The 117,186-nt window shown below is 51.1% G+C and overlaps 4 protein-coding genes and 1 long non-coding RNA gene across 7 annotated transcripts; 1 reads left to right on the plus strand and 4 right to left on the minus strand.

Annotated features, from left to right (window-relative positions):
• Positions 1 to 24,379: 24,379 nt before the first annotated feature.
• LOC137304915 (zinc-binding protein A33-like) lies at positions 24,380 to 30,737 on the minus strand. Its single transcript, XM_067973703.1, has 6 exons — positions 30,327 to 30,737; positions 29,374 to 29,469; positions 29,049 to 29,282; positions 27,785 to 27,807; positions 27,572 to 27,687; positions 24,380 to 25,712 (listed from the first exon to the last, which is right to left on the minus strand). Exons 1-6 carry the CDS (start codon positions 30,735 to 30,737, stop codon positions 25,162 to 25,164), a joined length of 1,431 nt encoding a protein of 476 aa, XP_067829804.1. The 3' UTR covers positions 24,380 to 25,161.
• Positions 30,738 to 37,532: 6,795 nt separating this feature from the next.
• LOC137305169 (E3 ubiquitin-protein ligase TRIM69-like) lies at positions 37,533 to 44,200 on the minus strand. Its single transcript, XM_067973982.1, has 6 exons — positions 43,442 to 44,200; positions 43,255 to 43,350; positions 42,930 to 43,163; positions 41,869 to 41,891; positions 41,656 to 41,771; positions 37,533 to 39,779 (listed from the first exon to the last, which is right to left on the minus strand). Exons 1-6 carry the CDS (start codon positions 44,099 to 44,101, stop codon positions 39,178 to 39,180), a joined length of 1,731 nt encoding a protein of 576 aa, XP_067830083.1. The 5' UTR covers positions 44,102 to 44,200; the 3' UTR covers positions 37,533 to 39,177.
• A 144-nt stretch (positions 44,201 to 44,344) lies between these two features.
• LOC137305172 (uncharacterized) lies at positions 44,345 to 49,908 on the plus strand. The gene is made up of 2 exons (XR_010958670.1): positions 44,345 to 44,730; positions 49,514 to 49,908. It is a non-coding gene; the product is annotated as an uncharacterized lncRNA (long non-coding RNA).
• On the minus strand, positions 49,813 to 93,282 carry LOC137305171 (flotillin-1-like). Of its 3 annotated transcripts, XM_067973984.1 has the most exons (15): positions 93,143 to 93,282; positions 91,154 to 91,192; positions 77,826 to 77,940; positions 74,973 to 75,043; positions 69,489 to 69,564; positions 67,824 to 67,914; positions 65,620 to 65,763; positions 64,035 to 64,154; positions 59,838 to 59,933; positions 58,704 to 58,856; positions 57,232 to 57,413; positions 56,751 to 56,796; positions 54,882 to 55,019; positions 53,873 to 54,037; positions 49,813 to 51,941 (listed from the first exon to the last, which is right to left on the minus strand). In XM_067973984.1, the coding sequence occupies exons 4-15, from the start codon at positions 75,016 to 75,018 to the stop codon at positions 51,912 to 51,914; spliced, it is 1,287 nt and encodes a 428-aa protein (XP_067830085.1). In that variant the 5' UTR covers positions 75,019 to 75,043; positions 77,826 to 77,940; positions 91,154 to 91,192; positions 93,143 to 93,282; the 3' UTR covers positions 49,813 to 51,911. The 3 variants fall into 3 exon arrangements, with proteins under 3 accessions (XP_067830085.1, XP_067830084.1, XP_067830086.1); XM_067973983.1 differs by lacking the exon at positions 91,154 to 91,192; XM_067973985.1 differs by lacking the exons at positions 77,826 to 77,940; positions 91,154 to 91,192.
• A 17,248-nt stretch (positions 93,283 to 110,530) lies between these two features.
• Positions 110,531 to 113,408, minus strand: LOC137304916 (radiation-inducible immediate-early gene IEX-1-like). Its single transcript, XM_067973704.1, has 2 exons — positions 113,177 to 113,408; positions 110,531 to 112,253 (listed from the first exon to the last, which is right to left on the minus strand). The coding sequence occupies exons 1-2, from the start codon at positions 113,363 to 113,365 to the stop codon at positions 111,900 to 111,902; spliced, it is 543 nt and encodes a 180-aa protein (XP_067829805.1). The 5' UTR covers positions 113,366 to 113,408; the 3' UTR covers positions 110,531 to 111,899.
• Between the last annotated feature and the right edge of the window lie 3,778 nt (positions 113,409 to 117,186).

The following is a 117,186-nucleotide window of genomic DNA, read 5'->3' on the forward strand; positions in this document are numbered from 1 at the left end:
CCAAAACTAGGGGAATGCCATTTAGAACCGAGATGAGGAGAAATTTCTTCACTCAGAGGGTGGTGAACCTGTGGAATTCTCTACCACAGAAGGCAGTGGAGGCCAAGTCATTAGATGTATTCAAGAAGGAGATAGATATATTTCTTAATGCTAAAGGGATATGGGGAAAAAGCGGGAACAGGGTACTGAGTTAGATGATCAGCCATGATCATTTTGAATGGGAGAGTAGGCCCGAAGGGCCAAATGGCCTACTCTTGCTCCTATTTTCTATGTTTCTATGTTAAAACCGTATCCTATGGCGCACTGATAATGATGCATAAATTCGTGGTGGTTCATATATGGAGATATATTTTCATCCATTGCTGCGGAATATTGTAGCAGATATCGAGTTAACTGTAGCATCCACACAAGAAACAATTAATTACAGTCTAATGTCATCCACACATCAATCGTCTTATATTTTTAAAATAGCAACAGACCATGTGACTTAACTTTTGTTCATTGCTTCTTTTATTTTTGTCAGTCAGTCTTTACTGCTGTGGGAGATCAGTGCTGATTCTGGCCTAACAGTGTTACAACCTCATGTTTTAATCAACACCGTCGATTTCTTTGCAATCTTCAAAAGATAAAATACGGCCAGAAGGCAATAATATCTTACACTTGGCAGGATGCAACCTGTGATAGTGAGACTCGGTGACATTATTTTCTAGCAAGAAGGTAGAAAGTAAGCATGTTGTGTTTTATCAATTTCTTTACTGAATCATCATTGAAATTTTTAACAAAGTGTACATGCTTGAATGCCACAATCCGCTTTGACAGTGACATCTTTACAATCATCCCGCAACGCACTTGGAGCATTAAGTAGTTTGCAGGCGTCTTGCGAAATTGCAGGATTTTATACTGTACTCTTCTGGCGCTATTCACACTGGACTCCTAATTGCAATCCCTTCCGAGTGCAGGTCCCATATTTTACGCGGTTCCCTTCTTCACTACTGCATATGTTTCACTTTTATTTTCTTTCTGTTTATTTTAAAATAATAAAACGTATTATAAACTACACCATAGAAAGAAATGAAGAAAAATGTGTTAAAAATGAGACCATCAACGAATCTAACAAAACCGAATAAAACAGTACAGCTGGCAAAATTCTTACCAAACATTTGATATGAATACGCAGGAGCTTGGCAGTTAGTATAAATGATGGTTTCGCCTGTGTGCTGTGCTTAACGAAGTTGGTAACCTATTTATAATTAATCGGTTCATGATTTCGTTACACATAACGCCCCATTCAAATCCTTAAAATGTTTGTATCTAATGTCTCTACCTGCTGCTGCAGGAAGGCAGCAGCCCTTGGCCTCCAATGGGTTAAAATCCCTGTTAAAGGAATTCCATACCAATGCTTTTAAGTGTTGGTATTAATAACAATGTGTAATTTCTGGACTTATAACTAGAAATATGGGCACGGTTTACAAATCTTTATTAAATGAAAGGAAAACAAACAGCCAACTATTAATGCACACATCAGAATCCATCCAGAGTAGCATGTGACCTATTCCGGTCACCCAATCTCAGGAAAAAATACGATTGCCTTCATTGAATATTTTTAAGGCTGAGTTAGATAGATTCCTGATTAACAGGGGAGTCAAAGATTATAGTAGGTGGAGAGGAAAGTTGAGGTCACAATCAGATCGGCCATGATCTTATCAACTGGCAGAGCAGGCTCGAGGGGCCGAATGGCCTACTCTTGATTCACATGTTCGTATGAGAAAGATACAGAGGCAAACAAGAATAGTGGGGGGTGAAAATGGACGTGAACGGGGACGCAAACCAGGCAGTTTAGCATCGGTCCCCTGTTACACGCTCGCCCGGATATTCAGTTCCATTTGCTTCAATGGGTTGGGACATCAGGCCTGTCATATAACAGTTGGCAAATGTAATTCCGCCTGTTTTGCACCCCCACCCGTGTCCAATTTCACCCCTAAGATTCCTGAGATCACAAATTTCGTTTTTTAAAGGATAAAAGCTCCCCCATGCCTCAAGAAAGTTTGCCCATTGAGTGGACGAGTAACACAGAACAGGAAAGTCACACTTTGGTAGAGTTCAGCTCGGGTTGGGTGGAGATGGTTCAATGACACTGATTTAGGGAGGGAACATTTGCTCAGTTTCCCATTCCCATTGGCTCTCCAGTGACCATGTAATAGAAATGTGCGTGGGATTCTGCTGAACACAGGGTCTGCTTGCATAGGCTTCCTTCAGTGGCTAAATTGTTAAATTCACGGTAGCTGTTTACATGCACACAATGGCGACTTGGGTGAGTTACTGGAGGAGGGCCGTCACTCCTGGAGCTATACCCCAGTAAGAAGCGTCTTCAGGAAAAGGGAAGTAATTGAGGAACAAATTGAATAATAGGTTATCAGGGAACGTTATAGAATTTGGTCATGTTTATCTTAGGAGAGGTGGAAACTTCAAGAGAATCCAGACCAAATTTGCAAGATTACGAAGGGGATTGGTCATGTTATCCCTTTATGAGAGGTGGTCTCACACCTGATTGCCCCACTCCACTTGTAATCTGATAGACACCTTGGTCCCCACGATCCACTGCTGTTATATCCACGGGTACCTCAAATCGTCTCCCATAGGTGAGACAGCAGTACTGTAAAGACACTGTTCAGTACGCTCCCAGAGAGAAAGTGGATTAAGGTATTCCATGTGAAGACGATTAGGTAGGATTTATCTCCCAAAAGGTGACAGAAACTTGCTGAGCCTAATGGACTTTCCTTTTTCCAAAAATATTTATACTTCTATGATTTTAAAAGTGGCGTTTTTCACTTTGAAGCACATTTCGATTTTACCTGATGTGGGTTTGTGTCTAAATAATGAACCAGTGACAGAAAATGCATTCTATGTCTGAATGTGAGTTTACATACCACAACATTGAAATCAGACCCATCTACCGAGCCAACCATATCTATAATATCTGAAAACAAAGAGAACATCATGATATGAACAATAGGGATTTGGCTGTGGGGATTTGTTACAAATTTAAAGACTGCTCTAGAAACAATACTTGAAGAAATCAAAATTATGGCACGGGATAAAGACCAAAATTCTTTTGTTGAAACATAAACATTTAAATGTCTTTACTGTGTATAATGTTTATAGTCACAGCATTACAGTCTGATTACACAGCGTATTCGGTCGTTAAGTGTAACGAAAATTAGAAGTATCTTATTTTTTTCAAACCAAAGGAGAGGATACAATAATAGAAATACATTCTAATCGTCTACGAGTTTTTTTTCCACATTAACTATCGCCGTAGAGTTTATGTTACTTATATTAGCAGAGTGGCCTTTATCGCCGTTTAATGCCAGGCTGACTAATGCATGTCGCGCAAATGAGTTATACATTGAATGGCGAATATAGACAACAGTAACTTGTATGCTAGAAACTGCAGCAATTCTTACCGTCTGGGGAAATTTCGGCATAGCTTTCGTCATAACTGAACCACAAAAGAAGCAAGAAGCAAAATGGTACATGGTTAAAACAAGTGATACACGTCAGATAAAGTAAAGGAACGAAGAGGAATGTCACAGAGATGGCTACCTACCATTGCAACGGTTGACGGAAGTCTGTGGAAACACAATCAAAAAAACAAAAAAAAAATCATAGCTTTGTTGTATCTGAACACACATTTAGCAAAAACTGCATTTTAGCCATGTCTCAGTCAAAGATGGAGGTGAGGGTGTGATTGAGCAGGTCAGCAGCTGCAGAAATGTCCTGGTGAATGGAGGGCCAGAGGGTGGACAGTTGGGAATTTGAACGTGGTGTTGTAAGTGATTAGGGGGGGAGAGTTTTTTTTTCCAGGGGCGAACACAGAGAATTCTAACAGTGCTTGTTGCTGATACTGTGGGCAATTTTAACCTAACTGGCCAGGTGGGAACCCCATGGGGTTGGGTGGAATGCTGGTTTTACACTCCGCCCGATATTACCCCCCATTGACTTCAAAAGCAGCATTGCCGTCCTCGACAGTCCCCCGACGGGCGGGTTAAGTTAAAATCGCCCCCGCTGACAAGAACACAATATCACATTAGCAATCAGCAAACTACTGAGGTTGTTCTCCAGTAATTCACACATGTACAACACTGAAGCCTGGCTGAGCCTTGTTAACTGGCAAAATTAAATGGTTCTTAAATAGGGGAGCTCACCGTCCTCATTAGGTTCATGATAGAGTTGCTCATTCCTTTGGGACAGAAGATAAAACCGAGGTCAATGCGTAGTTAGAGAACAAACTATAGAGCAATTAGAATAAAAGAGGTGAAAATAAACTTTCATTCGATGATTAACCGACCTTTTTAATGTCGAAGTAACATCTGCAAAAGTAAAAGTTAACCATGAAATATTTTTAACATTAACGCAATCTGCCTAAAGACACTTTGACTTAAAGGAACTATTTTCACTGGCGGATAGATCGGCAACTGGAGGACACAGATTTAAAATAATTTGAAAAAATACCTGAGGGGGAGATTTTTTTTAAAGCAGCGCACTGCCTGAAAGGGTGGTGGAAGCAGATTCCCGCCAGTTAGGATAAAATTAGCCCGAAGTTCTACACACCCGCATTTTCCGGCAATGGGGGCTGGAATCTAGGCAGAATTTTGCCCTATTCTTAGCCCAGAGACTGTAACACCTAAGCTAATGATATCACATTATCGCCAGTCCGAGTATATTTTTTTTATTCGTTCATGGGATGTGAGCATCGCTGGCGAGGCCGGCATTTATTGCCCATCCCTAATTGCCCTTGAGAAGATGGTGGTGAGCCGCCTTCTTGAACCGCTGCAGTCCGTGTGGTGACGGTTCTCCCACAGTGCTGTTAGGAAGGGAGTTCCAGGATTTTGACCCAGCGACGATGAAGGAACGGCGATATATTTCCAAGTTGGGATGCAACCATGTGATCTTTCTGGTACGGATGACTCAGTAGAACACCGTGTACTCTCTAAACGAACTGATCTACAGAGGAGCAAGCTAAATGCTACCAATGTGCGTTACTCACTGGCTGCATTAATTTCATCATAGCCGGAAGCACCGCAACCCAACCAGGAGCTGGGAAAGAAAATAAACAATCATATAGTTCTGAAACAAAACCAGGTAATTTTTGAAAATAAATTGTTTCACTGTCATAACCACCAACCAACCTTTGCACTTGTGGGGCTACTTCTGTGGAGATAAAAGTCGAAAACAAAGGTTTATCCCATTAATGCAAACAGAATCAGCACATTTGATACCGTGAAAATGTCATTTAAATTAGAAGTACATCTTATGCCCTTCCAGCAAAAATAATCAACAAAACTCCTGATGTCCTTAAAAGAATGCTTAAAGGCCTATTTTAAAAATCGACCAGTTTAATAACGTGTAATACTCACCATTAAGATGAATGTTACTGCAAGGCGCAACACTACTTTGGAGTCAAGACGGAAATGCTGTCACTGGTTTGATTATCAAAATACACATCAATCAATTAAAAAATAAAGAAATGAGTAGGTCCCACTTCAATGTTCGCTTACCTTTGTGATTGTGCAGGCACGGGGGCTGCTGAAAGACAAAAACGATGCAGAAAATGTTACAACTTTACCAGGTAGGTCAGAAAGCTTTCTGATTTGGAGTTACAGCATCCCAAGTACAACTAGAGTGTTACCAGTATCGTTTAGATATAAAACGGATTCGATCCCTATATATATATATATCTGCAAATGCCTAGTGTTAAATTATTTAATATAATTGCATGTACATAAACAATAAGCAACTCACTGTATAGAAGGCAAACATGTCCTGTTAATGATGTTTACGGAGGGATTGTTCCTGATTCTGCTTTAACAGCGTGTATCAAACAAGTTCATTCAGCCATTGATAATGCGGAAAGGTAAATATCACACAAACCCGTTAAAGGTTCGTTTGCTAACGTCACCTGCACTCTTTCACAGCCTATCATTCAAACGTATTTATGGTGGTAAACCAATACATTTTGAACAAGTTACTCACCCGCTAAAGGGACAGCATCATAAATTCGATCGTTCCTTCTAATTCACAAACAGAAAAAGCGCATTATCGAACAGTATAAATAGATAATATACATCAATTTATTTATTTATTTTAGTTTCACCAACCTCGGAAATTGTCGATCGCCAACTGTAGAAATAAAAATTAACAGTGAAAAATAAAATTTCAATAAAAACTAATCAAGTGTCACTGGCATTAGTTTGCATTTTTTAATGAATATATTTACTTTATGTATATATCCGGAAGGTGCACACAAGTGTTAAATATTGTGCTTTATAATCCTTACCTTGTTTCAGACTGTACCATGCAGAGAGAAGGATGAAAACGCCGAAAGCTCCAGCACTGATGTACGTTATGTAGTATGGGGGTGATTCTCTAGGTTTCTCTGGGAGTCGGCCTAGATAGAAGAAAACAAGCGATTAGTTACCCCAGAAGTTCTCTGTCCCTCGCCCCATTGATGAGGAATATACACCGTGCCCTCTAATCAATATTTTCATTTTATAGATTGCTATTCCGTTTCAATGGGCGATGAGAACTACAGATACACAAGTTGTTCACCTGTTGATCTCGTCCCATCTCCTCTACGTTTGCTGATTGGATTTATGACATTAGTTATTTAAATTTTTAACCGATTAGGAGCGGCCAATAGTTGTTCAAATTCATACAAATATATCGTGACAAAACACTTAACGATTATAATCTCGTAATGGAATTATCTGATCTCGGTAACGTACGGGAGAGGGGTTGGTTTTGTAGGTGTCAGAGTGCATGCATATGTGTTAATGTAGGTGTGTTAGAGAGAGGGGGGTGATGAGTGAGGCAGACAGAGCGAGAGAACATGGTAAAAGATATGATGACGCGGTAGAGAGATCAGAATTGCTTGTTCTTTTGTTCTCTGGGAAATATATTCAATTTAAAAGGTCTATTCTATCTTTTCAAGCACTTGGTCCATTATGTGTGTCTGTATGTGTGTGTGTATGTGTGTCTGTATGTGTGTGTGTATGTGTGTGTGTGTCTGTGTCTGCGCACACACAAAATATCATAACAGCTTAATAAAAGTTTTGGGGATATAATGGGAATAATTATTAAACACAAAGGGGCAGATGCTTATAACAGCCTGATTAATGTACATATGCATAGAAATAGAATAATGTTATCCTAATTTTCGCTGTGTTAAAATCTCTTTACATGAGGCCCTCCGTGTTTAGTCTGCCGTTATATTCTAATGGACCGACCGACCAGGGATCATCTTGTGGGAGAACCATCACCACACGGACTGCAGCGGTTCAAGAAGGCGGCTCACCACCACCTTCTCAAGGGCAATTAGGAATGGGCAATAAATGCCGGCCTCGCCAGCGACGCCCACATCCCATGAACGAATTTTTTAAAAGTCAACTCACGCACTACGTTAAGAGTTGTTCCTTGTCCATATTTTTCCTGAAATCCCATTAGTTCCACTTTGCAGTAGTAGATCCCTGAATCGTACTGTCTCAAGTCTGTTATAACAATGGAAGCGTCCTTTTTTTTAAAATCCTCTACACTTGACCGAGATACCCGCCCGCTGTATGCCGCTGATCCGTCGGTGACTTCCGTTCCGTCTTCAGAGTTTTTAAGCCATTTGAATTCACCGATCCCTGAAGGCCCTTCAAACGTGCAGTTCAGGAGAACCGACTGTCCCTCGGTGGTATTAATGACGGATGGGGTTTGAATTACTCTGATACCCTCTGCAGTGATTCCTGTCAATACATGAAATGGATGATTTCTGATACTCCAGTTCTTATTTCATCTTATCAAGGTACACGGTTGAAAAAAAATAACCCAACGCTGAAGATGTTGGTTTTTAATGAAGAGACCACAGAGACTATGGTTATCTGGAAAGTGAAGGGACATTCCAAATGTAGTAAAGTTCACCCTGTTGGGTGGAATTTGCTGAGACCCCGTGCCACGGTTACATAAGACCATGAGAAATAGGAGCAGGAGGAGGCCTACGGCCCCTCGATTCTGCTCCGCCATTCAATAAGATCATGGCTGATCTTCGACCTCAACTCCACTTTCCCGCCCGATCCCCATATCCCTTGATTCCCCTAGAGTCCAAAAATCTATCGATCTCAGCCTTGAATATACTCAACGACTGAGCATCCACAGCCCTCTGGGGTAGAGAATTCCAAAGATTCACAATCATCTGAGTGAAGAAATTCCTCCTCATCTCAGTCTTAAATGTCCGACCCCTTTTCCTGAGACTACGCCCCCAGTTCTAGACTCTCTAGCCAGAGGAAACAGCCTCTCAGCATCTACACTGTCAAGCCCTCTAAGAATATTATATGTTTCAATGAGATCGCCTCTCATTCTTCTAAATTCCAGAGAATATAGGCCCATTCTACTCAATCCCTCCTCAAAGGACAACCCTCTCATCCCAGGAATTAATCTAGTGAACCTTCGTTGCACCGCCTCTAAGGCAAGTATATCCTTCCTTAGACAGGGAGACCAAAACTGTACACAGTACTCCAGGTGTGGTCTCACTAAGGCCCTATATAATTGTAGCAAGACTTCCTTACTCTTTTACTCCAAACCCCTTGCAATAAAGGCCAACATACCATTTGCCTTTCTAATTGCTTATTGTACCTGCATGCTAACTTCTTCTGTTTCATGTATGAGGACACCCAAATCTCTCTGAACACCAACATTTAATAGTTTCTCACCATTTTAAAAATATGTATTTTTCTATTCTTCCTACCAAAGGGAATAACCTCACATTTCCCCACATTACACTCCATTTGCCCACTCACTTAACCTGTCTGTATCCCTTTGCAAACTTTTTGTGTCCTCCTCACAGCTTACTTTCCCGCCTAGTTTTGTATCATCAACAAACTTGGATACATTACACTGGGTCCCTTCATCTAATTCATTAATATAGATTGTAAATAGCTGAGGTGCAAGCACTGATCCTAGTGGTACCCCACTAGTTACAGCCTGCCAACCTGAAAATGACCCGTTCATTCCTACTCTCTGTTTTGTGTCCGTTAACCAATCCCCAATCCATGCTAATATATTTCCCCCAAACCCATGAGCCCTTATCTTGTGGCACCTTATAGAACGCCTTTTGAAAATCCAAATATACATCCACTGGTTCTCTTTTATCTACCCTGCTAGTTACATCCTCTAAAAAAACTCTAAATCAAACGTGATTTCCCTTTCATAAAACCATGCCTAATCATATTATGATTTTCTAAGTGCCCTGTTACCACTTCCTTAATAATGGATTCCAGGATTTTCCGTAGGATCAATGTTTTTTTTATTCGTTCACGGGATGTGGGCGTCGCTGGCGAGGCCGGCATTTATTGCCCATCCCTAATTGCCCTCGAGAAGGTGGTGGTGAGCCGCCTTCTTGAACCGCTGCAGTCCGTGTGGTGAAGGTTCTCCCACAGTGCTGTTAGGAAGGGAGTTCCAGGATTTTGACCCAGCGACAATGAAGGAACGGCGATATATTTCCAAGTCGGGATGGTGTGTGACTTGGAGGGGAACGTGCAGGTGGTGGTGTTCCCATGCGCCTGCTGCTCTTGTCCTTCTAGGTGGTAGAGGTCGCGGGTTTGGGAGGTGCTGTCGAAGAAGCCTTGGCGAGTTGCTGCAGTGCATCTGGCCTGTAGTTCCCGGTTTTCTCTCCCCCTCCTTTCTTGAACAGCGGGGTTACATTTGCTACCTTCCAATCCACTGGGACCGTTCTAGAATCTGGGGAATTTCGGAAAGTTGGGGAGGAGGGTGGTTACGGGAATATCACGGGTGCACGGACAGCTATTTCCCATCAATTCACTTTAGCCAACAGAAAATTGCAGTTTATGAACCCAAGATTTTCCCATTAACCCTCTGCTACATGGGAAGTCCGGGGCCTCGGAAAATTCCACCCATTGGGCGAGATTTCCGTCTTTACCGCCTGGGCGTTGCACCTCCTGTGGAAGGAAGGAAAATCTGGCGGGGCGATTCCCTTATAGAACCCACCGGATTTCCTTGCATTTGTTTGAGTGGGAAGAAAATCTGTCACCGCCTGGGATCATCCACGCCCGATTTTGCTTAAAATCCCAGCGGTAAAGGCGACAATCCACCCCACCATGGTCTAGATACAACACTTCTCAGTATCTCAATTAGACACCAAATCAAAGTCATTCCTTTTATTAAATCTATCACGCATTTATGGCCCATCCTCGCCTCTCTCCAGCAACCCATCACATAATGTAGGCACATCCCACAGCGCAGAGAAATTTAGTTTAGGTTCCCTCTGTATCTTCAAGTGAATGTTAAAAATTCCATGTCACTATTCTAAGAAGACACCGGGGACACCTCCAGTGCCCTGGCCAACTTTCCCCCCTCAATTAACACTAGCAAAAGTAAGCCATATCCCCTCGTGCCTTTGCGATCTTATCGATTTGGTTTCCTATATATTAACTAAGCGCCGCCACTGTTGTCTTTGTATGTGAGGCGCTATCATATCGTTTTTAAGGGACTTTATAAGACGTTACGACTTAACTCGTGGGACTGAAGTATTGTAGAATTGCTACTTACCAGAGGCGAGAGTCAGTACCCACATTATGCACCTGGAATCCATCGCGTCATTTAGGGCAATGAAATCAAAATGAATAAAGAAAATCAGAAGATTGAAGACTGTCAGCTGGAAAATGTAACTTTTTTCCATCAGCGTGAATATGACGCAGAGGAAAAGGCAAGTGTGACTAGGATTGCGTGTCCGCTCTTTCTCCCTCCCTCATGCACATATACATGTGCGCATTTTCAAGTCAATGCATTGTTTGCAGGCAAACTGAACCTCCTTGGTCGTGGCGCTAGACCAGAGTGAAGTGAAGGCCAATAATGCATAAACTCCGCTATGTATACAGATAGAAAGCCCCTTGCATTATACAGCACACATGGTTTATGTTTATATATATATATAGATATGAACAGGTGTATTTCATTACAGGGGGTGAATGTTGGTCTTTTACAGCCTGAATGTTAGGTATCGCCTGGGAGCAGTGCAGAGAGGAAAGCTGGACTCTTGATAAGGGAGCCTGTCTGGTTTTCTTTCCATTTAAACGAATGGAGCGAATGGGATACTGGAATGCACCCCCTCTCTCCACACCCCCTCCCCAGTTTATCCATTACATTTCTGTCCAGACATCACTTAACACCCAGGCAGTAAAGAGCAGAATGTACCTCCCCAGATGATACACCACAGTCATGGCAATTCAAAGCAATTGTTTAGAAAACATAGAAAATAGGAGCAAGAGTAGGCCATTCGGCCCTTCGAGCCTGCTCCGCCATTCAAAATGATCATGGCCGATCGTCTAACTCAGTACCCTGTTCCCACTTTCTCCCCATATCCCTTGATCCCTTTAGCATTAAGAAATATATCTATCTCCTTCTTGAATACATCTAATGACTTGGCCTCCACTGCCTCCTGTGGTAGAGAATTCCACAGGTTCACCACCCTCTGAGTGAAGAAATTTCTCCTCATCTCGGTTCTAAATGGCATACCCCGTATCCTGAGACTGTGACCCCTGGTTCTGGACTCCCCAGCCATCGGGAACATCCTCCCTGCATCTAGTCTGTCTAGTCCTGTTAGAATTTTATATGTTTCGATGAGATCACCTCTCATTCTTCTAAACTCGAGTGTATATAGGCCTGGTGGACCCAATCTCTCCTCATAGGTCAGTCCTGCTATCCCAGGAATCAGTCTGGTAAACCTTCTTTGCACTCCCTCCATGGCAAGGACATCCTCTCTCAGATAAGGAGACACTGTTTCCTGTCTGTTTGTAAAGCCCTTCCAACTTGTTCCCCAAAGCCTGATAGGGCGCTACATAAATTCAAGTGTTTCTTTTTTTTATTATACAAGAGATATTGCATTGTGGATGCTACATAAATAAGATGGTTCATAAATTACCTGATTGGTATCTGAATCCAATCCCAACCCACTTTCAATGCATTTTTGGAATTGTTGAAAAGCGGGAACAGGGTACTGAGTTAGACGATCGGCCATGATCATTTTGAATGGCGGAGCAGGCTCGAAGGGCCGAATGGCCTACTCTAGCTTCTATTTTCTATGTTTTCTAAACAATTATTTTGAATTGCCATGACTGTGGTGTAGCATCTGGGGAGGTAGAGTCTGCTCTTTACCGCCTGGGTGTTAAGTGATGTCTTGACAGAATGTAATGGATAAACTGGGGAGGGGGTGTGGAGAGAGGGGGTGCACTCCAGTATCCCATTCGCTCCATTCATTTAAATGGAAAGAAAACCAGACAGGCTCCCTTACCAAGGCGATCTTATTGAAACATATAAGATTGTGAAGGGGCTTGATCGGGTGGATGCGGTAAGGATGTTCCCAAGGATGGGTGAAACTGGAACGAGGGGGCATAATCTTAGACTAAGGGGCTGCTCTTTCAAAACTGAGATGAGGAGAAACTTCTTCACTCAGAGGGTGGTAGGTCTGTGGAATTTGATGCCCCAGGAAGCTGTGGAAGCTACATCATTAAATAAATTTAAAACAGAAATAGACAGTTTCCTAGAAGTAAAGGGAATTAGGGGTTACGGGGAGCGGGCAGGAAATTGGACATGAATTTAGATTTGAGGTTAGGATCAGATCAGCCATGATCTTATTGAATGGCGGAGCAGGCTCGAGGGGCCGATTGGCCTACTCCTGCTCCTATTTCTTATGTTCTTATGTAACTGTGCTGAAACCCAGAGGCAGAAATGCTGCTGTGTCGTGCCTCACGCCACCAACACTGGTGACAAAGTTACACTCCCCATCATTTCTCCGGGGGGCCGGAGTTAAGGCCCGAGGAACTTTTGTTCTTTGCACTCTGTGCTGTTAACTGCAAACTTAAGCTGAGGTATGTGTGTTTTTTTTTGTCTGCTGGCTACAATTAAGCGATTGCAACGAACCAGCGACAAGTTTCAACGGTAAATTTAGCTTTACCATTTGGCAGCCTCATTTCTCAGCAGGGTATTTAAAGAACGCCGGATTTAGGCTTTAATACTCAGTGATGGTCATACGCTCGGTCCTTCTGCGAAATTCGAAGCGCTTGCATAGCTGTAGTGTCAGTGCGAATCCAGCTGAACGAAGCCACAGAAATACGTGCAAAATAATACACCATGGTATTTTGTACAGGAAATACAACGAAAGAAAGTGTAATGAGGAAACTTTCTAATACAAATTAGGTAACAGTGTGTAGCCTAACCTGAACGGAATGAATATTATAGCAAGTCCAAAGAAAAAATCTTGGGTGTCTTTAAATTTACATGGGACTGTTAAATTAAGGAAAATAGCCCGAAAAGACCAAGAGGTGTGTCAGTCCCACGGATTCTATCCCATATCTTTAATCCCCTGAGAGAGAGAGAGTTCGATATAAATCATCTTTATTCCCCATAAAATTGAAGAACATTTAACCATCTTCGTACCCTCATTCTGACCTGGTGAACTCACCAGCAACTCCCACTAGCACATGAACTAAAGTGTCCACTTCCAGCTTCCAAACAGCTGGCAGTCTTTACATTAGTCTGAACGTTAGAGTCGTCAAGAATAACTGGAGATAAATGCAATTTGCTCTCATGTTTTGCCATTTGGATTTTATTTTTTACAGCAAGGATTTTAGGTCTGAATTGTGTTTAAGTGTTATGTTTTGAAATAAACGGGGCTTGCCCCGAACTTGTGCCAAAGTTATGACTAAATTCTCCAAGTGGGAGAACACCCGCGGGGGTCTCCCAGTCTCCCGCCGTAACTTCGGCGGAAAATCGGCTTAAGCTCTGGAGAAATGGCGCGTTCTGTTTATAGCCTTTTTCGCTATTTGTGAGGTTGTGGGAGGAAGAAGAGATTTTACAAGTTCACCATGATATTATGGTTTGAATAGAGATGAAAAGGTAGTAAGGGATAGGTTGGAGAATAAAATGAGGAATCAGGTGTAGGATAATGTATAATATAACAGGAAAAATATCTTAACAATAAGTCAGTATTAATAGCTTTGTATTATGAGAAGGCATTCTGTGTGATAGAGGCTAAAGCCTGGTTTAGATCAGGTCGTTAGGATTCCACAGGAGAGTGCTAAGTAAGCAGGAGGTGTCAGGTTAGTGCAATTTAAGAAGCATTAAAGTGTTTGCAGAAGAATTATAGCTAGTTTCGAGTCAACTTGTCCAGAATCCAACTGTTAAGGTGTGATGGAAATATAAGCAGGAAAAATTTCCTTATCATCTACAAAAACTTGGAAGGGTAGTGAACAGTGAGGAGGATAGTGATATGTTTCAAGAGGATACAGACACTCTGGTGGCATGGGCAAACTCATGGCAGATGAAGTTTAACGCAGAAAAATGCGAGGTGATGCATTTCGGTAGGAAAAATGAGGAGAGGTAATGTAAACTAGAGGGCACAATTCTAAAAAGGGTACAGGAACAGAGAGATCTCGGGGTATATGTGCACAAATCGTTGAAGGTGGCAGGGCAGGTTGAGAAAGTGGTTAAAAAAGCATACGGGATCCTGGGCTTTATAAATAGAGGCATAGAGTACAAAAGCAAGGAAGTCATGATGAACCTTTATAAAACACTGGTTTGGCCACAACTGGAGTATTGTGTCCAGTTTTGGGCACTGCACTTTAGGAAAGATGTGAAGGCCTTAGAGAGGGTGCAGAGGAGATTTACTAGAACGATTCCAGGGATGAGGGACTTAAATTACGTGGATAGACTGGAGAAGCTGGGATTGTTCTCCTTGGAACAGAGAAGGTTGCGAGGAGATTTGATAGAGGTGTTCAAAATCATGAAGGGTCTAGACAGAGTAGATAGAGAGAAACTGTTCCCATTGGTGGAAAGGTCAAGAACCAGAGGGCATAGATTTAAGGTGATTGGCAAAAGAACCAAAGGTGACATGAGGAAAAACTTTTTTAAGCAGCGAGTGGTTAGGATCTGGAATGCACTGCCCGAGGGGGTGGTGGAGGCAGATTCAATCATGGCCTTCAAAAGGGAACTGGACAAGTACTTGAAAGGATAAACATGTGCTGGGCTACGGGGATAGGACAGGGCAGTGAGACTAGCTGGATTGCTCATGCATAGAGCCGGAGTGGACTCGATGGGCCGAATGGCCTGTTTCTGTGCTGTAACCTTCTATGATTCTACGATTCTGTAAACAAATCCTAGATTCCAGTGAGAATGAAGTGTATGTGATGCAACATTTCCATCTAGTGGTGTAGTAGCATATGACACATAAGTGCAGTACCGAGGAAGTGCTTTACTGTCAGAGGTAGTGTCTTTCTGATGAGATATTAAACCAAGGTCACTTGTCTGCCCTCTCAGGTGAACATAAAACATTCCATGGCACAATTTTGAAGAAGTGCAGGGGAGTTCTGCCTGGTGGCCAATATTTATCCCTCAATCAACATCACTAAAAAACAGATTAACTGGTCATTATCACATTACTGTCTGTGGGAGCTTGCTGTGCGAAAATTGGCCGCAGCGTTTTATTAAAACGGTGACTACACGGAGGTTGTGAAAGGCGCTATATCAATGCAAGTATTCCTTTCACTCTGGATATATCAGGGTAATTTTGTGAGTTCATGCTGCTGGCTGAGAGCCTCAAACTTCAGCAGCACATATGAGGAAATAGTAGGTGCACTGCCCACATTTTACAATCCATTATTTGGAATGGTTGGCAAATCGAGGGCAGCGTGCATGCAGTTTTCCAATGTGCATCGCTGCTGGGTGACCGTCCCAGTCAGTAGCTCTTAAATGTGCAGAATTCATGGGTTTCTTTGGGTAAAAATCAGCTTCTGCCACTTCCGCCCTCTCCATTCCCCTGACTCCTGTCCTGTTCCTGATTCAGTTCCCATCCACACTGCATTCTGCAATTTCTCCCCATCTCCCACCCAAACCTCATTACACACAATTCATCCATCAGCTCCCTCAATCCCCTTATGTCCTCCTTGAACCAGTGCAGCCCTTGTGCTGATGGTGCCCCCACTACGGTGTATGATAAGGAATTCCAGGATATTGAACCTGCTAAAATGAAGGAATGTTGGTACATATCCAAGTCAAGATGGTGTGTGAGTTGATGGCGTTTTTGAGTTAATTGGTGTTTTCTTGAAGTTGTTGCCCTGTATTTCTTGGTGGTAGAGGTCATCGGGCAGGGAGGTGCTGCCAAAGTAAGCTTGGCACACTGCTACAGCGCATCCTGTAGATGGTAATTATTGCAATCACATGAACGATGATGGAGAAGGCGGATACTGAGTCCAGTGAATTGGGTGCCGATCAAGTGGACTGTTTTGGATGGTGTCGAGCTTCTGGAGAATTGCTGCAGCTGAACCCATCCAGGTGAGTGGTGAATATTTCATGGCACTCCTACCTTGAGCTTGGAGATGGTAGAAAGATAATTGAGAGGTCAGGAATTGCCTAGTAGATGCCAGTGTCATACTACAAAATAGCTTGGCTGGGAGGGGTGACTAGTTCTGGTGCACAAGTCTTCAGCACTACAGCTGGGATGTTGGCAGGGCCTACAAACTTTTGCTGTGTGCAGTGCACGCAAACATCTCTTAACGTCACCTGGAGTGAGCTAGTTTGGCTGGATGTTGGCATTTATGATAGTGGGGACCTTGGAAGAAGTTAGAGTGAGATCGTCCACTCTGCACTATTGGCTGAAGATGCTTTCAAATACTTCAGCCTTGTCTCTTGCACTCACCTGCAGGGCTCCACCACAGTTGAGGATGCTCATGGAGGGTCCATCACTTGATTGACAACCACCATTATTAATGGGATATGGTTGAACTACAGAGCTTTCTCCTGATCTGTTGGTTATGGGACTTCTTAACTCTATCTACAGCCTGCTGTTTCTGGTGTTTAGTATGCAGGTAACCCTTTTTAGTTTTAGCTTGACAAGGATGGTGTCTCATTCTAAGATATGCTGGTGCCGTTCTTGGCACGCCCGTCTACACTTTCTATTGAATCAGGGGTGGTCTTCCCGCTCGATGGTGGAATGAGGGATATGTTGGGCCGTGAGGTCACAGAGTGTGATGATATGCAATTCTACTGCTGGTGGACCATAGTGCTTCATAGATGTTTGGTTTTGGATTGCTAGATCAATATTTCTTTTTCCCAATAAATAAAAACATAAAATGCTGAAAATACTCAGCAGGTCAGGATGCACCTGTGGAGAGAGGAATGTAGACTCAACGTTCCAGGTCCGTGACTTTTCATCAGAATCTTTTTGTTTTCTATTTTTACCGTCTCTGTTGCATTCACCACCTGTACTCCGACATCACCTCCACCTCCTGAAACCCTAATTTGAATTTTTATCAACTTGAGTCTTCACAATTAAAACGCAGTGGCAGCTCTTTCATTCGCCACACCCCTTCCCTTTGGAACTCTCTCCCCAAATCGGTGGGGATCTGACACTTTCTTCCCTACTTTTAAAAACCCTCCTAAAAGTCTTCCAGTTGAAACCCTGCTACTCCCTATTTGCTGCCTCCCTGTAAAGTGCTTTCAGGCATCTTCGTGTCAGTCAGGAGTGCTATAGAGATGTAAGTAATTCTTGCTACAATCCCTATGCTTTCATTTGGTCTTTCAGCATTACTGTCGATTGGCTTAATCTTGCCTCGGAGCCTGTACTTGCTATTGTAACATTGCTCTGCTGTGATATATTATGTGATCTTGACCTCCTTCTTTTTAAAAAATGTTCTCTTTATTTGCATTTATGGTTGGGATTTTGCCCCCTCATGTTTTGAAGTTTTGTAATTCAAAAATGGCCTAGCCCCAAAAAATTGGTCACAACCAACAGATCTCTTGCCCCGCTGAAGATATGCCAGGATTCCACAAAAGCGGAAAATCCCATCCCCAGTCATGTACAAAATGAAGCTCCAAGTAAGGTAATGATCAGGAATAGACCCTTCAGTTAGATTGGTACAGATTGCTTCTAGAGTGAGCGCTGTTTTTTTTTAATGCTCCTGTCCAGGAAACTCAAAGCTAAAACCAATTGTAGAAAAACTCATTTGCAATAGCACGCATATATATAAAAAAAACAACTGGTCTAGTGTTTCGTGGGCTGGATCCGGCCAGTGGGCTGTGTACTGGACACCTGAGCTAGGCCTCGAGCCCTTTTCATTAATATTGTTTAATATCCCAATCTCTCAGTCATTTTTGTTTCTCTTAAAAATTGGGACAGAACTAAAAGAATTCCTCAAAGTTGTGACGTTTCCTGTTTCCCATTAGACTGATTTTATCTTGTGATCAATTAGAAAACATGGTCAGTCCAGTAAAACACCAAGGGCCCGATTTTAGCACCCGCTATCGGGTGCGTTCTCGGCGGGGTGGGGCCTCGAAAATCGTGAAATGCAGGAGCCCGAGCGGATCCCGCCTCGATCCCGCCCACTTCCGGGTTCCCCGCTGACGCGCCGGCGTGCGCGCGCAGCCCCCGCTGGTGGGAATCCCGCAGGCAATTAAAGCCAGCGGGGTTCCACTTGACAATATTTAGTTACCTATTTCAGGTCATTAACTGACCTGATTAAGGGACTGTGTGCGATTTTTGAACAACATGGGACTGTTTCCCACACTGGGGGAAACACTCCCAGCTCGAATGGACGTGTTGCAGCTGTCAGCCTGTGGCAGCTGCAAAGGTCCATTCGACAGGTGGTGGGGGAGACCCTCACCCATTGCAGGAGGCCACTCCGTCACTTGGGACAAAGTTTGGCCTCCACCACCCTCCTCCTGACGGTCAAAGTCACCAACCTGCACACTTACCCCGGGGTCCGGAGACATGTACCTACCTTGCAGACCCCCTCAGATGTACATCTTGCGGATGGGGGCCGCCGTAGCTGCAGTCATGACTTCCTCGGAGGGCGAACAGCATCACCAGCCTCGCCATCCACGCCGTCCACCTCTGACACGTGGAGCTCCACAACAGAGTGCTGTGACACATCCACCTGCACAGCAGGAGGGAGGGCTACCGCAGAGAGAGATGCGTCGCAGAGGGCACTACCCTCGCCACAGGGTCCACAGACCGAGGCTCAGCTTCCTGGACCTCTCTGAGCAGCAGTGCACACGGAGGCTCAGAGTCACTCGACATGTAGTCGTGGACATCTGCAGCCTCTTTCATGCCGGGCTGCTCCTGGCTGGCCCGAGCACCATCTTCTTACCTGTTGCTGTCAAAGTCACCACTGCCCTCCCGAACTTCTCCTCCGCAGCCTTCCAGGGTGCAACCGGGGACATTGCCGATGTCTCTCAGTCGTCTGCGCAGAAGAGCCCTGCAAATACACCCACACCCACTCTGCAGTGACACAATGGGTGGCATCAGTGGTGGGTCCTCATAGTGATACCCAGGAGCGGGCATTATTGCACAAACCGGACAGGATTCGCGAAGACATGGCAGTAGTGGTGGCAATATAATGTGTGATGTGAGTTGTTCTGAAATTCAATATAAGTAACATCCATGCCAAACCCTCAAACACCCTTGTGCATCCCCTTCATGCTCACGACACGTTTGCCTTACGCTGCCTACTGCACATATGTGATGCATGCCCTGTGGCTGCAGCACAGGTAGTGGCAGGTTGAGTAAGGCTGGCCGTGAGAGAGATGCACGAGAGGGTGAGTATGGGATAGAGCCATGAGATTGTATGAGGATTGGGCTGCGTGGTAGTGGCGGGGTGAGTACTGGCGAGGTGAGTAAGTGCAGGTAAGATGAGGATGAGCTTTGAGTGGGTGTGAGGGGTGATGTGACAGAGTAGTGTTGGTGGTGCCGAAGGAGATGTGGGGTGGGGGCAGTGACGTGGCAGACGGAGTGTAGGGGAATGAGTAAGTATACTCACTTTGGCTGACCTACTGAGGTCATTGGACTGCCTCCTGCACTGTGTGCAGGTGGGCGATATGTTGGTGGCGCAGGTGACCCCCCCTCTGCCACCTCGAGCCAGGCCTTCCTGGTGGCGGAGGCGGGCCGCTTCCTCCCGCCCGCCGGGAGGAAGATCTCTGTCCTCTCCCTCCTCCTCACCCCATGTATTGATACCTGGAGTGAGGCATCATTAAACTGGGAGCAGCCTTCCCCCTGGGTTGCTCCATGCAGTCATCTTTGCTATTGGTTGCAGCATCTGTCATTGGAGGACTGCCCCTTTAAATAGAGCGCCTCCGGCTGACAGATCTTACTGCGCATGCGCAGCCCGCCCGACGCGCAGATCAGCAGCGGGGAACCCGGAGGAGCAGGTAAGTGGCTCCAATTAGTGGTTTGCCTGCTACGATCGCGCGGGAAACCCACTAATTTCACCGGGCGCGTTACCCACGCGCCCGCTGGCCCACCCGCCGAGAACCCGCAGCCCTGCTAAAATCGGGCCCTAAGACTTTCTCTTCGGTGACTGAGATAAACTAATGGGATTAAATGGTGCCAATTTAACAGCTCTGGTTTTATGTTTTGTTTCTTCATCTGGAAATCAGGCGCAATCCGTCAGTCACGGAAAATACCGACTGCCAGTTTCAAGAACCTGGGCAAGCAAATATCAAAGACAACAAATAATCAATCAATCAATGAATAACAATCAATCATAATAATATTAGGTGTTCAATCTCATCCTGACAGGTGTTAAAAATGTTGCGTTTCTTCCAGTTTGGAGATTTTCAGAACAAAATTAGGAAAAAATAATCTCAGAAAGCAGAAATCCCGGGTCTAGGAACATGGGAATATAGGAACAGGAGTAGGCCATTCAGCCCCTCGTGCCTGCTCCGCCATTTGATAAGATCATGGCTGATCTGTGATCTAACTCCATATGCCTGCCTTTGGCCCATATCCCTTAATACCTTTGGTTGCCAAAAAGCTATCTATCTCAGATTTAAATTTAGCAATTGAGCTAGTATCAATTGCCGTTTGCGGAAGAGAGTTCCAAACTTCGACCACCCTTTGTGTGTAGAAATGTTTTCTAATCTCGCTCCTGAAAGGTGTGGCTCTAATTTTTAGACTGTGCCCCCTACTCCTAGAATCCCCAACCAGCAGAAATAGTTTCTCTCTATCCACCCTATCTGTTCCCCTTAATATCTTATAAACTTCGATCAGATCACCCCTTAACCTTCGAAACTCCAGAGAATACAACCCCAATTTGTGTGATCTCTCCTTGTAACTTAACCCTTGAAGTCCGGGTATCATTCTAGTAAACCTACGCTGCACTCCCTCCAAGGCCATTATGTCCTTCCGAAGGTGCAGTGCCCAGAACTGCTCACAGTACTCCAGGTGTGGTCTAACCAGGGTTTTGTATAGCTGCAGCATAACTTCTGGTCTCTCACTGTGTTTAATGGTTTTATCTAATGTATAAATCCCAAGTGAATGTCTCACTAATTCTGCCCCTTTTCTTCCCAGTCTCTGTAACCCTGGATATGGAAACAGGAAATCCATGGCTTGAGGTATCTAAGGATCTGAAGAACGTGAGATTGACCCGGACAGCGAGGAGTCTCCCTGGCAACTGCTCACAGTACTCCAGGTGCGGTCTAACCACCTTGGGGTGTGGGCAATACGAGCAAGGCAATGTTTATTGACCATCCCAGTCCCCCTAAGGCAGAGGTGTCAATCAAATTTCCTATGGTGGGCCTGATCCAATATCCTGGCACTTGGCCTGGGCCACGTTCAACAAAGGCTATTACAAAAGAAAAAGATGTAGATAAACCATATTGGTACTTGCATACGTTTAGATTTCATTTACTGCTCCTGCTGCTCCCTGATACCTGGCACCTCTTAGCTTGAACCACTGCATCAACATTTGGAGCAAATGACTGGGCTGAGGCCTGTCTTGGATAAAAACATTAGGATCACTTGTCACTACAGAACTTTGTGCACAAACACTAAACCTGGAAGTGAATTCCACAGCTTCACAACTCTCTGTGTAAAGGAGTTTCTCTAGATCACAGTTCTAAATATATATATTTAATCTTCTATCTATGGCTCCTCGTCTTCACCCCTCAATCGCTGGAAACAGTCAGCTTGTATCTATCCCATCCCATCTTTCATCATTTCAAACATTTCTATCATATCGCCCTGGAGTATGTGTTGAATATGAGAAGGATGAGTCCTAACAGAAAGGGCACAAAGTCAGAATGGGCCTGAGACTGAGCCACCTACCTTTCTGATCAGGAATACACCTTTCTTGTTTGACTTCCTGTACTCCTAATCTGTTATACAACCACAGCTGGCTGCCTTCGTGATTATTAGCTATAAACCACAAGCACAGAACACTCTCTGTTGCACATACCTTGTAAGCACTATCTCTGAGTCCTCCACAGTGAGGTGGAAAACTGCAATAAGAGGGGAAATGTGGTGCCCTTCCCGTGGCAATCTGTGAGCTTTACTCTGTAACCTTTACTGTTCAAATAAGGTATCTCCCTTTGGGCTTTTTTCAAGGTTTCTTTGGATGACCCTTTTCCGGCTAGGAGTGACTTTTGAAAACCTGAATCATAGGTGACATTGCAATGACTATCGACACCACAACGCGCCCCTGCATCTCGCTATTGACACTGCACAGTTTAGGGTTAGTGGTTATTGGTTAGGGTGTTAGGCTTAGGAGTTAGGATTAGGGTTAGAATCCACTATTGACAATGCCATTGTCACTAGACACGTCCTTTCTCATTTCATGTTTTTACCTGACGCAGAAAAGCCACAGAACATACTCATGAATTGTTCATTTAAGGAGCCTTCTTCTGGTCCAACACTGATCTTATTCCACATTTCTACATTTCTTACAGAAAAAGACATCAGGCACGTTAGACTTTGGGATTTTGGCGGCAGAACAGGTGGGTCCAGGCGTTGCGCTGGTTACATCCAATCATCAGGCTGCTTGCAAAGGGTTTCTGACAATAACCTGTCACCGGGTCCCACCAGTCACCATCTGATTCCACCGTCATATCTTCACCCATTACCTGCCTTTCAGCTTCACTCGAGCTGGTTTCTCCACCATGTCCATTCCCCACATTGAGGCACTCTGATTTCCATTTTATAGACTCAGTGCAAGTGGTCCCTGGATTTGGTCTCATAATGTAAGTGGTCCCTGGATTTGGTCTCAAAGTCCAAGTCATCCATGGATTTTGTCCCTTGACATAAGTGGTGGGGGGGGGGGTGGTGGGGAGGGGAGAGTCGGGGGGTTGGGGGAGAGGAGTGGTGCCGAGAAACACCAGGAAAGATCGGCTTTAGGAAGTAGCACAGATCCAAATTCTTCAGCGGTCGAGGTTTCGGGGGAGCACTCGGGGAAATTTCCCAATAGCCAGTCCGTGGGCCGCATTAATCTGTCCCAGGGGCCGGATGGAGCCTGCGGATTGTATGCTGGACACCCCCTGAGCTAAGAGTGATTGAAACCCATGACCTCTACCACCTAGAAGGACAAGAGCAGCAGGCACATGGGAACAACACCACCTGCACGCTCCCCCCTGAGTCACACACCATCCCGACTTGGAAATATATCGCCGTTCCTTCTTCGTCGCTGGGTCAAAATCCTGGAACTCCCTTCCTAACAGCACTGTGGGAGAACCTTCACCACATGGACTGCGAGCTCAAAACAGGCGATCGTGAATCAGCAGTCCATTTTACACCCGTCCGATCTTCTTTTCCAATGCAGTAAATTTTTCCACTACTGCGAACGACCAATTTCACCTCTGGAATTTCTTCATTGTTTTTTTTGTTGTTCTTATTGAATTTGCCTCCAACCAGGATCCAAGAGGTTTCAAAACCCAACTAATGGGTCTCCCTTGGTCGCATTGCAGAACTGACTAGCACTGGATGCTTATATCTGTGTTCTATCACCTCCAACAAGAAGTGGGAGGAGCTCATGGACTTCCTTGTCACTAAGATGGAAACCATCTGTTCAGCTGCATCTACCGCTTTCCTCCCTTGCCCCAGCCCACCAAGCCAAACTTCCCCTGCCCTAGCCCTGAACTCGGACCTTTCTCTACTTTCTTGTCTAATTCCCCTCATGCCCTCTCCGAGCTCATCTTGACCATGAGACCCAGCTCCTGCTCCCTCGACCCCATTCCCACCAAACTGCTGACCACGGGTCTTCTGCGCCCTCTCTAGTGCAATCACATCTTTCCTGTAATGTGGTGACCAGAACTGTACGCTGTACTCAAGCTGTGGCCTAACCAATGTTTTATACAGTTCCAGCATAACCTCCTTGCTCTTATATTCTATGCCTTGGCTAATAAAGGAAAGATTCCCGTATGCCTTTTTAACCACCTTATGTACCTGTCCTGCTACCTTCAGGAATCTGTAGACATGCACCCTAAGGTCGCTCTGTTCCTCTACACCTCTCAGTATCCTCCCATTTATTGCATACTCCCTTGCCTTGTTTGCCCTCCCCAAATGCATTACCTCACACTTCTCCGGACTGAATTCCATTTGCCACTTTTCTGCCCACCTGACCAATCCATTGATATCTTCCTGCAGTCTACAGCTTTCCTCCTCACTATTAACCACACGGCCAATTTTTGTATCATCTGCAAACTTCTTGATCAAGCTCCCCACATTCAAGTCCAAATCATTAATATATACCACAAAAAACAAGGGACCTAGTACTGAGCCTTGCGGGACCTCACTGGAAACAGACTTTCAGTCAGAAAAACACCCTTCAACCATTACCCTTTGCTTCCTGCCACTGAGCCAATTTTGGATCCAACTTGCCACATTCCCTTGGATCCCATGGGCTGGTACTTTTTTGACCAGTCTGTCATGTGGGACCTTGTCAAAAGCCTTGCTAAAATCGATGTACACTACATTGAACGCGATACCCTCCTTGTTACCTGCTCAAAAAATTCAATCAAGTTAGTCAGACACTACCTTCCCTTAACAAATCCATGCTGACTGTCCTTGGTTAACCCGTGCCTTTTTAAATGACGATTTATGCTGTCCCTCAGAATCGATTCCAATAATTTGCCCACCACCGAGATTAGACTGACTGGCCTAGAATTACTCGGTCTATCCCTTTCTCCTTTTTAAACAACGGTACAATGTTAGCAGTCCTCGGTTGTCCCCGCCCTAACCTCAGGTGACATTTGGACCATTCGCACCACCTGTGACTGAGACCGACGCCCAGCAGTTTGCAGCTGGCAGGGGGCAGGGAGGATGTGTGGAATTATGGGATGGACCAGTTAGTGACCTTTAACCCGGCAGATTGTCAGCGGTGCTGAGTTTTTCCCATCGTCATTCACTCCCGGATTGAAGAAGGGAAAGATTCTCTCGGTGAAAGTGTGGGTGAAAGTGTGGAGATGGGACATGTTGCCCGCATTGTAAAATGACACCTGTCCGCCCTCATAGTCCAGGTACACCCCGATCTTCCGGGGCTTCACGCTCGGGGTGAAGGTGGTCCGTGAGGGGGAGGTGACGGCAACATAGACACTTATGGGATCCAGCCGCACGGTCCAGTATCCGGTCTCAGGTTTCCGTTTGATGCTCCCTTTCCTCCCGGCAGACTCTCGGGCCACTCCCACACGCCACCGAGTCTTGTCCCCCACCTCCACCTCCCAGTAGTGTCTCCCTGATGTGAATCCCTCCGATCCCAGGATACAGGGACATTGATCAAACCTCTCCGGGGTGTTAGGGAGCGGCTGCCGTTTGTCTCCGAGTCTCACACTGGTTCGGTCCTCAGACACGATGAGCCAGGGATGGGCTGTGTTCGGGTCCAGAGTCAGAGAGGCTGGAGCTGGGGGAAAGTGAAAATAACACAGTCAGTGAATTAGTTTCTTGCTGTGATTTTTAAAAAATTCGTTCATGGGATGTGGGCGTCGCTGGCGAGGCCGGCATTTATTGCCCATCTCTAATTGCCCTTGAGAAGGTGGTGGTGAGCCGCCTTCTTGAACCGCTGCAGTCCGTGTGGTGAAGGTTCTCCCACAGTGCTGTTAGGAAGGGAGTTCCAGGATTTTGACCCAGCGACGATGAAGGAACGGCGATATATTTCCAAGTCGGGATGGTGTGTGACTTGGAGGGGAACGTGCAGGTGGTGTTGTTCCCATGTACCTGCTGCTCTTGTCCTTCTAGGTGGTAGAGGTCGCGGGTTTGGGAGGTGCTGTTGAAGAAGCCTTGGCGAGCTGCTGCAGTGCATCCTGTGGATGGCACACACTGCAGCCACGGTGCGCCGGTGGTGAAGGGAGTGAATGTTTAGGGTGGTGGATGGGGTGCCAATCAAGCCGGCTGCTTCGTGACGAGCACCAGGGATTGAGTCCTTCCTCTTTCCGTGATGCGCATCGCAGAACAACTGCACTCGCTGCCGTTCACTAAAGGCACGGACTGGAGGCCAAGCACCAAAAATGGAGCCAATGGAGGCAGTCATAATGGGGGAGAAGAATGGAGCAGGGAAGTGGGGAAGCTGGAGGGGGAAGGAGGAAACAGATCGATGAGGGGAGAGGGGGGAAGATACAGACACCAGGGGGACAAGAAAGAAGGGAGGAAAAAGAGTAAAAGAAGAAAAAAAGTAAGGAGTTGAACTGCTGCAGAAGGGAAGAGAGAACGAGGGGGCATAGATTTAAGGTGAGAGGGAAGAGATACAAAAGGGTCCAGAGGGGCAATTTTTTCACTCAAAGGGTGGTGAGTGTCTGGAACGAGCTGCCAGAGGCAGTAGTAGAGGCGGGTACAATTTTGTCTTTTAAAAAGCATTTGGACACTTACATGGGTAAGATGGGTATAGAGGGATATGGGCCAAGTGCAGGCAACTGGGACTAGCTTAGTGGTATAAACTGGGTGACATGGACATGTTGGGCCGAAGGGCCTGTTTCCATGTTGTAAACTTCTATGATTCTATGATTCTAACCAAGAGGGAGTGGAGGGAAACTAAATTGAAAAAAATCTTAGGAGCAGGATTGGGAACAAGAACAGGTCCCTCAGAGGCTTAACACCAGAGGCGATTCACGATGATGCACCACTCTCATATCCCCACCCTGATACTCCCTCTGGATGCATAAAAGACATTCGTCTCGGACGAGTGGAATATTTCCTCAAAATGACTGACAGAATAAGCCTTGGTGACACTTTCAGGAACTCGATTGCAATCCAGTGCTTGCTCCCCACGTCCGCGGCGAACACCAGCCGACTCCATGCCCCTCGCCACTCCTCCTCCCTCAACGGGCAGACAAAGCCTCGTTCCCAGGCTCCCTCAGGCTTCCTGTCCCGACCCCGGTCACAGACCTGAGCCTGGCACACAAGGTGGAGATACATCAGGAGGATGCCGTATTGTAGAGGAGGAAAGTTCCGCTGGGAGGGCGGTTGGGAGTTGCCTCTTGCTGAAGTTTGCCAGGTATCGCAGGTTTCTGGAGGCAGTGATTCATCTTAAGGTCTCTGTGTTGGTCTTATTGGGAGAGCTGAAATTTTCAGCTGACTAGCTGAAGGTGATGCTTTTTAGAAGGTGGATTTGATGCATGAAAAACACTTTAATTGCATTCAGGGCCATTTTAATCGCGATCCTTTGCAACTAATTCATGCTTAAAGATACTCTTTTTGAGATCATTTAATTCGTTATACAAAAAAATGAGTTATAAACCAAGACAAAGAATTCGAATTGAGTTTTACCGGGGTTAATGGCACCAATCATTTCTCTCCACGCTGTGTACTGTAAAGGGCCATTGAATTTTTCGATAGAAAGGGCGGCATCTGCTATTGACAGCATGCGATAGGCCTCACTATCCCTGCAAATATCAAACATCTGGTTATGAATTCACCATGAACACGTCTCTGAGTTATTTTCCCAAACTGTGCAGAGTTTCAGTAAAGAACATTTCCTACCTCCTCTTCTGACAAGTTTCCTCCTGAAATAAATAAAACGCAAATCTGAGTCGACAGAGACTATACTCGGACAGCAGAAATCACCCCCGAATTGTCACAAGCTGCAATCATTCTGAATTCTCACTGCCGCCGACACACAGATAGAAAGATGATATTACAAAATTACGATACAGAAGCACTGGAGAAAGTGGAAAAAGTTACAAGAATGATACCAGAACTGACAGGATGCAACTATCAGGAAAAATTGAATAGGCCGGGGCGCTTTTCTTCAGAAACGAGAAGACTGAGGGGTGACCTGATCGAGGTCTTTAAAATTATGAAAGGGTTTGATAGGGTAGATGTAGAGAAGATGTTTCCACTTGTGGGGGAGACCAGAACTAGGGGCCATAAATATAAAATAGTCAATAATAAATCCAAAAAGGAATTCAGGAGAAACTTTTTTACCCAGGGAGAGGTCAGAATGTGGAATTCACTACCACATGGATAGTTGAGGCGAATGGTAGAGGTGCATTTTTAAAAATTCATTCATGCGATGTGGGCATCGCTGGCGAGGCCGGCATTTATTGCCCATCCCTAATTACCCTTGAGAAGGTGGTGGTGAGCCGCCTTCTTGAACCGCTGCAGTCCGTGTGGTGAAGGTTCTCCCACAGTGCTGTTAGGAAGGGAGTTCCAGGATTTTGACCCAGCGACGATGAAGGAACGGCGATATATTTCCAAGTCGGGATGGTGTGTGACTTGGAGGGGAACGTGCAGGTGGTGTTGTTCCCATGTGCCTGCTGCCCTTGTCCTTCTAGGTGGTAGAGGTCGCGGATTTGGGAGGTGCTGTCGAAGAAGCCTTGGCGAGTTGCTGCAGTGCATCCTGTGGACGGTACACACTGCAGCCAAAGTGCGCCGGTGGTGAAGGGAGCAACGCCCACATCCCATGAACGAATGAAAAAAAATGCTGCCTTGATGTCAAGGGCAGTCACTCTCACCTCACCTCTGGAATTCAGCTCTCAACATGGCTTGCAATGTGATTACCGGAAGAATATTAACTTCTTGTGGAAGACGGAAATAATTGCAAGCTAAGTATCAAGATCAGGGCAACTCATTCCCGGGAATCTGCAGACAGTGTGGAGCCGGTTAGTTTGGTCACAATAACAGATCCGCCCCGGAATAGGCAAACCAATCGGTTTAAATTAGTTTCAAATTATTCAGGAATTGCTTCATTTATCTCAACATTGTCATCGGTTATTTTGTGACTAACCTGCAATATAATCCTCACCTTTAGAAATATCAGTCCGTCTTTTTGCTCCATCTGTCTCTGCAACTTTAAAAGCTTCTCCTGAATAGAATTTAAATTCTCTCGAATTTCTCGAAGATTTTCCTCCATTATTTCCAGAATCTTCCCCTCTTGTTCCCTGAGATCTCTGATCAAACGCTGCTCTTTCTCAGTGAGAATCTGGTGCATTTTAGCGAACTCGGAGGTGATGTGGGTCTGCAGACAGTTCGACTGTTCCTACAAAATGAAAGGTGAAACATAATAATGTACCGCGATAAAGGAAAACAAAACTAACCAAGATCAGAAAATCAACACAGGGAGACCTTACCCTAACTTTGGTAATCTGCCATTTCTGTTTCAGTTCAGTTTCCAGAACCGCCAATTTCTTCTCTGTGAGAGATTCTAAACAAGATTTCAGCTGATCCTGGGATTGGGATAGAAAAATCACAGAATGAAAAGGTCTAGACTATGAAAATGTGATAAAATAATCAGGCAATGACCATCTCCAACAAGAGAGAGTCTAACCACCTCCCCTTGACATTCAACGACATTACCATTGCCGAATCCCCCACCATCAATATCCTGGGGGTCACCATTGACCAGAAACTTAACTGGACCAGCCATATAAATACTGTGGCTACAAGAGCAGGTCAGAGGCTGGGTATTCTGCGGCGAGGGACTCACCTCCTGACTTCCCAAAGCCTTTCCACCATCTACAGGGCACAAGTCAGGAGTGTGATGGAATACTCTCCACTTGCCTGGATGAGTGCAGCTCCAACAACACTCAAGAAGCTCGACACCATCCAGGACAAAGCAGCCCGCTTGATTGGCACCCCATCCACCACCCTAAACATTCACTCCCTTCACCACCGGCGCACCGTGGCTGCAGTGTGTACCATCCACAGGATGCACTGCAGCAACTCGCCAAGGCTTCTTCCACAGCACCTCCCAAACCCGCGACCTCTACCACCTAGAAGGACAAGGGCAGCAGGTACATGGGAACAACACCACCTGCACGTTCCCCTCCAAGTCACACACCATCCCGACTTGGAAATATATCGGCCGTTCCTTCATCGTCGCTGGATCAAAATCCTGGAACTCCCTTCCTAACAGCACTGTGGGAGAACCTTCACCACACGGACTGCAGCGATTCAAGAAGGCGGCTCACCACCACCTTCTCGAGGGCAATTAGGGATGGGCAATAAATGCCGGCCTCGCCAGCGACGCCCACATCCCATGAATGAATAAAATAATCAGGTGATAAAATCTGTTCCCTTTTACCTTGTAGATTTCTACAGCTTCTTTAATCGGCATGAAACGGTGTCCCCTGTGTTCCTGAGCATCGATACACGTGTAACACATCAGTTTCTTGTCAGTTTCACAAAACAGCTTGAGTTCCCCCTGATGCTCCTCACAGTGAAGTTTACTCTCCTTATCTTTCAGATTCAGTTTCAATTTTCGAGCTTTATCGGCCAGTCTCGCTAAGGCCCAATTAACCTTAAGATTTCTGTCTGGAAACTCCCCCCTACATTCTGGGCAGAAGTTTATCCTCCTCTTTGCCCAACACCGTGTAATGCAGGAGCGGCAGAAGTTGTGCCCACATTCCAGTGAGACGGGATCGGTGAAGAAATCATGACAGATGGGGCAATTTACATCCTCGGTCCAACTCTCTGCCTGCTGCCTGGAAGCCATGTTCGCACTCAGCATTTCCTGATTCAAATTGGTTTCAGTTTCCTGTACTTGTACAGCACCCAGGTAGAGTGAGACAGAAATAATGAGACAGAGAGAGACCTTCAGAGAAAGAGAATGAGCTGAAGAGAGAAAGGGACAGAGAGAGAGAATGAGACAGAAAAAGAAAGAGTGAAAGAGACAGAGAAACAGAGTATGGGAGAGAGAGAGAGAGACAGAGGGAAAGAGAGAGAGAGAGAGAGGGAAAGAGAGACAGTGAAAGAAAGAGACAATGAGACATAGGGCTCGATTTTAAAAGGGTAATGGGATGGCAGCGGGGGTCGGGGCCAATGGACGCGCAATGAATCGTGGCAATCTTTTGCGGTGGTCACAAACGAGCTGTGCTTTGATGGAGTGATTCCCCTTTCTGCTGATGAACAGTCCTGGCTCGTGTGGAGGTGCTCAGATTGCTATATGCATGCACTCGATTGCACCCTGTGCACGTGGGAAGCCAGCGACAAAGTGGGATCCCATTGCCCTCTCCGTCTGGCTGAGGTCGTCCGTGGGGAAGTTGATGTATTGTGAGGCCCTGTGAAACAAGCCGTCGGTGACCTGCCTCATGCACTCGTGTGCAGGCGACTGAGAGACGCCAGCGATGTCCCCGGTGGCACCCTGGAATGATCCGGAGGTGAAGAAGTTGAGGGCAGTGGTGACTTTAACAGCGACGGGTAATGAGATGATGCCAGGTCCAGCCGGGAGCAGCTCGGCACGAACGAGGCTACAGATGTCTGCGACCACCTGGCGACTCACTCTGAGCCTCCGTATTCACTGCTCCTCAGAGAGGTCCAGGAAGCTGAGCCTTGGTCTGTAGACCCTCTGACCAGGGCGGTGCCTCCTGCGATGGCGCTCTCTCTGTTGTTGCCCTCTGTGCTCTTGTGTGGGTGCTGGTGGCGCAGCACTGTTTTGTGGCGCTCCAAGTGGCAGAAGTGTATGCCGTGCCTGGCGAGGCTGGTGATGTTGCTCGTCCTCGGATGTGGTGGTGAATGCAGCCATGGCGTCCCCCATCCCAATGGTGACAGTTTGAGGGGGTTCGAAAAGTTGGTAAATATGTGTCAATAGAACAAAACAAGCATTTCAATGTCCAACCGGCTGCTGGCTGAAACACGTCTCCTAAAACATGGGGCTCGATGTTGGCAGGGCTGCGGGTTCGCGGCAGGGGGGCACGCGCCCGGTGAAATTAGCCTGCCCCCCGCGCGATCGCAACCTAATTGGATCCACTTACCTGGTCTTCCGGGTTCCCCACTGCTGATCTGCGCGTCGGGCGGGCTGCGCATGCGGAGTAAGCTCTGTCAGCTGGAGGAGCTCTATTTAAAGAGGCAGTTCTCCACTGACAGACGCTGCAACAAATCGAAAAAATTATAGCATGGAGCAGCCCAGGGGGAAGGCTGCTCTCAGTTTAATGATGCCTCATTCCAGGTATCATTAGATGGGGTGAGGAGGAGGGGGAGGACTGAGATCTTTCTCCCGGCGGGCGGGAGGAAGCGGCCTGCCTCTGCCACCAGGAAGGCCTGGCTCGAGGTGGCAGAGGAGGTCACCTGCACCACCAACATATCGCCCACCTGCATACAGTGCAGGAGGCGCTCCAATGACCTCAGTAGGTCAGCCAAAGTGAGTACACTTGCTCATTCCCCCACACTCCGTCTGCCACATCACCGCCCCCAGCCCACATCTCCTTCTGCACTGCCAACACTACTCTATCACATCACCCCTCACACCCACTCAAACCTCATCCTCATCTTACCTGCACTTACTCACCTCGCCAGTACTCATCCCGCCACTACCACTCAACCCAATCCTCATACAATCTCATGGCTCCGTCTCATACTCACCCTCTCATGCATCTCTTTCACGGTCAGCCTCACTCAACCTGCCACTACCTGTGCTGCAGCCACAGGGCATGCATCACATATGTGCAGTAGGCAGCGTAAGGCAAACGTGTCGTGAACATGAAGGGGATGCACAAGGGTGTTTGAGGGTTTGTCATGGTTTTTAATTATATTGAATTTTTGACCAACTCACATCACATATTATATTGGCACCACTACTGCCACGTCTTTGCGAATCTTGTCTGGTTTGTGCAATAATGCCCGCTCCTGAGGATCACAATGAAGACCCACAACTGATGACACCCATTGTGTCACTGCAGAGTGGGTGTAGGTGTATTTGCCGGGCTCTTTTGTGCAGACGACTGAGAGACATCGGCGATGTCCCCGGTGGCACCCTGGAAGGATGCGGAGGAGAAGTTGTTGAGGGCAGTGGTGACTTTGACAGCGACAGGTAAGAAGATGGTGCTCGGGCCAACCGGGAGCAGCTCGGCATGAAGGAGGCTGCAGATGGCCACGACTACATGTCGAGTGACTCTGAGCCTCCGTGTCCACTGCTGCTCAGAGAGGTCCAGGAAGCTGAGCCTCGGTCTGTGGACCCTGTGGCGAGGGTAGTGCCCCCTGCGATGCATCTCTCTCTGCAGCAGCCCTCCCTCCTGCTGTGCAGGTGGATGTGTCACAGCACTGTGTTGTGGAGCTCCACGTGTCAGAGGTGGACGGCGTGGCCGGCGAGGCTGGTGATGCTGTTCGCCCTCCGAGGAGGTCATGACTGCAGCTACGGCGGCCCCCATCCGAAAGATGTACATCTGAGGGGGTCCGCAAGGTAGGTACATGTGTCTGGACCCTGGGGTAAGTGTGCAAGTTGGTGAATTTTCTTGTCAGGAGGAGGGTGGTGGAGGCCAAACTTTGTCCCAAGTGACAGAGTGGCCTCCTGCAATGGGTGAGGGTCTCCCCCCACACCTGTCAAATGGACCTTTGCAGCTGCCACAGGCTGACAGCTGCAACACGTCCATTTCAACTGGGAGTGTTTCCCCCAGTATGGGAAACAGTCCCAGTTGTCAATAAAATCCCACCCCTCCTGACATAATCCCTTAATCAGTTCAGTTAATGACCTGAAATAGCTAGATAAATATTGTTAAGTGGCTTCCCGCTGGCTTCAATTGCCTGCGGGATCCCCACCAGCGGGGGCTGCGCGCGCACGCCGGCGCGTCTGTGGGGAACCCGGAAGTGGGCGGGCTGGAGCCGGGCTCCCGACCCGCTCCGGGATTCCCCGATTTTCGGAGCCCCCCCAGCCAGGAACGCACCCGATAGCGGGTGCTAAAATGAAGCCCAAGGAATATTTCCCACAACACGGGAAACACGGTGAGGCTGAATGAAAATCGGTCCCCTGCCTCAATCGCCATGAAATTAACTACTTCAAATACTTAAACTATCGAAATAACTGCGTTAACTATCATCCCGACGGCTTTAATTGCCGGTGGGACTTGCGCATTCGTGAGGTGCGTGCGCACACAGACGCGTCTGCGGAGAACCCGGAAGTCGACGGGTTGGTGGCGGCTTCCTCACCCGCTCGGGATTTCCCCGATTTTCGGAGCCCCCAACGCACCCGCACTTCAGCTTGAAAATCGAGCCCCTTGTATCCAGGAATATTTAGTCCCCAATCCTGCCCTTTCTTGAGCCAGGTCTCTGTTATCGCCACAACATCATATTCCCATGTGGCTATTTGCACCTGCAGCTCACCGACCTTGTTTACTATGCCGAGTACATTTACACACATGCACTGTAAACCTATCATAGACCGTCTTGTATTCTCTCTTAGTCTGAAAATGTTAATGTGCGGAGAGAACCAATTGCTAATACCGTGTGGGTCTTAAGAACTATGGAGAGATTATTTGAACCCCTCGCATAACATCCAGCTGTGGGGGGTTGGGGTGGGATTGGGACACGGGTGTGGATTCAAAACAGGCAACATTGCATTGGCCATCCATTATATGCCCGGCTGAATATTCAGTCCCGTATTCATCAATAGGACTGATTGAGCACAGAATCTGGGCTGACACTCCCACTGCAGTACTGAGGGAGCGCTGCACTGTCGAAGGGTCCATACTGAGAGAGTGCTGCACTGACGGAGGGTCCGTACTGAGGGAGCACTGCACTGACGGATGGTCAGTACTGAGGGAGCACTGCACTGTCGGAGGGTCAGTACTGAGGGAGCGCTGCACTGTCGGAGGGTCCGTACTGAGGGAGCACTGCACTGTCGGAGGGTCAGTACTGAGGGAGTGCTGCACTGTCGGAGGGCCAGTACTGAGGGAGTGCTGCACTGTCGGAGGGTCAGTACTGAGGGAGTGCTGCACTGTCGGAGGGGCAGTACTGAGGGAGTGCTGCACTGTCGGAGGGTCAGTACTGAGGGAGTGCTGCACTGTCGGAGGGTCAGTACTGAGGGAGTGCTGCACTGTCGGAGGGCCAGTACTGAGGGAGTGCTGCACTGTTGGTGGGGCAGTACTGAGGGAGTGCTGCACTGTCGGAGGGCCAGTACTGAGGGAGTGCTGCACTGTCGGAGGGGCAGTACTGAGGGAGTGCTGCACTGTCGGAGGGGCAGTACTGAGGGAGTGCTGCACTGTCGGAGGGGCAGTACTGAGGGAGTGCTGCACTGTCGGAGGTGCCCCACCATAATGAGCGGTGGGGGCGTCAAAGATCTGTTAACCTTAATCAGACACTCCACAGCAGGGTACAGGAGTCTTACTCAGGCGAGGAACCACATCCCAAGCCGGAATGCCCTCAAAGTCCGGAGTAAACATTCATGATCCACCCTGTCGAACGCCTTCTCCTGATCCAGGGAGAGGAAGGCGACCGACAGACCAGTCCTCTGGGAATGGTGGATCAGGTCCCCCACCAGGGGGATGTTATTGTAGATTCTCCGGCCCTGAACCATGGTCAGGGCGGATCATGTGGGCCAGCACGGTACCAAGGCAAGCAGACGTGGCCCTGGCAAAAACCTTGCAATCCGTGCTGAGGAGGGAGACCGGGCGCCAGTTTTTAAGGTGTGGGAGATTCCCCCTTCTTCGGCAGCAGAGCGACGACTACCCTGCGCCAAGAAAGGGGCATCTCCCCGGTCTCCAGCCTTTCCCCTAGGACTTGCGTGTAGTCGCCCAGAACGCCCTGTGGAACTCCACAGTCAGCTTATCCAGTCTCGAGTCTTTGCCCCTCGAGGTGGAGGGCACCGGTCAGCTGCACCTCATGGTCGACCCCTTCACGTACTCTTGACAGAAGAGACAGCCATGATATGTTCCACCATAGCGCCGCAAGGAGAAGTCTCCCTGCTACCGTCTTCTGTGAACCCAGAAGTGACGGAATGACTCCCGGAACTGCTCGCCCACCAGCAGCAGATTTATGAAGTGCCAGAAGGTGGAGTAGAGCGAGCTCAATCCTCACCAGGCGATGGTCCGAGCTCAATCCTCACCAGGTGATGGTCCGAGCTCAATCCTCACCAGGTGATGGTCCGAGCTCAATCCTCACCAGGTGATGGTCCGAGCTCAATCCTCACCAGGTGATGGTCCGAGCTCAATCCTCACCAGGTGATGGTCCGAGCTCAATCCTCACCAGGTGATGGTCCGAGCTCAATCCTCACCAGGTGATGGTCCGAGCTCAATCCTCACCAGGTGATGGTCCGAGCTCAATCCTCACCTGGTGATGGTCCGAGCTCAATCCTCACCTGGTGATGGTCCGAGCTCAATCCTCACCTGGTGATGGTCCGAGCTCAATCCTCACCTGGTGATGGTCCGAGCTCAATCCTCACCTGGTGATGGTCCGAGCTCAATCCTCACCGGGTGATGGTCCGAGCTCAATCCACACCGGGCGATGGTCCGAGCTCAATCCTCACCTGGTGATGGTCCGAGCTCAATCCTCACCAGGTGATGGTCCGAGCTCAATCCGCACCGGGCGATGGTCCGAGCTCAATCCACACCGGGCGATGGTCCGAGCTCAATCCACACCGGGCGATGGTCCGAGCTCAATCCTCACCTGGTGATGGTCCGAGCTCAATCCTCACCGGGTGATGGTCCGAGCTCAATCCTCACCAGGTGATGGTCCGAGCTCAATCCTCACCTGGTGATGGTCCGAGCTCAATCCTCACCGGGTGATGGTCCGAGCTCAATCCTCACCTGGTGATGGTCCGAGCTCAATCCTCACCGGGTGATGGTCCGAGCTCAATCCTCACCTGGTGATGGTCCGAGCTCAATCCTCACCAGGTGATGGTCCGAGCTCAATCCACACCAGGTGATGGTCCGAGCTCAATCCTCACCAGGTGATGGTCCGAGCTCAATCCACACCGGGCGATGGTCCGAGCTCAATCCTCACCTGGTGATGGTCCGAGCTCAATCCTCACCAGGTGATGGTCCGAGCTCCGTCCGCACCGGGCGATGGTCCGAGCTCAATCCACACCGGGCGATGGTCCGAGTTCAGCACCGGCAGCGTGGAAGATGACGGAACGCAGGAGACGGACGCCTGGGAAATGTAAAGACGGTCAATTCTGGTCCTCCCTCCTCCAGTGCCCACGAAAGTTCAAGGCGATGGAGTCAGGATAGAGATTCCACCAGACATCCACCAAGTCGAGGGACCCGACCAGGTCCCTGAACCTCTCCCCCGACGACAGACACCGCGGGAGACCGGAGCGGTCCCTCGCCTCGAGGATACAGTTGAAATCCCCCCTGAGGATAATGCACTTGCAGCATCGATGGAGTCGAGGTAAGTGGACACGTCTTCAAAGGAGCCCACTTGCTGAGCACCAGCCTGAGGGGGTGAACACATTCAACAAGTGGAGTGATTCAGGAGCAGTCCGGGGGGGGGGAGTTTGCAATGCACCAGACGTTACTCCACTGGTGGTGTTCAGGCAGCTTCAATGTGGAGAAATGTAGACATATTTTTGAATATTTGGGATGTAAAGTTTTATTTTCCAAGCTCTTACAAAGGGCAGACTAATGACAACATATAGCCCTGGTCACTAACTTTATTAATATGACATAATTGGCATAATAAAATGGGAAAATAAACATTCCGGTAAATTATTGAGTTACATAAAACTTATATAAAGAGCATGCATTACTTCCTGTTCTGATAAGCTGCCTTCTAATCTAATAAACGCAGACTTTCGCTCACACTGAGAGTGTTCTCTGCTTAATAGATTGCCAGGCTAGTCGTAGCAAGATCAGTCGTATCGAAGTGATCGCAGAAGTATCAACTCCTCGATATTCTCGCTGGGAAAAAGACAGAAACTAAATCCATCTGGAAAGTTACATTTCTGTGTAGTTATGGACGTCGACATGAAATTAGTCCCACTGACACTTGGAAACACACACGGGAACCAAAACAAGGTTCCAGGATAATTACGGACGGGGAAGGCCATTCTGCCCATCTTGATCCATCCATCCAGAGAGATCTCAACATCCTCCCATCGTAGCATCAAATCGTTTCTTAAATGATTCCAGGGTTTTTGTCTGGTATTACTATATCTGGAATGTTACAACACACGTTGATGTCTTTTTGGGGTGAATTTCCAGGCCTCCCTCTGGCGGAAACAAGTTGGTAGAGCCCCCAAAAATGGTGGGCAGTGACCCTTCTCCTCTTTGCTGTGGCCACGGCAATATTTCCCCGGACCGACTACTGGTCGGGCGGTGCAGTCCCGAGTCGGGTGGTTGGCCCATTTAAAATACAAATCAGGGTCATACAGAATAGTAGGATCATACAGCATAGGAGGCCATTCGGCCCATCATGCCTGTGCTGGCTCTTTGAAAGAGCTATCCAATTAGTCCCACTCCCCTGCTCTTTCCCCATAGTCCTGCAAATTTCTCCTTATTTGCTCTATCTAAACGCTTCATGATTTTGAACCCCTCTATTAAATCTCCCCTTAACCTTCTCTGCTCTAAGGAGAACAATGCCAGCTTCTCCAGATGTGCACACGAGCCTGATGAACATTTTTTGCCTGAACTGGGCAGAGCGTGCACTGTGTACACTCCAAGCACTATCAGCTGGCAGACCGGCCAAAGGGGATCCCAAAGGAAAGTTACCCTTCATTATTGTGGGACCAGGAGGAGCAGGAGGGCTCCTCCAGACTTCCCAAAACCAGCCTTTGCTGCAGCCGCTCTGGTTGCCCCCTCTAGGCATCGGATAGTTCAACCTCCTATTAGCTTGTTGACTGATGCTCTGCATCGTTTGGCCATAATTAGCATTGCGTTTACTCTCCTAGGTCTCTTCCAGCTTTCTCCTCAGCTATTTCAGCACCATTCACAGAGTGTGCCTTGACTCACTGACAGGTTTCACTCAGTGGGAACTCTTGCCTCTCTTCCACTCCACAGACTTGAGCACATCATCCAGGCTGACACTTCAGTGCAGGACTGAGAGAGCACTGCCCATGTTTTAATTCCCCTCCCTCTCTGCACCCTGATAATTCTTGATTTTCTTGAGAGTTTTTAATTTAATTTTAGAGGAGTTTCTGGACCAGTTGCCATGAGTTTGTCCCACTGCACCGATCAAACAAACAAATATCACCAACAAGACAATGTCACTCGGTTGTACCCGCCCTGACCTCAGGTGGCGTTTGGAGTATTGCACCTCCTGTGACTGAGACTGACGCCCAGCGGTTTGCAGCTGGCCCGGCGGATTGTCAGCGGTGCTGAGTTTTCCCCGCCATCGTTCACTCCCGGATTGAAGAAGGGAAAGATTCTCTCGGTGAAAGTGTGGGTGAAAGTGTGGAGATGGGACATGTTGCCCGCATTGTAAAATGACACCTGTCCGCCCTCATAGTCCAGGTACACCCCGATCTTCCGGGGCTTCACGCTCGTGGTGAGGGGGGTCTCAGTGGGGGAGGTGACGGCAACATAGACACTTATGGGATCCAGCCGCACGGTCCAGTATCCGGTCTCAGGTTTGCGTTCGATGCTCCCTTTCCTCCCGGCAGACTCTCGGGCCACTCCCACGACCCACCGAGTCTTGTCGCCCACCTCCACCTCCCAATAGCGCCTCCCTGATGTGAATCCCTCCGATCCCAGGACGCTGAACCAGGAATAAAACCTCTCCGGGGTGTCAGCGAGCGGCTGCCGTTTGTCTCCGAGTCTCACACTGGTTCGGTCCTCAGACACGATGAGCCAGGGATGGGCTGTGTTCGGATCCAGAGTCAGAGAGGCTGGAGCTGGGGGAAAGTGAAAATAACACAGTCAGTGAATTAGTTTCTTGCAGGCAGTCATAATGGGGGAGGAGAGCGGAGCAGGGAAGTGGGGAAGCTGGAGGGGGAAGGAGGAAACAGATCGATCAGGGGAGAGGAGGGGGGAAGATACAGACACCAGGGGGGCAAGAAAGAAGGGAGGAAAAAGAGTAAAAGAAGAAAAAAAGTAAGGAGTTGAACTGCTGCAGAAGGGAAGAGAGAACCAAGAGGGAGTGGAGGGAAACTAAATTTTTAAAAACTCAGGGAACAAGAACAGGTCCCTCAGAGGCTTAACACCAGAGGCGATTCACTATGATGCACCACTCTCATATCCCCACCCTGATACTCCCTCTGGATGCATAAAAGACATTCGTCTGGGACGAGTGGAATATTTCCTCAAAATGACTGACAGAATAAGCCTTGGTGACACTTTCAGGAGCTCGACTGCAATCCAGTGCTTGCTCCCCACGTCCGCGGCGAACACCAGCCGACTCCATGCCCCTCGCCACTCCTCCTCCCTCAACGGGCAGACAAAGCCTCGTTCCCAGGCTTCCTGTCCCGCCCTTGGTCAAGGACATGAGTTTTGCATCAAGAGGATGCCGTATTGTAGAGGAGGAAAGGTTCCGCTGGGAGGGGTGGGGAGTGGGGGTTGTTACCTCTTGCTGAAGTTTGCCAAGCATTGCAGGTTTCTGGAGGCAGTGGTGCATAGAAATATAGAAACATAGAAAATAGGAGCAGGAGTAGGCCATTCGGCCCTTCGAGCCTGCTCTGCCATTCAATATGATCATGGCTGATCCTCTATCTCAATACCATATTCCCGCGCTCTCCCCATACCCTCTGATGCCTTCTGTGTCTAGAAATCTATCTAGCTCCTTCTTAAATATATTCAGTGACTTGGCCTCCACAGCCTTCTGTGGTAGAGAATTCCACAGGTTCACCACCCTCTGAGTGAAGAAATTTCACCTCATCTCACTCCTAAATGTCCTACCCCACATCCTGAGACTGTGACCCCTCGTTCTGGACACACAGCCAGGGGAAACATCCTCTCTGTATCCAGTCTGTCTCGCCCTGTCAGAATTTTATATGTTTCAATAAGATCCCCTCTCATTCTTCTAAACTCGAGAGAATACAGGCCGAGTCGACCCAATCTCTCCTCATATGACAGTCCTGCCATCCAAGGAATCAGTCTGGTGAACCTTCGCTGCACTCCCTCTATGGCAAGTATATCCTTTCTTAGGTAAGAAGACCAAAAGTGCACACAATATTCCAGGTGTGGTCTCACCAAGGCCCTGTATAACTGCAGTAAGACATCCTTGCTCCTGTACTCAAATCCTCTTGCAATGAAGGCCAACATACCATTTGCCTTCCTAACTGCTTGCTGCACCTGCATGTTAGCTTTCACTGACTGGTGTACAAGGACACCCAGGTCCCTTTGTACATCAACATTTCCCAATCTATCACCATTTAAATAATACTCTGCCTTTCTGATTTTCCTTCCGAAGTGGATAACTTCACATTTATCCACGTTATACTGCATCTGCCATGTATTTGCCCACTCACTCAACTTGTCTAAATCGCCTTGAAGCCTCTTTGCATCCTCCTCACAACTCACTCCTCATACCTGAGGTTATCTGAGCATCCCTGTATTGGTGATGTGGGGAGAGCTGAAATTTTCAGCTGACCAGTCGAAGGCGATCCTTTTTAGAAGGTGGAATTTGTGTCATGAACTTTGATTCCAATCAGGGCCATTTTTAACTGTGATCCTTTGCGACTACTTAGTGCTTAAAAATACCCTCTCTCATATAACTTGATTCATTTTATAAAGAAATGAATTGTAAACCAAGACCAAAGATTTGAGTTTTACCAGGGTTAATGGCACCAATCATTTCTCTCCATGCTGTGTACTGTAAAGGGCCTTTGAATTTTCCGATGGACTGGGTGACATCTGCTAATGACAGCACACGATATGCCTTGCTAATCCTGCAAAAAATAATCAGTTGGTTATGAATTCACCAGAAATACTTTTCTGAGTTATTTTCCCAAACTGTGCAGAGTTTCAGTAAAGAGCATATCCTACCTCGTCTTCTGACGAGTTTCCTCCTGAAATAAATAAAAACACAAATCTGAATTGACAGACACTGGCCGTCTGTATCCGGACAGCGGAAATTACACCCAATTTATTACAAGCTGCTGATAATTCTGAATTCTCATTGCTGCCAACACACAGATAAAAAGATGATATTATAAAAAGGATATAGACTGGAGAAAGTGGAAAAAGTTACAAGAATTATACCAGAACTATCTGGAAAGACTGAATAAACTGCGGCTCTTTTCTCTACAAATGAGTGTCCTGATAGGGGCCTTTAAAATTATGAAAGGGTTTGATAGGGTAGATGTAGAGAAGATGTTTCCACTTGTGGGGGAGTCCAAAGCTAGGTACCAAAAATATGAAATAGTCACTAATAAATCCAATAACGAATTCAGGAGAAACTTCTTCACCCAGAGAGTGGTGAGAATGTGGAACTCGCTCCCACATGGAGTACTGGAGGCAAATGGTAGAGATGCCTTTAAGGGGAAGCTGGATAAACACATGAGGGAGAAAGGAATAGAAGGATAGGCTGATAGGGTGAGATGAAGTAGGGAGGGAGGAGGCTCGAGTGGAGCATAAACACCGGCATCGACGAGTTGGGCCGAATGGCCTGTTTTGTGCAGCGTAAAATTCTATGTAATTCCATGTGGGATACATTTGAAAACCAGACAGCAGAAATTACACCAAAATTATTAAATGAATCTGATAGAGACAGCATATAGTTGAAAAATCTGATTTGTGTCTCAACATCAGTCCCACTCCCAGACTGTGACTCTCACACCAAGCCTACCAGACACCCACACACTGTAACTGGATTGTAACGTGAGTTCCAGGAGAATATTAAACTCTTGTGGAAGACAGAAATAATTACAAGCTAAGCGTCGAGATCACAGCAACCCATTCCCGGGATTCTGCAGACAGTGTGGAGCTGGTTAGTTCGGTCGCAATAACAGATCTGCCCCGGATTAGGCAAACCAATCGGTTTAAATTAGTTTCGAATTATTTAGCTCAACATTGTCATCGGTTATTTTGCGCAATGTAACGCTCACCTTCAGAAATATCAGCCCGTCTTTTTGCTCCATCTGTCTCTGCAACTTTAAAAGCTGCTCCTGAATAGAATTTAAATTCTCTCGAATTTTTCGAAGGTTTATCTTCATCGTTTCCAGAATCCTCCCCTCTTGTTCCCTGAGATCTCTGATCAAACGCTGCTCTTTCTCAATGAGAATCTGGTGCATTTTAGCGAACTCGGATGTGATGTGGGTCTGCAGACTGTTGGACTGTTCCTACAAAATGAAAGGTGAAACATAATAACGTACCGCGATAAAGGGAAACAAAACTAACCAAGATCAGGAAATCAGCACAGGGAGACCTTACCCTAACTTTGGTAATCTGCCGTTTCTGTTTCAGTTCCGTTTCTAGGACGGCCGATTTCTTCTCTGTGAGAGATTCTAAACAAGATTTCAGCTGAGCCTGGGATTGGGATAGAAAAATCACAGAATGAAAAGGCTACAATACTGAAATGTGACAAAATAACCGAGTGATAAAACCTGTTCAATTTTACCTTGTACGTTTCTACAGCTTCTTTAATCGGCATGAAACGGTGTCCCCTGTGTTCCTGAGCATCGATACACGTGTAACACATCAGTTTCTTGTCAGTTTCACAAAACAGCTTCAGTTCCCCCTGATGCTCCTCACAGTGAAGTTTACTCTCCTTATCTTTCAGATTCAGTTTCAATTTTCGAGCTTTCTCGGCCAGTCTCGCTAAAGCCCAATTAACCTTAAGATTTCTGTCTGGAAACTCCCCCCTACATTCTGGGCAGAAGTTTATCCTCCTCTTTGCCCAACACCGTGTAATGCAGGAGCGGCAGAAGTTGTGCCCACATTCCAGTGAGACGGGATCGGTGAAGAAATCGAGACAGATGGGGCAATTTACATCCTCGGTCCAACTCTCTGCCTGCTGCCTGGAAGCCATGTTCGCACTCAGCATTTCCTGATTCAAATTGCTTTCAGCTTCCTGTACTTGTACAGCACCCACGTAGAGTGAGACAGAAATAATGAGACAGAGAGAGACCTTCAGAGAAAGAGAATGAGCTGAAGAGAGAAAGGGACAGAGAGAGAGAGAGAGAATGAGACAGAAAAAGACAGAGTGGATGAGACAGAGAAACAGACAGAGTATGGCAGAGAGAGGGAAAGAGAGTGAAAGAAAGAGACAGTGAGACATAGGGCTCGATTTTAAAAGGGTAATGGGATGGCAGCGGGGGGTAGGGTCAATGGGCGCGCTATGATTGGCTGTCAGCTGGATTTAAAGGGCCATTGCGCCAATGGATTTTGCTGGGGTCAAGAGCGAGAAGACCCAATGGAGCAGCTGAGGGGTAAGGCTGCTCCGAGATTCAGCGATGCCTCACTTCAGCTGCTACTGGCCGGGGTGAGGAGGAGGAGGAGGAGGAGGAGGGGACTATTTTACTCGGACGACAGGAGGAGGCGCCCTGCCTCTGCCACCAAGAAGGCCTGGCTGGAGGTGGCAGAGGAGGTTTTTTGTTTATATTCGTTCACGGGATGTGGGCGTCGCTGGCGAGGCCGGCATTTATTGCCCATCCCTAATTGCCCTCGAGAAGGTGGTCGTGAGCCGCCTTCTTGAACCGCTGCAGTCCGTGTGGTGAAGGTTCTCCCACAGTGCTGTTAGGGAGGGAGTTTCAGGATTTTGACCCAGCGACGATGAAGGAACGGCCGATATATTTCCAAGTCGGGATGGTGGGTGACTTGGAGGGGAACGTGATGAGCAAGAGCAGCATCTCCCACACCTGCGTCCAGTGCAGGAAGCGTTTCGATGACCTAACTAGGTCAGCCAATGTGAGTACACTTTCTGATTCTCCTGCATCCCATTGGGGGACTCATTCTGCACTGCCAAGACTACTCCATCACATCACTCCTCACACCCACTTAAGGCTCATCCTCAACTTACCTGCACTTCATGAGCACTCCCTCACCTCCCCATTTGTGACCCCACCCCAATCCTGATCCAATCTGATGTCTCCGTCATTTTTTTCATTTATATTTGGTTTCTGTTAAAGTTACTAAATGTTATCATTCTCACCACTACTGCCACATCTTGCCCATTCTTGATTGTTTTTTTGTGATAGTGCCCTTTCGTGTGTTTCACCATCAATGGCGACACTTGATGCCACCCAGTGGGTCACTTTGCAGTGGGTGTATGTATAGTTGCATGACTGTTTTGTACAGGGAGGGGGGAACGGGCTTTTGTTGGCACTAGTCTTTCCAGGTGATGTGAGGACTGGACTCTTCTCACTTTCTGGTCTTATGAGAACCATTCACATATGAGTGACTCCCTGGCCTCACGAGCAGCCAGGTGAGCTGTTGCTGTGCCCATGGGTTCCTCCTCCTCCTCCTCCTCCTCCTGCTCAATGTGGATGGCAGATGTGGATGGTGGTACCCGTCTCTGTTGCGCCATGTTGTGCAGGACACAACAAACTACTATAATGCGACCCACTCTCACTGGTGCGTATTGAAGCGCTCCCCCAGAACGATCGAGGCACCGAAATCGCATCTTCAGCAGCCCTATCGCGTGTTCAATTATAGACCTGGTGGCGATGTGGCTGTCGTTGTATCGGCGCTGTTGCTCGCTGATGGGATTCCTCAGAGGTGTCATGAGCCACGTGTGCAGGGGGTATCCCTTGTCCCCGAGGAGCTGGTCCTTACGGTGTTCGGTGCGTCAAAGAGGCCCTCAGAATGAAAGAATCGCGGCAGCTGCCAGGGAATCTGGCGCACCCATGAAGAAATCTTTTGCGGTGGTCACAAACGAGCTGAGCGTTGATGGAGTGATCCCCCTTTCTGCTGATGAACAGTCCTGGCTCGTGTGGAGGTGCTCAGATTGCTATATGCATCCAATCGATTGCACCCTGTGCACGTGGGAAGCCAGCGACAAAGTGGGATCCCATTGCCCTCTCCGTCTGGCTGAGGTCATCCATGGGGCAGTTGATGTATTGTGAGGCCCTGTGAAACAAGCCGTCGGTGACCTGCCTCATGCACTCGTGTGCAGGCGACTGAGAGACGCCAGCGATGTCCCCGGTGGCACTCTGGAATGATCCGGAGGCGAAGAAGTTGAGGGCAGTGGTGACTTTAACAGCGACGGGTAATGAGATGATGCCAGGTCCAGCCGGGAGCAGCTCGGCACGAAAGAGGCTACAGATGTCTGCGACCACCTGGCGACTCACTCTGAGCCTCCGTATTCACTGCTCCTCAGAGAGGTCCAGGAAGCTGAGCCTTGGTCTGTAGACCCTCTGACCAGGGCGGTGCCTCCCGCAATGGCGCTCTCTCTGTTGTTGCCCTCTGTGCTCTTGTGTGGGTGCTGATGGCGCAGCACTGTTTTGTGGCGCTCCAAGTGGCAGAAGTGTATGCCGTGCCTGGCGAGGCTGGTGATGTTGCTCGTCCTCGGATGTAGTGGTGAATGCAGCCATGGCGTCCCCCATCCCAATGGTGACAGTTTGAGGGGGTTCGAAAAGTTGCTAAATATGTGTCAAAAGAACAAAACAAGCATTTCAATGTCCAACCGGCTGCTGGCTGAAACACGTCTCCTAAAACAAGGAATGTTTCCCACAACACGGGAAACACGCTGAGGATGAATGAAAATCGATCCCCTGCCTCAATCACCAGAAATTAACTACTTCAAATACTTAAACTATCGAAATAACTGTGTTAACTATCATCCCGACGGCTTTAATTGCCAGTGGGACTTGTGCATTCGTGAGGTGTGCGCGCACACAGACACGTCTGCGGAGAACCCGGAAGTCGGCGGCTTCCTCACCCGCTCGGGATTTCCCCGATTTTTGGAGCCCCCAACGCACCCGCACTTCAGCTTGAAAATCGAGTCCCTTGTATCCAGGAATATTTAGTCCCCAATCCTGCCCTTTCTTGAGCCAGGTCTCTGTTATCGCCACAACATCATATTCCCATGTGGCTATTTGCGCCTGCAGCTCACCGACCTTGTTTACTATGCCTAGTACATTTACACACATGCACTGTAAACCTATCTTAGACCGTCTTGTATTCTCTCTTAGTCTGAAAATGTTAATGTGCAGAGAGAACCAATTGCTAATGCCGCGTGGGTCTTAAGAACTGTGGAGAGGTTATTTGAACCCCTCGCATAATATCCAGTTGTGGGGGGGAAGGGGGGGAGGGGGGCGGGATTGGGACACGGGGGTGTCCCCCGCCCAGACCCAATTTCACCCCCCCATGGTCTTTTGAACAAAGGGTCAGAGGTGCAGCCATCACAGTTCCGTTGCTCCTCTCTGCTATTCCTGATCTGCACAGACCCGTTGTCCTATCACGTGGGGCAACTCAATCCATTATCACCGATTCATTTTGATTTTAGATTATTATGACCGTCTTATCTGTGAGGTTATGCAAGAGATTTATTAGCTTCTTGACTCATGTCGTGTCAGATTGTACCAACCGTTACTATAGAGCGTTGTAGTGGATTGAACAAACCCATATTGTTCTGTTATATTGGAAAGTGAATGGTGATCATTACACGTTGTAGATTGCACAAACCGATTAGGATTTGATAACTCCAGATGCATGGATGGCTTTAACACCCCGCTCAATGTAATTGGTAAGGATAATAATAAAATGTTTCTGTATATTCTATTACAGTAGCTTGTAGTTTCTGCTGTAGTGATATACTGATTAATAAACACACTGTTATGGGCTCAGTAATACGGGACATGATTTTCTCTGGCCGCAGCAGGTTAGCGACATTATAAACATAAGTGGAAAGATTTTCTAGCGAAGTTGCAAAACCAGCGGGTAGCACTCTCGCCTCCGAGTCAGAAGGTCGTGGGTTCAAGTCCCACTCCGCGGACTTGTGCACAGAATCTAGGCTGGCACTCCCAGTGCAGTACTGAGGGAGTGCTGCACTGTCGGAGGTGCGGTCTTTCCGAACGAGGCATTAAACTGGGGCCCTGACTGCCCTCTGAGGTGGACGTAAAAGATGGCACCAGGGATGCGGGACTTGAGTTACGCCGAGAGACTAGAGAAGTTGCTCTCCTTAGAGCAACTTAGGAGATCTTGAAACATTTGCCTGAGGAAGGAGAAAATCTCCGAAAGCTTGTGAATTTAAAATAAAATTGCTGGACTATAACTTGGTGTTGTAAAATTGTTTACAATAGAGCAGGGAAGGTTAAGGGGAGATTTTATAGACGTGTGCAAAATCATGAAGGCTTTTGATAGAGTAAATAAGGAGAAACCGTTTCAAGTGGCAGAATGGTCGGTAACCAGAGGACACAGATTTAAGTTAATTGGTAATTGGCAACATGAGGAGAATTTTTTTTATGCAGTGAGTTGTTATGATCTGGAATGCGCTGCCTGAAAGGGCGGTGGAAGCAGATTCAATAATAACTTTCAAAAGGGAATTGGATAAATACTTGAAGGGGAAAAATTTGCAGGGCTATGGGGAAAGGGCAGGGGAGTGGGACTAATTGGATTGCTCTTGCAGAGAGCTGGTACAGGCTCGGTGGGCCGAATGGCCTCCTCGTGTGCTGTAACCATTTTATGATTCTACTCTCCAGCCGGGGGGAACAGCCTCTCAGCATCGACCCCTGTCAAGCCCTCTAAGAATTTTATATGTTTCAATGAGATCGCCTCTCATTGTTCTAAACTCCAGAGAACGTAGGCCCATTCTACTCAATCTCCTGGGATTGGGATAATTTTCATACGGGAGGCGGGCGATCATGCTGTTCCCGGTGCTCCCTGGCTGCCCACTTTGTATCCTTTCTCGTGCCACATTCATTTCTCCTTCAACAACTCTTAACACTCTGTAAAGCTCCAAGTCTATCCAAGATGCTCCCAAATTCCTGACAGGATACAAGACAAAATGTGGTGCCAGATCCTTCCCTCACTTCTACTCTCCGAGCTCTCTCTCTCTCCCTCTCTTCCCCCCTTCCATCGTAACCTATCTTCTCTCTTTTTTCAGTGTTACGGGGGAAGTTCTCCTCTGGACTCTGCCGTTTTTTTTTGGTTCCCCCGAAGCTCCAACTGTGCCACCCTCTGTGCGGTTCCTCCTCTCCGCACCTTCACCGTGTTAAAGTCAAGACGTCCTCACGATGTCCAAACTCCTGCAATCTGCAGGCTTCTAAAACCCAAGCTTGACATCACCCGAGTGTCAGCCGTGGCTCAGCAGGCAGCCGTGGGCAGCACTCTCGCCTCTGAGTCAGAAGGTTGTGGGTTCAAGTCCCACTCCAGAGGGTTGAGCACAAAAAATATGCTGACACTCCTAGTGCAGTACTGAGGGAGTGCTGCATTGTTGGGAGGTGCTGCCTTCTAGAGGAGAAGTCAAACTGAGGCCCCATCTACCCTCTCAGGTGGATGTAAACGATCCCACGTCACTGTTTGAAGATGGTGTCCTGGCCAATATTTATCCCTCAACCAACATCCCTAAAACTGATTATCTGGCCATTATCTCATTGCTGTTTGTGGGATGTTACTGGGAGTAAATTGGCTGTTGCATAACAACAGTGACTACATTTCAAAAGTATTTTATTGGTTGTGAAGGACTTTGCGACGTTGTGAGGTCATGAAAGGCGCTATATAAATGCACGTTCGTTCTTTCCTTTTTCAGCTAGGGAATGACAGAGGTTTCAACATCCCCAGGTGAAGGACAGCAGGGGAAAAGCACCATCAAATTCACCAGTGTCCCTGCTCTCCTGTCTAGCTGGGAAGCGCGCACTTGTGAACATCAGATGAGTACCGAGGACCAGCGTTGGCTGTGATGCCTTCTAAAAAGGTGAAGATCCTCCCTCCCACAAGCCGACGGATCTGTGTGCCAGTGTGATTCAAGGGCTCCGGGTGAGAACTCGAGCAGGACCGACCCGTTCCCTACCCACCATGACCAAGCCAATAAATACCGAACAGACGCCAGACAGCCATGTTATTTTATTTCACTTTGTAAGAGCAGATGGACAGTGTTCGAATATTGTCAGTAACTTAGAGTGTGTCCAAATGCTCGACCAAGAAGGGTTAAGCATCAAGGCAATTCTATGTAATATATACAGAACATATTTCAAAACACAGCAGGCTGAATGTTCTCTAATAGTGTAGTGAATGATGTCTTGACATAAAATTCTTTGAACTATTTTAATACACTGATTAATCAGTCTCAAATATTTGTTTTTAAATTAGATTAACGACTGTGTTTAAAACAGCTGACAAAAGAATTTTATGAGACCGTGTTAACTGAGTCCGACAACTGATCTTAAATCCCAAAAAATGAACGACAGACCTGTTAAAAGTTTTGGTCTTATCTGATTTAAGATGCCTTTATTCCAGCTGCGGATTTAAATGGGGAGCTGCCCTGGCGCTACAGAAAAATAGAAACTGGCTAGACAGAGAGATGCTTAGATACAAGTCTTGGATTGTTTTGATCTCTGCCAGAGGTTTGTAGTTACTCCACACACAGGGTGTGTTGAAGAGAATGATGCAGGTGCGACGGGAGGAGGGGGGAAAAGGAGGAAGAGGGAGGGGGGAAAAGGAGGAAGAGGGAGGGGGGAAAAGGAGGAAGAGGGAGGGGGGAAAAGGAGGAAGAGGGAGGGGGGAAAAGGAGGAAGAGGGAGGGGGGAAAAGGAGGAAGAGGGAGGGGGAAAAGGAGGAAGAGGGAGGGGGGAAAAGGAGGAAGAGGGAGGGGGGAAAAGGAGGAAGAGGGAGGGGGGAAAAGGAGGAAGAGGGAGGGGGGAAAAGGAGGAAGAGGGAGGGGGGAAAAGGAGGAAGAGGGAGGGGGGAAAAGGAGGAAGAGGGAGGGGGGAAAAGGAGGAAGAGGGAGGGGGGAAAAGGAGGAAGAGGGAGGGGGGAAAAGGAGGAAGAGGGAGGGGGGAAAAGGAGGAAGAGGGAGGGGGGAGGAGGAAGAGGGAGGGGGAGGGGGGAAGGAGGAAGAGGGACAATGAACATGGTCACTCGAGACTACAAAATACACATTCAAAAGGGCACATCCTACGGAAGTCTCACATTCCTTCTGTTCTGGTCATGCCGACATCACTCGCAACTGCAGGGACTTTTGGGCCAATTATCTGCCGCTTTTACCTTGTGGTGAAGCAGTTTCAAATAACACACCGACACTGAGGTAGTGCCAGACCTGGGAGAAGGGAGGACGCACCAGGGCAACCTGGCTCCCTCGCCCGCAGTGATGCCCAGGTCACCTCCAGTAGACCATCTCAGGCTTCCTGCCGTACGAGTGTGTGAAACCCAGCTTTTTGTTTAACAAAAAAAACCTCCCTCTGGATGGTTTGAACGTCGAGAGAGACTGCACTCCCGCCACGGCCTCTCTTCCCACCATTGACATCGAAGCAGTCCGTAAATGGATTTTCACTGTCAGTGAATAGTGAGAGGTGCAGCTGGGAGAATATCGTTCTGAGCACAGTTCCCGTGGTACAACAACACCTCTTTACAAAAAGAAACTGATGAAAATAGAGTTTGACAAACATGTTATCATCAAGGCACTGCTCCTTTAGAAAAAAAAATTAACAATTTTGTTCCTCCCCCTCCCCAATATTTCACCAGAATGCAACGACCTTGGCAGTTAGCTGCGATTAAAACCACAGACATGGGTCACTCCCTGACTTACTGTCAGAATCGACGAAGACAGATTCCAGTTATGAAGTGGAGGAACGCACGACATCATTGTGGCTCAAAAGACTTACAAAAAACAATAAAATGCACAAGAAAGAACAAATTTGACCTTTCCCAAAATAGGTTTCAAAGATTCAGGAGAATAAAACTGGAGCACAATTAGCTACAGGATCACCCATCCAGATGTGTCGCTTTCCTTCTATTGAGATTAACAAACACGACAACAGTGATCAGGAGTATAAGGTCACATCAGGGTATAAAGTTAGGTGAGAAAGACATGCAGACTAAACAGTGGCACGGAGGCTAAAACACATGCAAAGGCGGGTCCCCCGGGGTTCGCTTGCTTCAAAAGCTGACCCGATGCACACCTTTCATCCGTTTTCTTGCTCTCTGCCAATTTAGGACATCCGTCCGGGTTTCATGGACCCCTGCACACAGAACGGGAAGTGGGGGGGGGGGGGGGGGGAAAGGAAGGAAAGAGAATTTGGAGTTTAAAAGTCGCAACTTTCTTCCGCAAATTCGCGATCAAAAGCTTTTGGCGTCTGTCAGGTAATCCACAAGGCGCAACTCAGGCAGGAGAATTAACGCCATTTGTACGAGTGTTGAACACGGGTTCAGGAACGGTTTTCCCGTGGCTCAGTGAATGGATTTACCGCTTGGTACTGAACTACAGCGACCAGGAATGCCCGAGGATTGATCCTGGGTCTGTGCTGAGTTGCTTGATCTCGGCCGTGGGCTGATGCGGTCCTCCCTAACCTCGGGGGTGAATAGGTGGAACGCTGGTTTTACACCCCGTCCAATATTACTCTCCGTGACGGGTCAGGTTAAAATTGCCCCTTGAGTAGGGGGAAATTGATTTATCCGGTGACCCACACTGCACTTTTGGTGTCACCGCTATCAGATGGATTGCCAACACTGACCGTAGAGGATGTCGATTTGGCGGTGTACCAGATGTTAGTCCGTTCTCTGTGTGATCGTACCCAGGAATCAGTGCATCCGGAAAAAGGACATTCCAAAAGGGGAGAAAAGCGGTGGGAAAATTTGGGGGAAAGGTTTGTGGTGTTCCGAGTTGGTGGGGGACCAACACACATCATCCAAACTTTAGCTCCTCAGATGCACGTGTTCAGTTTACAGGCAACAAAATGCTGAGACTGACTGAATCCACTCGGTACAGATCCAAGTGACCCGTCACCGTCGCCCTGCCGTATACTGTACACACAGAACAGTAGACAACACTCAGGACAAGCAACAGAGCAAATACTACATGGGACACAATCACCATCTGGTGGTGACAGACAAGGAGGGGAAAAGGACAGTGTGTGACCCATTGCACTACCCAGTCCCAGAGGGGGAAAGGACAGCGTCTGACCCACTGCACTACCCAGTCCCAGAGGGGGAAAGGACAGTGTCTGACCCACTGCACCACCCAGTCCCAGAGGGGGAAAGGACAGTGTCTGACCCACTGTACCACCCAGTCCCAGAGAGGGAAAGGACAGTGCCTGACCCACTGCACCACCCAGTCCCAGAGGGGGAAAGGACAGTGTCTGACCCACTGCACCACCCAGTCCCAGAGGGGGAAAGGACAGTGTCTGACCCACTGTACCACCCAGTCCCCGAGGGGGAAAGGACAGTGTCTGACCCACTGCGCCACCCAGTCCCAGAGGGTGAAAGGACAGTGTCTGACCCACTGCGCCACCCAGTCCCAGAGGGTGAAAGGACAGTGTCTGAACCACTGCACCACCCAGTCCCAGAGGGTGAAAGGACAGTGTCTGACCCACTGTACCACCCAGTCCCCGAGGGGGAAAGGACAGTGTCTGACCCACTGCGCCACCCAGTCCCAGAGGGTGAAAGGACAGTGTCTGACCCACTGTACCACCCAGTCCCCGAGGGGGAAAGGACAGTGTCTGACCCACTGCGCCACCCAGTCCCAGAGGGTGAAAGGACCGTGTCTGACCCACTGCACCACCCAGTCCCAGAGGGGGAAAGGACAGTGTCTGATCCACTGCACCACCCAGTCCCAGAGGGGGAAGGGACAGTGTCTGACCCACTGTACCACCCAGTCCCAGAGGGGGAAAGGACAGTGTCTGACCCACTGCACCACCCAGTCCCAGAGGGGGAAAGGACAGTGTCTGACCCACTGCACCACCCAGTCCCAGAGGGGGAAAGGACAGTGTCTGACCTACTGCACCACCCAGTCCCAGAGGGGGAAAGGACAGTGTCTGACCCACTGCACCACCCAGTCCCAGAGGGTGAGGTCCAATTCCGTGCCCCAGCACACTCACCAACCCTCAATATCTCCTTCCTTTCAGCGATCCCTGGGCATTTCCGATCGTGTTCCTGATCCTCCCACCCTGCTCACCTGGGTAATGCTGACTCCGGTGAGTCTCTCTACGGTCTCGGGGAGTCTGCTCATGATGTCCAGCACCTCACCGGTCAGTTTGGCCGCTCCCACTTCCCCATTGCCGCTGCTGACCATGGTGATCTTCTTGACCTTTGTGAACGGCTGGCTGATCTCAGCAGCTACCTGATAAAACAATAGGAAGTGAGGAGAGTGCTTAGGAAACTGTGCAATGGAATCAGAATATAAAAGCAGCGCTACACTTGCACAGATCTCACCTGCCGCACAAATATATTCTTTAATCGCTATGGCGTCAGCCGTGGCTCAGTGCGTAGTTAGCACTCTCACCTCTGAGTCAGAAGATTGCCGGAGGGGAGCGCCGCCCCGAGGGAGGTGCCGACTTTACCGATGAGACATTAAACCGAGGCCCCATCTGCCCTCTCAAGTGTACGTAAAAGATCCCATGGCTACTATTTTGAAGAAGAACAGGGGAGTTCTTCCCATTGTGCTGGACCAATATTCATCCCTCGACCAACGTCCCTGACGCAGATGATCTGGTCATTTATCACATTGCTGTTTGTGGGATCTTGCTGTGCGGAAATTGGCTGCCCGGGTTTCCCTATATTACAACAGCGGCTACACTTCAAAAAAAAAAAGTACCTCATTGGCTGTAAAGTGCTTTGGGACGTCCCGAGGTGGCGAAAGGCACTAATATATAAATGCAAGTTCTCGCTCTCTGTTTTGTTTGGTTCCTTGCTCCCCTGCTAATTACTGTTCACTCATCTGTGTTAAACTGCAACTGCAGGCCCAGGTGCCTGAAATCCCTTCTGAATCTGGTCGCACTCTGCCCCGCGCCTTCTAATTCTAGTTACTACCTGCAACATTGCAGAATTGTTTTGCTGATCGCGACCACTGATATAATAATAAAAATGGCAAAGCTCCCCCCACCCCCCCCAGAGCACGGAGATTAAAAAGTTGGAGCCAGCTCCCCCAGCCCGCAAGTCAGGGAGAGCGGTGTTGGGGCACTCACTTCAGGCAGCTTTTCCAGCAGCATGTCCACCATGGCAGCATCCTTGTACTCGTTGAAAGCCTCCGCTTTCTTGATCATTTGCTCAGCCTCGGCCTTGGCTTTGGCGTGAATAGCAAAGGCCTCGGCCTCTCCCTTCATCTAACACAGGAAACAGAGCGCAGGAAACGGAGTCAGGAACGAAAACAACAAAAACACACACATCACATCGCCGACCAAAAAACAAAATGCAGCAGCCCCGCCACCGTCTCCCAGAGTACCGCACAGCTCCTCCTCAATCACTCTCGTGGCCTCTGGTTGCCGCTGTTGGCTACACATTCCCGCCATTGTTTGCTTTACACTCTCGATGTCTTCCCCTTCCCAAAGACACGGGAGGGGCGGGGAGGCAGAATTTCCTGTTCCGCCATGACCTCGCCATCTCTGAACCTCTCTCCGGCCCTACACAGCCCTCCGAGATCTCTGCGCTCCTCCAATTCTTGCCTCTTGCGCGCACCCCCCGCCCCCCCCCCCCACCCCGATTTTCATCGCTCCACCGTTGGCGGCCGTGCTCCGCTGCCTTGGCCTCTAAAGCTCGGGAATTCCCTCCCTAAACCTCTCCACCTCTTGCTCCTCCTTTAAGACGCCCCTTAAAACCCATCTCTTTGACCAAAACTTGGGGTCACCTGTCCTAATGTCTCCTTACGCGGCTCGGTGTCAAATTTTGTCTGATAATCGCTCCTGGGAAACGCCTCGGGGTGTTTTACTCCGTTAAAGGCACTGCATAAACGCAAGTAGTTGTTGCAGTAATCGGGAGCACGGGCCCTGGCGGACTCCCCTCTTCTTAAGCCAGGGTGCTGAGGTCAATCGAAGGAGGTCGCGCTGCCTGCACTAGGGGAAGCTACGGAACGGTAATCCATGATCATTTGCTAACATATAGGAGGTAAAAAGAAAAATCACGGATGTCGGAAACCGGCCTCGGTATGAAAACAGCAAACGCTCACGAGGGAGTCAGCGGCGTTTCTCGTCTTACGACGTTTGACCACCACACACAAAACCAATGGCTCTTGTGATGAATTAAAACCTGGGAATTTCTGAGATGGTTCCTCAGTCCCTGCTCGCACCTCAAGAGCAGAGATGACCTAGAATGTGCTTCCCTTGCTCCGCAGCCTGGTGATATGGAACATAGGAACGGCTGGAGGCCATTCAGCCCCTTCAGCCTGTTCCCACCCCCTCCCTCCCCCCCCCCCCCCCCACTACCATTCAATTAGAGGAAGGCTGATCTGTACCTCAATCCCATTTCCCTGCCTTTGATCCACATCCCTTGATGCCTTTACCCAACAAAAATCCATCGATCTCAGTCTTGAAAGATCCAATTGACCCCCAGTATCCACAGTCTTTTTGGGGGGGGGCGGGGGGAGTGTTTTCCAGATTTCCACTACCCTTTGTGTGAAGAAGTGCTTCCTGATTTCGCTCCAGAATGGCCCAGCTCCAATTTTAAGATTGCGCCCCCCCTCGTTCTGGATTCCCCCCCCCACCAGAGGAAATAGTTTCTCCGTTTATCCCTTTATCATTTTAAACACCGCGATTAGCTCATAGAACCATACAGTGCAGGAGGAGGCCATTCAGCCAATCGTGCCTGTGCCGGCTCTTTGAAAGAGCGATCCAATTAGTCCCACTTCCCCGGCTCTTTCCACAGATTACCCCTCACCCATCTATACTCGAGGGAATACAAGCCTAGTCCATGCACCCCGTCCTCAATAATTTAAACCCGGTATCAATCTGCGTTGCACCCCCTCCAAGGCACCTTCCTGAGGTGCGGTGCCCAGAACTGAACGTGGTACTCCAGACCGGGGGGGGGGGTCTGAGCAAGGCTCGGTACGACGAGTTACTCACTCGTATGGTCTCGGCCTCCGCCTCCGCCTCCATAACGAGTTTCAACCTGGAAAAAAAGAGATAAAACAGAAGGAAGTTCCTTGGAGAGAGACAGAGGTGGAAGTTAAAGTGGGACTGAGAACTCTCACTCCACACCGAGGGCACGACTCTGCGCCAAGGCACAATTTCTTCCCGTTAAGGTCATGGTTTTCCACTCCAGGGACTTGAGCACTAAAATCTAGGCTGACTCTCCCAGTGCAGTACTGAGGGAGCGCTGCACTGTCGTGGGTGCCGTCTTTCAGATTAGAGGCCCCCAAACACCCCATTACTTGATACCTGGCCATCCAGATCGACTCACTCCCACCTTCAGCCATCAGCGTAATGCAAGACACCAGCCCTGCTACCTAAGGACACCCGGTCTCCAGCCAGTGCCAATCTCTGAGGCCCTCTGACCCCCGCCTTACCCCCGCTCACCCAGTCCTCCCCCCCCACCTCACTTTACCTCTCGGCATCAGCCAGTTTCTCCAGCCGGTAACGCTCTGCCTCGGCAGGCTTCTTCACCTTGGCCTCCAGCTCCTTCTCGCGACGGATGATCTCCTGCTCCTGGAGCTGGATCTGCTGAGTGCGTTCCACCACCTGTACCTGCATCTTCTCCTCCTCGATCTGCTGCTTGGTCTTAGCAACCTGTGGGTCATGGGGAACAGTGTTAGTGTATACTCCCTGTACCAGTGCTGACAACTGTGGCCCACAGGGAACAGTGTTAGTGTATACTCCCTGTACCAGTGCTGCTATTGCCTGTTTTCACCCATGCCTCAGCTCATCTGCTGCTGAAACCCTCATCCAGGCTTTTGTTACCTCCGGTCTGGCAACTCTCATCCTTGTTTTCAAATCCCTCCACGGCCTCGCCCCTCCCTATCTCTGTAACCTCTCTCCGGCCCTACAACCCTCTGAGATCTCTGCGCTCCTCCAATTCTGGCCTCTTCTCCATCCCTCACTTCCTTCGCTCCACCATTGGCGGCCGTGCCTTCAGCTGACTAGGCCCTAAGCTCTGGAATTCCCTCCCTAAACTTCTTCGCCTCTCTACATCTCTCTCTCTCTCCTCCTTTAAGACGCTCCTTAAAACCTACCTCTTTGACCAAGCTTTTGGTCACCTGTCCTAATATCTCCTTACGTGGCTCGGTGTCAAATTTTGTCTGATAATCCCTCCTGTGAAGCGTGTTGGGGACATTTTGCTGCGTTAAAGCTGCTAGAAAAGAGAAAAAGCAAAGTAGTATTTTCTGCCCCCCATTAAGGGGTTTGAGTGGGCCCCACAGCTTATCCCACTTATTCAGAAAACACTTCAGTGCTCTCATTTGGTGCAACAGCTCCACACACTGATGAGAAAGTAGTACTGGAGATGGTCTGGTGACAGAGACCTGGTGCGTTAACCTGCTTCAGCATGAAGTCGCAGGGCGTGGCTCCTATCAAGGTGTCAGCCATGGCTCAGTGGGCAGCACTCTCGCCTCTGAATCAGAAGGATGTGGGTTCAAGTCCCACTCCAGCATAAAATCTAGGCCGACACACACAGTGCATTGCTGAGGGCGCGCTGCACTGTCGGAGGTGCTGTCTTTTGGTTGAGATGACGTACAGACGTCTGCCCTCTCAGGTGGACGTAAAAGATTCCACTATTTCGAAGAAGAGCAGGGGGGTTCTCCCCGGTGTCCTGGGCCAATATTTAGCCCTCAAGCAACATCACTAAAAAAACAGATTATCTGGTCATTAGCTCATTGCTGTTTGTGGGATCTTGCTGTGCGCAAATCGGATGCTGCGTTTCCTACATTACAACCGTGACGACACTTCAAAAAAAAAAGTACTCCATTAGCTGCAAAGCGCTTTGGGATGTTCTTAGGCTGTGAAAGACCCTATATCAATGCAATTTATTTTTATATATAGGTCAGGTCCGACCCCCGACCCCTCCTCCCTGACCTCACTAACCTGCAGCTGATAGGCCAGGTCCGACTGAGCCTTCTTGGTGTTGACCTCTGTGTCGTAGACGGCTTTCTTCAGTTCGTAATCGCGCTGAGCTTTGGCGACCTCAATCTCGTTCACATACTGAGCCGAGACCTTCTGCTGCTGGGCCTTGGCTTCCTGTCGGCAGAGGGGAGGGGGTCGAAGGGGAAAGGTCAGTTTAATCACCGAGGGTCGACACCGTGCGGCGATGCGTCACCGCCACGGCTGGTCTGCAGGATTTCTTGGCCGACGGGCCAGCTCCCTCTCCACTGGAAGCAATTCCCCAGCCGCCGCCCATATCAGTCTGCCTGCCTCCAGAAGAACTGCAATTGGGATCTTGCTGTGCATAAACTGGGCTGCTGCGGTTCCCCACATTACAACAGCGACCACACTCCATTGGCCGCAAAGCGCTTTGGGACGTCCTGAGGTGGTGAAAGGAGTTGTATCAGATGTAAATTCTTCCCTTCTCGTCTACTCAGTCATTGTAGGGAGAGTCACTGGGAAGCAGGGTTATCCTCGTCTGTCCTGCTCCCAGAAACTGCACTCTCACCACAATTAGCACATGGCTGGGGCTGGAAATGGGGAGCATTGTCTGGGTGCAATAAGGGCACTCTACTGAGTTTGGACGTAAAGTACTTGGTTAGGGAACAACGAAGGGAGTTTTACTCTGCATCCAAACAGCACTGTCCCTGCCTTGGGAGTGTTTGATGGGACAGTGCAGAGGGAGCTTTACTCTGTATCTAACCCGTGTCGTACCTGCCCTGGGAGTGTTTGATGGGACAGTGTAGAGGGAGCTTTACTCTGAATCTAACCCGTGCTGTACCTGCCCTGGGACAGCTTTGACACGGAATACTCGCATTGCAAAAAACAATGTTTCATTCCCAAACACTTACATCCCTCACGCAGAGGGGCACAAAACATACCAAAATAGTTAAAGAGAAACATCGCTGATAACAGGCGGTGTTCACTCACACCTGACCCACATCTACCGAAACTGTAAAAGGCAAATCAGCAGCAGAGCCCACCTGCCCCCTCAACCCCTCCCCTTGCCCCCCAACACCTCCCCTCCCCACCTTCACCCAGACTCCAGCTCCTTCCAAAGTCACGCAAACCAGGTACCTTGATGCCAGAGTCCCGTTTGGCCTCGGCCTCTCCGATGCGGGCATCTCGCTGCACCTGTGCCGTGCGGGATTTCCCCAGCGAGTGCAGGTAACCCTGTGGAGAAAAGGAACGGCATCAGAACAGCAGGCGCGTCACTGAGGGAACAAAAAGTCAAAGGGGGCGCAGCGCACTCCAGGTGTAGGACACAACACAACACCAGGTAGTGGTTAGAGACGCAAGGGGGACAAACTTACCCCAAACCAGTTATTGCAGTGACCTCAATATATCGGTTCCAGTATACCAGTATGGTTGGGGGAAGGGGACAGGAGAAATTCCATTAAATCCAATACCATACCCTGTTGTGATACATTTCTTGCATGATAAATCCCCTTAATATGTCCCCTCAAATTAATCTCACCATCAGTGACAGACCAAGAGCCACCAGTATGTCACCTCAGGGTCGTACAGCTCCAAAAGCTCTCTCTCTAGACACCGTCCAAGTCAAGAGTCGCCTACTCTGGTTGGACCTATTCCTGGAGATTTCGTCACATGACTGCCCGCCTCTAACCGCCCCTCCCCCCCAGTCAAACAGCCTTTTCCCCCCAATGCCAATTTAAAAAAAATAATTAATAAACGTTCCAAGAAAATGAAGAAAAAAACAATTTTTTTTGAGCTCTTATGACTTTTCTCCCAGGTGTTGCTCACAGCAATGTCCAGGAGATGAATCTTTAATTCCTGGAGGCTCCAGGACAATCCTGGTGGATTAGCAACCCGATCCGAGTCTGGAAGCTGACCTACATTGGCTCCTGGTCCGGCAAAGGCCTTGATCTTAAAATTTTCATCCTCGTTTTCAAATCCCTCCGTGGCCTCGCCCCTCCCTATCTCTGTAACCTCCTCCAGCCCTACAACCCTCCGAGATCTCTGCGCTCCTCCAATTCTTGCCTCTTGCGCATCCCCGATTATAACCGCTAAACCATTGCCTTCTGCTAACTAGGTCCTAAGCTCTGGAATTCCCTCCCTAAACCTCTCTCTCCTCCTTTAAGTCGCTCCTTAAAACCTACCACTTTGACCAAACTTTTGGTCACCTGTCCTAATATCCCCTTATGTGGCTCGGTGTCAAATTTTGTTTGATAATCGCTCCTGTGAAGCGCCTTGGGACGTTTTACTACATTAAAGGCGCTATATAAATGCAAGTTGTTGTTGGAACTGCAGAATCGGTAACCGTGCTACGTTCACAGCTAATAATTAGCATGGCCTTAGAGTAGGTGCAGAGGAGATTTTACTAGAATGGTACCAGGGATGAGGGACTTCAGTTTTGAGGAGAGACTGGAGAAGCTGGGGATGTTCTCCTTAGAGCAGAGAAGGTTAAGGGGAGATTTAATTGAGGTGTTCAAAATTATGAAGGGTTTTGATAGAGTAAATAAGAAGAAACTGTGTCCAGTGGCAGGAGGGTCGGTAACCAGAGGACACAGATTTAAGGTAATTGGCAAAAGAACCAGAGGGGAGATGAGGAATTTTTTTCCTTTTTTAAAAACACACAGCGAGTTGTTATGATCTGGAAGGCACTGCCTGAAAGGGCAGTGGAAGCAGTAACTTTCAAAAGGGAAGTGTTGGATAAATATTTGAAGGGGAAAAATTTGCACAGGGTTATGGGGAAAGGGCAAGGAAATGGAACTAATTGGGATAACTCTTTCAAAGAGCCGGCACAGGCACGATGGGCCGAATGGCCTCCTTCTGTCCGGTATCATTCTATGATTCTACGATTCTTCACCACAGGATGGCGCTGCAGGTCACATGTCCCATAGCTTGGCTGGGAGGGTTGTTTATGATTTACAAAAAATAAAAACAGACAGTCCGATTCACAAAGGGCCTGAGATTAATCGTGATAAATACCTAGACAACGTCAGTCGAGGCTAGGGTTGGTGGCCAGGGGTGGGGGGAGGGGGGGGGGGGGGGGGGGGGAGGAAGAGGAGGGTGCATCGGGACAATAGAAAGTGTTACAGAAGGTGTGTCATATCCTAGAGAGAATGCATACAGAGGTGAATTACAGTGAGGAGTGCACTATATTACCGGTGAGATGATACATTATAGCAATGGCCGTATTGCATTAGGAGCATAGCACATTACTGGTTATAGGTATTAGGTTCCATTGCAGCAAGGAATAGGTTATATTGTAGATTGGAGAGACTTAAAAGGGCTGCATCGCAGTGAATGTACACTGGAGTGTGTTACGGGCGAGGGGTGCGGTGAATGTACACTGGAGGGTGTTACGGGCGAGGGGTGCGGTGAATGTACACTGGAGGGTGTTACGGGCGAGGGGTGCGGTGAACGTACACTGGAGCGTGTTACGGGCGAGGGGTGCGGTGAACGTACGCTGGAGGGTGTTATGGGCGAGGGGTGCGGTGAATGTACACTGGAGCGTGTTACGGGCGAGGGGTGCGGTGAATGTACACTGGAGCGTGTTACGGGCGAGGGGTGCGGTGAACGTACACTGGAGGGTGTTATGGGCGAGGGGTGCGATGAACGTACACTGGAGGGTGTTATGGGCGAGGGGTGCGGTGAACGTACACTGGAGGGTGTTATGGGCGAGGGGTGCGGTGAACGTACACTGGAGGGTGTTATGGGCGAGGGGTACGGTGAATGTACACTGGAGGGCGTTATGGGCGAGGGGTGAGGTGAATGTACACTGGAGTGTGTTATGGGCGAGGGGTGCGGTGAATGTACACTGGAGGGTGTTATGGACGAGGGGTGAGGTGAATGTACACTGGAGGGTGTTATGGGCGAGGGGTGAGGTGAATGTACACTGGAGTGTGTTATGGGCGAGGGGTGCGGTGAATGTACACTGGAGAGTGTTATGGACGAGGGGTGCGGCGAATGTACACTGGAGGGTGTTACGGGCGAGGGGTGAGGTGAATGTACACTGGAGGGTGTTATGGGCGAGGGGTACGGTGAATGTACACTGGAGGGTGTTATGGGCGAGGGGTGAGGTGAATGTACACTGGAGAGTGTTATGGGCGAGGGGTGCGGTGAATGTATACTGGAGAGTGTTATGGGCGAGGGGTACGGTGAATGTACACTGGAGGGTGTTATGGGCGAGGGGTGAGGTGAATGTACACTGGAGAGTGTTATGGGAGAGGGGTGCGGTGAATGTACACTGGAGACTGTAATGGTCGAGGGGTGAGGTGAATGTACACTGGAAGGTGTTATGGGCGAGGGGTACGGTGAATGTACACTGGAGGGTGTTATGGGCGAGGGGTGAGGTGAATGTACACTGGAGAGTGTTATGGGAGAGGGGTGAGGTGAATGTATACTGGAGACTGTAATGGTCGAGGGGTGAGGTGAATGTACACTGGAGAGTGTTATGGGCGAGGGGTGAGGTGAATGTACACTGGAGTGTGTTATGGGCGAGGGGTGCGGTGAATGTACACTGGAGGGTGTTACGGGCGAGGGGTGAGGTGAATGTACACTGGAAGGTGTTATGGGCGAGGGGTGCGGTGAATGTACACTGGAGGGTGTTACGGGCGAGGGGTGAGGTGAATGTACACTGGAAGGTGTTATGGGCGAGGGGTGAGGTGAATGTAAACTGGAGTGTGTTATGGGCGAGGGGTACGGTGAATGTACACTGGAGAGTGTTATGGGAGAGGGGTGAGGTGAATGTACACTGGAGAGTGTTATGGGAGAGGGGTGAGGTGAATGTACACTGGAGAGTGTTATGGGCGAGGGGTACGGTGAATGTACACTGGAGTGTGTTATGGGCGAGGGGTACGGTGAATGTACACTGGAGAGTGTTATGGGAGAGGGGTGAGGTGAATGTACACTGGAGAGTGTTATGGGTGAGGTGAATGTATACTGGAGAGTGTTATGGGAGAGGGGTGAGGTGAATGTACACTGGAGGGTGTTATGGGCGAGGGGTGAGGTGAATGTATACTGGAGAGTGTTATGGGCGAGGGGTGAGGTGAACGTACACTGGAGGGTGTTATGGGCGAGGGGTGAGGTGAATGTACACTGGAGAGTGTTATGGGCGAGGTGTGAGGTGAATGTACACTGGAGTGTGTTATGGGCGAGGGGTGCGGTGAATGTACACTGGAGTGTGTTATGGGCGAGGGGTGCGGTGAATGTACACTGGAGGGTGTTATGGGCGAGGGGTGCGGTGAATCTGCACTAGGTGCCTTAAAGAAAAAGGGCACCAGCAGAGGGTCCTCTGTTCCAGCCTACCTGGTCGTCGTGTATGTCCTTCAGGGTGTAACTGACCACCCCGATGCCCATGTTGACCAGATCAGAGGAGGCCACTTTAAACACCTGCTCCGAGAACTTCTTCCGGTCTTTGTAGATCTCCTGGGAAAGAGAAGGGAAATGAGTGGAAGTGGTGAGAACCTGTGCCCGAGGGCTAGTTTTCAAACCGTCTGTCGGCTATTGGGACCACTCCCCCCACCCCTCAACCTCCAACCCCCCACCGAGTCGGGCGAGCGAGGTTACATTGAGGTCTGGGCACAGGCCCGTTTGGCAGCGATGGCGAATCAGTTGGCACTTGACGTTTTCCACTCGATCTGAGAAACTTTTTAATTAATCGATCACTGTAGACTCGTCAGTAAGGTCACAGCTTATGGAGTCAGGGGACAGGTAGCAGAATGGATAGCAAACTCATTACAAAACAGAAAACAGACAGATAAGGTTAAGGGGTAGCTACTGAGACTGGCAAAAGGTGGGAAGTGGTGTTCCACAGGGATCGGTGCCGGGACCACTGCTGTTCACCATTTATATAAACGATTTGGACTCGGGAATTGGAAGTACAATTTCAAAACTTCGGAAGACCCGAAATTGGGGGGTGTAGTTAAAGAGGAAGAATCTGTAAAAACGCAAGACAACATTAATGAACTTGCAGACTGGGCGTGTGATTGGCAAATGGATTTCAATATAGATAAGTGCGAGGTGCTGCTTTTTGGTAGGAAGAATAAGGAGGCCACATACTGCTTGGATAATAAGAGTCTAAATGGAGTAGAGGAACAAAGGAATCTGGGGGTACAGATACACAAATCACTAAAAGTAGCGACGCAGGTTAATAAGGCCATGAAAACATCAAATCAAGTACTGGGGTTCATTTCTAGAGGGACAGAATTGAAAAGCACAGAAGTTATGTTAAACTTGTATAGAACTTTGGTTAGACCACACTTGGAGTATTGTGCGCAGTTCCGGTCTCCCTATTATAAAAAAGATGCAGAGGCACTGGGGAAGGTGCAAAAAAGATTCACAAGGATGATACCAGAACTGAGAGGATACACTTATCAGGAAAGACTAAACAGGCTGGGGCTCTTTTCTGTAGAAAAGAGCAGGCTGAGGGGGTGACCTGATAGAGGTCTTTAAGATAATGAAACGGTTCGATAGGGTTGACGAAGAGAAAATGTTTCCACTTATGGAGGGAGTCCAAAACTAGAGGTCATCAATATAAGATAGTCACTAATAAAACCTATAGGGAATTCAGGAGAAACTTCTTTACCCAGGAGAGTGGTTAGAATGTCGAACTCGCTCCCACAAGGAGTAGCTGATGCATTTAAGGGGAAGCTAGATAAACACACGAAGGAGAAAGGAATAGAAGGGTATGCTGATAGGGGTAGATGACGTAGGGAGGGAGGGAGGATCGTGTGGAGCATAAACGTCGGCATAGACTAGTTGGGCCGAATGGCCTGTTTCCCTGCTGCAGACTCGACATAACTCGATGCAAATGAGCTTCCCAGGTGAAAGGCCAAGGGGCATCTCATCAAGGTTGAAAGGAAGTAGGCGAGAGGACAGGGTTAAATCCTACCTCCACGGTCATGTGAGCCATGATAGCCCTCTGGTGACCCTCCAGTGTCTCCAGGGCGATCTGCCCGATTTCGTTCTCCGTTTTCCCCAGGAACATCTGGCAGGCAGCAGCCAGCATCTCCTTATTCTGCCCCTGAATCTTCACCTGTAAATGGAAGAGGTCACTCAGGAGGAGGTGTTCAATGGGACCGAACTGGGATGTATTTCCATTAAAAAAAACCCAAAGGAAATGGCTCCCACAGTGAAGCATTTAGGTGTAAATTGGGAAGAGATGGGTAAAAGGGTTAATCCCGATGGAGCAAGCCCTCTCTACAGAATCCCAGTTTATCAAACCTCTTTGCATTCATTCCCACCGTACATTAACTCAAGCTACTCCCATCTTTATAAAGAATTTCACTGAATGGAACCCTTTTCCATTCACTTCCAGGGAACAGATTCCAATGGGTCCAATCCCTTCCCATTTATTCCCATTAAACAGATCCCAACTCCCAATCGCTTGCATTGTACAGATCCCAATGGATCAAATCCCTTCCCAATTGCTCCTGCTATACAGATCCCAATGGATCAAATCCCTTCCCAATTGCTCCTGCTGTACAGATCCCAATGGATCAAATCCCTTCCCAATTGCTCCTGCTGTACAGATCCCAATGGATCAAATCCCTTCCCAATTGCTCCTGCTGTACAGATCCCAATGGATCAAATCCCTTCCCAATTGCTCCTGCTGTACAGATCCCAATGGATCAAATCCCTTCCCAATTGCTCCTGCTGTACAGATCCCAATGGATCAAATCCCTTCCCAATTGCTCCTGTACAGATCCCAATTGCTCCTGCTGTACAGATCCCAATGGATCAAATTCCTTCCCATTCATTCCCACTGTACAGATTCCAACGGATTGTACTAACTTCCAATTGATCCCACTGTACAGATCCCAATGGATCAAATTCCTTCCCATTCATTCCCACTGTACAGATTCCAACGGATTGTACTAACTTCCAATTGATCCCACTGTACAGATCCCAATGGATCAAATCCCTTCCCATTCATTCCCACTGTACAGAATTCCTGATGCAAGCCTAAACTCTTTCCCAATTTACTGACGTTTAATGCTCAGTAAAAATAATGGATTCCATTCTGTGCAATGAATCATCAAAGCACAACAGCTTCTGTGCTTGGTGAAATACTGCAAAGTGGGATTGATGGAAAGGGCTTTGGACCCATTACCATTCTGTGCTAGAGGGGTTTGATCCATTGGAATTCTGTGCAGTGGGAATTAATGGAAAGAGCTCTGACCCACCTTGACCTTGAAAACTCATCTGATATTTCCTTGTTCGGCCTGATGAGGCCTTATTTAGAACAGGAGGGGAACATCGAATCCAGACTGTCTGAAGCAGATGCGGTTTAAAATGGAAATGGTTAATGGGCAGTGCATGACCTACAATAACACAGCCCAGGGCTGGTTTCTATTTTAACTGGAGCCAAACGGTTATTAATGTTCTGCCCAGGCTTCCTGTGTGGGTCTTGATTCAGTCTCTGAAGCAGACGGGAGAAGCCATTAGCAGAGGATGAAGGCCATTAAAGCAAAGAGTATCCTCAGGAGGCAGCGTCTGTGGGAAATGAAATCTGTTCATTGCTAACACAGGCTTGGGCTACAGTGCTCAGTGGGCAGCACTCTCGCCTCTGAGTCAGAAGGTTGTGGGTTTGAGTCCCACTCCAGACACTTGAGCACAGAATCGCGGCCGACACTCCCACCGCAGTACTGAGGGAGTGCTGCACTGTCGGAGGTGCCGTCTTACGGATGAGACGTTAAACTGAGGCCCCGTCTGCCCTCTCAGGTGGATGTAAAAGATCCCACGGCACTAATTCAAAGAAGTGCGGGTGGAGTTCTCCTGGCCAATATTTATCCCTCAACCAACGTCACCAAAAAACACATGATCTGGTCATTATCTCAGTGCTCTTTGTGGGACCTTGCTGTGCGCAAATTGGCTGCCCTGTTTCCTACAGTTACTACACTTCAAAAGTATTTCATTGGTTGTAAAGCACTTTGGGACATCCCGAGGTAGTGAAAGGCACTATATAAATGCAAGTCTTTCCTTCTATTTTAGTGGGTCGAAGAGTGGTCAGGATGGGGGAGAAACAGATTCGATGCAACTCCACGAATTCGCCCGCTGATCCCAGTCAGAGAGACTGCCCACCCCGTACTGTACCTGCGCGATTCCTGTGACGGAGATCGGGACACCGTGGCGAGTATACACCCTCTCGCTTTTCACATTCAGCGTCAGTGTGCTCAAGGAAATCCTACAAAGGAGCAGAGAGAGAGAGAGAGGGAGAGAGGAGCAGGTTAGAAGTCGGAACAGACCCAGGGAGAGATCAGACCGCAACAGAGGTCGTGCTATGCGACAATTTAAAACATTGATAAATTTGAAACTTGGCTTCATCCCCTCCTCGTACTCTGGCAATTTAAAAATAAAACTTTCTCCCTGTGAATTTTTGTGCTGGCTGAAATGAGGGTTGTTAGTGGAATGGAACACTTTCTATCAGGCACTCCCAGATCAGGTACAGCGCGAGTTCAATGTAGAGGAAAGCTCCCTGCGCTCTTCCCAAAGTGCTTCGCCTTAAATGGCAGAAGAGGAATTCCACTCAACCTCTATCATATATGATAATTGTCCATTTCAGACATAGGAGCACGAGTGGGTCATTCAGCCCCTCGAGCCTGTTCCTCCATTCATGATCATAGCCGACCAGTATCTTAACTCCATTTACCCTCTTTGGTTCCATAACCTTTAATACACCGGCCACCCTGAAGCCTCTCTGAGCGAGATTGATAAATCAGTGCCAATTGGACGGAACTTTTACGCTGTGGACCAAACCCCACTGGAGCTGGGTTGAAACTATCCCACTGACCACAATAGTCTTTTCCCTTCTTGTGTAGTAAAACATTCTCACCTCAATGCATTTCAAGTACGACCCTTACACTAGAACAAACAACTTTCATCCCAGAGGGGGAAAGGACAGTGTCTGACCCACTGTACCACCCAGTCCCAGAGGGGGAAAGGACAGTGTCTGACCCACTGTACCACCCAGTCCCAGAGGGGGAAAGGACAGTGTCTGACCCACTGTACCACCCAGTCCCAGAGGGGGAAAGGACAGTGTCTGACCCACTGTACCACCCAGTCCCAGAGGGGGAAAGGACAGTGTCTGACCCACTGCACCAGCCAGTCCCAGAGGGGGAAAGGACAGTGTCTGACCCAATGCACCACCCAGTCCCAGAGGGGGAAAGGACAGTGTCTGACCCACTGCCCCACCCAGTCCCAGAGGGGGAAAGGACAGTGTCTGACCCACTGTACCACCCAGTCCCAGAGGGGGAAAGGACAGTGTCTGACCCACTGTACCACCCAGTCCCAGAGGGGGAAAGGACAGTGTTTGACCCACTGCACCACCCAGTCCCAGAGGGGGAAAGGACAGTGTCTGACCCACTGCACCACCCAGTCCCAGAGGGGGAAAGGACAGTGTCTGACCCACTGCACCACCCAGTCCCAGAGGGGGAAAGGACAGTGTCTGACCCACTGCACCAGCCAGTCCCAGAGGGGGAAAGGACAGTGTCTGACCCACTGCACCACCCAGTCCCAGAGGGGGAAAGGACAGTGTCTGACCCACTGCCCCACCCAGTCCCAGAGGGGGAAAGGACAGTGTCTGACCCACTGCCCCATCCAGTCCCAGAGGGGGAAGGGACAGTGTCTGACCCACTGTACCGCCCAGTCCCAGAGGGGGAAGGGACAGTGTCTGACCCACTGTACCGCCCAGTCCCAGAGGGGGAAAGGACAGTGTCTGACCCACTGCACCAGCCAGTTATCTTTCTCCCCATGTCATACCTCTCTATCTGCTGGATACATGGCAAAACGAACACTCGACCTCCAGCAATCATCACCGGCGGGGATCGGCAGAACCCTGAAATAGACGGAAGTGGGCGTCAATGAGCGTCTCCCCAATCCATATAATTGAATTAACTCCGCTCTCCACTACCGCCTGAGGCCTGGGAGCCTGTTGGGAAAGCTCTTGCCTCAGAACCACGTCAAGTCAGTGAGGGAGGGAGGGAGGGAGGGAGGGAGGGGGGGAGGGAGGGAGGAGGACATGATTGGACTCTGAATTGCAGCATTTTACACCACTTACAGAATCATGCAGCACAGAAGGAGGCCATTCAGCCCATTGTGCCTGTGCCGGCTCTTTGAAAGAGCTATCCAATTACTCCCACTCCCCCTGCCCTTTCCCCGTAGCCCTGCAAATTTTCTCCCCTTCAAGTATTTAGCCAATTCCTTTTTGAAAATTCTTACTGAATCTGCTTCCACCGCCCTTTCAGGCAGCGCATTCCAGATCATAACAACTCTTCACTGGATTTACTAGAATGATTCCAGGGATGAGGGACTTTAGTTACGTGGAGAAGCTGGGGTTGTTCTCCTTGGAACAGAGAAGGTTGAGCGGAGATTTGATAGAGGTGTTCAAAATCATGAAGGGTGTAGACAGAGTAGATAGAGAGAAACTGTTCCCATTGGTGGAAGGGTCAAGAACCAGAGGGCATAGATTTAAGGTGATTGGCAAAAGAACCAAAGGTGACATGAGGAAAAACTTTTTTAAGCAGCGAGTGGTTAGGATGTGGAATGCACTGCCCGAGGGGGCGGTGGAGGCAGATCCAATCATGGCCTTCAAAAGGGAACTGGATAAGTACTTGAAGGGAAAAAATTTGCAGGGCTACGGGGATAGGGTGGGGGAGTAGGACTGGATTGCTCTTGCATAGAATCAGCACGAATGGCCTCCTTCCGTGCTGTGATGTGACCTTTCTACGAACTTGCTGTGTAAAAAAAAAATCTCTTCATCTCACTTTTGGCTCTTTTGCCAATCATCTTAAATCTGTGTCATCTGGTTACCGGCCCTTCTGCCTCTGGAAGCAGTTTCTCCTTATTTACTCGAATCAAAACCCTTCATAATTTTGAACACCTCTGTTAAATCTCCCCTTAACCTTCTCTGCTCTAACGTGGCCTCCTCCTCTGCTGTGTGAGTCTATGTATTAGAAGCTCTCAATTGGCAAAAAAAAAAGAAGCAAATGGGTCACTAATCTTCAAACTTTTCTGTATGGAGTTCACTACAAATACAGACACCCTTCCAGGAACCTCTGCAAACACAGACACTCCTGAAAAGCCCTGTCCTAAATTAGAAAGTTTTGCGTTATCTACCTAGAGGACTAGTGTTGCTGAATTTTTTTTTAAAAATTACCACACAGCAACAGAAAGGACACACCGGCACATCAGGAACTACAGAAACCTGATGATTTTGTAGACAGATGTCACTGAAGGCAGACACACCAGCTGCTGACACTGTATCCAGCAGCGGGACATCGGATTGCAACTCTCCACTTAAATATTCGCCGCAGCTCGCTGGGCTCGAGTGCAACTCCCGAGGGCTCGAAACGAGCCGTCTAATTATAGGCCCGTAAACCCCGCGTTGATCGTGGGAAAATTTCTTAAAAGCAATCCGGTGGGGGGGGGGGGTTGTTTATAAGGGATTGCTTTGAAGGACGAGCAGGGCCACGGGAAGATTGCGACGAAAACTACAGGCACTTTCTCTCATTTGTTAAGAGGGGCTCCAGGTCACTGTGGATATGTACGGGTTCTCTCCGTTGCTAAGTCCATCGGTTATATTGTTTCTCGTTGCTTCGCGCGGTACGATGATAACCTGGGCACAATCCTGCGTTCAGCAGCTCCCAGGATTTTCTACTCGGGGCTGGGATAGACTCTTTGAGCTGGAAACCAAACATCCTGCACGTTCAGGGCAGATTTTGTTCACAGGCTCAGATCTTCCCCCCCCTGAAGCACTGTCTGAATCTTGGGATGTTTCGCTTTTGAATTGTGGCGGCGATAATCTATTTAAAATTGCAATGAGCATCAATCTGGGTCAAAGCTCGTGTGGTACTGAGCCACAGTGACTAGGGAAGCCACAGAGTCGAACACTGGCCTCTGCTGGGTTACCTGATCATATTGCAACAAAGCAGTCACTGCAGTTCAAAGTGACTTGTTGTACGTGAAACGCTCTTGATGCGTTTCAGAGGGCACGAAGTATATAAATGCCGGCCCTTCTTAATTCAGAACTTCCTCCATCAAGCCGTGCAGTATTCAACCTCTGAACTCCCGGGCTTCTTGCCCCCACTTACGATGCTTCAGCTCCGTCAATCCAGTGGGTAACCGGGCCGTACGTTCCCTGGAAGGTTCCAGAATTAGCCACTCAGCTGGGGCAGCACCGGGGGTGCTACAATTGACCTCAACACCACTAGGTCAGAGAGGGTCGAAGAACAGGCTGTGCTCCCAACGGCTACCCACTGAGCCCTGGTGTGTGTGTGTGTGGACATCAAGTGAGGACAGGATTGGGCTGCGATGTGATATCCAGCTGAATAACCACTGGCAACTAACGTGCCAACATTGGGCTTTTATTTCTCTGCACCCTTTTCCTGCCAATTTTCTCCTCTTCTGTCTAGAAGACAGACTCCTTATCGGGATAGGGGTCCCATTGGTACCGCGAGCACCTTATCGGGATAGGGGTCCCATCGGCATCGTGAGCTCCTTATCAGGATAGGGGTCCCATCGGTACCACAAGCACCTCATTGGGATAGGGGTCCCATCGGCACCGGGAGCACCTCATCGGGATAGGGGTCCATCAAACCATGAGCTCCTTATCGGGATAGGGGTCCCATCGGCACCACAAGCACCTTATTAGGATAGGGGTCCCATCGGCACCGCGAGCACCTTATCGGGATAGGGGTCCCATCGGCACCGGGAGCACCTCATCGGGATAGGGGTCCATCAAACCATGAGCTCCTTATCGGGATAGGGGTCCCATCGGCACCACAAGCACCTTATCGGGATTGGGTTCCATCGGTACCACAAGCACCTTATTGGGATAGGGGTCCCATCTAACCGCGAGCACCTTATTGGGATTGGGTTCCATCGGCACCGCGAGCACCTTATTGAGATAGAGATTGCGTGGGTACTCAATCAAGTGCCCATCCTTTGCATGCGACAGACAGGCGTCCTTGAGCGCAGGGAGTGCGGCACGAGAACCCTACACTGCCCTCGACTGATGTCCGCCCACACTTAGACTGTCCAGCAGGTGTATCTAGACTGGGGCCAGCTGTAGCACCCACCAATCCTAACTCAGCACCGTCCGGGTCTCAAACCTGGGACCTTACTGATCTGTAAGGCTCAACTGACTACACACTGGATAAACCTGAGGTTATTTGGGGAACTTGATATCAATGACTTATCAAAATTTGCCTATCAGCCAAGATTTTTGGAATTGGGGAGCCTTCACCAGTCATGTCCGCTGCTCTGTGAAAGTCTCTTTCCAAACCCCTGTGTTGCTATCCCTTTCCACCTTCATAAGCTGACTTGAAACCTATCTCTTCGATCTGGATGAACTCTAGTGCAGTGCCCTGCCATTCTTTGAAGTGCGTTGGGTCCTTTTGTATCAGTTTGGCTTAGTGTTAAACACTCGGGCCTTCGAGTTAGAAGGGGGGTCAGCGCAAAGCTCCACTCCAGGACGTCACCATTTAATCTTGGCCTGTGCTTCTGGTCAATGAGGGAATGCTGTGTCGATGGAGGTGCTGTCTTCTGGGTAAGATGTTAGGGGGGCTTAAAAGATCGCATGGCACTTTTTCCCCCACAGAAGAGCAGGGGAGTTCTCCCAATGTCTGGGGCCTGCATTCCTCTCTCAAACAGCACCATCAAAATGTTTGTTGACCTCACGGCTGTTTGTGGGAGCTTGCTGTGCACAAATTGGTTGCTGCTTTTACCGACATAACAGTGGCAGCACTTAAAGTCGTTAATTGGCTATGGAGCAATTTGGGAAATCCAGAAGAAGTAAAAGGCACTTTACAAAGTCAAGTTTTCCCTTCAGTGTCAGCCGTGGCTCAGTGGGCAGCACACTCGCCTCTGAGTCAGAAGGTTGTGGGTTCAAGTCCCACTCCAGACACTTGAGCACAAAATCTAGGCTGACACTATCGGAGGTGCCATCCTTCGGATGAGACGTTAAACTGAGACCCTGTCTGCCCTCCGCTAGGACGATGTAAAAGATCCCACGAGGATCTGGTGGTCGTTATCTGATTGCTGTTCGTGGGACCTTGCTGTGCATACAACTGTGATTACACTTCAGAAAGTGCTTCACCGGCTGTAAAGCGATTTGGGATGTCCTGAGGCCGTGAAATGCAAGTCTGTCTTTATTAAATTAAAAGGCACTGTACAACCAAAAGTCTTTGTAAAAAAAAAAGTCAACACACACACACACGGTGAGTGCGCCGAAAGCACAAGATGAACGGCATCAATTAAAGAGAGTCAAACTGCAACTTTTAACTCTGCCACTGTAAACAGGAAGTGGGGGCGGTCGCTGCTGCTCCTCCACTAATTCATCAAGTGCCCGGTGACAGGAGCCAAGTCATAACTGGTGAGAACCTCCTCGCAAACCTGGGATAATTTCATGAAATTGTTTCCCTTTATAAAACAATCGCATCCTGTGCTTTCTCAACCTGCTTCCCCCGTTTGTGTACCAGCGTCAGAAGGTCGTGGGTTCAAGTCCCACTCCGGGGACTCGAGCACAAAATCTAGGCCGACACTCCCAGTGCCAGTGCCAGTGCCAGTGCCGAGGGAGTGCTGCACTGTCTGAGGTGCCGTCTTTCGGATGAGATGTTAAGCTGAGGCCCCGTCTGCCCCTCTCAGGTGGATGTAAAAGATCCCACGGCTACTACTCGAAGAGGAGCAGGGGAGTTCGCCCCGGTGTTCTGGGCCAATATTTATCCCTCAAGCAACGTCACTAAGACAGATTATCTGGTCATTATCTCACTGCTGTTTGTGGGATCTTGCTGTGCGCAAATTGGCTGCTGCGTTTCCCACATTAGTTCAGTGACTACACTTCAAAAGTCCTTCGATGGCTGTAAAGGGCTTTGGGACGTTCTGGGGTCATGAGGGACACAATACACATGAAAATTCTTCCTTTTTCTTTTCTATTCACTCTGGCTCCTCCGATGACTGAGCCATACCTGGTGGGCCCCGGGTTCTGTCCCCAGTCTCTGCTTCGTTAGCAGTTAGAGGGTGCTACAACTGGCTTCAGGGTTGTGGAGGTGGGGATGGGGACAATTCCAACAAGAATCAGCACTTGGGCTCCCGCTCTCGATCGCAGGTCGGCGATTCCTGCCGGAACAGCACCCGTGCGGATTCTGGGCGAGGGCAGAACTGGGGGCCCGGCTGTGATGCCCTACGCGGCCGAACAGTCCGAGCGCTTACACAGAACGCGACTGAACAGAAGCAGCGTTGCTGTACCTGAAACTACCATGGCCTCGTTGGGACCACATGTTTGGAACGACATGATGCAGCGTCAGTCCGAGAGAACCCTGAAAAAGAGAGAGGACGCACATTAATTAGGTCTGTCAACTTGCAGCAAGCCTAGATACACAGGGGCAATTCAGCATCAACGTGCATTTATACAGCGTAGTAAAACATCTTAAGGCACCTCACAGGAGCGATTATCAGACATAGATTACTTGACACCGAGCCACATAAGGAGATATTAGGACAGGTGACTGTCAAAGAGGTAGGTTTTAAGGAGCGTTTTAAAGGAGGAGAGAGAGGGAGAGGTTTAGGGAGGGAATTCCAGAGCTTAGGGCTGAGGCAGCTGAAGGCACGGCCGCCAATGGTGGAGCGATGGAAAATCGGGGATTCACAAGAGGCTAGAATTGGATGAGCGCAGAGATCTCGGAGGGTCGTAGGGCTGGAGGAGGTCACAGAGATAGGGAGGGGTGAGGCCGTGGCGGGATTTGAAAACAAGGATGAGAATCGAGAGAGGTGGGCACAGGACGCCCCGAGAGAGACGGGCACAGAGCTGGGAGGCAATGACCCATTCAATTAACTTAGAGAAGTAAGAGGACTTCAAGATGGGTCGGTAGTTGGCGAGCACAGATGGGTCGGGGGTGGGTTTTTAAGAGGGAGGCCGATGACGGTGGTTTTGAAAGGGGAGAAGGACGGTGCCTGAGGGAAAGGAGCCATTCACAATGCCAGTTAGCACGTGGCAAGAAGGAGAAGTTGAGTGGGGAAGGGTTCAGGGGAGTAGGAGATGGGTCTCATGGATGAGATGAGCTTGAGGGGGGGGGGGGGGGGGGGGGGAATGGGGTGATACTGCTGATGATGGGGGAATTAGGGTGGAGTGGGTGGGGAGGAGGAGGGCAGGAAGCAACAAGAGGCAACCACACCGGATGGTCCCAATCTTAGGGATGAAGATATGAACGAGCTCTTCACACTTGGTTTTGGAGGTGATGATGGAAGGGGGCAGAGAAAGAGGCAGTTAGGCACTGAGAAGAGGATACTAGGGCTGTCCTCCGGGATGAGGAATGGACAGTACTACAGCACGGTATGGCCTGGATACGCGAGGAATTCCAGACTAACCTGTCCGCGTGGCGTGAAGCCCAGATACTTGACCCAAGAATGGAAAATTCTGTACCATAGCATCTGTGTTCCATTCAGACCTTCCCAGGATAACAAAAGGTTGCAAAGTTCTCCATTATCCCTGGCACCGCATTGCACAGAAGCAAATCCAAATGAAATCTCGAAACTGAACCCTACTGGCTCACTGTACACCAGCAAGAACCAATGGTCGTTCACCATTCATAGAATTACATAGAGTTTTACAGCACAGAAGGAGGCCATTCAGCCCCTCGCGCCTGTTCTGCCATTCAATTAGTTCATGGCTGATCTGTATCTTAACTTCATCTACCCGCCTTGGCTCCGTCTTCCCTTCTCTCCTACAAAATCAACAGGCTTTTAAAATCCAGCCTTGGCATCACCTAACCACGAGATGATACATTACAATCAGGGAGATAAGGCAATGAACTGGATGGACGCCAGGCTTCTGCCCAACAGCAGCAATTAACTCCCTGCACCACTGGACCGGTGCCAGTCAGAACTGAGGACAGTGCGGAGTGTAGGCCCAAGCTAAAAGGCACGTAATAAGCCGGACTACTTCCATTTGATAGTAAGGCTGGTCTCTAAACAGCTAATCAAGCTCTGCCTCTCCCTTTCTCGAGGTGCTCTCTCGGTCCGGATGCTCGGCACCTTTCTCTCGAGGCCCACGATCCAAGGCCAGCTCTTCGCCCCTCTCCTAGACCTTCCACAAAGCAACTCCATGTTCTTCATTTCCCCCGTTCCCCAACTGCATCCTCCCCCCTCACCCCGCCTGAAGGTGCCGACTCCTACAATTGTGCTACAACTCCACAGATGCTGAGCCCTTCTATTACCTCGAGTGGTCGTGTTTCAAGTGTAAGCCTAGCTAATGAGTGTCAACAGGCTATTCAATCATGGGGAGCATCCCAGCCATGCCGGATCCTGCCCTCACTTGACGCCCTTATAGAAGAATCTGACAGCACAAAAGGAGGCCATTCGGCCCACTGCGCCTGTGCCGGCTCGGAGTGCTTTCGCAGCGGGGGTCGCTGGACGGTGACTAAGAGCCGAAATACTGACATCCAAACCCCACCCCCACTGCCGTCATTCATTCTCACCAACTCTGTGATTCCTTCCCCACCCCAGTCCCCCGATTCCTTCCCCACCCCAGTCCCCCGACTCCCCTCCAACCACCCCCCCACCCCGCCCCAAGTTCACCCACCCACCCACACAGACATGTGACCACACCTTCTGCTGCTCCCACTTCTACAGTATTCCTTTCACACAGATTTCAAACGTTGAAACATCGACACTCATACACCATCTTATCGTATCACTGAAAGTGCGTCACAGTACATTCCTTTTCGCAGCGATGTGAGTGACACAATCGTCAGCCGCTTGCACCTGCAACGTCCCACAGGATAAACGAGCAGTGAATCTGGGTTCTTTGGTGCTTGTTGAGGGAGAAGTGTTGACCAGGACTGCTCCGTCACATTCACCACAATAGACACACAAAGACTTGGTTTTAATGCCTTATCAGCACCTCCGACAAGGCAGCTCCCCCTCAGTACTGTAAATGATTCACATACAGTCCCTTCTCCCAGTGACAGGACAGGACGGAGGACTTTGTTACACTGCATAATATTATTGCAGAGGTCGCTATAAAATTCCTGACCCCAGGCCAGCTTTGAATAACAGATTTTTCAGCACAGAACACAGAAAGAGGATAGAACCGAGACATACCAGCAAACTGCCCCGGTTATATCCCTCCGAATATCCCCTCCTTTGGCTCGGAGTCCAGTTTTTGTCTGATTACTCTCTTGAAGTGTCTTGTGATGTTCTTCAACATTAAAAGGCGCTAAATATAAATGCAAGTTGTTGTTGGATAAATGCAACACAGGGAGAAACAAGTAGACTCACACAAGAGTTAATTCTACAAGCAAGAGTCTAAACTCCCGACTGTGACTTCCAACCTGTCGCTCCATCATAGTCTCTCCTGTCACTATTTCATCCTTCAAAACAATCGCAGTGCTGCAAAGTACGTGTGAGGTGTGAAATATACGTGAACTGCTGTAAGACATTTCAGGGATGCAATAAGGTGCTATATAAAAGCTATTTTCTTTTTCATTATAAACTCAATGACACAATGGTCATTGCACCTCTGAACTTTTTTGTTCATTCTCCTAAGCTCCAAATACACTGCATGAGACACTCTCCTCCTGTACAATCGCCCTGTCCCCCACACTCTCCTCCTGTACAATCGCACTGTCCCCCACACTCTCCTCCTCTACAATCGCCCTGTCCCCCACACTCTCCTCCTGTACAATCGCACTGTCCCCCACACTCTCCTCCTCTACAATCGCCCTGTCCCCCACACTCTCCCCCTGTACAATCGCACTGTCCCCCACACTCTCCTCCTGTACAATCGCCCTGTCCCCCACACTCTCCTCCTGTACAATCGCACTGTCCCCCACACTCTCCTCCTCTACAATCGCCCTGTCCCCCACACTCTCCCCCTGTACAATCGCACTGTCCCCCACACTCTCCTCCTGTACAATCGCCCTGTCCCCCACACTCTCCTCCTGTACAATCGCCCTGTCCCCCACACTCTCCTCCTGTACAATCGCCCTGTCCCCCACACTCTCCTCCTCTACAATCGCCCTGTCCCCCACACTCTCCTCCTCTACAATCGCACTGTCCCCCACACTCTCCTCCTGTACAATCGCCCTGTCCCCCACACTCTCCTCCTGGACAATCGCCCTGTCCCCCACACTCTCCTCCTCTACAATCGCCCTGTCCCCCACACTCTCCTCCTGTACAATCGCCCTGTCCCCCACACTCTCCTCCTGGACAATCGCCCTGTCCCCCACACTCTCCTCCTCTACAATCGCCCTGTCCCCCACACTCTCCTCCTGTACAATCGCTCTGTCCCCCACACTCTCCTCCTGTACAATCGCCCTGTCCCCCACACTCTCCTCCTGTACAATCGCCCTGTCCCCCACTCTCCTCCTGTACAATCGCCCTGTCCCCCACACTCTCCTCCTGTACAATCGCCCTGTCCCCCACACTCTCCTCCTGTACAATCGCCCTGTCCCCCACACTCTCCTCCTGTACAATCGCCCTGTCCCCCACACTCTCCTCCTGGACAATCGCCCTGTCCCCCACACTCTCCTCCTGGACAATCGCCCTGTCCCCCACACTCTCCTCCTGTACAATCGCCCTGTCCCCCACACTCTCCTCCTGGACAATCGCCCTGTCCCCCACACTCTCCTCCTGTACAATCGCCCTGTCCCCCACACTCTCCTCCTCTACAATCGCCCTGTCCCCCACACTCTCCTCCTCTACAATCGCCCTGTCCCCCACACTCTCCTCCTCTACAATCGCCCTGTCCCCCACACTCTCCTCCTGTACAATCGCCCTGTCCCCCACACTCTCCTCCTCTACAATCGCACTGTCCCCCACACTCTCCTCCTGTACAATCGCCCTGTCCCCCACACTCTCCTCCTCTACAATCGCCCTGTCCCCCACACTCTCCTCCTCTACAATCGCCCTGTCCCCCTCACTCTCCTCCTCTACAATCGCACTGTCCCCCACACTCTCCTCCTGGACAACCCCCCTGTCCCCCACACTCTCCTCCTGTACAATCGCCCTGTCCCCCACACTCTCCTCCTGTACAATCGCCCTGTCCCCCACACTCTCCTCCTGTACAATCGCCCTGTCCCCCACACTCTCCTCCTGTACAACCCCCCTGTCCCCCACACTCTCCTCCTGTACAATCGCCCTGTCCCCCACACTCTCCTCCTGTACAACCCCCCTGTCCCCCACACTCTCCTCCTGTACAATCGCCCTGTTCCCCCACACTCTCCTCCTGTACAATCGCCCTGTCCCCCACACTCTCCTCCTGTACAACCCCCCTGTCCCCCACACTCTCCTCCTGTACAATCGCCCTGTCCCCCACACTCTCCACCTGTACAATCGCCCTGTCCCCACACTCTCCTCCTCTACAATCGCCCTGTCCCCCACACTCTCCCCCTGTACAATCGCCCTGTCCCCCACACTCTCCTCCTGTACAATCGCCCTGTCCCCCACACTCTCCTCCTGTACAATCGCCCTGTCCCCCACACTCTCCTCCTGTACAATCGCACTGTCCCCCACACTCTCCTCCTGTACAATCGCCCTGTCCCCCACACTCTCCTCCTGTACAATCGCACTGTCCCCCACACTCTCCTCCTGTACAATCGCCCTGTCCCCCACACTCTCCTCCTGTACAATCGCCCTGTCCCCCACACTCTCCACCTGTACAATCGCCCTGTCCCCCACACTCTCCTCCTCTACAATCGCCCTGTCCCCCACACTCTCCTCCTGTACAATCGCCCTGTCCCCCACACTCTCCTCCTGTACAATCGCCCTGTCCCCCACACTCTCCTCCTGTACAATCGCCCTGTCCCCCACACTCTCCTCCTGTACAATCGCCCTGTCCCCCACACTCTCCTCCTGTACAACCCCCTGTCCCCCACACTCTCCTCCTCTACAATCGCCCTGTCCCCCACACTCTCCTCCTGTACAATCGCCCTGTCCCCCACACTCTCCTCCTCTACAATCGCCCTGTCCCCCACACTCCCCTCCTGTACAATCGCCCTGTCCCCCACACTCTCCTCCTGTACAATCGCCCTGTCCCCCACACTCTCCTCCTGTACAATCGCCCTGTCCCACACTCTCCTCCTGTACAATCGCCCTGTCCCACACTCTCCTCCTGTACAATCGCCCTGTCCCCCACACTCTCCTCCTGTACAATCGCCCTGTCCCCCACACTCTCCTCCTGTACAATCGCCCTGTCCCCCACACTCTCCTCCTGTACAATCGCCCTGTCCCACACTCTCCTCCTGTACAATCGCCCTGTCCCCCACACTCTCCTCCTGTACAATCGCACTGTCCCCCACACTCTCCCCCCCTGTACAACCCCCCTGTCCCCCACACTCTCCTCCTGTACAATCGCCCTGTCCCCCACACTCTCCTCCTGTACAATCGCCCTGTCCCCCACACTCTCCTCCTGTACAATCGCCCTGTCCCCCACACTCTCCTCCTGTACAATCGCCCTGTCCCCCACACTCTCCTCCTGTACAATCGCCCTGTCCCCCACACTCTCCTCCTGTACAATCGCCCTGTCCCCCACACTCTCCTCCTGTACAATCGCCCTGTCCCCCACACTCTCCTCCTGTACAATCGCCCTGTCCCCCACACTCTCCTCCTGTACAACCCCCCTGTCCCCCACACTCTCCTCCTGTACAATCGCCCTGTCCCCCACACTCTCCTCCTGTACAATCGCCCTGTCCCCCACACTCTCCTCCTGTACAATCGCCCTGTCCCCCACACTCTCCTCCTGTACAATCGCCCTGTCCCCCACACTCTCCTCCTGTACAACCGCCCTGTCCCCCACACTCTCCTCCTCTACAATCGCCCTGTCCCCCACACTCTCCTCCTGTACAATCGCACTGTCCCCCACACTCTCCTCCTGTACAATCGCACTGTCCCCCACACTCTCCTCCTGTACAATCGCCCTGTCCCCCACACTCTCCTCCTGTACAATCGCCCTGTCCCCCACACTCTCCTCCTGTACAATCGCCCTGTCCCCCACACTCTCCTCCTGTACAATCGCCCTGTCCCCCACACTCTCCTCCTGTACAACCCCCCTGTCCCCCACACTCTCCTCCTCTACAATCGCCCTGTCCCCCACACTCTCCTCCTGTACAATCGCCCTGTCCCCCACACTCTCCTCCTGTACAATCGCCCTGTCCCCCACACTCTCCTCCTGTACAATCGCCCTGTCCCCCACACTCTCCTCCTGTACAATCGCCCTGTCCCCCACACTCTCCTCCTCTACAATCGCCCTGTCCCCCACACTCTCCTCCTGTACAATCGCCCTGTCCCCCACACTCTCCTCCTGTACAATCGCCCTGTCCCCCACACTCTCCTCCTGTACAATCGCCCTGTCCCCCACACTCTCCTCCTGTACAATCGCCCTGTCCCCCACACTCTCCTCCTGTACAATCGCCCTGTCCCCCACACTCTCCTCCTGTACAACCCCCCTGTCCCCCACACTCTCCTCCTCTACAATCGCCCTGTCCCCCACACTCTCCTCCTGTACAATCGCCCTGTCCCCCACACTCTCCTCCTGTACAATCGCCCTGTCCCCCACACTCTCCTCCTGTACAATCGCCCTGTCCCCCACACTCTCCTCCTGTACAATCGCCCTGTCCCCCACACTCTCCTCCTCTACAATCGCCCTGTCCCCCACACTCTCCTCCTGTACAACCGCCCTGTCCCTCACACTCTCCTGTACAATCGCCCTGTCCCCCACACTCTCCTCCTGGACAATCGCCCTGTCCCCCACACTCTCCTCCTGTACAATCGCCCTGTCCCCCACACTCTCCTCCTGTACAATCGCCCTGTCCCCCACACTCTCCTCCTGGACAATCGCCCTGTCCCCCACACTCTCCTCCTGTACAATCGCCCTGTCCCCCACACTCTCCTCCTCTACAATCGCCCTGTCCCCCACACTCTCCTCCTGTACAATCGCCCTGTCCCCCACACTCTCCTCCTGTACAATCGCCCTGTCCCCCACACTCTCCTCCTGTACAATCGCCCTGTCCCCCACACTCTCCTCCTGTACAATCGCCCTGTCCCCCACACTCTCCTCCTGTACAATCGCCCTGTCCCCCACACTCTCCTCCTGTACAATCGCCCTGTCCCCCACACTCTCCTCCTGTACAATCGCCCTGTCCCCCACACTCTCCTCCTGTACAATCGCCCTGTCCCCCACACTCTCCTCCTGTACAATCGCCCTGTCCCCCACACTCTCCTCCTGTACAATCGCCCTGTCCCCCACACTCTCCTCCTCTACAATCGCCCTGTCCCCCCACACTCTCCTCCTCTACAATCGCCCTGTCCCCCACACTCTCCTCCTGTACAATCGCCCTGTCCCCCACTCTCCTCCTGTACAATCGCCCTGTCCCGCACACTCTCCTCCTGTACAATCGCCCTGTCCCCCACACTCTCCTCCTCTACAATCGCCCTGTCCCCCACACTCTCCTCCTGTACAATCGCCCTGTCCCCCACACTCTCCTCCTGTACAATCGCCCTGTCCCCCACACTCTCCTCCTCTACAATCGCCCTGTCCCCCACACTCTCCTCCTGTACAATCGCACTGTCCCACACTCTCCTCCTGTACAATCGCCCTGTCCCCCACACTCTCCTCCTGTACAATCGCCCTGTCCCCCACACTCTCCTCCTCTACAATCGCCCTGTCCCCCACACTCTCCTCCTCTACAATCGCCCTGTCCCCCACACTCTCCTCCTGTACAATCGCACTGTCCCACACACTCTCCTCCTCTACAATCGCCCTGTCCCCCACACTCTCCTCCTCTACAATCGCCCTGTCCCCCACACTCTCCTCCTCTACAATCGCCCTGTCCCCCACACTCTCCTCCTGTACAATCGCCCTGTCCCACACACTCTCCTCCTGTACAATCGCCCTGTCCCCCACACTCTCCTCCTCTACAATCGCCCTGTCCCCCACACTCTCCTCCTGTACAATCGCCCTGTCCCCCACACTCTCCTCCTGTACAATCGCCCTGTCCCCCACACTCTCCTCCAGTACAATCGCACTGCCCCCCACACTCTCCTCCTGTACAATCGCCCTGTCCCCCACACTCTCCTCCTGTACAATCGCACTGCCCCCCACACTCTCCTCCTGTACAATCGCCCTGTCCCCCACACTCTCCTCCTGTACAATCGCCCTGTCCCCCACACTCTCCTCCTGTACAATCGCCCTGTCCCCCACACTCTCCTCCTCTACAATCGCCCTGTCCCCCACACTCTCCTCCTGTACAATCGCACTGTCCCCCACACTCTCCTCCTCTACAATCGCCCTGTCCCCCACACTCTCCTCCTGTACAATCGCCGTGTCCCCCACACTCTCCTCCTGTACAATCGCCCTGTCCCCCACACTCTCCTCCTGTACAATCGCCCTGTCCCCCACACTCTCCTCCTGTACAATCGCCCTGTCCCCCACACTCTCCTCCTCTACAATCGCCCTGTCCCCCACACTCTCCTCCTGTACAATCGCCCTGTCCCCCACACTCTCCTCCTGTACAATCGCCCTGTCCCCCACACTCTCCTCCTGTACAATCGCCCTGTCCCCCACACTCTCCTCCTGTACAATCGCCCTGTCCCCCACACTCTCCTCCTGTACAATCGCCCTGTCCCCCACACTCTCCTCCTGTACAATCGCCCTGTCCCACACACTCTCCTCCTCTACAATCGCCCTGTCCCCCACACTCTCCTCCTGTACAATCGCCCTGTCCCCCACACTCTCCTCCTGTACAATCGCCCTGTCCCCCACACTCTCCTCCTGTACAATCGCCCTGTCCCCCACACTCTCCTCCTGTACAATCGCACTGTCCCCCACACTCTCCTCCTGTACAATCGCCCTGTCCCCCACACTCTCCTCCTGTACAATCGCCCTGCCCCCCACACTCTCCTCCTGTACAATCGCCCTGTCCCCCACACTCTCCTCCTGTACAATCGCCCTGTCCCCCACACTCTCCTCCTGTACAATCGCCCTGTCCCCCACACTCTCCTCCTGTACAATCGCACTGTCCCCCACACTCTCCTCCTGTACAATCGCACTGTCCCACACACTCTCCTCCTGTACAATCGCCCTGTCCCCCACACTCTCCTCCTGTACAATCGCCCTGTCCCCCACACTCTCCTCCTGTACAATCGCACTGTCCCACACACTCTCCTCCTCTACAATCGCCCTGTCCCCCACACTCTCCTCCTGTACAATCGCACTGTCCCACACACTCTCCTCCTGTACAATCGCCCTGTCCCCCACACTCTCCTCCTGTACAATCGCCCTGTCCCCCACACTCTCCTCCTCTACAATCGCCCTGTCCCCCACACTCTCCTCCTGGACAATCGCACTGTCCCCCACACTCTCCTCCTGTACAATCGCACTGTCCCCCACACTCTCCTCCTGTACAATCGCCCTGTCCCCCACACTCTCCTCCTGTACAATCGCCCTGTCCCCCACACTCTCCTCCTGTACAATCGCCCTGTCCCCCACACTCTCCTCCTCTACAATCGCCCTGTCCCCCACACTCTCCTCCTGTACAATCGCACTGTCCCCCACACTCTCCTCCTGTACAATCGCCCTGTCCCCCACACTCTCCCCCTGTACAATCGCCCTGTCCCCACACTCTCCTCCTGTACAATCGCCCTGTCCCCCACACTCTCCTCCTGGACAATCGCACTGTCCCCCACACTCTCCTCCTGTACAATCGCACTGTCCCCCACACTCTCCTCCTCTACAATCGCCCTGTCCCCCACACTCTCCTCCTGTACAATCGCCCTGTCCCCCACACTCTCCTCCTCTACAACCCCCCTGTCCCCCACACTCTCCTCCTCTACAATCGCCCTGTCCCCCACACTCTCCTCCTGTACAATCGCCCTGTCCCCCACACTCTCCTCCTGTACAATCGCCCTGTCCCCCACACTCTCCTCCTGTACAACCCCCCTGTCCCCCACACTCTCCCCCTGTACAATCGCCCTGTCCCCCACACTCTCCTCCTGTACAATCGCCCTGTCCCCCACACTCTCCTCCTGTACAATCGCCCTGTCCCCCACACTCTCCTCCTGTACAATCGCACTGTCCCCCACACTCTCCTCCTGTACAATCGCCCTGTCCCCCACACTCTCCTCCTGTACAATCGCCCTGTCCCCCACACTCTCCTCCTGTACAATCGCCCTGTCCCCCACACTCCCCTCCTGTACAATCGCCCTGTCCCCCACACTCTCCTCCTGTACAATCGCCCTGTCCCCCACACTCCCCTCCTGTACAATCGCCCTGTCCCCCACACTCTCCCCCTGTACAATCGCCCTGTCCCCCACACTCTCCTCCTGTACAATCGCCCTGTCCCCCACACTCTCCCCCTGTACAATCGCCCTGTCCCCCACACTCTCCTCCTGTACAATCGCCCTGTCCCCCACACTCTCCTCCTGTACAATCGCCCTGTCCCCCACACTCTCCTCCTGTACAATCGCCCTGTCCCCCACACTCTCCTCCTCTACAATCGCCCTGTCCCCCACACTCTCCTCCTGTACAATCGCCCTGTCCCCCACACTCTCCTCCTGTACAATCGCCCTGTCCCCCACACTCTCCTCCTCTACAATCGCCCTGTCCCCCACACTCTCCCCCTGTACAATCGCACTGTCCCCCACACTCTCCTCCTGTACAATCGCCCTGTCCCCCACACTCTCCTCCTGTACAATCGCCCTGTCCCCCACACTCTCCTCCTCGACAATCGCCCTGTCCCCCACACTCTCCTCCTCGACAATCGTCCTGTCCCCCACACTCTCCCCCTGTACAATCGCCCTGTCCCCCACACTCTCCCCCTGTACAATCGCCCTGTCCCCCACACTCTCCTCCTGTACAATCGCCCTGTCCCCCACACTCTCCTCCTGTACAATCGCCCTGTCCCACACACTCTCCTCCTCTACAATCGCCCTGTCCCTCACACTCTCCTCCTCTCTGTATCCTCACTCACTGTCCCCCACACTCTCCTCCTCTCTGTACCCTCACTCACTGTCCCCCACACTCTCCTCCTCTCTGTACCCTCACTCACTGTCCCCCACACTCTTCCTCCTCTCTGTACCCTCACTCACTGTCCCACACACTCTTCCTCCTCTCTGTACCCTCACTCACTGTCCCACACACTCTCCTCCTCTCTGTATCCTCACTCACTGTCCCTCACACTCTCCTCCTCTCTGCATCCTCACTCACTGTCCCTCACACTCTTCCTCCTCTCTGTATCCTCACTCACTGTCCCTCTCACTCTTCCTCCTCTCTGTATCCTCACTCACTGTCCCACACTCTCCTCCTCTCTGTATCCTCACTCACTGTCCCTCACACTCTTCCTCCTCTCTGTATCCTCACTCACTGTCCCTCACACTCTTTCCCTCTCTGTACCCTCACTCACTGTCCCACACACACTCTCCTCCTCTCTGTATCCTCACTCACTGTCCCACACTCTCCTCCTCTCTGTATCCTCACTCACTGTCCCTCACACTCTTCCTCCTCTCTGTATCCTCACTCACTGTCCCTCACACTCTTTCCCTCTCTGTACCCTCACTCACTGTCCCCCACACTCTCCTCCTCTCTGTACCCTCACTCACTGTCCCCCACACTCTCCTCCTCTCTGTATCCTCACTCACTGTCCCACACACTCTTCCTCCTCTCTGTACCCTCACTCACTGTCCCACACACTCTCCTCCTCTCTGTATCCTCACTCACTGTCCCACACACTCTCCTCCTCTCTGTACCCTCACTCACTGTCCCACACACTCTTCCTCCTCTCTGTATCCTCACTCACTGTCCCACACACACTCTCCTCCTCTCTGTATCCTCACTCACTGTCCCCCACACTCTCCTCCTCTCTGTACCCTCACTCACTGTCCCCCACACTCTCCTCCTCTCTGTATCCTCACTCACTGTCCCACACACTCTTCCTCCTCTCTGTACCCTCACTCACTGTCCCACACACTCTCCTCCTCTCTGTACCCTCACTCACTGTCCCACACACACTCCTCCTGTCTGTATCCTCACTCACTGTCCCACACACTCTTCCTCCTCTCTGCACCCTCACTCACTGTCCCACACACTCTCCTCCTCTCTGTATCCTCACTCACTGTCCCTCACACTCTCCTCCTCTCTGTACCCTCACTCACTGTCCCACACACTCTTCCTCCTCTCTGTACCCTCACTCACTGTCCCACACACTCTCTCCCTCTCTGTATCCTCACTCACTGTCCCACACACTCTCTCCCTCTCTGTATCCTCACTCACTGTCCCTCACACTCTCTCCCTCTCTGTATCCTCACTCACTGTCCCTCACACTCTTCCTCCTCTCTGTATCCTCACTCACTGTCCCTCACACTCTCCTCCTCTCTGTATCCTCACTCACTGTCCCACACACTCTTCCTCCTCTCTGTACCCTCACTCACTGTCCCACACACTCTCCTCCTCTCTGTACCCTCACTCACTGTCCCACACACTCTCTCCCTCTCTGTATCCTCACTCACTGTCCCACACACTCTTCCTCCTCTCTGTACCCTCACTCACTGTCCCACACACTCTCTCCCTCTCTGTATCCTCACTCACTGTCCCACACACTCTTCCTCCTCTCTGTACCCTCACTCACTGTCCCACACACTCTCCTCCTCTCTGTATCCTCACTCACTGTCCCACACACTCTCCTCCTCTCTGTATCCTCACTCACTGTCCCACACACTCTCTCCCTCTCTGTATCCTCACTCACTGTCCCACACACTCTTCCTCCTCTCTGTATCCTCACTCACTGTCCCACACACTCTTCCTCCTCTCTGTATCCTCACTCACTGTCCCTCACACACTCTCCTCCTCTCTGTATCCTCACTCACTGTCCCACACACTCTCCTCCTCTCTGTATCCTCACTCACTGTCCCACACACTCTTCCTCCTCTCTGTATCCTCACTCACTGTCCCTCACACTCTCCTCCTCTCTGTACCCTCACTCACTGTCCCACACACTCTCTCCCTCTCTGTATCCTCACTCACTGTCCCACACACTCTCCTCCTCTCTGTACCCTCACTCACTGTCCCTCACACTCTTCCTCCTCTCTGTATCCTCACTCACTGTCCCTCACACACTCTCCTCCTCTCTGTATCCTCACTCACTGTCCCTCACACTCTCCTCCTCTCTGTATCCTCACTCACTGTCCCACACACTCTTCCTCCTCTCTGTATCCTCACTCACTGTCCCTCACACTCTCCTCCTCTCTGTATCCTCACTCACTGTCCCACACACTCTTCCTCCTCTCTGTATCCTCACTCACTGTCCCACACACTCTTCCTCCTCTCTGTATCCTCACTCACTGTCCCACACACTCTTCCTCCTCTCTGTATCCTCACTCACTGTCCCACACACTCTCCTCCTCTCTGTACCCTCACTCACTGTCCCACACACTCTCCTCCTCTCTGTACCCTCACTCACTGTCCCTCACACTCTTCCTCCTCTCTGCATTCTCACTTTATTGAAATCGAGACTCATCACACTGACCCAACTCTAAATCTCACTTTTCCACAAGTCTGGGGCACCCCTCACTGCCCTGGTTTCCCTTCTTCCTACAATCTACAGGCTGTCAAATCCCAAACCTGAAGTTACCTGATCACTATTTCTTCATTTCCCTCATCTTCCCATCGACCCTATATGCTATGTTGCATCATATCTTTGGCCTTCTCCCAGGTTTCTCAATCTAAATAAAATTTAAAGGGAGTGTCCAAAGAGGTTAAATAAGAAGCATTGAGCAACTACATCAGAAGGTATTGCCAGTTATTGCACTGATTGAAACTATCCAACAAGGGGCTCCTGATTAAAAGAGGAGGAGTCCACACCAGGGCTCTTGGGGACTCTAGGCTGTTGTTAAAAGAAGCATGTCTCTGTGAGAAAGAAAGGTTTGCATTTATATAGCACCTTTCATGGCCTCAGGACATCCCAAAGCACTTTACAGCCAATCAAGTACTTTTTGAAGTGTAGTCACTGTTGTTGTAATGTAGGAAACACAGTCAATTTGCAATGAGATAATGACCAGACAATCATCATTTTTTAGGTGTTGGTTGAGGGGTAAACATTGGCCAGGACACCGGGGAGAACTCCCCTGCTCCTCTTCGAAATAGTGGTCATGGGATCTTTTATGCCCACCTGAGGGGGCAGACGGGGCCTTGGTTTAACGTCTCATCTGAAAGACAGCATCTCCGACAGTGCAGCGCTCCCTCTGTATTGCACTGGGAGTGTCGGCCTAGATTTTGTGCTCAAGTCTCTGGAGTGGGACTTGAACCCACAACCTTCTGACTCAGAGCCACTGAGCCATGGCTGGCACCCAAGGTGGAAGCCCCCCCCCCCCCCGTGTCCATCTGGGTTTATTCTGAACCCAACAGCTTTAGTAGATCTGCCAGGCTATTGGGTGATAGAGCGGAGGCCATTTTACTTCTCCCCGCCTCTCCTGAAGGTGCTGACTGTTTATCGTGACATGGTTCCACAGGCACTGGTCGTCCTTCACTATCCCCGTCCCCCGCCACCAAACAAGTGGCCGTTCCACATCGATAAGCCTCGAAGGCAGGTGTCACTTTACCAGAGAACACATCACAGGCAAAGCTCGATCCTGTCCTCGCCCAATACCCACACTTTCCAGCAGGGGTCACTGGCTAGTGCCTGATACGATAGATTTTTGGACACTAAGGGAATCAAGGGATATGGGGATCGGGCGGGAAAGTGGAGTTGAGGTCGAAGATCAGCCATGATCTGATTGAATGGCGGAGCAGGCTCGAGGGGCCGCGTGGCCTACTCCTGCTCCTATTTCTCATGTTCGAGAGATCAGGAGCGGGGTCCCAGGCTGATTTTCTGCTCCCTAACACCAGGAGCACTGAGGCCAATTGAATCGTCCTTCACATCCAACTCAGCTCAGACCAGGGATTCAACTTGGGATCTTCCTGTTCGGCACTAGTTAGGGCAGCTTCATTACCCACTCAGCAATCGAGGGAGTCTGGAAGTTTCCCTATAGCAAATAAAATCTCCGCTTCATCTAAAAGCAGAAATCAAGGGTAGTGGACAGGAAAGGGGAAAAAGGACGAGCAGGAGTTATTCGCTATTTGAGGATCAAGAAGGGAATTCAGGTGATTTTTTAAAAATCCAAAAGCATAATAAGAGTTGTGCAATAATTTACCAAGGACTAGCACTGGTGGGGGACAACGGGATCCGGGGGACAACGGGATCGAGTGTTATGGTGGGAAGATGGGATTGAGAACAGTTCTGACGAAAGGTTATAACTAAAACACAAACATTTTTCTTGACTTTGCAGATGCTGCCTGACTCACTCAGTATTTCCAGCATTTACTGTTTTTGTTTCAACTGAATAGAAGACTTTATATCACTTTACTCAACAAAAAGTTAAAAAAAAATACATAGAATGTCTACCTTAATTGAATCAAAAGGTCACTGTCACCTCGCTCGAGCCTAAAGGTTAAACGTTATACACGGGTTTTAATATTGAGAAACAAAAAAACGGTTTAATTTTCCAGTACATTCACCCAGCACTTTCACAACTGATTCCCACTTCCTCAATGATTTAATAATTTAAAAAAGTACTGCCTGCATTCCTGGGGAAGGAGAATTGCCAAACAGCCACACGGTATTTTCAACACAATAACCACACAGAAAAGACGCAACGCCATTTCAGCAATGCAACAACTTGCATTTATTTAGCGCCTTTAATGTAGTAAGACGACCCTTGGCACTTCATAGGAGCGTTAACAAACAAAATTTGACACCGAGCCACATAAGGAGATATTAGGACAGGTGATCAAAAGCTTGGTCAAAGAGGTAGGCTTTAAGGAGAGTCTTAAAGGAGGAGCAAGAGATAGAGAGGCGGAGGTGTCCAGGAAGAGAATTCCAGAGCTTCGGGTCTAGGTAGCTGAAGGCACGGCCGCCACTGATGGGGCGATAGAACTCGGGGATACACGAGAGGAAAGAATTGGAGGAGCCTAGAGATCTCGGAGGGTTGTAGGGAGGTTACAGGCCCTGGAGGGATTTGAATAGAAGGATGAGAATTTTAAAATCAAGGTGTTGCTGGACCGGGAGCCAATGTTGGTCAGTGAGCACAGGGGGTGATGGGTGAACGGGACTTGGTACGAGTTAAGGTACGAGCAGCAGAGTTTTGGATGAGCTCAAGTTTACAGAGGGTGCAAGGCGGGAGGCCAGGCCAGGAGAGCACTGGAACGGTCAAGTCTGGAGGTAACAAAGGCACGGATGAGGGTTTCAGCAGCAGATGAGCTGAGGCAGGTTTGAAGAGGGGCGATGTTATGGAGGTGGAAGTAGGAGGTTTTGGTGACGGAGAGGATATGGGGTTGGAAGCTCAGCTCGGGGTCAAATAGGATGCCGAGGCACCAATGCAGTGGCACACATTGATATAAACTGTATCTCATATGCGGTCAAAAAAAAACTGTTCACCCTACATGTTTGGATGACAACCAGCACGCCTTTAAAAACTCACTGACAAGACTACGCCTTCTCTTCCCAGAATTTCATTGTCCAGCATTGAAAATTACAGCCTCAACCCATTCCAATTCATTTACCTTCTGTTCAACAGACCAGCTCGTGTAGCCTACCGTGCTGCTTTGACCACTCGGGTACAGAAAGGCACCGTTAACGGTGAGATTCCCCCCCCTGCATCTAAGGATCTCGGCGACACGATCTCTTTCTGCAACTCGAGTTTCTTTCTCCCTTCGAGCCCACGTCCTGATCCACAATCTCTCGCGATTCGCAAACGGGTAGGCGAAGGACAAAGACGGAGAAAGGTTTGCTCGTACCTGCTCGATGCTGGCGCTGCACCTCCGAAACGGGGGAAAGCTCTGCCCCCCCCGCCCGGCTCTCATCTTCGTATCATCCTTGATTCCTCTTCGCCCACCTTATCCGAGCGACCTTCTGCTGTCACCGTCTCCCAACCCACACTCACCGTTCCTCAGACTTTATCGCTCACCCTTTACTGCGAAAGCCTTTCTATCTCTTTCCTCCCCCACCAACCCCACTTTCCAAAAAAAAACCCACACCCCAATGACCAGAGCATCAGTTCTCCTGCAATCTCCCCCCCCCCTGATGGATATTCCCCTCTCCTTTCTCAAGCACCCTTACTCTGAGTGAGTGAGTGAACACCAACCGATGCAACTTGTTGCAGCTCCAGCCCTCCCTCCTGCAAGCATAAAGATTCAATTCGAGGGCTTCAAACACCGAATATATAAAATTCACAATCCAATTTTCCACAGGGAAGAAGCACAGGCCCGAATGTCTTTCCTCACAGTACTTGGTCCGGGCTTGTTGTGCAATGTGTGAGCCCAGGGACAGGCCGCTCTGGTGAGGGGGGGGAAAAGTCCGAGGCTTGATGGCCATTTCCAGGCTCAGGACACTCACCTGTTCCACCGGCTGCTCCTGTTAATCGGCCGCCGGCCAGGCACCTCTTCAAGCCTCCGACTCGCTCCTTGTTTTCTTCCAGCCAGAGCCTGACACACCCAGCTCCAGGAGACAGCCGCCAACCACAGGCCCACACCTCCAGGCACAGCGCCGCCTGTGGAGGGGAGGACCGCTCACACAGCTCCAGGCACAGCGCCGCCTGTGGAGGGGAGGACCGCTCACACACACCTCCAGGCACAGCGCCGCCTGTGAAGGGGAGGACCGCTCACACACCTCCAGGCACAGCGCCGCCTGTGGCGGGGAGGACCGCACACACACCTCCAGGCACAGCGCCGCCTGTGGCGGGGAGGACCGCTCACACACCTCCAGGCACAGCGCCGCCTGTGGAGGGGAGGACCGCTCACACACCTCCAGGCACAGCGCCGCCTGTGGAGGGGAGGACCGCTCACACACACCTCCAGGCACAGCGCCGCCTGTGGCGGGGAGGACCGCACACACACACCTCCAGGCACAGCGCCGCCTGTGGCGAGGAGGACCGCACACACACCTCCAGGCACAGCGCCGCCTGTGGAGGGGAGGACCGCTCACACAAACCTCCAGGCACAGCGCCGCCTGTGGAGGGGAGGACCGCACACACACCTCCAGGCACAGCGCCGCCTGTGGAGGGGAGGACCGCTCACACACCTCCAGGCACAGCGCCGCCTGTGGCGGGGAGGACCGCTCACACACCTCCAGGCACAGCGCCGCCTGTGGAGGGGAGGACCGCTCACACAAACCTCCAGGCACAGCGCCGCCTGTGGAGGGGAGGACCGCTCACACACCTCCAGGCACAGCGCCGCCTGTGGTGGGGAGGACCGCACACACACACCTCCAGGCACAGCGCCGCCTGTGGAGGGGAGGACCGCTCACACACCTCCAGGCACAGCGCCGCCTGTGGAGGGGAGGACCGCTCACACAAACCTCCAGGCACAGCGCCGCCTGCGGCGGGGAGGACCGCACACACACACCTCCAGGCACAGCTCCGCCTGTGGCAGGGAGGACCGCACACACACCTCCAGGCACAGCGCCGCCTGTGGCGGGGAGGACCGCACACACACCTCCAGGCACAGCGCCGCCTGTGGAGGGGAGGACCGCACACACACACCTCCAGGCACAGCGCCGCCTGTGGCGGGGAGAACCGCACACACACCTCCAGGCACAGCGCCGCCTGCGGCGGGGAGGACCGCACACACACCTCCAGGCACAGCGCCGCCTGTGGCGGGGTGGACCGCACACACACCTCCAGGCACAGCGCCGCCTGTGGCGGGGTGGACCGCACACACACCTCCAGGCACAGCGCCGCCTGAGGCGGGGAGGACCGCTCACACACCTCCAGGCACAGCGCCGCCTGCGGCGGGGAGGACCGCTCACACACCTCCAGGCACAGCGCCGCCTGTGGAGGGGAGGACCGCACACACACCTCCAGGCACAGCGCCGCCTGAGGCGGGGAGGACCGCTCACACACCTCCAGGCACAGCGCCGCCTGTGGCGGGGAGGACCGCACACACACCTCCAGGCACAGCGCCGCCTGCGGCGGGGAGGACCGCACACACACCTCCAGGCACAGCGCCGCCTGCGGCGGGGAGGACCGCACACACACCTCCAGGCACAGCGCCGCCCGTGGCGGGGAGGACCGCACACACACCTCCAGGCACAGCGCCGCCTGCGGCGGGGAGGACCGCTCACACACCTCCAGGCACAGCGCCGCCTGAGGCGGGGAGGACCGCACACACACCTCCAGGCACAGCGCCGCCTGCGGAGGGGAGGACCGCACACACACCTCCAGGCACAGCGCCGCCTGAGGCGGGGAGGACCGCTCACACACCTCCAGGCACAGCGCCGCCCGTGGCGGGGTGGACCGCACACACAGCTCCAGGCACAGCGCCGCCTGTGGAGGGGAGGACCGCACACACACCTCCAGGCACAGCGCCGCCTGTGGAGGGGAGGACCGCTCACACACCTCCAGGCACAGCGCCTCCTGTGGAGGGGAGGACCGCACACACACCTCCAGGCACAGCGCCGCCCGCGGCGGGGAGGACCGCTCACACACCTCCAGGCACAGCGCCGCCTGTCGAGGGGAGGACCGCACACACACCTCCAGGCACAGCGCCGCCTGCGGCGGGGAGGACCGCACACACACCTCCAGGCACAGCGCCGCCTGCGGCGGGGAGGACCGCACACACACCTCCAGGCACAGCGCCGCCTGCGGCGGGGAGGACCGCACACACACCTCCAGGCACAGCGCCGCCTGCGGAGGGGAGGACCGCACACACACCTCCAGGCACAGCGCCGCCTGCGGCGGGGAGGACCGCTCACACACCTCCAGGCACAGCGCCACCTGTGGAGGGGAGGACCGCACACACACCTCCAGGCACAGCGCCGCCTGTGGAAGGGAGGACCGCACACACACCTCCAGGCACAGCGCCGCCTGCGGCGGGGAGGACCGCACACACACCTCCAGGCACAGCGCCGCCTGTGGAGGGGAGGACCGCACACACACCACCAGGCACAGCGCCGCCTGTGGAGGGGAGGACCGCACACACACCTCCAGGCACAGCGCCGCCTGTGGAGGGGAGGACCGCACACACACCTCCAGGCACAGCACCGCCTGTGGAGGGGAGGACCGCACACACACCTCCAGGCACAGCGCCGCCTGAGGCGGGGAGGACCGCACACACACCTCCAGGCACAGCGCCGCCTGTGGAGGGGAGGACCGCTCACACACCTCCAGGCACAGCGCCTCCTATGGAGGGGAGGACCGCACACACACCTCCAGGCACAGCGCCGCCCGCGGCGGGGAGGACCGCTCACACACCTCCAGGCACAGCGCCGCCTGTGGCGGGGAGGACCGCACACACACCTCCAGGCACAGCGCCGCCTGTGGCGGGGAGGACCGCACACACACCTCCAGGCACAGCGCCGCCCGTGGCGGGGAGGACCGCACACACACCTCCAGGCACAGCGCCGCCTGCGGCGGGGAGGACCGCACACACACCTCCAGGCACAGCGCCGCCCGTGGCGGGGTGGACCGCACACACACCTCCAGGCACAGCGCCGCCTGTGGAGGGGTGGACCGCACACACACCTCCAGGCACAGCGCCGCCTGAGGCGGGGAGTACCGCACACACACCTCCAGGCACAGCGCCGCCTGTGGCGGGGAGGACCGCACACACACCACCAGGCACAGCGCCGCCTGTGGAGGGGAGGACCGCATACACACCTCCAGGCACAGCGCCGCCTGTGGAGGGGAGGACCGCACACACACCTCCAGGCACAGCGCCGCCTGTGGAGGGGAGGACCGCACACACACCTCCAGGCACAGCGCCTCCTGTGGAGGGGAGGACCGCTCACACACCTCCAGGCACAGCGCCTCCTGTGGAGGGGAGGACCGCACACACACCTCCAGGCACAGCGCCGCCTGTGGAGGGGAGGACCGCACACACACCTCCAGGCACAGCGCCTCCTGTGGAGGGGAGGACCGCTCACACACCTCCAGGCACAGCGCCTCCTGTGGAGGGGAGGACCGCACACACACCTCCAGGCACAGCGCCGCCCGCGGCGGGGAGGACCGCTCACACACCTCCAGGCACAGCGCCGCCTGTGGCGGGGAGGACCGCACACACACCTCCAGGCACAGCGCCTCCTGTGGAGGGGAGGACCGCACACACACCTCCAGGCACAGCGCCGCCTGTGGCGGGGAGGACCGCACATACACCTCCAGGCACAGCGCCGCCCGTGGCGGGGAGGACCGCACACACACCTCCAGGCACAGCGCCGCCTGCGGCGGGGAGGACCGCACACACACCTCCAGGCACAGCGCCACCTGCGGAGGGGAGGACGGCACACACACCTCCAGGCACAGCGCCGCCTGCGGCGGGGAGGACCGCACACACACCTCCAGGCACAGCGCCACCTGCGGAGGGGAGGACGGCACACACACCTCCAGGCACAGCGCCGCCTGCGGCGGGGAGGACCGCTCACACACCTCCAGGCACAGCGCCACCTGTGGAGGGGAGGACCGCACACACACCTCCAGGCACAGCGCCGCCTGTGGAGGGGAGGACCGCACACACACCTCCAGACACAGCGCCGCCTGCGGCGGGGAGGACCGCACACACACCTCCAGGCACAGCGCCGCCTGTGGAGGGGAGGACCGCACACACACCTCCAGGCACAGCGCCGCCTGAGGCGGGGAGTACCGCACACACACCTCCAGGCACAGCGCCGCCTGTGGAGGGGTGTACAGCACACACACCTCCAGGCACAGCGCCGCCTGCGGAGGGGAGGACCGCTCACACACCTCCAGGCACAGCGCCTCCTGTGGAGGGGAGGACCGCACACACACCTCCAGGCACAGCGCCGCCCGCGGCGGGGAGGACCGCTCACACACCTCCAGGCACAGCGCCGCCTGTGGCGGGGAGGACCGCACACACACCTCCAGGCACAGCGCCGCCCGTGGCGGGGAGGACCGCACACACACCTCCAGGCACAGCGCCGCCCGTGGCGGGGAGGACCGCACACACACCTCCAGGCACAGCGCCGCCTGCGGCGGGGAGGACCGCACACACACCTCCAGGCACAGCGCCGCCTGTGGCGGGGAGGACCGCACACACACCTCCAGGCACAGCGCCGCCTGTGGAGGGGTGGACCGCACACACACCACCAGGCACAGCGCCGCCTGAGGCGGGGAGTACCGCACACACACCTCCAGGCACAGCGCCGCCTGTGGCGGGGAGGACCGCTCACACACCTCCAGGCACAGCGCCGCCTGTGGAGGGGAGGACCGCACACACACCTCCAGGCACAGCGCCGCCTGTGGAGGGGAGGACCGCACACACACCTCCAGGCACAGCGCCTCCTGTGGAGGGGAGGACCGCTCACACACCTCCAGGCACAGCGCCTCCTGTGGAGGGGAGGACCGCACACACACCTCCAGGCACAGCGCCGCCTGTGGAGGGGAGGACCGCATACACACCTCCAGGCACAGCGCCGCCTGCGGAGGGGAGGACCGCTCACACACCTCCAGGCACAGCGCCTCCTGTGGAGGGGAGGACCGCTCACACACCTCCAGGCACAGCGCCTCCTGTGGAGGGGAGGACCGCACACACACCTCCAGGCACAGCGCCGCCCGCGGCGGGGAGGACCGCTCACACACCTCCAGGCACAGCGCCGCCTGTGGCGGGGAGGACCGCACACACACCTCCAGGCACAGCGCCGCCTGTGGAGGGGAGGACCGCACACACACCTCCAGGCACAGCGCCGCCTGTGGCGGGGAGGACCGCACACACACCTCCAGGCACAGCGCCGCCCGTGGCGGGGAGGACCGCACACACACCTCCAGGCACAGCGCCGCCTGCGGCGGGGAGGACCGCACACACACCTCCAGGCACAGCGCCACCTGCGGAGGGGAGGACGGCACACACACCTCCAGGCACAGCGCCGCCTGTGGCGGGGAGGACCGCACACACACCTCCAGGCACAGCGCCTCCTGTGGCGGGGAGGACCGCACACACACCTCCAGGCACAGCGCCGCCTGTGGAGGGGAGGACCGCACACACACCTCCAGACACAGCGCCATCTGTGGCGGGGAGTATCGCTCACACCTCCAGGCACAGCGCCACCTGTGGAGGGGAGGACCGCACACACACTCCAGACACAGCGCCGCCTGTGGAGGGGAGGATCGCTCACACCTCCACTCACAATGCCGCCTGTGGAGGGGAGGATCGCTCACATCTCCAGACACAGCGCCACCTGTGGAGGGGAGGATCGCTCACACACCTCCAGACACAGCGCCATCTGTGGAGGGGAGGATCGCTCACACCTCCAGACACAGCGCCACCTGTGGAGGGGAGGACCGCTCACACCTCCAGACACAGCGCCACCTGTGGAGGGGAGGATCGCTCACACCTCCACTCCCAGTGCCGCCTGTGGAGGGGAGGATCGCTCACACACCTCCAGACACAGCGCCGCCTGTGGAGGGGTGGACCGCACACACACTCCAGACACAGCGCCGCCTGTAGAGGGGAGGACCGCACACACACCTCCAGACACAGCACCGCCTGTGGAGGGGAGGATCGCTCACACACCTCCAGATACAGCGCCACCTGTGGCAGGGAGGACCGCCCACACCTCCAGACACAGCGCCGCCTGTGGAGGGGAGGGCTGCACACACACCTCCAGGCACAGCGCCGCCCGTGACAGGGAGGACCGCACACACCTCCAGACACAGCGCCACTTGTGGCGGGGTGGAGCACTGACATGCCAGCCAGCGCCACCTGTGGCGGGAGGAGCACTGACACTCCAGACATAGCGTGATCTGCAGAAAGGAGGAGCACTTTTACTCCAGACACACCGCCATCTGTGGCGGGGAGGACCACTCACACTCCGGACACAGCGCCACCTGTGGCGGGGAGGAGCACCCACACTCCAGACACAGCGCCACCTGTGGCGGGGAGAAGCACTGACACACCAGCCAGCGCCACCTGTGGAGGGGAGGAGCACTGACACTCCAGACACTGCGCCATCTGCAGGATGGAGGAGCACTGACACTCTAAACGCAGCGCCATCTGCAGGAGGGAGGAGCACTGACACTCTAGGGACAGCGACGCTCGCTGGAGGGAGGAGGCACGAACAGCACCAAAAGCAAAATACTGCGGATGCTGGAAATCTGAAACAAAAACAGAAAATGCTGGAGAAGCTCAGGCAACATCATCAGAGGGAGAGACCTGAGACCCTTCATGCAGCACCACGTGCAGCACGAAGCAGCAACGAGACTTCGCACAAGATGGTGTATTCAGTTATGACGAAAGGTCTTCAACCCGAAACGTTAACTCTGTTTCTTTCTCCACACATGCTGCCTCACTTGCTCAGCTTCTCCGGCATGTTCTGTTTTTCTACTCAGGAGGGAAATTGATGGAAATACTCAGCTGGTCAGGCAGCATCTATGGAGAGAACAGACCAGTTAAGACCTTCCACAGACCTTTGTGGAAACTGGGAGATGTTGCCAGTGAACAGCATTTAAAAGGAATAGAACAGCGGGAAGGGGGAAGAAAAGACACACAAACACAACTTGCAATTATATAGCACAGAGTAAAGGAAATAGAATGCCCCTGTAAAGTGCCTACGTGGAAAACAAGAGATGGTTGAATAGCAGAATTGATCTTTATTCCTGCATTTTCTGTTTTTTGTTTCAGATTTCCAGCATCTGCAATATTTCACCATTTGCTGGTCTGCAGGAAGGAGGAATTTTGACACTCATCCGACAGCGCCACCTGCAGTAAGTGAGGCGCACTGACACTCGTCCGACAGCGCCACCTGCAGTAAGTGAGGAGCACTGACACTCATCCGACAGCGCCACCTGCAGTAAGTGAGGCGCACTGACACTCGTCCGACAGCGCCACCTGCAGTAAATGAGGAGCACTGACACTCATCCGACAGCGCCACCTGCAGTAAGTGAGGCGCACTGACACTCATCCGACAGCGCCACCTGCAGTAAATGAGGAGCATTGACACTCATCCGACAGCGCCACCTGCAGTAAATGAGGCGCACTGACACTCATCCGACAGCGCCACCTGCAGTAAATGAGGCGCACTGACACTCATCCGACTGCGCCACCTGCAGTAAGTGAGGTGCACTGACACGCGTCCGACAGCGCCACCTGCAGTAAATGAGGCGCACTGACATTCGTCCGACAGCGCCACCTGCAGTAAATGAGGCACACTGACACTCGTCCGACAGCGCCACCTGCAGTAAATGAGGCGCACTGACACTCGTCCGACAGCGCCACCTGCAGTAAATGAGGCGCACTGACACTCATCCGACAGCGCCAGCTGCAGTCAATGAGGCGCACTGACACGCGTCCGACAGCGCCACCTGCAGTAAATGAGGTGCACTGACACTCGTCCGACAGCGCCACCTGCAGTAAATGAGGCGCACTGACACTCTTCCGACAGCGCCACCTGCAGTAAGTGAGGAGCACTGACACTCGTCCGACAGCGCCACCTGCAGTAAATGAGGCGCACTGACACTCGTCCGACAGCGCCACCTGCAGTAAATGAGGCGTACTGACACTCGTCCGACAGCGCCAGCTGCAGTCAATGAGGCGCACTGACACGCGTCCGACAGCGCCACCTGCAGTAAGTGAGGCGCACTGACACTCGTCCGACAGCGCCACCTGCAGTAAATGAGGCGCACTGACACTCGTCCGACAGCGCCACCTGCAGTAAATGAGGTGCACTGAAACTCGTCCGACAGCGCCACCTGCAGTAAATGAGGCGCACTGACACTCATCCGACAGCGCCACCTGCAGTAAATGAGGCGCACTGACACTCGTCCGACAGCGCCACCTGCAGTAAATGAGGCGCACTGACACTCGTCCGACAGCGCCACCTGCAGTAAGTTAGGAGCATTGACACTCGTCTGACAGCGCCACCTGCAGTAAATGAGGCGCACTGACACTTGTCCGACAGCGCCACCTGCAGTAAATGAGGCGCACTGACACTCATCCGACAGCGCCACCTGCAGTAAATGAGGCACACTGACACTCGTCCGATAGCGCCACCTGCAGTAAGTGAGGTGCACTGACACTCGTCCGATAGCGCCACCTGCAGTAAGTGAGGTGCACTGACACTCATCCGACAGCGCCACCTGCAGTAACTGAGCCGCACTGACGCTGTTGGGCACCTGCAGTAACTGAGGCGCACTGACACTCGTCCGACAGCGCCACCTGCAGCAAGTGAGAAGCATTGACACTCGTCCGACAGCGCCACCTGCAGTAAATGAGGCGCACTGACACTCGTCCGACAGCGCCACCTGCAGTAAATGAGGTGCACTGACACTCGTCCGACAGCGCCACCTGCAGTAAATGAGGCGCACTGACACTCGTCCGACAGCGCCACCTGCAGTAAGTTAGGAGCATTGACACTCGTCTGACAGCGCCACCTGCAGTAAATGAGGCGCACTGACACTCGTCCGACAGCGCCACCTGCAGTAAATGAGGTGCACTGACACTCGTCCGACAGCGCCACCTGCAGTAAATGAGGCGCACTGACACTCGTCCGACAGCGCCACCTGCAGTAAATGAGGAGCATTGACACTCGTCCGACAGCGCCACCTGCAGTAAGTGAGGTGCACTGACACTCGTCCGATAGCGCCACCTGCAGTAAGTGAGGTGCACTGACACTCATCCGACAGCGCCACCTGCAGTAACTGAGCCGCACTGACGCTGTCGGGCACCTGCAGTAACTGAGGCGCACTGACACTCGTCCGACAGCGCCACCTGCAGTAAGTGAGGTGCACTGACACTCGTCCGATAGCGCCACCTGCAGTAAGTGAGGTGCACTGACACTCATCCGACAGCGCCACCTGCAGTAACTGAGCCGCACTGACGCTGTCGGGCACCTGCAGTAACTGAGGCGCACTGACACTCGTCCGACAGCGCCACCTGCAGTAAGTGAGGTGCACTGACACTCGTCCGACAGCGCCACCTGCAGCAAGTGAGAAGCATTGACACTCGTCCGACAGCGCCACCTGCAGTAAATGAGGAGCATTGACACTCGTCCGACAGCGCCACCTGCAGTAAATGAGCCGCACTGACACTCGTCCGACAGCGCCACCTGCTGTAAATGAGGCACACTGACACTCGTCCGACAGCGCCACCTGCAGTAAATGAGGCGCACTGACACTCATCCGACAGCGCCACCTGCAGTAAGTGAGGTGCACTGACACTCGTCCGACAGCGCCACCTGCAGCAAGTGAGAAGCATTGACACTCATCCGACAGCGCCACCTGCAGTAAATGAGGCGCACTGACACTCGTCCGACAGCGCCACCTGCAGTAAATGAGGAGCATTGACACTCGTCCGACAGCGCCACCTGCTGTAAATGAGGCACACTGACACTCGTCCGACAGCGCCACCTGCAGTAAATGAGGCGCACTGACACTCATCCGACAGCGCCACCTGCAGTAAATGAGGCGCACTGACACTCATCCGACAGCGCCACCTGCAGTAAATGAGGCACACTGACACTCGTCCGACAGCGCCACCTGCAGCAAGTGAGAAGCATTGACACTCGTCCGACAGCGCCCCCTGCAGTAAATGAGGCACACTGACACTCATCCGACAGCGCCACCTGCAGTAAATGAGGCACACTGACACTCGTCCGACAGCGCCACCTGCAGTAAATGAGGCGCACTGACACTCATCCGACAGCGCCACCTGCAGTAAGTGAGGTGCACTGACACTCGTCCGACAGCGCCACCTGCAGCAAGTGAGAAGCATTGACACTCATCCGACAGCGCCACCTGCAGTAAATGAGGCGCACTGACACTCGTCCGACAGCGCCACCTGCAGTAAATGAGGAGCATTGACACTCGTCCGACAGCGCCACCTGCAGTAAATGAGGAGCATTGACACTCGTCCGACAGCGCCACCTGCTGTAAATGAGGCACACTGACACTCGTCCGACAGCGCCACCTGCAGTAAATGAGGCACACTGACACTCGTCCGACAGCGCCACCTGCAGCAAGTGAGAAGCATTGACACTCGTCCGACAGCGCCACCTGCAGTAAATGAGGCACACTGACACTCATCCGACAGCGCCACCTGCAGTAAATGAGGCGCACTGACACTCATCCGACAGCGCCACCTGCAGTAAATGAGGCACACTGACACTCGTCCGACAGCGCCACCTGCAGCAAGTGAGAAGCACTGACACTCGTCCGACAGCGCCACCTGCAGTAAATGAGGCGCACTGACACTCATCCGACAGCGCCACCTGCAGTAAATGAGGCACACTGACACTCGTCCGACAGCGCCACCTGCAGCAAGTGAGAAGCATTGACACTCGTCCGACAGCGCCACCTGCAGTAAATGAGGCACACTGACACTCATCCGACAGCGCCACCTGCAGTAAGTGAGGTGCACTGACTCTCGTCTGACAGCGCCACCTGCAGCAAGTGAGAAGCATTGACACTCGTCCGACAGCGCCACCTGCAGTAAATGAGGCACACTGACACTCGTCCGACAGCGCCACCTGCAGTAAATGAGGCGCACTGACACTCATCCGACAGCGCCACCTGCAGTAAATGAGGTGCACTGACTCTCGTCTGACAGCGCCACCTGCAGCAAGTGAGGCGCACTGACACTCATCCGACAGCGCCACCTGCAGTAAGTGAGAAGCATTGACACTTGTCCGACAGCGCCACCTGCAGTAAATGAGGCGCACTGACACTCATCCGACAGCGCCACCTGCAGTAAGTGAGGCGCACTGACACTCATCAGACAGCGCCACCTGCAGTAACTGAGGCAGACACACTGAGACTCATGGTGTAGTGCCATCTGCAACATGAAAGGCCAGGTACAGTACCATTAGCAGGAAAGTGCTTGAAGGATGGTCTCCACACGCAACATCACTTGCAATAGAGATGATCACTGAGATCCTTGGGCTTTGGGATCAGTTCTGGGGGAGGTGGGACCTGTACAGGCTGGAAGGGTTGCACCTCAACGGAGCTGGGACCAATGTCCTCGTGGGGAGGTTCGCTAGTGCTGTGGGGGGGGGGGGGGTTAAACTAATTTGGCAGGGGGATGTGCACCTGGATGTAGCATTGGAAAGGAGAAGCAAAGTGCACAAAGGATTGGGAGAGACAGAAAGCACTAGTGTAAGAAACAGTACGATATTAGATGGGAACAGACTAAGAGAGAATACAAGAAGGTCTAAGATAGGCTTACAGTGCATGTGTGTTAATGCACGCAGCATAGTAAACAACTAAATACAAAGATACAAGGTGTTCAGGAAAGATAAAGAAGGAAAGAAAGGAGGGAAGGTCTCAGTATTGATTAAGGAGAATATTGCAGTGCTGGAGAGAGAGGATGTCCTGGAGGGGTCAAGGACAGAATCTATTTAGTTAGAGTTCAGAAATAATAGAGGTGCCATAACAGTGCTGGGTTCATTCTATCGGCCACCAACTAATGGGAAGGATATAGAGGAGCAAATTTGCAGGAAAATTACAGAGCGGTGCAAGAGCCATCAAGTAGTGATAATGGGGGACTTCAACTATCCTAATATAGACTGGGATAGTAACAGTGTAAAGGGCAAAGAGGGAGAGGAATTTTTGAAGTGCTCAGGAGAACTTTCTTGATTGGTATGTTCCCGTCCCAATGAGGAAGGAGGCATTGCTGGATCTGGTTCTGGGGAATGCGATGGGTCAGTGGAGTAAGTCATATAAATACTGTGGCTACAAGAGCAGGTCAGAGGCTGGGTATTCTGCAGCAAGTGACTCACCTCCTGACTCCCCAAAGCCTTTCCACCATCTACAAGGCACAAGTCAGGAGTGTGATGGAATACTCTCCACTTGCCTGGATGAGTGCAGCTCCAACAACACTCAAGAAGCTCGACACCATCCAGGACAAAGCAGCCCGCTTGATTGGCACCCCATCCACCACCCTAAACATTCACTCCCTTCACCACTGGTGCACTGTGGCTGCAGTGTGTACCATCCACAAGATGCACTGCAGCAATTCGCCAAGGCTTCTTCGACAGCACCTCCCAAACCCGCGACCTCTACCACCTAGAAGGACAAGGGCAGCAGGCACATGGTAACAACACCACCTGCACGTTCCCCTCCAAGTCACACACCATCCCGACTTGGAAATATATCGTCGTTCCTTCATCGTCGCTGGGTCAAAATCCTGGAACTCCCTTCCTAACAGCACAGTGGGAGAACCGTCACCACACGGACTGCAGCGGTTCAAGAAGGCGGCTCACCACCACCTTCTCCAGGGCAATTAGGGACGGGCAATAAATGCCGGCCTCGCCAGCGACGCCCACATCCCATGAACGAATAAAAAAAAATTCGGTTGCTGCTTTTATGATACACAGTTTGCATTTCATTCAACCCATTAACTTCCTCTCCGTGACTGTTATCTCTTTTGAACCGTCCCGGGTTATCCTGTATTGGTACATTCTTGTTTTGATCACGTCTCTCCATCACCTCCACTGATGATCTTTTTTTCTCACTCAACATTTTCCACTGGGCAGTTTGCAGGTCATTGGACCCACGAGCTCCCTCTCCGAGCTGGGTGTGTGTGTTGACTATCTCCCCTCTCAGCTTCCCTCCTATTCTTTGTTTTTCTAGCCTTACTGACATGCTTGTAGACCTCTTGGTGTTACGTTCTAATGATAGGCACCGCCCAACGTGACCATTTGTCTTTCCTTTGTTGGGATGTTGATTGATGATCTGTGCATTTCCAACATTTGCTGGGTACCAAACTTCAGAAAGGATCTACTTAGCCTTGGAAGGAGTGCAGCGTAGATTCGCCAGAATGTTCCCAGGGCTCCAAGGCTTAAATAATGAGGAGAGATTACGTAAACTAGACTTGTATTCCCTGGAATATCGAAGGCTAAGGGGTGAATTTGATTGAGGTTTCTCAAATTTTGAAAGGATTTCATCGGGTAGATAGAGAGATACCTTTTCCGCTGGACGAGGACATCACCTTAAGATCAGAGCCTGGCCGTTCAGGGGAGAAGATAGAAAATATTTCTTCACGCAAAGGGTGGTGGAAGTGTGGAACTCCCTCAAAAAGCAGTAGATGCGAACTCGATTAATCATTTTAAATCTGAGGTCGATAGAATTTTGATAGGCAAGGGTATTAAGGAACATGGAGCCAAGGCAGGTGGATGGAGTTAGGATACAGATCAGCCATGATCTCACTGAATGGCAGAACAGGCTCGAGGGGCTGAATGGCCTACTCCTGTTCCCATGCTGTTTTTATTTCAGATTTCCAGTGTTTGGAGTCTCTTTTTATTAATATAACCACTTGGATTGCAAAACCCAGGCTCACTGAAGCTTTTACGAAATGGACTTTCAGTCAAACTAATTGAGTAGCACCTGATCTGCTCATGCGTCAGAACGACAGCAAACCAAAAGAAAAATACCGCGAATGCTGATCCTGTCATTCCTCGTAACAAAGATTTCACACAGTCGGGGTATTTGCTCTGGAAGATGTCATCAAATGTCAGGTATTAGCCAAACGGTGACATTGTGTTGCACCCTTGCACTGCACCCTGCCCTGAGTTATTTTAACACGGACATACAGCGTATGACTTGTCTTTGAACACAATGGGAGAGCATCGAACTGCTTTTTTGACGTCTAGTCTGTCTGGGATTTGCCGTCAGCTGACAGCACAGTGGTCGGCTTGTCCGATGCTCGTTCTGCCTGCCCGCTTTCCGACATGATAGAAACTGGAAAGGCACTGTGCCTCAGAGAAAGCCTAGGTGAATCATAGTGCAGGGACGAGGTGAATCAGGAAGTAGGGGCTAGATGATGCTAAGCTTGGGTTTTAAAACAGTACGAGGTAAGACTAAGGAAGGTAAGAGGTTTCACTGTTTTGAGTACAGGAAGGAAAGGAATTTCCCCTATCTGGTACCTTATCACATCTATAATATATTAATAACCGTACATACGGTTACTGCCTATCAAACTTTCGTGTATCTCCCGACTCATTCAGAGGCAACTTCATGTGAGATCTCCTTGTTTTCAGAAATATCTTCAGGTCCCTTTACCTGCAATGAATTACCTCGCAGCACTGTAGCTGTTTAACAGGCAAACAAAGCTAGTTATTTTGTGCAGAGCAGGATCCCAGTAGAAGCAATCAGGAAGAACCATTGAGGTTTGCAACACATAAGAAGGCCGTTTGACCCACTGGGGGCAATGTTTTACCGAACCCGCCCGTCAGGAAACTGACAGCATTGGGTGCGACGCTGGTTTTAAACCCCTCCCGATTTTACTCTCCGTTGAAGTCAATATCGGGCGGGGTGTAAATATCCCGTGGATTTCCGCCTGGCCAGTTCGGTTAAAATTACCCCCAATATTTCCGTGCTGGCTTTTTGCCGACACAACCCAAAACTAGCCCCACTGGCCCGCTCTCTCCTCGTAGCCGTGTCGTCCTCCCCTTCTAGTGTTTACCTGCTCTTCCTTTAAACGGCGCAATGATCTCCCCCTCAGCTATTCCCTGTGGGAAAGCATTCCATGCTCCAACTACTCCCTGCGTAAAGAAACTTCTCCCAACTTCGCTTCTCGCGCTCTTAGTGACACATTTTAAAATTGATGACCGCTCGTGATCTGTTCTTCTTTCCCCCCCCTGCTTCCCTGATCGAAATCCCTCGTAATTTTTAAAGATCTCTATTAAATTTCCTTTTAGCTTGCTCTGCTCCAGTGCTCCCAACATCTCAAGTTTCTTCTCATAAATCTAATTTCCCATTCCTGGCGAATCTGCAATGTACTTTCTGGCACAGGCACGATGGGCTGAATGGCCTCATTCTGTGCTGTATCATTCCATGATTCTATTCTATGACTTTAGGCACTTTCTATAATGGGGGCCCGAAACTTCGCCCAGTACTCTGACTGCGGCCTAAGCATTACCATGCAGGGATTTATCATCCACCTGTTAAATTTTGTTCTCTTTATCCTAGTTATGAATTCCAAAATGCTATTGATATTTTTTATGGCTTCATCAACCTGCACTCAAACTTTCAAGGAGTTCTCTATCTCTGCGCCACTAAGCCTTTCTGTTTCTCCATTCCCTTTGGCATCTTTCCATGGACTGTATACTGCGATCCCTTGCTTTCCTTGCATAATGCAGCACATCACACTTTTCTGCGTTAAATTGCATCAACCAGAGGTCTGCTCATTCTTCTAACCTGTCTGTGTCTCGCTGAGGTCTTTTCTCAGTGCTCCTCGCTGCTTACGAAAAATAATTGTAAACAATTTTACAACACCAAGTTATAGTCCAGCAATTTTATTTTAAATTCACAAGCTTTCGGAGATTTTCTCCTTCCTCAGACAAATGGAAACATTTGCCTGAGGAAGGAGAAAATCTCCGAAAGCTTGTGAATTTAAAATAAAATTGCTGGACTATAACTTGGTGTTGTAAAATTGTTTACAATTGTCAACCCCAGTCCATCACCGGCATCTCCACATTACGAAAAATAACAGCAACAGCTTGCATTTAAATGGTGCCTTTGACTAGTAAAATGGCCCGAGGCGCTCCACAGGAGCGATTATCAGAGAGAAACTGACACCGAGCCAAAGAAGGATCTATTAAGACAGGTGATCAAACGCTTCGTCAAGTGAAAAGGTTTTAAGCAGCGTCTTAAAGGAGGAGAGAAGAGTGGAACCTAGGTGTGTCACCCAGTCCACTCATAGTAAGATGCAAATGCTACAGCGACGCTGTGCGTGATTATTATTTTTAATAGAAATGTTACGGGGCATATTTTCAACTTGCCACCCTGGCATAAAACTGGAAATGGCTCATCGATTAGATTAGCTCAGTCCCGGGTATCCATTATTAAATAATAAACCATCTGAACCCCTCGAATAGATTCCAGCCTGGAACTCACTCCCAGTGTATCCATTATTCTATATATAAACCATCTGAACCCCTCGATTAGATTCCAGTCTGTAACTCACTCCCAGTGTATCCATTATTCTATATATAAACCATCTGAACCCCCCGATTAGATTCCAGCCTGTAACTCTCTCCAGGTATCCATTATTCTATATATAAACCATCTGAACCCCTCGATTAGATTCCAGTCTGTAACTCACTCCCAGGTATCCATTATTCTATATAAACCATCTGAACCCCTCGATTAGATTCCAGTCTGTAACTCACTCCCGGGTATCCATTATTCTATATATAAACCATCCGAACCCCTCGATTAGATTCCAGTCTGTAACTCACTCCCGGGTATCCATTATTCTATATATAAACCATCCGAACTCCTCGATTAGATTCCAGTCTGTAACTCACTCCCAGGTATCCATTATTCTATATATAAACCATCTGAACCCCCCGATTAGATTCCAGCCTGTAACTCACTCCCAGTGTATCCATTATTCTATATATAAACCATCTGAACACCTCGATTAGATTCCAGCCTGTAACTCACTCCCAGTGTATCCATTATTCTCTATATAAACCATCTGAACCCCTCGATTCGATTCCAGCCTGTATCATTATTCAGTTTTTAAATTGATGAAACTGGTTGTGCAGGAAATGCGGGATTTAAAATCGGTTTACTTGTAGGAAGAAGAATCTGTGGGAGGTGAGGAATTTTATTGCTTTAAGATCCTGGAGAAAGTGAGTTTACAGCAGGAACCAGTGTGACGAGTGTTGATTGCAACACTGTAGATGCAGCGAGGGGAGAGGGACTGTAGGATGCTGCATTTATTTTAGGAGGAAGAGGAAGCTGTAAACAGTTTAAATCATTAAAATAATAATTGCGGAATCTTTGAGCTTAAAGTTCATAATGGCCAATAAGGAAGAAAACACAGAGAGTTCCTCACAATAAGAATTTATTGATGGCTGTTCGCAGAACATACTGAGTCACGACTGTGAAGGCATCTCAGTTTACACATTGTCTGTCAATACAATAACATACAAATCCTCAAAGTGTGCTGAAATCGTATTTTTTTTCAAATTTCGCTTCTCACACAAAGAGCTGAGTCAATCAATCAATTTTACTTACACAGCAAACTCTTCAATATAAAGATTTCGAAGTGTGATAAATTATACCAGCGGGAGATTAACGGGTGGAGGGGGGAGATTGGCGGCTGATGAAATTGTGCGATAGTCCAAAATTTATGTTCATCTTCTCCGCCCTCGATGCCCAAGAGAAAACGCTTTCTGATAGAAAGGTTTCAAGTCCTGAAGGACCCACATGAATCCCTTCACTGCCCCAGAAACCACTACTGATGGTGAATAATTGCAAGTGGATAACTGCAACTGGGCAAAATTTGGTTCAATGCACATGAGTCTGACTGGAGTTATTGATTAGTGATTGGACTCCCTTTGGTCAGCCACAGGGCTGTACGTCTTGTCCAATCAGGAATATTTGGAGGGGACCTTCAGGGTTCCAGTGTGCCCTTTACCTGTATCTTACTACTGTATTTCTTGCTTTTCCTTCTCACTGGATAGTTCAACTGCTGGTGGAATGCCCTATCCTTGCTTCTACAGAGAGCGCATGTGATGCAGAGCCACTTGAGAAGTGTCTTGGTACATCACCTAGAATGTACAGCGCAGAGACAGGCCATTCGGCCCAACAGGTCCATGCTGGTGTTTATGCTCCACATGAGCCTCCTCCCTCCCTACCTCATCTCACCCTATCAGCCTATCCTACTTTTCCTTTCTCCCTCATGTGTTTATCCAGCTTCCCCTTAAATGCATCTATGCTAGTCGCCTCAACTACTCCTTGTGATGGCGAGTTCCACATTCTATCCACTCCCTGGATAAAGAAGTTTCTCCTGAATTCCCTGTTAGATCTATTAGTGATTATCTTACATTTATGGCCCCTAGTTCTGGTCTCCCCCGCAAGTGGAAACATCTTCTCTACGTCTACCTTATCAAACCCTTTCATAATAGAATCATAGAATCATAGAAGTTTACAACATGGAAACAGGCCCTTCGGCCCAACATGTCCATGTCGCCCAGTTTATACCACTAAGCTAGTCCCAATTGCCTGCACTTGGCCCATATCCCTCTATACCCATCTAAAAGGCCTCTCAGTCTTCTCTTTTCGAGAGAAAAGAGCCCCAGCCTGTTCAATCTTTCCTGATAGGAATAACCTCTCAGTTCTGGTGTCATCTTAGTAAATCTTTTTGCACCCTCTCCAGTGCCTCTACGTCCTTTTTACAACATGGAGGCCAGAAAGCTTCATTTACAATCTGCAGACAGCAGGCCCGTACATCATCCTGTAGTACACGACTATCTCCCGTGGACTGGCAGTCGCTGGGCCGCGAGGATCGTCCCCCACCGCGGGCAGGTTTGGCAGCAGGGACGCAAGGCCATTGCTGGAGGCGTTGCGCTCTTCAGGCAAGGCCGAGATCTCCAGGGTCAACTCTCTGCTGACGTTGGGGCTCAGGAGGCTTGGCGCTCCTGCCATTGTGACCACACTGGTCACTTCCTCATTCATCTCTGTGGCACCGTACACCTGCACCATGACAATGGACAGGAAAAGCAGCAGCATCCTCTTGGCCCAGTCCTTCTTCTCAACCGGGAGGTACTTTCTGACCTGTGCATGGACAGAGAATAACGAAGGTTGGTAACAGAAGTAAAGAAAGAACTTGCATTTATACAGCGCCTTTCACGGCCTCAAGACGTCCCAAAGCGCTTTACAGCCAATCAAGTACTTTTGAAGTGTAGTCACTGTTGTAATGTGGGAAAGGCGGCAGCCAATTTGCGCACAGCAAGATCCCACAAACAGCAATGTGATAATGGTCAGATAGTCTGTTTTTAGTGGTGTCGGTTGAGGGATAAATATTGGCCCCAGGACACCAGGGAGAACTCCCCAGCTCTTCAGCGAAATAGTGCCCCTGGAGACTTTTACATCCATCTCAGAGGGCAAACTTGGTTTAATGTTCTCATCTGAAAGACGGCACCTCCAACAGTGCAGCACTCCCTCAGTACTGCACGGGGAGTGTCTGCCTTACCTTGGGCAGATTGCAGGTGAACACAACAACCAGTACTGTGATAGCCTCCCCTTCCCTCCATAATCTGCCGCACCTACAAACCCGACGAGATACCCACCTCCAGATTTGCTTTATCTTAGCCTACACAAATTCTTAAAGGCAAAAATAAAGGGAAAGTCACCTCATCTTAAAAATGACAATGAAAGACAAATTCTATTTCTGATTCAAATATCCAACCACAATCTCGGGAAGAAATTAAATATCTGACTTGAAATCATTAGGTTCTATTTATTCACCCAGTTCGGAAACATTTAATTTTTTTTGACAAGTAGCAGCAAACTCCACCTTAAAAGGCAACCTGGTGAAATTATTACTCGTACCAGTGTTAGTGCTGCCTATAATATTTTCTGCCCAATTTACAACCTGGAATTTGCAAAAAAAAAACCTTTAAGGCAAAGCACACCCATTCAGATTCTTATTTTTTTGTTGCCAAATCTTCATCCAAGATTTTTTTTGGAGCTCTCACCTGGGCAGGGTACAGGACTCGAACAGTCCTGCGTCTGGCTCGGAGTCGAGGGTTGACCGTCGGGGGGCGTTTGACCTCTGGGATGGGGTCGAAGGTGAAGACCTCCGGGTTGGCAGCGGGGTTCCAGCGCTGCACCGAGGGGTGGCGGCCCGCGGCTGCGAATCGGGGTTGGTAGCAGCCTTTACACATGTCGCTGTAGGTCTAAGACGTGCCTTCCGAAGAGGTGAAACCACAAAAGCTGTCTCGCGAGGAAGCACGGAGAATGCAGTGTTATTAATACTCTTGGCAGGTGCCCACCTTTTGCCCTGCCTGCTGCGACGATTGGCCGTTCTTGCGTAACCACCTTTGACCCCGCCTCTTCTAAGACGCAGTTGAGAGAGACTGAATTATTTTTCCACTGTTTCAAAGGAAGAGAAAAAATCTGCAAGATTCTTGGAAGTACAGACACTCTGCCAAGATGTATACAAGTCAGTGCATGACTGTTCCACCCCTCTCATTACTTTTTAACAATAGACAGCTTGAACGAGATATTTTTGTCTCTCTCTCAAATTACAGAACCTGTAACTGAACAACTCGGAAACAAAGCCGTATTGCAAACACATCTCTCTCCCAACAGCAACCTTAAGCTGCTCCATGTTCTCCCCTGCCCCAATTCTGTGTATTTTCTTCCCAATGTTCGTCTTTGTAATCATTAGTTAGGATGTGGGTCTGGAAACCTTCCTTGTTCTAGTGAAAAGAGTCCCAGTTCCTCTAATCTCTCCTCATAACTAAAGCCTCTCATCCATGGTGTCATCTTACCACACTTAATGTGGTCTTCATATTACAAAAAGGATATAGAGGTACCAGAGAAGGTGTAAAAAAGATTTACAAGTATGATACCAGAACTGAGAGGTTACACCTATCAGGAAAGACTGAACAGGCTGGGGCTCTTTTCTCTAGAAAAGAGAAGGCTGAGGGGTGACTTAAAGAGGTCTTTAAAATAATGAAGGGGTTCGATAGGGTAGATGTTGAGAAGATGTTTCTACTTGTGGGGGAATCCAAAACTAGGGGTCATAAATATAAGATAGTCACTAATAAATCCAATAAGGAATTCAGGAAAAGCTTCTTTACCCAGGGAATGGTTAGAATGTGGAACTTGCTACCACAAGGAGTAGTTGAGGCGAATAGCATAGATGCATTTAAGGGGAAGCTGGATAAACACATGAGGGAGAAAGGAATGGAAGGATATGCTGATAGGATGAGATGAAGTAGGGTGGGAGGAGGTTTGTGTGGAGCATAAACACCAGCATGGACCAGTTGGGCCAAATGGCCTGTTTCTGTGCTGTAAATTCTATGTAGCGAATCACTTCTGCTCTCTCACCATGGCCTTGACATCCTTCCTGCGGTAAGTTGCCCAAAACTGGAGATAATGGCATGGAAATTCAGCCGCGCAGCATCCATTTTTCAGGCGCTAGACGGTCGCCTAAGCCTCCAATATGGCAGGCAGGAAACGCACGCTCATTACGAGCCAGAAGTGTGCTGTCCACCATATTGCTAAAGGCCAAAAGAACTCTGTATCTAACCTATCGAATCATTTTAAATACCTCGATTAGATCACCCCTCAACTTTCTAAGCTCAAGCCAAGTTTATGCAACCTGTTCTGATAATTTAATCCTTCAAGCCTTGGAAGTGCAGTAAACAGTGAGGAGGATAGTGATAGACTTCAAGAGGACATAGACAGGCTGGTAGAATGGACGGACACGTGGCAGATGAAATTTAACGCAGAGAAGTGCAAAGTGATACATTTTGGCAGGAAGGACGAGGAGAGGCGATATAAACTTCTAAATAAGTACAATTCTAAAGGGGGTGCAGGAACAGAGAGGCCTGAGGGTATATGTGCATAAATCTTTGAAGGGAGCAGGGCAGGTTGAGAAAGTGGTTAAAAAAGCATACGGGATCCTGGGCTTTATAAATAGAGGCATAGGGCTCGATTTTCGGACGTCCGAGTGGGTGTGTTCGTGGCGGGGGGGCCTCCGGAAATTGGGCATTGGCGGGGCGGGTTCAGAGCCCGGCTCCAACCCGCCCACTTCCGGGTTCCCCAGTGACGCGCCTGGATGCGCGGGCAGTCCCCGCATGCGGGACTCTTACCGGCAATTAAAGCCGGTGGGATCCCACTTAAATCAATTAATTGGATACTTCAGGTCGTTAGCAGACCTGATTTGTAGGATATTTTAGGAGGGGTGGGATTTTCATCTAAACTGCGAGTGTTTCCCGTACTGGGGGAAACACTCCCAGTTGAAATGGACGTGTTGCAGCCACCAGCCTGTGGCAGCTGCAAAGGTCCATTTGACAGGTGGGGGAGGGGGGAGACCCTCACTCATTGCAGGAGGCCACTCTGTCACTTGGGACAAAGTTTGGCCTCCACCACCCTCCTCCTAACACTAAAATTCACCAACTCTCACACTTACCCCGGTGTCCAGACACATTTACCTACCTTGCGGACCCCCTCAAACGTACATCTTCTGGGTGGGGGCCGCCGTAGCTGCAGTCATGACCTCCTCGGAGGATGAACAGCATCACCAGCCTCGCCGGCCACGCCGTCCACCTCTGACACGTGGAGCTCCACAATACAGTGCTGTGACACATCCACCTGCACAGCAGGAGGGAGGGCACTACCCTCGCCACAGGGTCCACAGACCGAGGCTCAGCTTCCTGGATCTCTCTGAGCAGCAGTGCACACGAAAGGTCACTCGACATGTAGTCGTGGACATCTGCAGCCTCCTTCATGCCGAGCTGCTCCCGGCTGGCCCGAGCACCATCTTCTTACCTGTCGCTGTCAAAGTCACCACTGCCCTCAACAACTTCTCCTCCGCATCCTTCCAGGGTGCCACCGGGGACATCGCTGGCATCTCTCAGTCGTCTGCACAAAAGAGCCCTGCAAATACACCTACACCCACTCTGCAGTGACATAATGGGTGGCATCAGTTGTGGGTCTTCATGGTGATCCTCAGGAAAGGGCATTATTGCACAAACCAGACAAGATTTGCAAAGACGTGGCAGTAGTGGTGCCAATATAATATGTAATGTGAGTTGATCAGAAATCAAATATAAGTAAAAACCATGACAAACCCTCAAACACCCTTGTGCATCCCCTTCATGTTCACGACACGTTTGCCTTACGCTGCCTACTGCACATATGTGATGCATGCCCTGTGGCTGCAGCACAGGTAGTGGCAGGTTGGGTGAGGCTGACCGTGAAAGAGATGCATGAGAGGGTGAGTATGAGACAGAGCCATGAGATTGTATGAGGATTGGGTTGAGTGGTAGTGGTGGGATGAGTACTGGCGAGGTGAGTAAGTGCAGATAAGATGAGGATGAGCTTTGAGTGGGTGTGAGGAGTGATGTGATAGAGTAGTGTTGGCAGTGCAGAAGGAGATGTGGGGTGGGGGCAGTGATGTGGCAGACGGAGTGTAGGGGAATGAGTACGTGTACTCACTTTGGCTGACCTACTTAGGTCATTGCAGCGCCTCCTGCACTGTATGCAGGTGGGCGATATGTTGGTGGTGCAGGTGACCTCCTCTGCCACCTCAAGCCAGGCCTTCGTGGTGGCAGAGGCAGGCCGCTTCCTCCCGCCCGCCGGGGAGAAGATCTCTGTCCTCCCCCTCCTCCTCACCCCATCCAGTAAGACCTGGAGTGAGGCATCATTAAACCTGGGAGCAGCCTTCCCCCTGGGCTGCTCCATGCTGTAATTTTGCCGATTTTCTGCAGCATCAGTCAGTGGAGGACTGCCCCTTTAAATAGGGCTCCTCCAGCTGACAGCCTATGATGGCAATTCTGGGCACCACACTTTAGGAAGGACGTGAAGGCCTTAGAGAGATTGCAGAAAAGATTTACCAGAATGGTTCTAGGGATGAGGGACTTCAGTTACGTGGATAGACTGGAGAAGCTGGGGTTGTTCTCCTTAGAGCAGAGGAGGTTAAGGGGAGATTTGATGGAAGTGTTCAAAATCATGAAGGGTTTAGACAAAGCAG

Source organism: Heptranchias perlo, chromosome 39 (genome assembly GCF_035084215.1).
Source record: "Heptranchias perlo isolate sHepPer1 chromosome 39, sHepPer1.hap1, whole genome shotgun sequence".
Classification (NCBI taxonomy): domain Eukaryota; kingdom Metazoa; phylum Chordata; class Chondrichthyes; order Hexanchiformes; family Hexanchidae; genus Heptranchias; species Heptranchias perlo.

Excerpts from the sequence above, each read along its gene's own strand:
- LOC137304915 (XM_067973703.1), bottom strand. The coding sequence starts at position 30,737 with ATGGCTTCCAGGCAGCAGGCAGAGAGTTGGACCGAGGATGTAAATTGC. Across the intron at positions 29,283-29,373 it reads GGCAGATTACCAAAGTTAGG|GAACAGTCGAACTGTCTGCA; the intron begins GTAAGGTCTCCC and ends TTCATTTTGTAG. Across the intron at positions 27,808-29,048 it reads ACGGACTGATATTTCTAAAG|GAGGAAACTTGTCAGAAGAG; the intron begins GTGAGGATTATA and ends TATTTATTTCAG.
- LOC137305169 (XM_067973982.1), bottom strand. The coding sequence starts at position 44,101 with ATGTCTCACTGTCTCTTTCTTTCACTCTCTTTCCCTCTCTCTGCCATA. Across the intron at positions 41,892-42,929 it reads ACGGGCTGATATTTCTGAAG|GAGGAAACTCGTCAGAAGAC; the intron begins GTGAGCGTTACA and ends TATTTATTTCAG. Across the intron at positions 41,772-41,868 it reads GAAACTCGTCAGAAGACGAG|GATTAGCAAGGCATATCGTG; the intron begins GTAGGATATGCT and ends TATTTTTTGCAG.
- LOC137305171 (XM_067973985.1), bottom strand. The coding sequence starts at position 75,018 with ATGTCGTTCCAAACATGTGGTCCCAACGAGGCCATGGTAGTTTCAG. Across the intron at positions 58,857-59,837 it reads AACGGGACTCTGGCATCAAG|GAAGCCAAGGCCCAGCAGCA; the intron begins GTACCTGGTTTG and ends CTCTGCCGACAG. Across the intron at positions 56,797-57,231 it reads AAACTGGCTGATGCCGAGAG|GTTGAAACTCGTTATGGAGG; the intron begins GTAAAGTGAGGT and ends CTTTTTTTCCAG.
- LOC137304916 (XM_067973704.1), bottom strand. The coding sequence starts at position 113,365 with ATGTGTAAAGGCTGCTACCAACCCCGATTCGCAGCCGCGGGCCGCCAC. Across the intron at positions 112,254-113,176 it reads GAGTCCTGTACCCTGCCCAG|GTCAGAAAGTACCTCCCGGT; the intron begins GTGAGAGCTCCA and ends GTCCATGCACAG.